The sequence below is a fragment of the Perca flavescens genome, chromosome 19 (genome assembly GCF_004354835.1).
Source record: "Perca flavescens isolate YP-PL-M2 chromosome 19, PFLA_1.0, whole genome shotgun sequence".
In the NCBI taxonomy this organism is placed as follows: domain Eukaryota; kingdom Metazoa; phylum Chordata; class Actinopteri; order Perciformes; family Percidae; genus Perca; species Perca flavescens.
In genome coordinates, this window is record NC_041349.1 from 15,580,366 (window position 1) to 15,702,261 (window position 121,896).

Here is a 121,896-nt window from a genome sequence, read left to right on the forward strand (position 1 = left end):
ACACTCAAAATTTAGAGTTTCAGAAATCTAATTTGATGTAGATTTTCTTTTTTTACAGTGCAATACCAAGTACAGTTGTTTGGCTAATGACTTCCTCAGTGTGCAGGCTCTAGTATGATAACTCTATGATGTATTATTTTAGTTTTACATATCCAAAGACAATTAAAATATCTTTAGTGGTGAGAAATAAAGGCATCTTTATTTGTCTTTTATCTTTACTAATCAGAACAACATTGGAGATACAGTGAGTTTCGACTAGTCATAATTTGAATGGAAAAATCTGGAATTAACATTAATCTTTTCATAAACGTCATCCAACCTAATGGCAAAAGTAACTTCAATCAGGTTAGGGTTAGTACAATCAGATATTTTAGATTATTGCATCGTCTTTCTCACTGATCTCATAATTGTAGAAAGTATCACTCTGACTGGTCACACTGTAATATGAGTCATCCAAATGCATTTGAGGATATCTTTAATATAATTACAGTTAGTTAAGTGAAACCATTTATATATCAAATATTGCCTTCCTTTGTGTGCTTCTTTTTCTTCTGCATCATCAGTTGTGATTCTCAAAAACATTATTGACCCACTAATAATCACTCCTCTGCACATACCTATTTCTGGTGCGTCAGACGTAATGTTTCTGCACATCTTTGTTTCGGTTGCCGACATCTTACTGACTTCATTGGAAATTGTGCAGGTGAATTTGGTGTCTTCGTCCTGAGGTTTGATGGTGTATTCCAGTCTGGGGCCTTCTATGGTTTGATTCCTCACGGCCCATGTGTAGGTCATGTTACTGTTACTGATGTCCGAGGTTGCCTGGCACTCCAGCAAAACTGTACAGGATCCGTTTAAGGTGTGCCACGTAGAATTTGAAACAATTCTGACAGTTATGGGCTCTAATGGAACAGTTTGGAGAGAGAGGGAGAGAGAGAGAGAGTGAGAGGGAGAGAGAGAGAGTGAGAGAGAGAGAGAGATTTCAGCTAATATCCATCAAAACACCAACAAATGCATCTTTAGCAAAACTCAGAACTAGACCCACAGTACAGACCATTCACATCAGAATATTTTCACTGAACAAACTCTTTTGTTAATTTCTATTTCAAAACTAAGATCCACAATCTAGTGAGTTGTCTGTGTTTGTTTCCAAAACAAAAATCTTTAGCCTAATAAGCAGATTATCATTTAAATATCAGGAAAGAAGCAAGGGAAGTCCCTGACTACGGAAGGACTCAATGACTACACACCATAAGTATAAAAGCATAACTAATATAGCCACAAAGAAACGATAGTGTGTGGACACAGTTTATAAGATTTTATATTTAAATAAATATGCCAATATATTATTATATTATATTTAACATTATTAAACTATGATGATCAATGGAGCACAGAAAACAAGCACATAAAGAAAACCTCTTCATGAGTTCTCTCTGCTACCATTATTATGGAATCTGTAATCAACAATTATTAGTTACTTGGTTATTTCTTACCATGAACTTTCAGAGTGAAAGGGACTGTTCTCCTTTGGCTGTCACCCACCTCTGAGAGAAAACTGAAATTACCAGAGTCTTTGAGTGTCAGTCTTCTCACTGTTAAACTAAAGTTTGTGGGGTTTAGGTCTAATCTGCCCTTGAACTGATGTTCTCCAGAGACATCATCTTTGTCTGCTATTATTATTGATTGATTATTATGTTGATATTTCCATCTTGCCGTTGTGACCCCTTCAGTTGGTAAGCATGATGAAAACTCTACGGTGTCTCCAACTTTTTTATGGATGACACGTTGACAACTGGAAGCCTCCACATCTGAAACACATGAGCAGACAACAGAGTGTGACTGTCAAATTGGTTTCATAACATTAGGGGAGATATTCATAGATATTAGATATTCATAGAACGAGAGCAAAAAAGGACAAAATGACCTACTGCAACCATAACATCTAGGCCTAGTATGCAAAGTGTAATAGTACATGCAAATCTACCTCACATAAAGTAGTATAGAAAAGCAGAGCATAAAATTACATAAAACATACTATGTTTAAGTCCAACATGCACGATAAAGACACAAAATGGCATAAAATATTGACATAGCATGAATGACATCATGACGTGGTATGCCACTAGCTAACAAAATGAAATGTCTTTCTTTGTTTGTGTTCTGTTTCCTGTCAACAGTCACCACTGGTCTTCTTTCATGACAATCACCTTCCCCTAACCTTAACAAATATTTTAGTTACCTGCCTTAACCGTTATATTAGGGAGGCAGGATTGAAAAACGCTCATATGAGTCATGTTTGAATAGTCATATGTATGGATTGTTGGACCTGCACTGACATTCAACCTATTTTGTCATTTAGAAAAAAGACTTACTAAGATTTTATTTTCAGATTGCCAACTGAAAATAAAAACGTGGCTCAGTGGTAGTTATGTTGTGTGTGGTAAGCCAATTGAACCTGCAGAATCAGAAAAGAATGTTTCCATTAGCAGCTAAAACTATTGCCAGTTTAATATTTTAGCCCTACAATAGTCTCTAAAGCTGGCCAGGTTACCATACGTTATTTTCAAGAAAGAAGCGGCACACCCACAGACTCTGACCTCAGTGACAAAGGCACCATGCTTTTATTCTGTGCTGCTCATCACTTTCGGTCAGTGCTGCTGCTAGAGGATACTCAGGAAATGGACAGGTCACATGTTTCTGCTGTCAAGTTTTGTGAGAAACAAGCTCACAAGCTTTTCCAATTCAACAAGAACTACTTGCTACCGCTTGCTAGTGGCTAAATATTAACACAATATTGAAACACATATGGCTTGTATCTGTGAGCACAGACAAGTTTTTAACACTTAACATAGACTCCCCTACTTCTGCAAATACTCTGAGAAAGTCCACATCTCCTTGTTCCTGTAAGCAATGTGTGTATGTAAAACCAGAATATATTAATTTATTAGGTGTAACAATATAACCAATCCTCTTTTCAAAAAACAAAGAGGAAGTGACAGGAACGGAAAAAATGACTCCTGAATTGCGTAACATTTTAAAGTTAGCCAAGGAGATGCAGCAGGAAATTTGCTGACACATAGTGTACCAAAAAATGCAAAGCATATCCGCAAATAACCTAAAACCACAAGATACAACATGTATTGTCTCTTATGATATTTTGCCCACTTATGAAATTCCAACAAAAAAACAAATAAAAAAATTCAAATTTCCAATAAATGTTGAGCAGCATGAGTATAATGACTTTTTTTGTTTGTTTTTTTTATCAGGAGAGAACAATTAATGCTTTTTAAGCATTAAAGAGTTGGTGCATTGAAATAATTTCTTCAATTTACGTAGATGTCCCAGTTCTCAGTATATTTCTGCTATAGCTTTGTAGCCACAGCTGCTTTCTCACTGGTGCTTTTAGACCTCTTGCATTTGCAAACAAACAAGACGCAAAGACTGCAGGCATCTTCCAAGGAATACATGTCATTTATTGATATGTCATATCCAGTAAATCCTGCATTCTTCACTTAAATGCTCTATTCAAAGCACATGACAGAGCGCATCCGGCAAACAAATAGTACTTTAAAATAAACTTTACTAGCAGAGGTGTACGTACCCTGGAGGCAGACCCCAAGAAGTAGCACAGAAATGTATGTAAAGAAGCAGCTCAGGCAACCACCAGCCATCTCTGTGGGGAGAGGAACAGCGTCTGTTTCCTCTTCTGGTCTATCAAACTGTGCCGTGACACAAGTCAGAATGGAGAAAAAAAAATAGACAGGGTGGATGATGGGGGAGGTCTCTGTCAACAATAAAGAAGCAAAAAAAGCAGTTTGGCATGATATACTGTGAGATTAACTTCAAATCACAAAGGACACAACTGCAAGGTGTTAAAAGATTCTTTGTTAAATCACAGCCAGCTATTACAATTACACTATTTGTTTCCTTTAGGTGACCAAACAGACAACAAAATGTTCAAGATTGGCTCAATTTGCTGTAAACTCTGGTATTCAGCATAGTCCTACCCTGAATTAACTCAAGCTAACAAATAATGTATCTACTGACTACCGCAAGCACCCATATCTGAACTAGATGTGTAAAAATTCAAGATACACATCTAATAAAACCTGAGCAGGAAGAACTTAGCCACATCCTTTCATCATGATAAGGAGATGCTAAAGAGATTACTGTTTCACACTAGCCAAGGGTAAATGTCACCAAAAACATCTTAGAGCATGTTCAGTGCTCCAGTAGAAATACTTAGAGGATTGTTGGGTGGTAGTTTAAAAATGTGGATTTTCAGCCTGCAGCAGAAGACAGGCAGTGACTTTTCTGACTTCAGTGGGGAGTTTATTCACCACTGAGGGGCCGGAACAGATAAAAACCACAGGGTCTACTGAGAGAAGGTGCGGCCATTATAATCCAAAGGCAGAAAAAGTGCAATGGGCACACTGGAGTGTAGAGAGGAAGGAGCAGTTCCCTTTATACTCCAGAGTCTTGAATTGAATTTAAGCTGCAACATGGAGCTACTGTGAAGAACAGAGAAGTGGAATAGCGTGCAAAAACGTGTGGAGGTTGAACTGTAGGATGCAGCATTCTTCTTCTGGCTTCAGAAGTCTGATGGAAGAGGCAGCGATTCCAGCAAGGAAAGGGGTTTCAGTAGTCGGGAGAAGTTTGAACATGATTAGTGTCAGGATAGATAATTGCACTGCTTCTCTCGTAGGGAAGGGGCCAATACGCCTTCTATTCTGTACAGGAGGAATCGTTAAGAGCAGGCTACTGCCGCCATTTTTGCTGAGAATATCAGTCGACAATGACAATGAGTACCTATGTATAGAGAAGCCAAAGTGACTGGCAAAGTGCTATTGGATAAGAAGAAAATAAAAAGAGATGAAATGGACAGGTCTGTGTGTGGGCACCACTTCCCTTGAAAGAACATAGGCTCAGCCTTGTCCTGGTTAAAGATTTTGTGCGTAAATTGATATTAAAGAATGTCCGTTACATTCAAGCCGTTGCCAAATGAGTTGCTACAAAGCTAGTTAAGACTATCAGCTCCACACAACTCTCTCTGTATCTCTCAGTATGGCTATGTCCAGAAGATTGTGTCGTCCGAAGACTTTCCCACACAGAAACTCAAGTAAAGAAAATGACCTTTTCTGAAGAGTCCATCATGTTCTTTTAATCCTGTGTCATCTTTGGCTACTAGCAACTGCTAGAGTGGAGGGGAGGGTAAAAGTGGGGGCACTTGCTCTATCACAGAGGGCTTGTTTCAAGTGGACGCGCCAACAGTTTTGTTGTCATTACTTAGAATTCCTCATGGGGAGCAAAAACTACGCACTATAGCTTAAAGCTTCAAATATCAGCCAGGCACATAGGCCTACCTACCTCTCTCTGAGTGTGAGTGGAGGATATGCCGTAAACTAAGCCAATAAGAAGAAAGAAGAAGAAAACCAATAGGGCTCAAAGTCCTGCAAGAAAGGCATTGTAATTCAAAGTACACTTTACAGTACCACTATAGGGAATCCAAACCCTGTTGGTGGAGGATGGGAGTTTTACCCCTCCACATTTAGCCTCCTGAGAAGCTGTATTTCAAAACACTGTCTGTGCATTTTTGTTTCACCTGCATTCTATTAAGGGCTATTTCCCTCCACACGATATGTGATTAAAAAACAGCATTTTTCTCTGCTGTTTTACTCTGCAGTCAGTCTGTCTGTGCTTGCATGATAAGGCCCACAATTGCAGAACTTAAGCTCTGTCTGCCACCTCAAGCCCTTATAACCAAAGAAGGAAATAAACTACCCAGTATCAAGATGAAGGCAATTTCTCTGGCCTTATCATCGACAAATGACGATTCTCCTGTAAAGAGGATGTATGTCCATGCCGCATATTATCTTATCATTCAAGAGGAGACATAGCAAAAATGAAAGATATATTAGTTCAAATGCTCAAATCTATGGATTTGTTGGGATCACGTGAGTGGGCAAGGGAAATTATGAGATCACGAGGGGAACTCTTCACCAACAAGCATGACCTCTGTCGCTACTGCAGTCTCAGCAGCCGGCTGTGAAAGGCTGTGGTTTTACTAGTTTAAAAAAAAAAAGGAGATTACTGGTAGCTACGGGCTAAACAACTACGCAATACACTTGCACTTTACTGCATGGGGTTTCTGCAGAGGTGGTCTGTGCACTGCCTGCAAGACAACATGTTTTCCTATGAACTTCAAGGGGATGGTTCACAGTTAAACCCTCATGTGAAACCCACAATATGAAACACAAGCTCTATGATTGCTGTCCACCTAAAAATCAGCAAGCTTTACTGTATAATTCTTCTCACGAACACAATATGTTGCAACCACACGCTGGTGTTGCTTCTCTAGAAATTCATACATTGTCATGACAGGTGAACAATGCTGAAATCTCACCTCACAGGAGCCAATTTACAAAGGGTTTGCAATCAGCTTACTCATGTCATGTCTGTCACTTTGTTTTAAGTAAACTCACAAAACTTAAAAACTAGCATAATTTCAATTTTTATAAAAAACACATTTGTCGGTCGGTCAGTTGGTCTGTCAGTTCCTCCCCACAAAGCCTCCCTACTAGCACCCTTTAAATAAAGGGCACCGCACTAATCCCTACTATGGCCATGCCAAGACCCGGGCTATTGAAGGGCGTGGCCATAGTAGGATTCGTATTATCGCGAGCAGGGGTGCCGGGAACACCGAGCAAGCAGGTACGGTAGTGATTTGTCGTCTATGGAAAGAGATGGATAAAGCAAAATAGAAAAAGAAATAGGGAAAAGGAGATAGCATGTCAATGGATGCAACAGCAGTTAAATAAGTGGATGGTGAAAGGCAACAGGTAGGATTTAAAGTGTGACGTCTGTGCTTGGAGGCTTGCAAATATTCATGTTAACAGACTAGCTAGCGTTTGCTAACACTGGGAATGTAGCAGCCAAATCTTCATGTTAACAGACTAGCTAGCGTTTGCTAACACTGGGAATGTAGCAGCCAAATATTCATGTTAACAGACTAGCTAGCGTTTGCTAACACTGGGAATGTAGCTGCCAAATGGGGGTTTACGGCTAGCTTAGAATATGCAAAACCGAGGTTGCTGAGCTGAAAACTGGTAAATATAAGGTAGCATGTATAATAAATGACAAGAGTCTGGAAAAAAATAACTAATGCAATAACTCTGGTTTACCATGGAATCATTAATACATTTTGTTTTACCATTAGCTGTCAGACATACAGGCTATAGTTACATCTGTTGGGTGACATGGAAGCTGTAATTACAGGGTCACATCTCTCTCTCTCTCTCTCTCTCTCTCTCTCTCTCTTTTTAGGTCTGTGCTATCCATATTTGTACTTTTTAACATCCAAAATGTGAATGTAATTTGAACAGCAGCACAACCTAACTACATAATAGTTGTCTTATCTGATGCCATCACTAGGCCGATTTAAGAATTGAATTGAGGCTGCAATATTTAACAGTGAGTTCATTTCATTCAGGTGTGAGGATGGTGGATCAGGAAAGACCGGAGAAGGCAATAGGTAGGCAGGGGCGGTTCTACATTGAATGACGCCCCGGGCAAGACCCCCTACGAGCGATTATGAAGGTCCTGCTACTGCCGAAAACATGTATTTTCACTTTTTTCTTTTAATTGAGCCGCTTGGGTAACTTTGTTTCATTTTGGCGTTTAGACCATTGACATAAAAGAAAGGTTTAGACTCGTCTTGCTCCGTCTCTGTGTAGCCTACTTCCCATTTCTCCTGTCACCGTGTGCACTGTTACGGACTAGTCCATTTCATTGTGAAAGTAGGGGGTGTTGACCTCTCTCAGCAAGCGGGACGCCTGCAGCTGCAAGGGGGGCGCTGATCTGCCAATTCCCCACACAGTGAAATGATAGAAAACAGAAATACTCTTTGCGGCGCAGAGGATTTTTTATTTTTTTTAAAGTTTTTGTGCCTCTCGTGCATGTGACATGAAAAAATGCCGCCCGGGCGGCTGCCCGGTTCACCCGTGCCAAAAACCGCCACTGCAGGTAGGTCTAACATTAGGTGTGTAGGCTAAGTGTAGGGGGAGCCACTTGATACCAACAGATTCATTTCTTAATTTTATTAATATGGAACAACTAATATGGAAAATCAATTACATAATTTTTGTTTGACAATATGTCTTAGTGGAGAAGAACACAGGCAAGGAGTGAATGAGACAGACATTAGGTGGGAGACGGCATCAAGTAGAGATGAGACCAGTGATGACATCAGGTAGGAGTTCTATTAGACCACACAAAACTAAATGTCCAGTTCTGTTGACCAACCTATTCACTGAGTTCTTTTTGGGGGGAAAAAAGTGCAGACAGAGATGGAAAATATAACAATTAGCCTATGTCTTTTTTTTTTTTTTAAACACTTTATTTGTACATTTCCAGTTATTACATTAAACAATCATATTCTCTATCTTACAAATAATCATAGAAAAACAATCCCAAGACAAAGACAGACTAAACCTAAAATCAATCGATGAAAAGAAAAAAAGAAAAATTGAGAAAAACAAAACAAAAAAAAGAAAAAGAAAAAGAAAAATAACAAGTGCACCTAACATTCGTTATGACAGGACAGGGCAGGTTTAAACATTCAGAGTTCCAGTTCCAGACCAGGTAAATTGTTCACATAAGTCATCAGAGGGTCCCAGGTTTTGTGGAATCTGTTGATGGAACCGTTGAGGGGACATCTGATTTTTTCCAGCTTAACATTCTGCATAATGTCCCTGATCCAGTGGTGGTGTGATGGAGGAGTAGCAGCCTTCCATTTAAATAAAATCAAGCGTCTAGCTAATAAGGAAGAAAAGGCAATGACCCTCTGTAGATGACCAGGGGGAGCAGATCCCATTGAATCAGAAAGCCAACCGAAAATAGCAACCAAGGGAGAGGGTGAGATGTTATAAGCATAAGCATTAGAGATTACTTCAAAAAAGGATGACCAGAAAGAAACAAGTTTCGGACAAGACCAGAACATATGATAGGAAGTAGCTGGCGTATGTTTACATCTATCGCATAATGGGTCTACGTTCGGAAATATTCTTGCTAATTTGGCTTTTGAGAAGTGCAACCTGTGTAACACTTTGAACTGTATTAAAGAATGTCTGGAGCATATGGAAGAAGAATGGACTCTAGTAAGAGCCATGTCCCATTCCCCATCAGACAGTTGCGCCCCCAAGTCATTTTCCCACTGTTCTCGAATATGTGAAATAGAGAGGTTGCAGCTATCCATGATATGGGAATAAATAAATGATATTCTTCTCTTAGTCAGCATATTGACCCGCAATAGGGAATCCAAACAAGAAGGAGAGGGGAGTGTAGGGAAGTTAGCAAACTTTTTATGAGTAAAATCCCTAATTTGCAAGTATCGGAAAAAATGATTATTTGTCAGACCGAATTTTCTGGATAGTTGTTCAAAGCTAGCAAAAGTATCATTAACATACAGGTTCTCAATACTATGAATGTCCTTGTGATACCAAATTTTGAAACCATTGTCCATTAGGGATGGTTGGAAAAGGTGATTGTGTATTATTGGTGAGTGAATAGAAATACTTTGAATACCCAGACACCTTTTGAACTGATTTACGATGCGTAGTGATTGAGTTACAATTATATTATCCTTAATATTATTAACTAGTTATGGTAGAGATGCGCAAAGTAAAGCAGGGAGGGAATGTGGGCTGCTTGTAACCCTTTCAATCTGGAGCCATGCAGGGATCCTATCATTCCAATCTTTTAACCACAGAGAGATGTCATTAAAATTCGCAGCCCAATAATACGTGCGCAAATTTGGAAGTGAAAGCCCACCTACATCTTTTGGTCTTTCCATGAATTCTTTTCTTATGCGAGCTGATTTATTGTTCCATATATAGGAGGAAATCATTTGATTAAATGCCTTGAAAAAAGACTCCATCCATCCATCCATCTTCGTCCGCTTATCCAGTGTCGGGTCGCGGGGGGAGCAGCTCCAGCAGGGGACCCCAAACTTCCCTTTCCCGAGCAACATTAACCAGCTCCGACTGGGGGATCCCGAGGCGTTCCCAGGCCAGGTTGGAGATATAATCCCTCCACCTAGTCCTGGGTCTTCCCCGAGGCCTCCTGCCAGCTGGACGTGCCTGGAACACCTCCCTAGGGAGGCGCCCAGGGGGCATCCTTACCAGATGCCCGAACCACCTCAACTGGCTCCTTTCGACGCAAAGGAGCAGCGGCTCTACTCCGAGCTCCTCACAGATGACTGAGCTTCTCACCCTATCTCTAAGGGAGACGCCAGCCACCCTCCTGAGGAAACCCATTTTGGCCGCTTGTACCCTGGATCTCGTTCTTTCGGTTATGACCCAGCCTTCATGACCATAGGTGAGGGTAGGAACGAAAACTGACCGGTAGATCGAGAGCTTTGCCTTCTGGCTCAGCTCTCTTTTCGTCACAACGGTGCGATAGATTGAATGCAATACCGCACCCGCTGCGCCGATTCTCCGACCAATCTCCCGCTCCATTGTCCCCTCACTCGCGAACAAAACCCCAAGGACTCATTCCCTACCTGGAGAAGGCATTCCATCGGTTTCCTGCTGAGAACCATGGCCTCAGATTTAGAGGTGCTGATCCTCATCCCAACCGCTTTACACGCGGTTGCGAACCGATCCAGTGAGTGCTGAAGGTCGCAGGCCGATGATGCCATCAGGACCACATCATCTGCAAAGAGCAGCGATGAGATCCCCAGCCCACCAAACTGCAACCCCTCCCCACCTCGACTACGCCTCGATATCCTGTCCATAAATATTACAAACAGGATTGGTGACAAAGCGCAGCCCTGGCGGAGGCCAACCCTCACCTGAAACGAGTCCGACTTACTACCAAGAACCCGGACACAGCTCTCGCTTTGGTTGTACAGAGATTGGATGGCCCTGAGTAGAGACCCCTCACCCCATACTCCCCGCAGCACCTCCCACAGTATCTCCCGGGGACCCGGTCATACGCCTTCTCCAAATCCACAAAACACATGTAGACCGGTTGGGCATACTCCCAGGCTCCCTCCAGGATCCTTGCGAGAGTGAAGAGCTGGTCCGTTGTTCCACGACCATGATTGTTCCTCCTCAACCCGAGGTTCGACTATCGGCCGAACCCTCCTTTCCAGCACCTTGGAGTAGACTTTACCAGGGAGGCTGAGAAGTGTTATACCCCTGTAATTGGCACACACCCTCTGGTCCCCCTTTTTAAAAAGGGGAACCACCACCCCAGTCTGCCACTCCTTTGGTACCGTCCCAGACTTCCACGCAATGTTGAAGAGGCGTGTCAACCAGGACAGCCCCTCCACACCCAGAGCCTTGAGCATTTCTGGACAGATCTCATCAATCCCCGGGGCTTTGCCACTGTGGAGTTGTTTGACTACATCAGTGACTTCCGCCCGGGAAATCGACGACAATCCCCCGTTATCCTCCAGCTCTGCCTCTAACATAGAGGGCGTATTAGTCGGATTCAGGAGTTCCTCAAAGTGCTCCTTCCACCGCCCTATTACCTCCTCAGTTGAGGTCAACAGTGTCCCATCCTTACTGTACACAGCTTGGATGGTTCCCCGCTTCCCCCTCCTGAGGTGGCGAACAGTTTTCCAGAAGCACTTTGGTGCCGACCGAAAGTCCTTCTCCATGTCTTCTCCAAACTTCTCCCACACCCGCTGCTTTGCCTCTTTCACGGCAGAGGCTGCAGCCCTTCGGGCCCTTTGGTGCCCTGCAACTGCCTCCGGAGACCTCCGGGATAACATATCCCGGAAAGACTCTTCTTCAGTCGGACGGCTTCCCTGACCACCGGTGTCCACCACGGTGTTCGTGGGTTACCGCCCCTTGAGGCACCTAAGACCCTAAGACCACAGCTCCGCGCCGCAGCTTCAGCAATGGAAACTTTGAACATTGTCCACTCGGATTCAATGCCCCCAGCCTCCACAGGGATGCACGAAAAGCTCCGCCGGAGGTGTGAGTTGAAAGTCTGTCGGACAGGGGCTGCCTCCAGACGTTCCCAATTTACCCGCACTACACGTTTGGGCTTACCAGGTCTGTCCAGAGTCTTCCCCCACCCCTGACCCAACTCACCACCAGATGGTGATCGGTTGACAGCTCTGCCCCTCTCTTCACCCGAGTGTCCAAAACATACGGCCTCAGATCAGATGAAACGATTATAAAATCAATCATTGACCTTCGGCCTAGGGTGCTCTGGTACCAGGTACACTTATGAGCATCCCTGTGTTCGAACATGGTGTTCGTTATAGACAATCCATGACTAGCACAGAAGTCCAACAACAAACAACCACTCTGGTTTAGATCAGGGAGGCCGTTCCTCCCAATCACGCCTCTCCAGGTGTCTCCATCATTGCGCACGTGTGCGTTGAAGTCCCTCAGCAGAACAATGGAGTCCCCACTGGAGCCCCATGCAGGACTCCAGTCAAGGTCTCCAAGAAGGCCGAATACTCCGAACTCCTGTTTGGTGCATATGCACAAACAACAGTCAGAGTTTTCCCCCACAACCCGCAGGCGTGGGGAGGCGACCTTCTCGTCCACCGGGTAAACTCCAACACAGCGGCGCCAGCCGGGGCTTGTGAGTATCCCCACACCCGCCCGGCGCCTCACACCCTGGGCAACTCCGGAGAAGAAAAGAGTCCAACCCCTATCCAGGAGTATGGTTCCAGAACCAAGACTGTGCGTAGAGGAAAGCCCCACCAGATCTAACCGGTAGCGCTCCACCTCCCGCACCAGTTCCGGCTCCTTCCCCCACACAGAGGTGACGTTCCACGTCCCCAGAGCCAGCGTCTGCTGCCCGGGTCTGGTCCGTTGAGGCCCCTGACCTTCACTGCCACCCATGTGGCATCGCACCCGACCCCAGCGGTTCCTCCCACAGGTGGTGGGCCCATGGGCTGGAGAGATGGGAGCCACGTAGCTTGTTCGGGCTGTGCCCGGCCGGGCTCCGTGGCAAACCCGGCCACCAGGCGCTCGCTGACGAGCCCGCCGTCTGGGCCTGGCTCCAGACGGGAGCCCCGGGCTTCCTCCGGGCAGGGTCACTCCATCTCTACCTGGTTTTTCCATAGGGTTTTTGAACCATTCTTTGTCTGGCCCCTCACCTGAGACCACTTTGCCTTGGGAGACCCTACCAGGAGCACAAAGCTCCAGACAACACAGCCCTCAGGTTCACAGAGACACACAAACCTCTCCACCACGATAAGGTGATGGTTCACGGAGAAGGCCTTGAAAAAAAGACTGTGGTATATAAACAGGCAGTGCCTGAAACAAATATAGAAACTTGGGTACAATATTCATCTTTACAGAGTTTGTTCTCCCAATAAGAGATAGTGGTAAAATAGACCACCTTTTAATATCTTGTTTGCACTGTTCCAGCAGAGGAGTGATGTTACTTTTAAATAGACTGTTATAGGATTTGGTGACTTTTACACCCAGATATGTAAAGGACTCGGCGGACAATTTAAACGGCAGATTGGGATATTCACTGGCATTACTACTAATGGGGAAGTATTCGCTCTTATTAAAATTTAGTTTATACCCAGATATGCTACCAAATTCCTGTAAGATTTTAAGGATTTCAGGGGTAGTTGTGATGGGGTTGGTGACATATAATAACAAGTCGTCTGCATAAAGCGAGACAGTGTGAGTTAGGCCACCACGTGAGATACCTTGTATACTATCATTGCATCTAAGAGCTATGGCAAGTGGCTCTATAGCTAAAACTCACTGGATCCCCTTGTTTTGTCCCTCTGTGAAGAGGAAAATACTCAGACGAGATACCGTTGGTATAAACTGAGGCAGTTGGATCAGTGTAAATGAGCTTGATAAGGTGAGTGAAGTTAGGGCCAAAACCAAACCTGCCAAGTGTATAAAAAAGATAACCCCACTCAACCCGATCAAACGCCTTTTCGGCATCAAGCGATATTACTGCTTCTGGGGATGGAGTGCTAGATTCAGTATAGATGATATTAAACAATCGTCTCAGATTAAAATAGGATTGTCTGCCCTGGACAAACCCAGTCTGATCCTCCGAAATGACATGAGGAAGAACTGTCTCAAGCCGGAGTGCAATGGCTTTTGAGAACACTTTGCCGTCACAGTTTGTCAAGCTGATTGGTCTATAAGATGAGCAATCACGAGGGTCCTTATTCTTCTTTAATAACAGTGTAATAGACGCCTGGTGAAGCGTAGGCGGAAAGATGTTATTCTCCAGTGCTTCTGCATAGACTGAGAGAAGAAGAGGGGCAAGTTTATCTTTACATTTTTTATAAAAATCAGTTGGAAACCCCTCCGGGCCAGGGGCTTTTCCACTCTGAAGGGACATTATTGCGTTGTTGATTTCTTCCAGTGTCAAATTTTGTTCCAATCGTTCTTTAGAGTCAGGGTCAATAGTAGGAATGTTCAGATTAGAAAAAAAAGCGTCAAATTGGTTGTGATCAGGATTTGAATCTGAAGAATATAATTTAGAATAGAACTCTTTAAAGCAGTTGTTAATAGCCTGATGGTCCTCCGTTGAGGAGCTGTCAGGTAGCACAATTTGCGAAATAATACGGGACGCCGCCTTTTGGCGGAGTTGACTAGCTAATAGTTTGGAAGGTTTATCCCCCTCTTCATAGAATCTACTACGGGACTTAAAGATGAGCCTCTCTGCTTGTGAGGTAGTTAAGAGATCAATTTCAGTTTGTAAGCCTACTCTCTTCCTAATCAAATCAGGGGTCGGAGAACCAGATATGAGCCCGTCCAGAGCCTTGATTTCGGAAGATAGCTCCTCAATATTCTTATACTTCATCTTCCTAATATAAGCAGAGCGAGAAATAATCTGTCCCCTGAGATACGCTTTAAGTGTCTCCCAGAGGGTTGAGGCTGAGACGCCATCAGTCCTATTTACCTGCAGAAAGAAATCTATTTGTTCTGTAATGAACTTCACAAAGTCTGAATCAGCCAGTAGGAGTGTGTCAAGCTGCCATGTCCGTTTTGTCCTCTGAGTCGGAAGAGTTATCTTAATACTAACTGGGGCGTGATCAGAAATAATGATTGGATCATATTTGCAATCTGTAATAGCATTAAGCAAATAGGGGTCAACCAAGAAAAAATCTATCCTGGAAAATGACTTGTGTACATTAGAGTAATATGAATACTCCCTCTTAGTGGGATGTTTAAATCTCCATGGGTCTATAAGTTTATGCATATCTATAAACGACTGGATTGTTTGCACAGATTTAGACAGTCTTGGTACAGACTGAGAAGAGCGATCCCAGACAGAGTCCATCACCAGGTTGTAATCCCCAGCCATAATCAAATGATAACTATCCAGATTAGGGATGGAGTTTAGCATCTTTTAAAAAAAACTATCATCATCAAAGTTTGGTCCAAAAATATTGACCAATACTAAGCAAAGTTGAAAAAGCTCTCCCACAACCATCACATATCTGCCATTTGGATCCAGTATAGTGTCTGATACAATGAAAGGAATCTTTTTATTAATAAGTATAGCTACTCCTCTACCTTTACAGTTAAATTGTGAATGAAACATTTGCCCCACCCATTCTTTGTGAATTTTAAGCTGGTCTCGATTTTGAAGGTGGGTTTCCTGTAGGAAAGCAATACCAACCCCAAGATATCGTAAGTGAGAGAGAACCCTTTTTCTCTTGATTGCCTGATTCAGACCCTTCACATTACAGTTTATAATTTTCATGTCATCTTTACCCTTCTCCGTGAACCATCACCTTATCGTGGTGGAGAGGTTTGTGTGTCTCTGTGAACCTGAGGGCTGTGTTGTCTGGAGCTTTGTGCTCCTGGTAGGGTCTCCCAAGGCAAAGTGGTCTCAGGTGAGGGGCCAGACAAAGAATGGTTCAAAAACCCCAATGAAGAAGCAAGGTAGAGATGGAGTGACCCTGCCCGTGGGAAGCCGGGGCCCCGCCTGGAGCCAGGCCCAGACGGCGGGCTCGTCGGGCGAGCGCCTGGTGGCGGGTTTGCCACGGAGCCCGGCGGGCACAGCCCGAACAAGCTACGTGGCTCCCATCTCTCCAGCCCATGGGCCCACCACCTGTGGGAGGAACCGTTGGGGTCGGGTGCGATGCCACATGGGTGGCAGTGAAGGTCAGGGGCCTCGACGGACCAGACCCGGGCGGCAGACGCTGGCTCTGGGGATGTGGAACGTCACCTCTCTGTGGGGGAAGGAGCCGGAACTGGTGCAGGAGGTGGAGCGCTACCGGTTAGATCTGGTGGGGCTTACCTCTACGCACAGTCTCGGTTCTGGAACCATACTCCTGGATAGGGGTTGGACTCTTTTCTTCTCCGGAGTTGCCCAGGGTGTGAGGCGCCGGGCGGGTGGGGATACTCACAAGCCCCGGCTGAGCTGTGTTGGAGTTTACCCGGTGGACGAGAGGGTCGCCTCCCTACGCCTGCGGGTTGTGGGGGGGAAAACTCTGACTGTTGTTTGTGCATATGCACCAAACAGGAGTTCGGAGTATTCGGCCTTCTTGGAGACCTTGACTGGAGTCCTGCATGGGGCTCCAGTGGGGGACTCCATTGTTCTGCTGGGGGACTTCAACGCACACGTGGGCAATGATGGAGACACCTGGAGGCGTGATTGGGAGGAACGGCCTCCCTGATCTAAACCAGAGTGGTTGTTTGTTGTTGGACTTCTGTGCTAGTCATGGATTGTCTATAACGAACACCATGTTCGAACATAGGGATGCTCATAAGTGTACCTGGTACCAGAGCACCCTAGGCCGAAGGTCAATGATCGATTTCTGAGGCATAATCGGGTTTCATCTGATCTGAGGCCGGGGTATGTTTTGGACAGACCTGGTAAGCCCAAACATGTAGTGCGGGTGAAGAGAGGGGCAGAGCTGTCCCTGTGGAACCCGATCACCATCTGGTGGTGACTGGGGTGCCTCAAGGTAACCCACGAACACCGTGGTGGACACCAGTGGTCAGGGAAGCCGTCCGACTGAAGAAGGAGTCCTTCCGGGATATGTTATCTCGGAGGACTCCGGAGGCAGTTGCAGGGTACCGGCGGCCCGAAGGGCTGCAGCCTCTGCCGTGAAAGAGGCAAAGCAGCGGGTGTGGGAGAAGTTTGGAGAAGACATGGAGAAGGACTTTCGGTCGGCACCAAAGTGCTTCTGGAAAACTGTTCGCCACCTCAGGAGGGGAAGGGGAACCATCCAAGCTGTGTACAGTAAGGATGGGACACTGTTGACCTCCACTGAGGAGGTAATAGGGGCGGTGGAAGGAGCACTTTGAGGAACTCCTGAATCCGACTAATACGCCCTCTATGTTAGAGGCAGAGCTGGAGGATAACGGGGATTGTCGCCGATTTCCCAGGCGGAAGTCACTGATGTAGTCAAACAACTACACAGTGGCAAAGCCCCAGGGATTGATGAGATCCGTCCAGAAATGCTCAAGGCTCTGGGTGTGGAGGGGCTGTCCTGGTTGACACGCCTCTTCAACATTGCGTGGAAGTCTGGGACGGTGCCAAAGGAGTGGCAGACTGGGGTGGTGGTTCCCCTTTTTTAAAGGGGGACCAGAGGGTGTGTGCCAATTATAGGGGTATCACACTTCTCAGCCTCCCTGGTAAAGTCTACTCCAAGGTGCTGGAAAGGAGGGTTTGGCCGATAGTCGAACCTCGGGTTGAGGAGGAACAATGCGGATTCCGTCCTGGTCGTGGAACAACGGACCAGCTCTTCACTCGCAAGGATCCTGGAGGGAGCCTGGGAGTATGCCCAACCGGTCTACATGTGTTTTGTGGATTTGGAGAAGGCGTATGACCGGGTCCCCCGGGAGATACTGTGGGAGGTGCTGCGGGAGTATGGGGTGAGGGGTCTCTACTCAGGGCCATCCAATCTCTGTATGACCAAAGTGAGAGCTGTGTCCGGGTTCTCGGTAGTAAGTCGGACTCATTTCAGGTGAGGGTTGGCCTCCGCCAGGGCTGCGCTTTGTCACCAATCCTGTTTGTAATATTTATGGACAGGATATCGAGGCGTAGTCGGGGTGGGGAGGGGTTGCAGTTTGGTGGGCTGGGGATCTCATCGCTGCTCTTTGCAGATGATGTGGTCCTGATGGCATCATCGGCCTGCGACCTTCAGCACTCACTGGATCGGTTTCGCAACCGAGTGTGAAGCGGTTGGGATGAGGATCAGCACCTCTAAATCGGAGGCCATGGTTCTCAGCAGGAAACTGATGGAATGCCTTCTCCAGGTAGGGAATGAGTCCTTACCCCAAGTGAAGGAGTTCAAGTACCTTGGGGTTTTGTTCGCGAGTGAGGGACAATGGAGCGGGAGATTGGTCGGAGAATCGGCGCAGCGGGTGCGGTATTGCATTCAATCTATCGCACCGTTGTGACGAAAAGAGAGCTGAGCCAGAAGGCAAAGCTCTCGATCTACCGGTCAGTTTTCGTTCCTACCCTCACCTATGGTCATGAAGGCTGGGTCATGACCGAAAGAACGAGATCCAGGGTACAAGCGGCCGAAATGGGTTTCCTCAGGAGGGTGGCTGGCGTCTCCCTTAGAGATAGGGTGAGAAGCTCAGTCATCCGTGAGGAGCTCGGAGAGAGCGCTGCTCCTTTGCGTCGAAAGGAGCCAGTTGAGGTGGTTCGGGCATCTGGTAAGGATGCCCCCTGGGCGCCTCCCTAGGGAGGTGTTCCAGGCACGTCCAGCTGGGAGGAGGCCTCGAGGAAGACCCAGGACTAGGTGGAGGGATTATATCTCCAACCTGGCCTGGGAACGCCTCGGGATCCCCCAGTCGGAGCTGGTTAATGTTGCTCGGGAAAGGGAAGTTTGGGTTCCCCTGCTGGAGCTGCTCCCCCCGCGACCCGACACCGGATAAGCGGACGAAGATGGATGGATGGATGGATGTCATCTTTACCTCGGACAAGATGTGAATTACTCTGTGTCATTAGAACCACTCAATTCAAAAATACCTGCGTCGACCCCATTTAGACGATAAAAAAGCTGGATAGGTGCACAAACTGTATATAGAACAAATGCCACATCAAAACTACTACATATAACACATAAACAAGCCTTAAGAAGGCTATCCCACCAGAAAACTCAAACTAATGCAAACCTGCATTTGCATGCTACTCGCAACGATGGATACTTTTTTAACCATTGATGAACCTCTCCAACAGTATATTAAGTGACCTGTGACATCCATAAGATATCCATAGATCGCAGAAGGTCACTGTAGTGAGACCGGTGGTGATCATAGAGAAACCCCAAAAAAAAAAAAAAATAATAATAATAAAAAAAAAAAAAAAAAAGCATTTAGGAGGGCGTACATATATAGTGTTACGTATGATGTATATACACACCTTCATACACAAAACGTCCACTGCCACTATGAACAATGCTAACAAAATAATACTATAAACATAGAGAATACTGTCAGAAAACATGACAGAATAGCCATATCAAATGAAACCACCGTCTCTTTTAAATGATTACTGAAGTCATTGGCCCGATCATCAACATTACCTCAATCACCATTCTCCGCAGCGTGTGAGGCGGGGCGTCCGTTATCATCGATTACATTGTTATTGATGTAGGCCAGCGCCCCCGCAGGGTCGGTGAACTTCATACGTTTCCCGTTGTGTGTGAACTGTAGAGCGGCTGGGTAGTAGAGGCCGAACTGGATCTTTGCGGCGTGGAGCTTCTTTTTGGACTCGGAGAAGGCTGTGCGTCGTTTGTTGACATCCGGGCTGTAGTCAGGGAAGATGTGAAATCTTGATCCGTTGAAGGAGAGCGGGCCCTTCTGTCTGGCGAGGCGTAGGATCAACTCTTTAGTTTGAAAGTGATGCCATCAGCTGGTTTTGGAGCCAAACTCCTGTGGGCTCTATCCACCGATTGCGGCTTCTCAAAACTGTCTTCCCCAAGCACATCGATGAGTAGTTTGGTGATAAATTCTGTTGGTCGTGGGCCCTCCGCATTTTCTGATATCCCCACAATGCGTATATTCTGCCATCTAGTGTAGTTTTCCAAGTACGCCACCTTCTCCCTCAAAGCATCGTTCTTTTTAGCCAGCAAAGTATGGGAAGCTTCTACGCAGCTCAGTCTCTTGTCGAACTCATTCAGCCCGTCCTCCACATCATTAATTCGTTGGCCATACACACTCAGGATCGAATGTAGAGAGCCAATAGACGCCCGGTTCTCCTCCCGAAACGAGTCGATAGAGGCTTGCACAGCAGTAACTGCATTTGCCAGCGCGTCCATGTTGTTAGCATTAGCACCTGTGTCTGCGCTAACGCTAGCCGATGAGTTCGAATCGCCTTGTGTTGTGGTCTTCCCACTTTGTTGTTTGGCCTGTTTGGGAGGCATTCATCCACTCATAAGGTAGTAAAGTCACTTAGAGTGTGTTTCCGACGGAGTTTGAATGGTTACGAGGTCCAAAATGTATAAATTTGATAGATTTCTGCGGGAGCTGTCGGAGACACGTCTACTCACTACTCATGCTCAAGCGTGCTCACCACAATTATCCTATGTCTGACGTAGTAAACAAATCAGAACGCAAATGTAAACATCTGCAACGAATATGCTCGAATGCCATCAATGATGATTTATTTATTGTAATGAAAATACAGTACAAGAAAAAAGTGGGCTACAATAATATGGTTGCCACGGGGGCAACCAGGGGTGATGATTAGGTTGCCACTTGTCACAATTTGGTGGCTAAGGACAACCGTTAATGTTGAGCCCATATTTATATATATGTATGTATATATATATATATATATATATATATATATACATGTATACCATATCATTATTTATAATTATGGTAGGCCTACAGTGCTGATATACTTTAAAATAAACATGTATTATTTAAAGCCCATACATGATGATGTCCGGCACACTTATTTATTTATTTGTTTTTTGTGGGGGAAGGGGGTGGGGGGGCAAAATTGTTGCTGCATACCCCTCTGACACTGGGTATTTGCGCCCCTGCGTAAGGTGAGTAAGAGTGCCAATACTCTGCAAAGAACATAACACAGGACTTTTATCCTGGAAACCAGAAGTTGTGACCAATTTGAAAAGTAAACAGCAAGTTTCACTTTACCGAACAAATGGAGCTACATCACATTCTGGTGAAACCCTGAAGTGTATTACCATCAGTTTCCTGCCATTTCTTTTGAATGGAGAAGTGATACTGGGACAGTTAAATGACACTGGCCAGAGAGTCATCAAAGAAAGAGAACCAAAATGTAACAGACATGTTAAATGACCCACCCTGTCCCTTCACATCCTTTACAATAGCTCTGAAACACAAACCAGACGAGTTCAAAAGTGTACATCCATATATTTTTATTTCACAATAATATTTGTACCAAGTTCAGAATGCTCATTCATTTTTGACATACAACTAATTTGCTGACATACATACATAATTAATCTAAATGTAATTACGATACAACAAATAAAATATAACGCACATAGGAACATAGAATACTTTGCATACAATGAGGATGTAGCCAGAATGGAGAAAAAATATTTTGAATTAAACATTTAAAGTAGTTGAAAGTAACACTCTTATCCAAGATTTCTGTTCTCATCCCACTTAAACATTTTAAACAATTACTTAAACAAACAAAATTTGAACAATGCACATGTTTTCAATAAGCCCTTTTATGTTATTTTAAATTGTTTTACATGTACTGTAAATGTTTTTTGTTTGCTGTGTCTGTTTTTGTGATTCTGTGTAACTTGTGTACTGTTGCTCCAGGGCTCCCTTGTAAAAGAGATTTGATTATCTCAATGGGACATCACCTGGTAAAATAAAGGATAAATAAAAAAAATAAAATAAAAAATGATATAAGACATTAAATGTGCTCATGCATTAAGTTATGCATCATGCATGTACATACTGATGCAGCTGAAATGACCTATGATCACTTGAACCACCAAGCGGCGATAAACTGGAAGGAAAACCACATTGCAACACCAAGTGGCTAAAATTGTAAACCAGCATGGGGAACATTTTATCAGTGTGAAAACAAATACTGACATCACTGACACTCTTTTGAAACACACTTACTGGTGCTTATAACACTTCTAAAGACCTTTAAAAGATAGAAAATAAAAAGTCCACTTTGAAATACACATGAAATACACCAAGCGATGTTGGTCAGCATGAGTGAGAAGTCTTTGCAGTTCCTCTTTCAGAGAATAATTGCAGTAATGGCCACATTTAGACAGCGCTAACACCACAGTGACACAGTACCGGTAATTCAAAATGTCACCAATCAGAGGAATGCAGTGCACTTGTATCTTTTAGGTGGCAAGAATCTGGATTCTAAATATTTTTAAATTTTTTAGAGTGTGTATGTAAATGTATTCTGATCTGGGAACATGATATTTCTATGCATATTTTGCATTCATTTGAATGTTTTTTTTATATATATTGTGCACTTACTCTGCTTCTCAAGATCTTTGTGAAAAACTGATTGCGATGTGATTACTGTATTGATTTGGTGGTCCACCTAAAATAAGAATATTTTTCATTACTTGAATTTAAATTGAACCACTGACCTATTAGAATGCTCCATGATAATCAAAGCTACTGTACCTGTTCCAGCATCTTCAGAGCCTCTCATTACTTCATAGACACAACCATCACCTACATGTCAGAGATAATCAAAGTAGGGTCAAAAAACATTGAATGTTTGTGAGTGTAAGAAAATAATTTCCAAATCATTTTTAACACAGATAATTAGTAATTACATACCAATTTCCACCTAATATTTAGTAAAATACTTTTGCCGAGATACTTACCAAATTCAACATCATTTAACTGTTGCTTTTATGATCATGTACAGATTTATTTTGTTTAAAATTTGATTAATATATTAAACCTATTTTTTATGAAAGTTGTGGTAGTTAAGGTCTATTCAATTACATTATGTCTGTTACCATACTTTTTTAAGTACCCATTGGTCACAATTTGTACAATGTATACTGTACCTGTTCCGGCATCTTTAGAGCCTCTCAATGCTTCATAGACACAACCATCACCTACATGTCAGAGATAAACAAGGTATGGTCAAAAATATTGAATGTTTTTAAGTGTATGAAAACACTTTCCAAATCATTTTTATCCAGATAATTAGTAATTACATATCAATTTCCACCTGTTATTTAGTAAAATATTTTTGCCAAGATACTTACCAAATTCAACATAATTTAACTGTTGCTTTTATGATCATGTACTGTTTTTGTTTTGTTTAAAGTTTAGTAGTAGTGTTAAATTGTTTTTAATCAAAGTTGTGGTAGTTAAAATCCATTCAATTACTATATGTCTGTTGCCATACTTTTTTAAGAAGCCATTGTTCACAATTTGTACAATCTATACTGTACCTGCATCTTCAGAATGTGGAATGTTTGTGAGTGTATAAAAACAGTTTTATTTGGCAATTTTCTTTTAAAATACCAGCTGAGTGGAATACCAAAGGTATAGGGGTTGTGCTCGATATTCAGAACATTAACATAGCAAGAAAAAAAAAAATTTGACATGAAATATAATACTCGCTCCGAAGATAATCACCGTCACTCTCTCACTCGCTCTACCACACACTCCCCCCCCCACACACACACACACACACACACATTGGCAGTGCTGAGATCAATGCACACACCAACGCACAAGTATATACTTCAGGCCAAAAGATTTGCGTGGAGCCTCCACAGGACCATAACTCAAGCTTTAGGCTGCACATGCATGTTAGTGGATTTAAGTTCCTTGTGTGTCTGTATTTGACGCTGAGGGCCAATCGGTATTTGACAAATTTGGGAATGGTCTGTGAGAGCTGTGTGGAGGCAATCCCACAGCACTTTTTTTCTGAATATCGAGTACAGCCCCTTTAAAATACTTATGAAAGCAAACAGAAGTGGATGGAAGACTGACCATGGAGAAGAGACGAGTACACGGGCTGTTGAGTTTCATCTTGGTTGACCGTTTGAGACTGGGTGGCCCTGAAACATAATTAGCAGTCCTTTTTAAAAATAAGTTACCATAAAGAGTAAATATACTGAACAGTATATTACTGCTGTTTAGTTGTATGAGAGAAGAAGAGAAAGAAGTCCCAACCTGTTACAACATGGATCTGTGAAAGAGAACATATTTTTTTGTTACTTACTAAATCATTGATTTCAAAGCATTCAGTGATTTTTGATAATCAGAATGTTAGCCATTTAATATTATCAGGAGGAGGTCTCACCCTTTGTATCAGACTTTGTATAGAAAAGCAGCGAGAGCAGCAGTAGAAAAATCAGTAAAATTACAATAACCAGCCCAACAATCAACGGTACAAGAGATGAGGAGTTGGACGCTGCAATTATAAATATATGAATACAATTAAATCACACTTTCCTTATGAAGAATGTTTAAAGTGTATTGTACAAAATTAAAGCAATTTATATTTTATTTTCTTCCTGCACCCAACCCATTCTCACTCCAAACTTGTAAAATGCGGACGCTTGGGCAGTGGCTGTTAGCGTCAGATAAGCACCATTCAGAAATTCCCGGGCAGAGAAACAGCTACACTGGTTGGTCGGGACAACAGTAGGTTGATAAATCAAACAACATCAAACAACACAAGACTTTCACCCCGGAGACCGGGGATCATGTCCCGTGTGTCACGTTTCAATTCAATTAAATTAAATTCAATCGAATTTTATTTATAGTATCAAATCATAACAAGAGTTATTTAGAGATACTTTACAGATAGAGTAGGTCTAGACTACACTCTATAATTTACAAAGCCCCAACAATTCCAGTAATTCCCTCAAGAGCAAGCATTAGCAGTGGCTGTTGCGACAGTGGCGAGGAGAAACTCCCTTTTAGGAAGAAACCTTGGCAGACCCAGACTCTTGGTAGGCGGTGTCTGACGGGGCCGGTTGGGGTTATGATGAACAGTGGCGTAATAGTCATAATAAAGATAATGGAACAGTGACTACAATGGTAGTCGTAGTAGTTCGTGTCATAGCCGGGCACAGCAGGGCGTTACAGGATGTAACGTGGGACAGCAGAGCATGGGGGACGCAGTGGACGCAGCAGGACACAGCAGGACATTGCAGGGAATCGCAGAGCGTAGTGTGTAGAACACGTTTTACATAAAACGTGTTTAGATATGATGCTATAGGAGACTTTCTGCGTCAATAACAACGCCAAAGACACCTTATAAAGCGTCCGAATTTTACGAGATGGGAGGGACAATGTGTTGCCCTGCCCCTACCTGATGCTTGTGGGCTACACTTCACTGTTTCGGTTGCCGACATCTTACTGACTTCATTGGAAATTGTGCAGGTGAATTTGGTGTCTTCGTCCTGAGGTTTGATGATGTATTCCAGTCTGGGGCCTAATATGGTTTGATTTCTCACGGCCCATTTGTAGGTCTTTCTCACTGATCTCATAATTGCAGAAAGTATCACTCTGACTGGTCACACTGTAATATGAGTCCTCCAAATGCATTTGAGGATATCTTTAATATAATTACAGTTAGTTAAGTGAAATCATTTATATATCAAATATTGCTATCCTTCCTGTGCTTCTTTTTCTTCTGCATCATCAGTTGTGATTCTCAAAAACCTTATTGACCCAATAATAAACTACAATCACTCCTCTGCACATACCTATTTCTGGTATGTCAGACGTAATGTTTCTGCACGTCTCTGTTTCAGTTGCCGTCATCTTGCTGACTTCATTGGAAATTGTGCAGGTGAATTTGGTGTCTTCGTCCTGAGGTTTGATGGTGTATTCCAGTCTGGGGCCTTCTATGGTTTGATTCCTCACGGCCCATTTGTAGGTGATGCCACTGTTACTGATGTCAGAGGTTGCCTGGCACTCCAGCAAAACTGTACAGGATTTGTTTAAGGTGTGCCACGTAGAATTTGAAACAATTCTGACAGTTATGGGTTCTAATGGAACAGTTTGGAGAGAGAGAGAGAGAGAGAGAGAGAGAGAGAGAGAGAGAGAGAGAGAGAGATCAGCTAATCTCCATCAAAACACCAACAAATGCATCTTTAGCAGAACTCAGAACTAGACCCACAGTACAGACCATTCACATCAGAATATTTTCACTGAACAAACTCTTTTGTTAACTTCAATTTCAAAACTAAGATCCACAATCTGGTGAGTTGTCTGTGTTTGTTTCCGAAACACAAATCTGTAGCCCAAAAAGCAGATTATCTTTTAAATATCAAGAAAGAAGCAAGGGAAGTCCCAGACTACGGACGGACTCAATGACTACACACCATAAGTATAAAAGCATAACTAATTTAGGCACAAAGAAACGATAGTGTGTGGACACAGTCTATAAGATTTGCTATTTAAATAAATATGCAAAATACATTATTATATTATATTTAACATTATAAAACTATGATGGTCAATGGAGAACAGAAAATAAGCAAATAAAGAAAACCTCTTCATGAGTTCTCTCTGCCACCATTATTATGACATCTGTTCTATAAGAACAAATAAATCAACAATTATTAGTTACTTGGTTATTTCTTACCATGAACTTTCAGAGTGAAAGGGACTGTTTCCCTTTGGCTGTCACCCACCTCTGAGAGAAAACTGAAATCACCAGAGTCTTTGAGTGTCAGTCTTCTCACTGTTAAACTAAAGTTTGTGGGGTTTAGGTCTAATCTGCCCTTGAACTGATGTTCTCCAGAGACAGGATCTTTGTCTGCTATTATTGACCCTTTATATTTCCATCTTGCCATTGTGACCCCTTCAGTTGGTAAGCATGATGAAAACTCTACGGTGTCTCCAACTTTTTTATGGATGACACGTTGACAACTGGAAGCCTCCACATCTAAAACACATGAGCAGACAACAGACTGAGTATCATCCTTTTGTCTTTGTCAAATTGATCTTGTTATTATGGCTGATGGTCACCACTGTTTACATATTGAGAGAAGAAAGAGAAACACAAAGAAAAACATTTGGTCATTAAGAAATGAGCATTTATTAGAACAAAAAAAGAACATCTGCCAACATCTTACACAGAGGTAGTCCTTTCTAATACAAAGAAATGCATTATAGTATTTGAAAATATAAAAATAACAAAAATGTAATTAAATTAGCATACGTGTAATTGAAAACATACAAGATACTGATGATATGCAGACATCCAGGAAATACTGTAAGGTCGTCAGTACATACAGTACAGCTCTGTAATTATAAGCTCATGCAAGAGTGCCACAGCCAAACAAATATTTCTAATAAAAAACTGCACAGCCTTACTGAGCAGAGTGGTACATACCATAGACCCCAATTAGCAGCAGAGCACTGTATGTTAAGAAACATGAGTATCGGATACCACCAGCCATCTTTGTAGGAAAGGGGAACAACTTCTGTTTCCTCTTCTGGTCTATCAAACTCTGCTGTGATGAATAAAACAATTGACAGCAGGCAGAACATGCAGTCTGGTCGGGCCTGATAAAAAGTTGAAGAAGAGTTCCTTGGTTAGATCTTTTGCAAATTCACAGCCAGCTGTTTTAGTGTACAATTTAACCATCACACTCTTTGACATTGGAAGGTGAATGTTAGATTTGCTGCATCCCTGACCGCATTATTAATTAGAAACTAAACTATACATTGTATTAATTTCCGCCTAAGAAACTGAATTTATAGACTTTTGTAAAGATACATATTTGATCTAGATGTGTAAAGCTTTGAGATTAGGGTCCACTTTTACCACATCCTGTCATCAGATATTCCTACAAGTCAACAAAGTAGTGCTGTTTCTGTTAAGCACATGCAGAAGTGGTATGTGCTCTGTCTTCATAATTTTCTGTTATAAACATTATTTTACGATTGTTTCATGTTGACTTTAATGTAGTTCCTTTGGACATTTACTGTAACTGAATATATTTGGGGAAGCCAAGAAAGTGTAACACTACCAAGTTTACTGAAATGTCTTTTGAAAGAAGAAGTGACCCAGTAAAAATAACATTGGCATATTAAATGACACCAGACTCTTCGTATTCTTTAGAAAAGCTCTGAAACACAAACCAGTTTAATTAAAAAGTACATCCGTTTATTTGACAATATTTCCATATGGTGAGAGCTACTTTAATGATTTCTTAACATCAAATTAATCTCAATTTACAGAGTACTTACTGTATAATATTATGTAAAACTATGTATGATCTCTTGTATTTATTGAGCATTTGCGCAATAAATAGAAGAGATCATACATAGTTACCTTATTTAAACAAAAAACAGGTAACATGGTATGCCAAAAGTTATGAAAACTAAAAAAACACATAATTACATTAATAATTACATTATTCATTCAATCGCTGGTGCATCTGCAAAGATATTTAAAGACCACATGAAATAAAAGCAAAAATGCAGGGCACCACCAAGTGGCTGATAATGTTAACCTGCAGACATGAGAAAGTGTAGAAACATACTCACAGCTTGGTTCTTTAAAAAAATGTACAGAAGATTTTCCCTTTATAATAAACAGTTAGAAAGTACAGTTATAAAAGTAAAGACACAATTACATATATGTATTATGTTTTTAAACTACAGTACTTTATATGTGAACGTATAATACTGCAAAAACTGGCCTAACATGAATGTAGTTGTTCATGTCATGTCATCTGTGCACTTTTCTTTATGGACCTGACACAAAATAACAGTCAAAAAGCTGGAAAACAGACATACTGTGGAATACTAAATTATTCCAAATTATTATATTACTAAATTAGCAAGTAAATTGAATTGCATACTCTTACCGTTTCCTCTAGTGCAGTTATCAAAGATGATTTCAGCTAAAAATTTTATTTTAGACCCAGCAGATGAACAGCTGATGCTAATGTACATGGGGTTTAACGTTGATTCACATTATAGTAGATTGAGTTCTCCACTGGATCTGCAGGATCAGTCCTCTTGTCAACTTTGAGCTCAATTGAATTAAATGTGGCATAATTGTATTCTTCTGCTTGTTCATCTAAAAATATGAATGTTTTCATTATCAATCAATCCGTTAGAAAAATGGCTCCATTATTCCCACATTAGAAAATGTTTGTACTGTACCATTTCCATTGTCTTTACAACCACTGATTGATTCGTAGATACAATCTTCACCTACAGGTCAGTGAAAATCAAGCCAAAGTCAAATTAGTCACTTCATCTCTGACATCTCCATGACTTTGGGTAACATTTTAACAACTGGTTTAGTAAAATTCAACAGTGTTAAAGGAACACGCCGACTTATTGGGAATTTAGCTTATTCACCGTAACCCCCAGAGTTAGACAAGTCGATACATATCCTTCTCATCTCTATGCATGCTGTAATGCTGTCTGACGGCTCCAGCGGCATACTGCTCCGAATAAGTGACAAAATAACGCCAACATGTTCGTATTTACATGTTGTGGCGGAGTGATATGCTCGCAGCAAGCCTGTCTGTGAATATAGTTCCCGGTTTGTTTACTGTTAGAAGATGGCTGTGTCTCATGTTACGTTGTTTTTTGTACACGCTGTGACTATACAAATCACAACATGTAAATAGGAACATGTTGGCGTTATTTTGTCACTTTTGTCACAATTGGGAGCAGTAGGCTAGTTGAAACCAGTTACCTGCAGGATCTGTGCTGGGCTAAGCTAATGCTGGAACCGTCAGACAGCGTTACAGCACGCACGGAGATGAGAAGGGTATGTATCGACTTGTCTTACTCTGGGGGTTACGGTGAATAAGCTAAATTCCCAATAAGTCGGCGTGTCCCTTTAAACCTGCAGCAGAGGTGTTTTTGGAGGAATATCCTTAAGAAACAAGGTCCAGTTGTATAAATTGTGGCATTTTTTAATTTAAAACCTAGCAGTGATATTAGAAAGAGTTGTAAAATCATTCAGAAAGGCTGACCTGGAAGAGGGGAGGCGTATACGTGCTCTTGAGTTTCCTCGTTTACCTGTGCATCCTGATTGGTGCTCTGAGATTGTGGGGTTCTAAAACATTGGGGAATTGCAGTACACTTAGCAGAAAAACATCAAAAGTATTGCTTCAAAGTGGGAGAAAAGACAGTTACACCAACCTGTCACCGCACGGACCTGCAAAAAAAAATAAAAATAAAACATTTTTTCATTTTTTTAATATTGCAAAATGTTCTTATCGTCAGTGCCATACAATGAGAACTCCTGAGAATGTTTTTTTCTCACCCTTGGACTTTTTAAAGTGATACACCAAGAGCAGGAGAATAATAAAAGCTCCAGTGGTGACAGCAGTGAACAGCGCCAATAGAGATGACTTGCTTTCAGGCCTGTACACTGCAGAAAGAAACTATTATTAAAATAGTATGCTACTGTAACATCAATTACTGATTTTATAGTTTCAGTTAAATATTAAATATGCATTTTATTGGCCGCAGAAGAAAGTGAATTTAACTCATCCAAATGTACACGTATTTAGTACTTTAAAAAGGCTGTACTAGGTTTGTACTAGGTTTTGGTCAGGAAGTTTTTGATTATTCTGAAAAGGGAATATTCCAAAACCCTTAATTTCCTCATATGAATATATGTTCGTAGTATGCCAAGAAATATGAAACCTGGCAGAACTATGTAACTGAACGTACAGTGTACAGAGATGTTGACAGCGTTGCTGAAATCTCCAGATCCAGACTCACACCAGTACACTGAATCACTGTATAGTAAGCGCTCAATGTTGCATGTGGATCCGTTCATTATTCCCCAGCCATAACAGCGTGAGAGTTGGTCTGTTGCAGTAAACATCATCACTCTCCACTGGGTGGATTTTCCCTCACACCTCAGTGACACAGACTCAAATAAGTGTTGCACTCTATCAGGAGTCACTGTGAGAGAAGCTGCCGAGTTGAAATCTGAAAAACAAAACCTCAAATTGGGTGAAACCACAGTGAAAATGTGCCTTTATCTTGTGTTGCATCCTTTCAATTGTTAAAATATTGTCCTACATATGAAGGCAAATTAACATTTACAGACATTTTTGTATGTTACATACTCAATGGTGTCTCAGTTTTCAGACCAAAGAATTTGAATTACTAAATTATGTGTTACAAAAATTGTGATGCCATTTACTTCAAAAGAGGTGAAACTTAGAGTGATGGAGTATTACAAAGGTTCTCCTCAGTTTTTGGTGAAAGTTGAACTGGAACTGGATTTTAAATTCTGCTTGGACCTTGAAACATTTAGTGCTGAGTTCTTCTTTGAAAACAGTTTTGCAAAATAGTCAGTTACCAGTATTCTGTCTTATGTGTGGGTTTAAAGAAGAAAAAACATCTTGCGTGATGCTGGCATTAGTAGAGAGGTCATGGGGTTACCAACATCAACACCTTACATGACTGGGCTCAGTACATTTTTATTCTGAATAAATATGTTTTGTGAGAGAAACAAAGCAAGAAACAAACATACTGACCTCTAGACCAGACAAACCTACGTTTACTTTTTTGACTGTTATAGGCCGGGCTTCCTCTTGTAGCTGTACAGTAATATGCTGCAGTGTGTGGCTGTCCACGAACAATGTAGGAATCATTTTCAGATCCACTGTCCAAACCAGGTAGTAGCTCACGGATGTAGGTTGTTTGTGATTTGAGTTTGGGAACATCCTTATACCAGTAGAACCTCCATCCTGCAGATGGATGTTCAACCTTACAGTTCAGAGTTACCGAGTCTTCAGGATTCAGCCATAGTGGAGACACAGTGAGGACAGGCTCTGGTGTAGCTGTTGGGAATGGATTTTTTTTTAGTGGTTTCTTTTCTATCATAAAAAAAAGCGCTATCATAAAATATATGAACTGTTTAAATATATATTTAAACACTGACATTTTTAGTGTAAATTAAATATAAAGAAACTTACATTGATATACGGTCAGTTGTAAGGCATCACTCCACTCTGTTGAAGACAGTTGGTCTTTGTTTTTGCCCTTACATCTATAGGATCCACTGTGGTGGATAAAAGCTTTAAATGTATATTCTTTTTTGTCTGGTTTTTTTGAGCTGGTTGTTGTCCATTCGTACTCCCACTTAGTGTCTCCTCCGTTCTGTATCTCACATATGAGGCTGATCGTCTCTCCCCTGTATATCTTCGGCCAGTTGGGTTGCAGGGTCACAACCGCCCTGTTTGTCTCTGTTCATATTGAATATTATTAACAATAAAATAGTAATACGTAAGTAGTAATAACAAACTTCATGTAGCACTTTTCTTTACAAGGTTCCAAAGTGGTTTACAAAAGAAAAAAACTGTGATCATAATACGAATATTAACTTCACAATTAAAATGAGCAAAAGGTATTTGCTGAAACAGAGAAGGTTCTATTGGATAGGTATGAATATTAAAATGAGACCTGCACAAGGGCTGTGTCTGTGCTGTGGCAAGCTCTATAACCTGACGGAAAACTATTAAAGGTTATGAATGTTCTTAAAAGAGATTCAGTAGACATGACTTTCTCCAGCACCTTAGATAAAAATCATTATTTTGAAAGTGTACTGAATTACTGAGTAATGGGGGATCCAGATTCCATTTCTCCTTTTTAGTATCAGTTGAATAACTGCATGTTTGAAATAATTTGGAAAATTGCCAGAAGTCAAAGAACTGTTTAAAATGAATAGAATAAAATGACCAAATCTTTTGAAAATGTGTCAGCTCTGTCAGTTTTTTGGTGCACTACTGTAAGATATCTTAGCCATAGGGCAGCAGAGTAGCAAATTTCATTGTAATGGGAATGTGCTGACAATGTGCCTATTTTGTCATATAAAAAGGAGAATTTATAGGATATTATTAAAAATAAATAAAGTGTGATTTAAAAAACTACAATTAGCTTTAAAACAGCTGCAAACACACAAAACACAAAGACAGGTCTTTCCCAGATGACATGCAAACATTTGAAATACTGCTACTTACTAACCTATACATCACTTCTGCTATTCAGAGGTAAACAAATATTGTACATCTCAAAGCATTGACCTGCATGAATTAACCAGAGGAGTACGTACCATGGAGGCAGAGCCCAATCCGGAGCAGAACACTGTATGCTAATAAGCAGCTCAAGCATCGGAGGAGACCACCAGCCATCTCTGTGGGGAGAGGAACAACATCTGTTTCCTTTTTCTGGTCTATCAGACTCTGTAGTGATGAATAAAGAAAAAAAAAAATGATGGCCGGAAAGTGGGACAGCAAGCCAAACATGCAGTCTGGCCGGGACTGATAAAAAAAGTGATCATTAGTTAGATCTTTGTGGCAAAATTACAGCGAGCTGTTTATTGAATTGCACCACTTTACCATCATGGTATTATATTGGTAGGTGATAAAAAGTAAACGTTAGATTTGCTGCATCACTATAAACTCTGGTAATTGCATCCCTGGCCACATTATTAGATATGCTAAATTCATTTTAGCTAAGAAACTGAATAGAGCAATTTTTTTAATTTGTTCATTAACCCTACAGTGTGCCTTGGATTGTTTTTGAAGGATACTTGTATTTGAGACCTGATTACATGCAATGAGCCTTTCACAAGTTGGAAATTTGCACAGTACACCTGAAGCATCCAAAGAGTATGTGTATGTGATCACCACAAAGACCCAGCAGCGCTTCTACAGCTATATGGAGATTATGTAATTGGAGAAATGTATGTAGATATGCATCTTCATAGTTTAGCAAACATTTATATTTTTAAATCTATAATAGCTCATATATTAAATTATAATCTAACAAATCTATAACTCAGAATCTGCAAATATGTTAATTAAATGTCTAATATCTTTCGAATACATTTCTCCTGTGTTGTTCTTTCACATACCTGTAACTAAGACTAGTGTATAAAATAGGCCAAAATATGTCAAATCATCCCAAGGGACATACATGACGGGGTCCCCGGTATATTCTCTCCCCTAGCGGTCCTTGGCTGGAAAAAGATTCAGAACCTCTGCATTAAGGAACTGAGGTTGTTGCTGTTGATTGCAACTAGACTGTATATATTGTGACACATGGTGGCAGTGCTGCCTAGAACCAAAGAACGGACATTTTAGTTCAGCCATCAAAGAACTCACTGTTGTAAGGGTGGACACCTTGATCAGGGTTGATAATTACCAGGAAACTATTGTTAGTTTGTTAGCAGGTATTATAACCTGCTCCATTAGTTTATAATTGCAAAAAAGCAATTGCCGATGTCCATCTCTGGCCTTTCTCACTGAAATTAAGAGGCTTACTAGAAAGGACGCATTAGTCTACTTTTTTTCCATCCATCGTTTATTTAGACTTTTACAGTTACAAAATCCATGCAATAAATTAATCTATAATTATAATACATATGTAATAGTATACATATATGCTATTTAGATTTACAATACAATCTAATAAAAAAAGAAATATCAATAAAAAAAGACAATTATAGACCACACCCACATCCTTCCCTCCCACTCACCCCACCCACCCATCCACCCACCCATGTTAGGCTGTGCTAATCAATAAAGGAAGTTAAGCTAAACTATAACAAAAACAAACAAAACAGATTAAAAGAAAACAGCAACAACAAGAACAACCAAAAATAAAATAGTTATGGTCTTAGGTCAAGAACAAGTGTGTAAAGGATAAGGTCAAGCATCAATATCACTAGGCTATAGGCTACATCATGGCAGTTACTGAATTATGAAGACTCTGGAGGCTGCAGGTCAAGGGAGTCAACATAAGAAAGACTGCCAGATCTGATCTAATTTTGACACAGCACTTCTCTTCAAGTGTCTAATATTTTCAAGTTTTAGGAACAATAGCACATCTCCTATCCATGAGGAATGTGCGGGAGGACACTTAGTTTTCCAGTGAATCAAGATTAACCTCCTAGCTATGAGAAAAAGAAATGCAACAAAGTCTGATTTAGATCTGGATAATTTGACAGTGTCAGGGAGGACTCCAAACAAGGCCAGAACAGGGCATGGCACGCCAGTATGTGTCAGTATTTGTAATACAATCTTACAGCTGAGCACGTGAAATTCAGAAGAAAAAAAAAAGTTACCTTTAATGGATATTGGCAATATAAATATCTCAGTCATTCAGTACATTATAACTCCAAACTCCATTACTGTCATTAAAGACTCATATATAGTTCTACACCATCTAATCTATTCAAATACTACGTTATTGTAACATAAATATTCAAACTAAGTACAAATACAAAAGCAAATCTCGCAGTAATCAACAGGAAATATAACAGAATTGTAATTCTTTCATATGATCTGCTATCAAACTGCGCAAAATACCATGTGTCTGATGTTTGGATTGCAGCAGTTGTTTAAATGCTCTCAACACTGTTTAAACATGAATCTTGTTTTGCATGTTGCTGATGATGCACTTCTCTTTATGGATCTGAAACAAAAATCATAATTAATACAACTGAAAAATGTTCTTGAAACATTGACCCTATAACATTATCAAGGTTTCCACTTTTACTGAATAATCAATAAAAAAAAATCTTCAGTTTTTAAAAAATATTTTTAAATGCATTTCAATTTGAGAATTGTAGACCTACAGTTATCTAGTGTCTTTAATAAAATGTGATTCGAATGCAAATTACCCAGTAGCTAAATAGCTAATGGTAATATGTGTACCTGCAGTTGAATCTGGATTCACATTGCTGTAGTCAGAGCCCGCCGCTGTATCATCACGCATCATTCCTGTAAAAACAATATGATTTAAAACTAAATGAAGCTGTCTTTTACACTACACAACAAAATGTGTATACCAATGTATACTATGGCAATTGTGTGGCTGTGATATCTGGCTTTCACATACTTTTGGCCATGTAATTTATGTACATTTGGGGATTGCTTGTTGAATTAACAACCAATGAATTTATTTTTGATGTTCCATTTTTCGTGTACTTACTCCTCTTTCCAAAATCTTTGAGCTGAATCTTAGATGTGCCATTTCCGTATTCATCTGCTTGTTCACCTGAAATTAGAATGTTTTTAATGGCTTGAATTTGAATCCTTCCATTAAAATCTCTGCTCTGCAGTTTAAACTGTACCACATCGAGTGTTCCCAGAGCTGACGATTGTTTCGTAGACACAAACATCACCTAAATAAAATCAAACATAAAATTTGTCACTTTAAGTCCATGATACCATATAACTTGTTTTAGTTTAAAAAGTGTCAAATCTGCAGCACAGGGAATACGGTTATTCAAAATATAATAGCTGAATAAACAAAGTGAAAGTGTGAGCTGACCATGGAGAAGAGAGGAATATAGTTGCTGTTGAGTTTCATCTTGGTTGACAGTTTGAACTGTAGTGGAGCTCTGATTTGTTCTCTGAGACTGGATGAGCCTGAAACATGAAGCAGTAATACGTAAAAAACAATAAAAGTTATAAATAAATAAATAAATAAAATTAATAAGTGGAGTTTCTAAAATGAGACGAGAGTTTTGTACCAACCTGTGACAACATGTATCTATGAAAAAAAGTCAGGAAGTCAAACCAGTAATTATTAAGTTACATTATACAACAGGTTTAAGTTTATTTTGCAAACTGAATCGCTGCTCCATGTGGTGCTATCAGAATTCCTCAATGATTTTTTCGCGATTTTTGAGTGTAATTTATCTAAAATAAACAGAAACAGGTCTTACCCTTTGCTTTTGTATACCAACACAGCAGCAGTAATGGCAGGAGAACTATCAATAAGATACCACTAACCAGCCCAGCAACCAACAGCACAGGAAATGGAGAGCTGGACGCTGCAATCACAAAGTATGAATTCACTATGTATGACCCAAGGGAGATCAGTGATGTCAGGGAAGTGGTAGTCTCAACAGCATCTTATTTGTTTTTTTTTCGTCCCATTTTTTCCTTCTATCACCAGTACCTTGGATTCTGTAGACTGTGGCAAACCATGTGTGCTTGAAGCAGGAATTCAACTTATAATTTACATTTCTTGGAGAGGACCATTTTTATTTCTTCTGCAAAGGAGGTTATGTTTTTCGGTTTGGTTTGGTTGTTGGTTTGTTTGTCATCCGGATTATGGAAACATTACTGGCCCGATTTTAACAAAACTTTAAGGAAGGGTGCATGAGCAAAGGAAGAACTTATTTCACGTTGGGGGGGATCTGAAACATGGAGCAGATACACTTATGTTACCATTACCAATAGGGCATGGCCTTGGTGGAGGTCTGTTCTCTCCGACTGTCCTAGTTTAAGAATGTTTGTAGAATGTAGCTAAATACAGTACCACATAACTGCACAGGTTTTCTTTTACACAAACCATGGGCCTTTTTCATGCAAGACATTTTGACACAGGTGTAGATAATGAAATGAATTGTGGCTCAAACCCATTTAGCTGCTTCAGTTTCAGGGTCCTGGTATTGGCTCACTGCCACACTGTCACGGCTTAGTGGGATCGTTGAATAGAACGGAGCCATTATTTATCAATTCATTTAACACCTGTGCTTTTCTTATTATGACAACTCAAAATGTCTGCTGTGAAAAGGGCCTACTGGATGAAATCTGGTAAGGCTAGGCTATTGAAGCACATGTAAACAATTGAAGACTGGCTGTATCAATCATACTCACATTTTACTGACATCCAACTCTGTGGTGACAAATTTCCTGAATATTCACACCTGTAGAAGCCTTCGTCCGACTTTGACACTGCAGAGAACTTCACGTCCACTCTGGTATCATATTGGATGAGTTTGTCATTTTTGTAGAAAGTCACATTGGAAAGTATATTTTCTGTCCAGCACTTGCAGCCAAGTGTAACCAACTCTCCCTCAGTGACAGGATGGACAGGGCTCACCAGGATAATATGATCTGTAAAATCGTTAAATATTATGAATATGACAGGCCCGACAAATTAACATTGTCACAGGTCAAAATGAGTTTGGTTTATTCTAGTCACCTACATTTTAATGTAGCTAATAGATGGATAAGTGCACTCCTCAGTATGACCAATGCATATGAATAGTACAATATAATTCTACAATATTAAATGTAAAATCACGTAACGAAATGTTCAAAAAATATACGAAGAAATGTAATGAAAACCTACAATCTGCAGTGATGTTGACTGCATTGCTGAACTCTCCTGATCCTGACTCACACCAGTACACTGTGTTCCTGAGCCAGGAATAGAGACCGTCTAGGTAGCAAGTGGATCCAGCCATTGTCGCCCAGTGAGAGCATTGTGACAAATATGACGCGTAGCCATTCACAGAAAACCTTTTCACTCTCCACTTAGTAGAGTTTCCCTCACAGTTCAGTGACACAGAGTCAGAGGTGAAGTGTTGCCCTCTGTCAGGACTCACTGTAAGAGACGCTAATGAATGATCATCATCAAAACAACATTAATGTGGAGTAAAACAAATAAAAAAGAATATAATATAATTATAAGATTGTAAACACAGCAACGCAACTAATACTTTGGTTTAAAACATGTTTGAGCATTAAAACAGTCACAAGGGTTACTTTCTGTTGCCAGATTTTTCCCGTTTTGCAACTGTCTCCTGTGTGGTTTGTTTTATATTATAACTTTAATTAATGACTTTTTAACTTTGATTCATATATTTAAGTATGTACAAAATTATTTTGATAATTCAAATAGTAAATAAACCCTTCTGATGGGATCAGGATAATCCTGTTTTTTTGGATCAAATAGATTCCAAACCGAGTTGAAAGTTTAAAAAAACCCAAAGGGCAGGTTTGATCCAGATCAAATGTAAAATTGGATTACATGGTCTGATCTTAGTTCAGAATCCCTCTTTTGCTTTTGAAAAACCCATTACCAAGATTTGGTCCAATCCGTGATCCAAAATCCCACTGGATTACTTTTGTAAAACTGGGCCTAGTGTTCAGGCACCAGCTGCAAATATTTTGTGTCTAGCCCAAAACAATATTTTCCCAATCAATACATTTTTTCATGAGAGAGAAAAAAGGAAGCAAGAAAGAAATAATCTAACTGACCTCCAGACCAGACAAACTTTGGTTCACTGTAATAAGTGTAAAACACTGGATCTCCTCTTGCAGCTCTGCACCCATATCCTGCTGTGTGTGTCTGTCCATCAACGATGTAGGAATCCTGTTCAGTCCCGTTGGTGCTGCCAGGTAGCAGATCATAGCTGTAGGAGATGTCTGACAGTCTGGGAACAGCCTTATACCAGTAGAACCTCCATCCTGCAGATGGATCTTTAACACTGCAGCTCAGAGTTACTGAGGCTCCAGGACTCAGCCATGATGGAGACACAGTGAGGACAGGCTGAGGGTGATCTGTTGAAAAGAGATTTTACAGAATGAAAACATGTTACAATATATAGTGTTGATTTGTTTGTGGATTACATGCAATGCTCAGATACTACACATTTAACAAATGAAAACGCATTGCGAAAAAATCCATAATATTTAGCCCAAATTTAAAGTTTTTATGATTTTTTCATGTGAATGAAATATAATCAGACTTACTGTATGATGCTGTCAATGTGAAGGAAATACTCCACCCCATTGAATTCTGTTGTGCTCTTTTCAGTCTGCCCTTACACCAGTAGTCTCCACTGTGTGATGGAGAAACAGATCTAATCCTGTATTCATTGAGGTTTGGAGGTTTATATGAGCTGGTTGTCATCCACTCATACTCCCATTCAGTGAATCCTCCCTGGATCTCACATCGAAGAATGATCGTCTCTCCAGAGTATAGCTCAGGCCAGTTGGGTTGCAGAGTCACAACAGCCCTGTTTGTGACTGTTCATGATCACAAATCATCAATAAAGGCACAAAAATGACAAATGAAAAAGGTATATCTAAATCAACCAGATCTCAATCACCAATCATGGATTTAGAATGAATAGTTAAATGCCACACTCACCAATTTTGTGAATAATGATTGAATCACTGTACTCTGTGTAGTAGACAGGGTTTCCTCTTCCTCTTCTGCACCAATAGACTCCTTCCTTTGAGACACAGATCTGTCCAGTTGAGAGGAAGACACCATCTTGTGAGGTCAGGGGTTCAGGGGTTTTATCTCCTCTGTACCAGAAGTATTTCCAACCAGATGAAGATGATGATGATAATGAGGATGGGTTCACAGAGCAGGTCAGGGTCACACTGCTCCCTGCTGGAAGGGGTCCGTTGTCAGCACTCAGGTTAGCCTTTGGTCTGTTTGCTTTTAAATTCAGAATAAAGACATTAAAAAAAAGTAATTAATAATAATAATAATAATACATTTAATTTGTAAGTGCTACATGATAGTGCTAAAAAATAAAAACACATGGAGAGCATGAAAATAAAAGTAAATAAATAGAATTACATAATTACTGTCCTTGTGAATTACTCCAGTTAAACAATTTTAAGAAAATGGGCAAATACTGAATCTAGCTCAACCTTCTGCAGCACTAAAAAACTGAATTCAAACACAAATAAAAAATGCATGAGAATTTACAGTAAATGTAGCCTTCAACGTAGCCTTCTCTTTTTCTTTCGGTAAGTGTCCATGGTATTGGTGTGATAATGCAGAAGAAACACTTTGCACAGTTTCACTTACGTAAAACTGTCAATGTGATGACATTGCTCCACGCTGTTGAGGAATACAAGTCCCTTTTTGGTTTACCCATACACCTGTGGCTTCCACTGTTGGACACAGTAGCACTGCTAATATTGTATCCATTGTGTGTTGGAACTGTGTTTTAGTTGGGTTTGCTCCATTCATACTCCCACTCTGTGTACTCATGCCACTCAGTGTATCCAACTCTAGAAATATCACATCCAACAGTGATCGCTTCACCACTGAATATCAGAGGCCAGTTGGGTTGCAGGGACACAACAGCCTTGCTGGAAACTGTTCACAAACAGAAACACAAAATAAACAAAGACAACTAGTTTTAAGCACTAATTCAGCATGCTGTATTGCTCCAAACTAAAGCATAAACATTCACCTCTTTTCTCAATGGTGACTGGATCGCTGTATTCTGTAAAGAAAACTGGGTTTCCTCTCCCTCCTCTGCAGTGGTAGATGCCTCCTTGTGAAATACTGATAACTCTATCTGGGTCACCATCTCTAATGTTTTGACTTTCAGAAAACACAGAGGTACGTCTCAACCAGTAGTATTTCCACTAAGCGGAGTCCTCCACAGAGCAGATCAGTGTTTCGTTGCCCCCAACTGGTATGGTTTTCCTATCTGCCATAACTGTGGGCCTGCGTGTATATGCTGTTGATTTTTGTGAGAAAAAAAGTAATGTTTTTTTTTTTTTATAGATGGACAGATGAAAACACAGTACGAATGAAAGACTTACATGATACTCTCAGTGGGAAGGGATTACTCCACTCTGTTGAGGAATACGAGTCCTGTCTACCCTTACACCAGTAGATTCCACTGTGGGAAACTGAAGCACTGCTAATTCTGTATTCACTGTGTGTTGGAGGTGTGTTTGAGCTGGTTGTTCTCCATTCATCCACTCAGTGTCTCCTACTCCTTTAATCTCACATCTGACAGTGATCGTCTCGCCGCTGAATATCTGAGTCCGGTTGTGTTGCACGGTCACAAAGACCCTGTTGGACACTGTTCGCACCACAAACAAACAATTAACATTCAAACAGAAATGTAAAATCAACATAAAAAAACAATATAGTGCTCAGTACTATTCTAGGTAATCATAAATTAATGCTGCTGTTTTAAAAAAAAGTAACATAACTCATAAGTTATCTCAACACGATACACATCACTGTACTCAGTGAGGAAAACTGGCTTTCCTCTTATTCCCCTGTACCGGTAGATTCCTTCTTGTGAGATTCTGATGAAGTTTTGTACACTATCCGTTACGATCATAGCTTCATGGGAATCGGAGGTACGTCTGAACTATTCATATTTCCAGCCAGCAGAGCCTTCCACAGAACAGGTCAGTGTCAAAGTGCCCCCTACAGGTATAGTTGTCCTGCCTGCTCTCAGAGAGGCCTTGGGTCTGTGAGCTGTTGGGTTTAGAATATATACGTAAGTTATTATTAATTAATTTTAATTATCTAATATTTTTCTGATAAGTACATTTTTTAAGGTAATTAAAGGGGACCTATAATGCTTTTCCTTATGTTCTGTCTTATATATAACGTTACAATGTCGGGTGTTCAAATTTAAATTAAACGTTGCCAAAGTTTCAAATAGTGAGGTAAAGGTTATGTAAAAGTAGCAAAAAAACTCAGGCTTCATACCGTCTTGTATACTTTGTTTCCAACTATTCTTTCTATTTTGGCTAGAGGCTGACATCAACTCGTGACAGATTTCTTTATTGTATTTTATTTTTTCATCTTTATTTTTATTTTTTTATATATTTGGTCATCTGTTCCATGCACATTACTGCAGGTGTTTACATTGTGGACCCCAGGAAGAGTAGCTAATGTTCTGCATCAGCTAATGGGGATCCTAATAAAATCAAATCAAAAACATTACATACACTGCTACATGCAGCTACGTGCTAATGTCAGAAAAAAACAGTAATCTTGGTTGCAGGTGTTGTTCATTTCTCTCCAATTTCAGATCAGATTTCTGCTAGAACATATCTGTCTGTGAAGATTTATGCTTTTATTGATGATTTTTCACAGTAGGAATTGCCGCTACAGTGCCGTTATTCCCCTATCTCCAACTCAATGAGAGTAAAGGGTAAAGGGTAAAGGATAAAGGGGAAACATTTGGGGACTTTAGCCTCAAGTGTGCGCCCTTTTGCCAAAAATCTAGGTTTCAACTTTGACCCAGCATTAAAATTTGACAAATTAGTTCTGTTGTCAAATGTAGCTTTTTTCATCTCAGGACTATTGCTAAACTAAAATCCTTCCTCTGTCGTAAGGACTTGGAGACTGTTGTTCATGCTCTTATTTCGTCTCGTATTGACTACTGCAATTCCTTGTATTCTGGGATTTGCCAATCATCTTTATCACGCCTGCAGCTTGTCCAGAATGCAGTTGCTAGATTGTTGACTGGTACCAGAAGGAGGGATCATATCTCCCCAATATTTGCTTCTCTTCACTGGTTACCGGTCAAATATAGAATCGATTTTAAGGTGAAGTTACTTTTTAAGGCATTACATGGATTGACCCCTTTATATATTGGAACCTAAGATCCTCTAATCAGTTCCTTATATTCCACAGTCTCGGATGAAAACAAAGGGTGATCGTGCCTTCTCTGTTGTGGCCCCGAGACTATGGAACAAACTTCCCATTCATATTATTATGAATTATATTCATATTAGGTCCTTCTCTACTGCTGAGATCTTTAAATCCCATATTAAAACATATTTTTATTCTTTCGCGTATGATTTAGTTTAGGAACATTTGTATAGAAGTGTGTTGTTTGTATGATGTTCATTGTGTCTATATTTTTATTGTCTTCCTTTGTTTTTATAACATAATATATTTTACAGCACTTTGTTCAGCCTAGGTTGGTTTTAAATGTGCTCTATTAATAAATTGACTTGATTTGCAATAATGGTGCAGGGAAACTGAGTTTGCAGATGCAGAAGACCAGATAATGCTGACCAATCAGAGAGCAGACTGGGCTTTTTCAGGAGGGGGGCTTAAAGAGACAGGCTCTAAAATGTAGCATTTTAGACAGAGGGTTAATACAGGTATATTCAGACAGACAGTATGAGAAAGAAATAAAGTGTTTTTTGAACAATAAAGCATGTAAACCTGTTCTAGATATCTAGTAGAAACCACAAATACAAGTATGAACCTGAAAATGGGCATAGCATGTCCCCTGTAATAGTTAGCTACATTAGTGTAATGAATTGAAATGTTGCTGTTGGACACATATCCTAAAAGATTAAAAACATGTGAGCTATTTCAGGACAGGCAGACAATTTAAGTTCACCATGCATAAAAAAGTGACTTTTAATCCAAATGTAATGTAGATGATGGCTGGCTACATTAACCTTCAATCATGACCTAAACTGTGATGTAAATAGTTACACTATTCGCACACTAAAGTTTACAAGACTTTCATGACTTCAATTAGCTATTATAAGAAACAGAGAAGTGCAGACGTTTTGGCTGTGCTACAGGTGACGCTAAACTTGGTGGCAGTAACAATTAATGTGATATCTTACCTGATACAGATAGAGTAACATTATTACTCTGTTTGGTCAAATTTGTTGAGCCCTTGTGACGACCAATGCACTGATAATCACTACTCAAGTCGGCCGTTAGGTTAAGTGAGTACGAGTTGTTTGTATTGAAGGAAACCATTTGTTGAAAGAAATCACCTGTGTACCAAATACTACTTTTTGACACAAGTGCATATGAATGACATCAACTGACAGGAAGTTAACGAATGGCCAGGCTGTTGCCTAGCAATGAAATTGAAAAGATCCATGTAACCCTTGCTCCGTCATTACTGTGCTTTTGTATGTATCTCTGGTGGTGCCACTTAGAAAAAATGAGGAAGAGGATGGCCAAAATCTCACAGAAAACTTGTATGCAAGATTGTACAGCAATATAGCAGGGCTTGAATGAGCTTGATAACTACAATTTCACTCATACACATGTCAAAAGAAAAATATGTGTAAAACCTCAGCTGAAAATTAAAGGTCAAACATGTTTTGTAGTAAGCAGTAACTGCTGGTGACTGGTTACTACTACTACTACTATATACATCTCAGCTTTATGTACACAGTTACAGAATTCAGCTTTAAGCTATATTAATGTGACATGATATTTTAAATCATATACCTGAAACAAAATCACAACAAATATCAAAAAGTAAAACCAGGGATATGAAGATTTAAGTGCTCTGTTGTACATTATTTCATATAATGTACTTGATGAAGGCATGATCATTAATTATCATCAACGCTGTTCCGAGTTAGACCTCAAAATAAACAGTTATATTTAGTTTTACTCAAATAGTTTTTAAATGTGTTTGCAATTTGAGATGCCCATGTTTTAAAGCATCAATTCAATTCAATTCAATTCAGTTTTATTTATAGTATCACATCATAACAAGAGTTATATCGAGACACTTTACAGATAGACCACACTCTATAATTTACAAAGCCCCAACAATTCCAACAATTACAGTAATTCCCTCAAGAGCAAGCAGTGCGACAGTGGTGAGGAAAAACTCCCTCTTGGGAAGAAACCTCGGACAGACCCAGGCTCTTGGTAGGCGGTGTCTGACGGGCCGGTTGGGGATATGATGAACAGCGGCGATAATAGTCAAATTAATAATGGAACAGTGACTTCAAATATCAGGGCGCTGCAGGGGCGTTAACAGGATGTAGCGTGGCCCAGCAGAGCATGGATGGACGTAGCAGGAAGCAGCAGGATTCAGCAGGAAGCAGCATGACATTGCAGGGCACCGCTGAGCTCAGCAGGGAGTGCAGCAGGACCACGGCGACAGCTGCAACCAGGATCTTGGTGCCAACGTTCTCCAAGGAAATACGCTGGGTCAGAAGCTGATCATTAAACAATACAGAAACAAACTATAATGTGAGTTTGCTCTGTTGTGTAACTGATTCCATTTAGTGTAAGAAAAGCAACAAGCCAATACACTGCTGGTAACCGTGAGTGGGCAAAAATTAAACTTCCTCAGTTCTGAGTTCTGAGCCTGTTTTGAGAAGTGTGTGAAGAGTTGTGTTGCCAGGAATGAGTTCTGCAGGTGATGTGAACTGTTTAGCTCAGGTGACTGTTGTTAATGCAGACTGTAGTTAGAGTTTTGCACATGTGGCTTCAGTTGTGACCACTGTCATTTAGCAATAAAAAAAAACTGTACTCCTCTTCATCTGTGGTTCTCTCCTGCTACTAAGTTTAGGCTACACACTACCGTCTGAAAGAATGCTGTTTAATCTAAAGATTTTGAGGTGGCAAATACAAGTTACAACACACTGCTCTCTATTTTTCTCTCTCTATTTCACAATCTGATTAATCTAATATAAATGTGAAGAGCATGCTTTATTTTTACATTTAAATGAATGGTATGAAAATACTTGAATCAGCATGACACTCAGGGCCAAACATACATGGGGAGAGAAATATTACGATAGGCCTATGAACAAGGGTTTTATATATGTAATTTTGGCCTTTATTGCAATATGATACATTTTTAACCTCTGACTTCGTTACAAAAGTCTTACAGTTAGTCGTATTGTTGAATTTTCTGTTAGATATAAGCTGTGGTGAAAAAGTCCTGAAAACATTCAGTATTGTATGGGAGGTTGACTGTGGATAAGAAAATAGAATGCATGCTGTTGATTTTTAATCCTGGTTGACTGTAGCAGAGCCCTGATTGGTGCTCAGAGAAAGGATCAGTCTTAAATTTGCACTAAAATATAATAAATGTAACAAGAAACATACATTGTACTGTTTTTACATTCAAGATAAGAGAGTTGTATCAACTCAGTGAGTACAGTATCAGTGACTTTCTCTCTTTAAATCATAGTTACCATTGATAACACTTTTTAAATGTCTGTAGTTATTATGTATTTGATAGTTTCTGTCATTTTTCTGTCTGTCTGATAAGATTTCAAACTTTATTTTAGTGCTCCTCTACTGTGGACCTGCTCAAGGTAATTGTATAATTATAGTTATATATATATATATATATATATATATATATATATATATATATATATATACTCAAAAACGAATCTCCCCCAGCTGTATTACTTTTTAACACATCCCTTTTCTGTGTTCTGTTTTGTCAGTGTATGATAAATACATTGACAAAACAGAAGACACTTTTTACTCTGTATCTTGTGTTGGTTTCTAGATGCTGTGTTGACCATTGAACCAAACTGGTCCACATTTTACTGGAGAGTCTGTTACCTTCATATGTGACATGAGGTAAGGAAAAGATACCGACTGGTATTACTCATTCTGGAAGGATGGTGGAGAATTTCTCCCCTTCAACTTAAATAAGAGATATACTTTACAACCAGTTACAGGTGACAGTGGTGAATACCAGTGCATTGGTAGTCACATCTTCTCACCACCTTTTAGAAAAGAAAGTAAAAATGTTTCTCTAACTGTATCAGGTAAATTTTACCACCATGACCAAGTTTACGACTTATTTATTAAGAGCCTTGTTGATATGATCACCCTGTTTGGCAAAGTGCTAATATATAATGCATAAATGTTGTTAATCTAGTGTAAAAACTAGTTTAAGATTAACAGACCTTAAAGTTTGACCACTGATGCTGTATATGAAGCTGTGTAACTGTGTAATCATGTACTTTGTGTAAATGACCAATGATCACGTAATCATGAGAACTAAAATAAGAAAAAAGATAGGCAGGGGTCAGCTGTTCACATCCCATAATGATAATGATGATATTAATTCAAAATATATTGAAAACATTAATCGCTGATACTTTTTAAACATCTGTTCATACTACATGTTCATTTAATTGAGCTCATTTAGTAAAACAAGGTATGACCTTTGTTACAGACAAAGATGTTGTAATGTTTATGATATATACATGGGACGTTATGATGTTATTCCCATAAGTGATGTGTCTCAGGTTGTAGGCAGACATTTGTTTGTTGATTCCACAAGGGGGCGCTTTAGTTTCATTTTGTTGTGTTGAGACTGCAGAGGCGAAGAAGGGGTCAGAAAAGAAAAGATGGCGGAACGGAAAATGTAAATGATTGCAACGTAGATTTAGAAGTTCACTAAAAAGAGTCTAAAAGCCACTTTGCTGTGTTGGAGTTTTATTTAAGAACATTACAGATGTGATCCTGGAAACTCCTGCATCCAAATTGTTTAAAGTGCTCATATTATGCTTTTTGGCTTTTTCCCATTCTTTTATTGAGTTACATATCTTTTTGTGCACGTTATAGGTTTACAAAGTGAAAAAGCCCAAAGTCCACCCCGAATTGACTTACCATCTCCAACAGAAAACACTGTTCACAAACTGCTCCAAACAGCTCTATTGTAGTCCAGCCTTTACTTCCGTGACGAAGGTACTTCGCATGTGCGACTCCCAACAAAGAAGGAACAGAAGTGAGATGTCTCACTCTGTAGCTAAAACAGAGAACTCTACAAACAGGGTGAAAAGAGGAGCTGCAGCAATGTGTAGTACAACAAAAATATGGTGTTTTTTGAAAATGAAACCTATTCTGGTATAACCTCTAAATACAATTATGAACCTGCAAATGAGCATAATTTGAGCACTTTAAAGGAGAATCAGTGACTCTGCGCTGTAGACATCGTAGTCAGACAGAGGAGAAGAATGCTCTCTTCTACAAAGACGGATCACCTATTCAAATAGACACAAACCATCAGTCACTGATAATATCAAAAAACACAGCTCAAGTTAAATCAGATGGGAGCTCTTACATGTGACTGTGGCTCTTACATTTGAGGACAAAGAATCCAAACCAATAAAACTGAAAATGGAACGTAAGTAGTTTTTATACTAAGGCAGGCATTCCAAGAGTGAAGCAAAGTGATGACTTCTCTGCATTATCGTAGAGACACTGAAAACTTAACAAAGGGAAAAAGAGAAGGCTGAGTTTAAACTATCATTTAAAGGGAAACTATGCAGGTTTTTTAGCTTAATTTACCTTAACTGAACAGCTTCAGAGTCATTGTAATGGTTATATGACTTTTTTCGGGTTGAATGGTGGTCGTTTCGCTCCACTCTAGCGCCTGTGAGCGGATAAACCACCCTGGCAAGTCGCCGGCCACAGCGTCAGGAAGGATGGTGTGATGTCAGGTCTTGCGATGTAACAAATTGCTTCATGGCACTACACACATACGCCCATTCAGGAACCGGCTAACAAGGTAGCGATGGAGTTTTACACACTATTGTCATGGCTGAGCCAGCAAAAAGAAGCAGAAAGCTAGGAAAGCATCGTCAGAGGAACAGAGAAAGAGGAAACGGCAGACTGACCGAGTGAGGAGTCAGACACAAGTAAACATAGGAGCTGCCAAATATCTATTCCAAATGGCCAAAATTGCATTGCGCCTTTTTAAAGTGTCTTGATTCTCACTTGTTTCCATGTTAGTTTAATTTTACCAACAACTTCAGTGGTTAATAAGTATGATTACCTAGTTGTTATTGATTTCCATCAGTTTACTAAACCACATAAGTGATTCAATATTTTCTGTATTATTTCCTACAATTAGTTGTAACACCACCAAGAATGCTGGATAAAAATGTATTATTAATTTGAATTATCTTTCAAGTTACAGGGACAATACTGTTTAAAAGCAATTACTTTTTATGTCTTTGTTGTAAATGAAACAGCCCAACCAAAGGCCCAACTGAGCAAAGACGTTTCAGCAGAGGGCAGTGTGACCCTGACCTGCTCTGTGAACCCATCATCATCATCATCATCATCTTCATCATCATCATCATCATCATCTGGTTGGAAATACTTCTGGTACAGAGGAGAGAAAACCTCTGAACCCCTGACCACACAAGATGTTCTCCTCTCAACTGAAACAATCAGTGTCTCAGAAGGAGGAGTCTACTGGTGCAGAGGAGGAAGAGGAGAGCCTGTTTACTACACAGAGTACAGTGATTCAATTATCATCAACAAAAGGAGTGAGTTTTGAATTTGTCTTCAGAATTAAAAAAATATTTTGTATTCGTAATTATTGATTAAAGGTATTGTGGAGGATTTTCCCGAATTTTAGAAAAGAACCGCCCTCTGTACTTTTTGAAAAAATGCACATGCGCAACACTCTGCCTGCTCCCGAGAGGATACGCCTATTAAACGTGTGCACAAGAGTGCACTGTTTACAAGTTGCTGTCGGCATGGCTCATACAAGCCTACTTTCCAATAGAAGATTTGCACTTTTTCACAAATTGAGATGTTTACCGTGTGTGCGCGGTGCGTGACTTGTGCCAGGGCTAGCATCGCTAATCATAGCTTACATCAACTTTTACTAGCAGTGATTTTAAATGGATTTCTCCAAATAGCATGCCAAACTTTACCTGTGGAGTAGAAACTTCACGACTGAGGCATCAGTGGGAAGCCCAACCTGTGCTTTTAGCGCAGGCCACCGTGTGAAATATTCTCCCAAAAGCTTCAATGCTTCAATGAATGGCTGAAACCGTAGCTCAAGCTCACCACACATATACACCTGAAAGCTAGGGACGTGCACGTACGACGGCCTTACGTAAACATATCACCAGAATGATTGACAACTAGGAGGACCAATAGTCTTGATGATCCACCCGGAAAAAGAAAATCCTCCACTATACCTTTAAATGAATAAACACGCAAAAAAAGAGAAAGACAATTGTTCACCTTGAGCGTGTCCACAGTAGAGCAGTGTATTCAGCACTAGAATCAAGACATTACAATAGGATTGCAATAAGTAGTTAATAATTATTGTAATAAATAATTGTTGGACTTTTTGCCTTATATAATATCTATTATAGTGGTGTTTGTTCACAGATCACTAAGAGCAATAATGAGACATGAGAAGACACCAAACCTGGAACTTTTAAAAACAATCAAACAAAAGACAGAGTACAATATCGCTTTATGTTAGACTAGCCCCAAAAATGACCAATTCCTGGTTTTAAAATGTGTCCATAAACCGTCTATCTTGTGAATCCAGTGTTTAATATTTCTCCAGCAAATAAAAACACTCTGTCCAGACAACATTAGATCTTTTTTCTCTCATTAGATCAACATTAGATCTTTTTTTTCACTTTTAACTTTGTCATAAACATATTAAACCATAAAGAAATCACCTGTGTACCAAATACTACTTTTTAAATGCTATGTTTTGCTCCAACTAGAACCAGGGAGAAAAAAACAAAATGGGTTGCTGGATATATGTTTAGACAGTGTTTTAGACCATTTGACAGTTGTAAACATCCTAATGGCCCCAAGTTGATTTCTTGTTACAGTGTATATGAATGACATCAACTGACAGGAAGTTAACAAATGGTTAGGCTGTTGCCTAGAAATGAAATCCCATTGAAAAGGTCCATGTAAACTTGCTCCGTCATCACTGTGGTTTTGTATGTAATGTATGTAATGTATCTCTGGTGGTGCCGCTTAAAAAAAAATGATGAAGAGGATGGCCAAAATCTCACACAAAACTTGGGGCTTGAATGAGCTTGATAGACTACAACTTCACTCATACACCAAAACATGTCAAAAGAAAAATATGTGTAAAACCTCAGCTGAAAATTAAAGGTCCAATATGTAAAAATTATACTGTAATAAATCCAAAAATGACACAAATGCCTCATCAGATATTAAGGAAACATGTTAAACTGAAATACTATCTTTTCTGACAACAATGCTAATGTCAGTATTTTTTCTTTTTGAAATTTACATTCCGTGACGGAATTTATGTGTATGTTTTGATCTGTGTGTTGTTATCAACGGCCCAGTTTGACAGGCAGGCCGGGTTGCCAGATATACATGTAATAACATAAACCCAGCACGCTACAGCTGTAACGGTAGTACAGCCATGAAAGCAGCACACAAACGAACAGGATCAACGGAGATAGATTCTACATGACATTAAAAAAAGAAAACAGCATGTTTCTAACAGTTGCGTGACCAGAGACGTAACAACCCCCTGGTAAATATTGGAGATGTATTTGAAAGATGGAGACAGCTTTGATTCCAAAAGGACGCAGAGTTGGCTTATTTTCTCCTGAACAGGTAAGCATTAGCTTCAGGCTAATTTATCACAGCTACTAGTGATGGGCATTTTTTTGTCATTTCAACATTTGTGTACCCACATTGAATTATATAGCTAGAGTACCCGAGTTGGTTACTCGCAAAAACAATTGAGACATAGCCAGTAAAGTGATCCCGACTGGTCCTGGCTAACGCCGCCATGCTAACCCTGCTAACTGTTAACGTTACCGGGAGGACCAGGCAAGCAGCCCATGGCTGTTTACAGCGTGTAGCCTCTTCAGCGGCTGGACAACGGTGAGTTATTTTAAACCACGAGAGGGGGGCTGTAAATCGGAAAGAGAGGACTGTGAGTTTGCAGTGTGTTTAGGTATTGTGTCGTAATTCTAAGCCAATGAAGTGTGTTCCGTCGGCAAGGTAGTGGTATTTTTAGCGTTTCGTATTGTAATTCTAAGCCGAGGAAGTGTGCCTGACTGGCGTGTGGAGAGGACAGTGAGGTTGTTGTGTTTTTAGTGGTTCATACTGTAATTTTAAGCCGAAAAAGTGTGTCTGTCAGTTGGTTACAGAGCTCCGCGTGAGCACGGGCTTTTATGACTGTCAATATAGCCAGCATCTAACGTTAGCTACTCCGCTGTGCTGTGGAGTAATGTCTGGCTATGTGAGACTAGCATCTACCGTTAGCTACTCCGCTGTGCTGTGGAGTAATGTCTGGCTATGTGAGACTAGCATCTACCGTTAGCTACTCCGCTGTGCTGTGGAGTAATGTCTGGCTATGTGAGACTAGCATCTAACGTTAGCTACTCCGCTGTGCTGTGGAGTAATGTCTGGCTATGTGAGAAAAGCGTCTAGCAACATTGTTGTGAATGCTGCGGTCTCAGCCTGGCAACCCCCGTGAACTGCGAGTCTGGGCAGGAGGGGGCGGGGGAAACGACTCTCCAGTATTTTGAATTGGTAGTGCAGTAACTATTTTAACCGCTAGCTGCCAGTATTACATACAATATTACATATTGCACCTTTAAAGGTCAAACATGTTTTTTAAATTCAATTTAATTCAAGATAAATAAATAGTAGCAGCAGTAATTGCTGGTGACTAACACTAGTTACTAATACTATACTATCTATACTATATAGAGTATCTCAGCTTTATATTCAAAGTTACAGAATTCAGCTTTAAGCTATATGAATGTGACATGAGGATTGATATTTAAATACTCTACTGACTGCAATTTGTGCACGTCTAATTACTGTATAATAAAATATACATATATACAAAAGCAAAACACCCTTTTGTGCTGAGATTCAGAAAGAATTACATCCACATTTGTTATGATCAGCTTTGATTTACAGTATGATAGAAGTGTAGGTCGCATATTTGAATATTTGTCTTGTTGCTGCCAAGACTGCTTAAACATGAATATAGTTTTTTAATGTTGTCATCTTTGCCTCTGTTGATGATGCACTTCTATTCATATACCTGAAACAAACCAATATTTAAAAAAAGTAAAACCAGGGATATGAAGATTTAAGTGCTCTGTTGTACATTATTTCATAAAATTTACTTGATGAAGCGGCATTGATCATTAATTATGATCACCGCTGTTCCCAGTTAGACCTCAAAATAAGCAGTTATCTTTACTTAATTTTGTTTTTTAAATACATTCGAAATTTGAGATGCCCATGTTTTAAAGCAACAGAATGCAAGTAGGGAAAATCAGAAGCTGATCATTAAAAATACAGAAACAAACTATAGCGTGAGTTTGCTCTGTTGTGTAACTGATTCCATTTAGAGTAAGAAAAGCAACAAGCCAATACACTGCTGGTAACCGTGAGTGTGCAAGAATTAAACTTCCTCAGTTCCTCTTCACACATACAGAGAGGTGTTGCTGTGAAAGCCATATTACACAACTGTGGGCACAACTCTAACCACAGTCTGCACAGCAGCAGTTCATGTGGACCAAACTCTAGTTTGTTTTTCATTGCTTGAACACAGTTTTCAAAACTCTACAGACTTATCCCATGGCTTCAACCACAACGTGCACAACACTGTAGATTTACAGCACTTTGTTCTAATGCTAACACACTGCTGTCACAACTGTTAACCACGCATTCAAAACAGTACGGATTTACGCCTGGTGCATTTCAAACACTAATGATTGGAATGGTGTCTTGTTTTAGACTTGTTAGTGAACACATACTGTATATACAGTATATAGGGAGAGCTCTTTTGGGAAATAAAGAACCACCAAATAAGAATGAAACAGTTATACATTGTACCATTTGAGAGAAACAGTGAACATGTAAAAGAGCAAAGATACCAATATGTCCAGGTAAGATATCTGAGGTTACATACACAGTTGTGAAAACGTGAAAAACACTACCTTTACTATAGTAAGACTGCGCACTTATTGTTTTTTTTTTAGAAAGTAATGGAGGTGGAAGCAATGGAAACACCACACTCATTTGTATTTAGAGATGATGCAGATGCATGACGAGAGGACATCCAATTTTCATTGTTATTACGTATCTTTAGTTTTTAACCTTTTTTCCAGTCATTACATAAACTACTACAGGCAAAATAAAATGATATATCTATTGAAGCAAACTGCTGATATTCATTCCTTTTTGTTTCCTAAAAAAACTGGTATGTTATAAAATAAAAATGTTCACGTGAAAGAATTTCACTCTTAAAAGAAACTATTGAGTAGTGTGAAGTCACTAAAATTATTCAAACTGTAAAGAAGAAAATGAGTTGTAATTTCTGTAGTGGTGTTTGATGCTAGTGTTTTCACTCTCATTGTGTTTTGAGTGACAGTGTGTGTTATCTTGATGATGATGGTTCATAGTGTTTGGCTGCACTGAGCCTGTTTTGAGAAGTGTGTGAAGAGTTGTGTTGCCAGGAATGAGTTCTGCAGGTGATGTGAACTGTTTAGCTCAGGTGACTGTTGTTAATGCAGACTGTAGTTAGAGTTTTGCACATGTGGCTTCAGTTGTGACCACTGTCATTTAGCAATAAAAAAAACTGTACTCCTCTTCATCTGTGGTTCTCTCCTGCTACTAAGTTTAGGCTACACACTACCGTCTGAAAGAATGCTGTTTAATCTAAAGATTTTGAGGTGGCAAAAACAAGTTACAACACACTGCTCTCTATTTCTCTCTCTCTATTTCACAATCTGCTTAATCTAATATAAATGTGAAGAACATGCTTTATTTTTACATTTAAATGAATAGTATGAAAATACTTGAATCAGCATGACACTCAGGGCCAAACATACATGGGGAGAGAAATATTAAGATAGGCCTATGAACCCGGGTTTTACATATGTCGTTTTGGCCTTTATTGAAATATGATACATTTTTACCCTCTGACTTCATTGCAAAAATCTTACAGTTAGTGGTATTGTTGAATTTTCAGTTAAATATGCACTAAAATATAATAAATGTAAAAACAAACATGCATTGTACTGTTTTTACATTCAAGATGAGAGAGTTGTACCAATTCAGTGATCTAAGACAACAAAGTTCTAAACATCACACATTATTCTGGAGTGTTAGAAGAACAAACAGCATGTTCTGTACATGCATACAAAGATATGTTTACAACCCACATCACAATACAGGCAATATGGTTGCAAGAGTAGTGGGCTTTATATGCCTTTTTATATACTTTATTATTTTTTTACATACACATATTAATGCAACATTAAGGGTTACAGGTATGTAGGTTAATGAGATTATATTATTCAATTCAATGGTCTTATTTCTTAGATATGTGCAAAACAAATCCTGTGGTCAAATCCAAGGGGGAAGGAAGGGAAAGCAGAAGTTGAACAAAACTTCCGATCCAATGCTGCAGTTGTTACACAAAATCAACGCATTTCCCAGAAGCAGAGTAACAGAATGTCGGTGCTGGATGTGAATATGAGACACTGTGCTCTGTGTGCTGGGGTTATTCTGTGAGTACATCAGTGACTTTCTCTGTTTAAATCATAGTTACTTTTGATAACACTTTTTAAATGTCTGAGGTTATTATGTATTTGATAGTTTCTGTCAGTTTGATGTCTGATGAGATTTCAAACTTTATTTTAGCACTCCTCTACCATGGACATGCTCAAGGTAATGATTTTATTTCTTTTTATATATTCACTCATGACAAATCACCAACTGCCTCACTTTTCACCACATCCTCTTTCTGTGTTCTGTTTTGTCAGTGTATGATAAATACACTGAAAAAAAGAAAACAATTTTTACTCTGTATCTTGTGTTGGTTTCTAGATGCTGTGTTGACCATTGAACCAAACTTGTCCACTTTATTTACCGGAGAGTCTGTTACCTTCATATGTGACATGAGGGAAGGAGAAGACACCGACTGGCAATACTCATTCTTGATGGATGGTCGAGTATTTGTCTCCGACTCAAATAAGAGATATACTTTACAACAACTAGCTACAGGTCACAGTGGTGTATACCAGTGCTTTGGTGAGCACAAAATCTTGCCACCTTTTAGAAAAGAAAGTAATAAATTCTCTCTAACTGTATCAGGTAAGTTTTACCACCATGACCAACTTTACGACTTATTTATTAAGAGCCTTGTTGAAATGATTACCCTGTTTGGCAAAGTGCTAATATATAATGTATAAATGTTGTTAATCTAGTGTTAAAACTAGTTTAAGATTCTTAAAATTTGACCACTGATGCTGTATATGAAGCTGTGTAACTGTGTTATCATGTACTTTGTGTAAATGACCAATGATCACATAATCATGAGAACTAAAATAAGAAGAAAGATGGACAGGGGTCAGCTGTTCACATCATGTAATGATAATGATGATATAAATTCAAAATATATTGAAAATATTAATCGCTGATACTTTTTAAACATTTGTTCATATTATATGTAGTAGTTAAGTAAAACAAGGTATGACCTTTGTTACAGACAGAGATGTGATCCTGGAAACTCCTGCATCCACTTTGTTTGAAGGAGAATCAGTGACTCTGCGCTGTAGACATCGTACTCCGACAGAGGAGAAGAATGCTGTCTTCTACAAAGACGGATCAACTATTCAAATAGACACAAACCATCAGTCACTGATAATATCAAAAAACACAGTTCAAGTAAAATCAGATTGGAGCTCTTACATGTGTAAATTTGAGGATGAAGAATCCGAACCAATAAAACTGAAACTGGAACGTAAGTAGTTTTTATACTAAGGCAGGCATTCCAAGAGTGAAGCAAAGTGATGATTTCTCTGCATTATCGTAGAGGCACTGAAAACTTAACAAAGGGGAAAAAGAGAATGATTAAATAAGTTATGTATTATTTCCTACAATTAGTTGTGGCACCACCAAGGATGCTGGATGAAAATGTATTATTCATTTGAATTATCTTTCAAACTGGACTAGGTCACATGGACAATAATTACTACTTTTTATGTCTTTATTCTAAATGAAACAGCCCAACCAAAGGCCCAACTGAGCAAAGATGTTTCAGCAGAGGGCAGTGTGACCCTGACCTGCTCTGTGAACCCATCATCATCATCATCATCATCTGGTTGGAAATACTTCTGGTACAGAGAAGAGAAAACCTCTGAACCCCTGACCTCACAAGATGTTCTTCTCTCAAATTAAACAATCAGTGTCTCAGTAGGAGGAGTCTAATGGTGCAGAGGAGGAAGAGGAGAGCCTGTTTACTACACAGAGTACAGCGACCCAGTCGGTAAAGCAAATAGTTGATATTTATTGAAAGATTTCTGTTACAGGATATACAATCCGCTATTCCAGACTCTAAAAACACAGAACAAATATATAATATAATATTCACATTTTAACATCTTATTTTCATAAAACACATTAATTTCATAATTGAAGTTTTCTAACAATTCATAAATAAATTACATAAATTACTGACAAGTTTTATAATTATACATTACACCTTTTGGCAGGCAAAATGCCTCCAACCTATTCTTAAAGGAATTAATAGAAGTGGACCGCACCACTTCTTCTGGAAGCTCATTCCATGATTTTAAAAAATGTGAAAAAGTTCTTTCTCTTTTCAGTGAGGCATGTTCTAGGGTAAAGTTTTAAAAAATTCCCTTTTGTCTCATACCTATTGTTCCAAAACTGAAAGATAGGCTCAACTGTTACATCATATATTCCCTGTACAAGCTTATATACTTGAATCATATCACCTCTGTATCTCCTAAATATGAGAGTCGGTAAACTTAATTTCCTCAATCTATCTTCATAAGACATATTTTTTATTCCTGGAATTAATTTAGTAGATCTTCTCTGGACCCTGTCAATTTTTTCTACATATTTTATTTTATATGGACACCAGACTGAGCTTGTAACGTGTCACTTGTTAGTATTCTGAAAATTTTAGTATCACCCGCAAAAAGGTAAACATCAGACTGTATCATATCTGGCAGATCATTTATATATACAGTATGTTACGCCCCAGTCTAGGGGTGCCTAGGACACAACATGAAAAGGCCCCATCTTCCCCGTCTCCCAAGTAGCCATAAACAAATTTGTTTGAATATCAGAAAAACTTTTATTTTACAAAAAAAAGAAAATATATAGATAAACATATAGATATAGGTAAATTATACAAGGCTTCAGGGTGGCCTACCACCAAAATAACAATTGATCCTGTCTAGGAGATAAGAAATTGACCTAACAAACAAAATGGCAAAAAGAATGACAAAAGACTTACCTTCCTTACTAATTAAACAGGAGAAAACAAGATTAACACACCAGGCAGTCCACCCTTACTATTCAAAAGAAACGGTACCTAATCTAAAACAAGCTTGAACAAAAGCAGAAGTGTTATATAAGTGATATATAAGTGTCCTTATATATCAGGTGGTTTCCCCAGCTGCAGCCAATCACAGGTTCGGGCATGAAAGCTTTCCACCAATTATCTCCCGGCTATGACACACACTTATTTGCATGTGAAATTAAAAACGAGAAAAAACACAGGGCACACACAGCAGGCTAAAGAAAAAATATAACCACAGTCATAACAATATATTACAAAGAGAACAAGGCCCAAGACGGATCCCTGTGGGACTCCAGATCCTGTATCCAATAAATAACTCTGTTGTCTAAACAATAGGATTTTAACTTTAATAACAGTCTTTTATGAGGAACAGTATCAAAGGCTTTTTGAAAGTCCATATATACACAATCAACTGTCTGTCCTCTATCCAAAGCTTGTGACCATTTGTCAAGAACTGTGAGTAACTGAAGAGAGGTTGACCGCCCGGGTATGAAGCCATATTGTTTACTACTAAATAGTGTATTACTTTTCATATGGTTGACTATATATGTCCTTATCAAATTTCCCATTGTCACAACTGACGTCAAACTAACTGGTCGATAATTTCCCGCTAGAGATTTATTTCCTTTTTTTTTAAATTGCACTAATTTGAGCCTCTTTCCAGTCATTTGGTAAAACTGAATCCTCTAATGATTTGTTAAATAGTCCGGTTAACGGTTCAGCAATCTCAATCACCAGTTCCTTCAAAATCCTAGAGTGTATCAAATCCGGTCCCAGGGATTTATATACTTACATTTTCTGTAAAAGCTGTTTTGTGCCTTCAGTTGTTATTTTTAGATTTTCTGTTTGCTGTACTTCCAACCTTGGTACGTCAGGTATCTGCCCGTCAGGCTCTTCAACAAATACTCTGCAGTATTCTGACAATATATTTGCCTTTTCTATATCTTTATCTGTTTTTATAGAGTTAGTATTATTCTGATTGCAATATAGATCACCCACTGCTGTTTTTATTTCTGTCCTTTTATTTATGTAGTTCCATATAACATTTGGTTTATATTTAGATTGCTTGGCTAATTCTTCATATCTTTGTTTTAAATTTTGCGTTGGCATCCTCACAATGTTTCGAACTTTCCGGTAAGCCTGCTGTATTTCTGGTCTTCTACTTTGTAATGCTTTCCTTCCAAGATTATTTTTTTCTTTGATTTTTGTTTTTGTAATGTCGTCTAATGGAAAGGAATATTTTTTATTATTATGAGACCTCATTTTACCAAAAGGTACAAACTCTATTTCCTTCAACTTAGACTTTATTAATACCCATTTTCTGTATTCTATTTTCTTATTATATTCTATATTACTGAATGTTTTGCTTGATGTTTAACCTTTTCTATTTTTTTCAGAAATCTCTCCATTTCCTGTGCTGTTGATTGTTGGTCTGGTTGGTAGAGTTTTACTGATTCTTCTCCTGCTGCTGTTTCTGTATCGCTACAGAAAGTCAAACGGTGAGATGGTTTCCTTCTGACGTTAGATTGATTCTGATCTAATTACCTGTAGTAACAATACAACATTATGCAATAAAAAACAATGTAACAGAAATTGTCTTTTTGTGTTTTTTTTTTACAGATTTATGCTTCAGCAGGTTGGTACAACACTCTCTTCTCTCATTCTGAACATAACAGCAGCACATCACATGTTCCTTATTAAATCCAAAGGATTGACTTCCAGTGGTGGAATGTAACTAAGTACATTAACTCAAGTACTGTACCCAGGTACAAATGTTGAGGTACTTGTACTTTACTTGAGTCTTTTCTTTTGATGCCACTTTTACTTCTACTCCACTACATTGCAGATAGAAATGTTGTACTTTTTATTCCACTGCATTCATCTGACAGATTTAGTTACTAGTTACTTTCCATATTAAGATTTTTGCACACAAAACACATATAGTTTATAAAATCTGATGTTTTATTATAAATCAAACTACCAAACAATATAACGGCCTACAAGTCCAGCTGAAATGATTAGACCATTAAACACACAACTGTTTGGATCGTTTCCATTTTCTAAAATGGGAGGATTTTTCCTCATTGAGTACTTACTTTTAATACTTGAAGTAAATTTTTCTGATGATACTTAAAAAAATTTACCTAAGTAATATTTTCAACGCAGGACTTTTACTTGTAACAGAATATTTTTACAGTGTGATATTAGTAGTTTTACTTAAGTAAAGGATCTGAATACTTCTTCCACCACTGTTGACTTCATGTTTCTGGCCCACCAGGTCTCAGAGCACCAATCAGAGCCATGCTACTGACCACATGACCAACGAGGTGGAAGCTTCTCTTCTCCATGGTCAGCCTCAATCCTGAATTACTTCACGATTTATCATTAGTTCTAAGCCTAACATTTACATTTCTGGTGATCTCTTTTAGAAAAGTATATAATTTACATAATGGGATTAAAATTATTAATATGACCGTAGTTTGATTTTCACTGCTCTGTAGGTGATGCTTGTCTCTATGAAACAATCAAAGGCCCTGAAGAACCTGAACATGGTACAGTAAATACTTTGTTTGTTTGTTTTTTTTAAATTTTCCAAGACCAAAAAGACAATGACAAATATATAATTCACAAGATACATTAAAGCCATGCATATAACATTCACATTGAATACTCATATTCATGTAACACAAACACTACACAGTCAAGTTATTGCTCTATTGTATTGTTCATATATTCTCCTATAAATACTATGTGTTTTACACAGAGGAGTTACAAGTACTAGAACAAGATGATTAATGATTGATTGACGATCCCTTACGTTTAAAAAATATCTATTTCAAATGAATCTAGGGATGTCTCATATTCTTTGATTGAGCTTAAAACACTCACTTGCTAAGACGGCTGAGTACTTTGTTTGATTTAGTGAGAACTACATGCAATAGTTGGGACAATTTTGTAGGCCAGCAGTGCTTAAAAAAAGTTCAGGAAGTTGTCTTTTCATGCATCCATCTGATCCTTCTAACAGGGAGGAATAAAGAACCAGAGGACAGCCTTTACTCCAATGTGACGATAGGATCAGCTGCAGGTACAGTCTAGTACAACAAACTGTACTTCGTATAAATATTCTATATAATGAGTTTGTATTGGCTGCTGTGCTGCCTGACACAGTGTAGTTCTTTAACACTGGCATTGAGAGTGCACTGCAACACATACAGTAAATAGAGGCTTTTAGACTTTTGGGGATTTTCATGTTTGTCTGTTTCTTATAGCCTACTGTACAGCATGTTGCTTTCCAGACATGATTGATTTAATAAATATGACACAAATCTGATTATTAAATCTGACATTTCCATCTCCTCTCACACAGATTGGGTGGCACCACAATAGAGATGTATTCAATAGAATTCTGTAGCATGAGTAAAATGTCATAAAGCACCCTTTTTCTCAAATAACCTTAAATCTCTTTTTCCTTTGGTTTTCTTCTAGCTCAATAAAGACATCTGAGGACAAAACCAATGGAATGGGTGACAACTTATATGACCACATTGTTGTTTAAGCAGTATTTGCAACTTAAATAAAAAGTGTGATTATTGTGTGCACTTCTGCTATTAGACAGTATTTTGTACAGTTGACCTTATAGCAGATCACTGAAAGGAAATACATCATATGGCTTTAATCTTTTGTTGTAATTGGTGAAAAGCCTATGGAGTTTTACATAAAATAATTAAATATTTATAGTGAGTTTTTATGTCCTGTATTTCTTCTTTGGTAAACTGTCCCTCTGTTTTTTAAAGCTCCTATACTTCGAATGGATGGTGTCTCCAAAAGCAGCAAAAATAATCGGTTTTAAATATTTGGGCTTCATGTGATAGTTCAGTTACAAAGTCAGCATCTCTTTCATTGATGATGAAAAAGCTTTACACATTTATAATATTGGATTTCAAAAGAAATAAATCCTTTTGCACACAGTTTCCCTCTGTCTTTCTTTGTAGAAATAGTTTGATAGGTACTGTATGTATTTTAGTTTTACCTGGATGGCTTTAGTATGTGTTATGTTTGACCATTTTATGCTTCAATAAACTTCCAGCACTAAGCTGTCAGCAGTGTTTCTATTTGTCATTACCTTCCCAAAAAAAAGATTTGAGATCAAGTCTAAAAATCTACATAATCATAAACAAAGTCAGAGTTGCTGGACTACAGCTGCCTCAATCCATTAGTTTGTTTGTAGTGTGTCTGTATTTTTCTTAGCTGAAGTTCAAAGGAGACATGTGGTAGATTACATAATTCAGTTTTAAGACACTGTACTGCAGTTAGTATTTTAAAGGGCCATTTACTCATTTTCAACCTGAATCTTGAATGAAAATTGAATGTGGTTATGAAATAACAATGTGTTACTACTGTGTCCTATTTCTGCTGTCAATCCCATGATGTGAAACATTGCTTATCATATATATACATACATATATATTCATGTATACACACACACACACACATATATATATATATATATATATATATATATATATATATATATATATATATATATATATATATATATATGTTGTCCTCGCTCTTTCACTAAGAGCAATTTAAAACACCGGAGTCAAATTTCTTTTACACATACAAGGCCTATAGGTGGTTCTGATTCTGAGGATGGCTTTGTTTACAATTTTAAAATTCATGTTTTTAGGTTTTATTAGATTAATTGAAAAAAAGATTATAAAACATATTAAACTGGTTGTTTAAAGAAAATCATGTAAGATCAATTAAAAACACTGCTGACAGCGTACTGTTGAAGCAAAAGTTTATTTAAGCATACAGCAATCAACCAAACATTTAAAAGAAGATTAAAGACATATGATGTATTTACTGTAAATAAACTGCTATTAGATTGACCGTACAAAATAAACAAAGGTGCACACAATGATTACATACAGCTGTAAATATTATTAAAATAATGATGTGGGTTTTCAAGTTGTTATCCATTCTGTTGATTTTGTCAAGACGGATGTATTTATTGACCTGGAAGAAAACCAAAGGAAATAGAGATTTAGGGTTATTTAAGAATGAAGGGTGCTTTATGACATTTTATTCCAATGTATAACACATTTCAATGCAAAATAAATCCTTAGTGTGAATAATAATCCCAATATGCACATAGGCGGCATTATTACCAAGAGCTGTTCCTGGTTTGACTTCAGAATAAACAGTTTCATCTGCTGCTTTAGGACCTGAGAAATGGAGAGATGTTTGTTTCTTATGTTTGCCAGTAATGCTCCAGTTTATAATGATAATGTACTGATATATACTGTTTTCTTCAGAAATGCAGAAAGTAAACGTGGTGTAGATAAGAAAAGCACATTAGACAATATGGTACAGGCTACAACAGGTTGCAATAATAGAGCACAATAGCTTATAATACTGGTTTTTGCAGGTAACGATTTAGGAATAGATAAAAAAATAAAAATACAAATTAAAGGAAATTACAGACAGATATCGTTTCACAGATATAACACCTTGTCTTGGATGGACACAGAACTCACATTACACTGTGTCCAAGACAAACCTGCTGGACAATAACAGATGCCGGTGAATTTAGGCTTTACTTACCTGTATCTTTCTTGGTTTGAGTGTGGGAGTGTACCTGGGCATATAACAGGTTGTAGTCTAAAACAGAAGCCACATTTTGGGTTTTATTTGTACAACAGTTTTACAGTATATGAATGGATAGACCGATAGGCAGAATAAAGCTAAGTTAAATGCGTCATCCCCTCATGTTTATTTCAGGACTGCCTGCAGTAGTTTCAGACATTAAAATGCATAAATGGAAAATACAATTTACAAAAGTCTCAAAGCTTTAATGTACTGTATGTGTAGGATTTGCTAATTGCTGACTAGTGGTTGTATGAAAAGATTACACTGTGGCAGGCAGCACCCAATAAAAACTTCAGGTGAATCTGTTGTACTTGACTGTACCTGCAGCTGATGCCATCTTCACAGTCGAGTAAACAGCGCTCTCTTTTGGCTCGTTATTCCTCCCTGTTAGAAGATCACATGAATGTATTAAAAGACAATCAGCACAGCTGGCTTACAAAAGCATCTTAAAGTGCTCATATTATGCTCATTTTCAGGCTCATAATTGTGTTTATAGGTTGTACCAGAATAGGTTTACATGGTTTAATTTTCAAAAAACACCATATTTTTGTTGTACTACACATTGCTGCAGCTCCTCATTTCACCCTGTGTGTTGCGCTCTCTGTTTTAGCTACAGAGTGAGGCATCTCACTTCTATTCCATCTTTGTTGCGAGTCCAACTTGTGCAGTAGCTAGGTAAGGACTACTACCCAGCAGACATGGGGGACTGGAGTCACATGACTTGACTCGAGTTAGACTCGAGTCGCAAATTTTAGGACTTGAGACTTGCTTGATAAACATTCATAAAAGACTTGACTTGACTTTGACTTGATATTCATGACTTGAGACTTGACTTAGACTTGAGTCAAATGACTTGAAATGACTTGACTTTCTATTTAATAAATATATATTATTTTCCCTCTGATAATGAGGAGGAGTTAACTTTATGAGAGACCTGGCTATGGCTAGTAACTTAACATCATGGATCCCTCTGCACCGAAAATAATAAAGTTTGGCTATAAAGATTACACATCTGACCAGGCAAAGAAGAAACGAACGGCAGTTTGCAAGGTCTGCAGTACAAAAATTTCCGACGTCAACCACCACCACGTCGAATTTCATCAGACACTTCAAATCGGGAGAGATTCGGGATCCAGTCCCCATATTCAGCCGAACCACTATTTGGACGTTTGTGATGGATAGAACTCCCTTCAGTTTTGGGCCATGAATAAGCACACACTCCCCTCTTTGTTCAAGGTGGGGGTTAGAGTGAATACAACTAGACACACACACATACACAGACAACACAAACTGCACTCTCTTTCTCTTTCTCTCTCTCTCTCTCTCTCTCTCTCTCTCACACACACACACACACAAGTATGTGAACAAAGCTAGGCACACATACAGTACACACACAACACACTCTGCACTCACACACATGCACATACACACATTCACTCACCAATATTAATAACTTTTCACTCACTCTCTCAAACACGCACACATTCACTCACAAATACACTGACAAATATTAACATATACTATTCATTCCATGTGATAAATACACTCTGTCAATCTCTCCAAATTACACAAAGATGGCGGGATTCAGCTACTCTTAAAGAATATGTTTTTTTTCTTTAAGAGAAGGAAAAGTTAAAGGATGTGTTTCTGTCCCATAAAAGTGAGGTTTGTTTGAAGAATATTATTTGACTTAGAAACCATTATACTTGAATTGTTTGAATTAATTTCATGATTTGATGTCATGTCTGAGGCATACTGAACAAATATGCATGTTGATTTATTGTTGGCCTAATATCAGTTTTAGGCTGTGCGTGTATCTGTATCTGTAAATTTAAACTGTTGAGATGTGGCTTGGACACAATGTGTTTTGAATATTGAGAAAAATGCAAATAAAACTCAAGCAGTTCATAACCACTGTCTTTAGCTTGTTTAAAAATGTATGACTTGACTTGTGACTTGCTTGATTGTCACAAAAAATGACTTGAGACCTGAAGGTTAAGACTTGAGACTTACTTGTGACTTGCCCATGTGTGACTTACTCCCATCTCTGCTACCCAGTCAGAAGGAGAGCATGAGGGAGTGCCATGCTAGCAGCTAGGCGAGCATTATAACATGTGTTACGCACGTTTATCACGGAAGTAAAGGCTGGACTACAATAGAGCAGTTTGTGCACAGTGTTTTCTGTTGGAGATGGTAAGTCCCTTTGGGGTGGCTTTTTCACTTTGTAAACCCATTATGTGCACAAAAAATATATATAACACAATAAAGGAAAGGGGAAAAGCCAAAAAGCATAATACAAGCACTTTAACTCTTGCATGTAATTCTTAATACATAAAATAGAGCACTCACCCTTTTTAGCAATGTTTTTAAGCTCGACCACAGAATATGTGACATCCTTGGATTCATCTGAAATGTAGATGTTTTTTTATGTAAGGGATTGTCAATCAACCATGCAATCATCCTATTCTACAGTTGAATTTGTAACTCCTCCAAATTAAACAAAGTATTTACTGTACCATGTTCAGGTTCTTCAGGGCCTTTGATTGTTTCGTAGAGATAAGCATCACCTACAGAGCCGTGAAAATCAAGCTACGGTCATATTAATAACTTTAATCCCATTACATGAATTCCATAAACTAAACAACAGATCATCAGAAATGTAAATGATTGGCTTTGAGTAAATGATATATCATAAAATTAGGATGAGGATTAAGGCTGACCATGGAGAACAGAAGCATATTCCTTGTGTTGAGTTTCTTCCTGGTTTATCATGTGGTCTGTTGCAGGGCTCTGATTGGTGCTCTGAGACCTGGTGGGCCAGAAACATGGAAGTCAATCCAGTGGATTTAATAAGGAACATCTGATGTGCTGCTGATATGTTCAGAATGAGAGAAGAGAATGTTGTACCAACCTGCTGAAGCATGAATCTGTAAAAAAGATTTGCTGTTACATTGTTTTGTATTACATAATGTTGTATTGTTACTACAGGACAGGTAATTAGATCAGAATCAATCTAACGTCAGAAGGAAACCATCTCACCGTTTGACTTTCTGTAGCGATACAGAAACAGCAGCAGGAGAAGAATCAGTAAAACTCCACCAACCAGCCCAACAATCAACAGCACAAGAAATGGAGAGATTTCTTCAGGCCTGGACGCTGCTAAGATGAATATTGTATTAATAATTAATACTATATCATTTTAAAATATTTCTCAAATAGATTTCTCAAACAGAGGCAAGTTCACATCAAACATTAGAATAATAAATGATGACTTTCACAAATATAAACATACTTACACATAATAAATGCACAAATAAAAGATAACGTACACTCAAATACACTTGCATGAACCCCTGATCACATAGGCAAGGCAAGGCAGCTTTATTTATATAGCACATTTCAGCAACAGGGCAATTCAAAGTGCATTCAAAATAATAAACAAATTAAAAACATTAAAAGACAAGAATAAAATTGATAGTGCAGTATAAGAATAAAAGTTACAGTGCAGTATAAGAAATTAAAGTTAATAAAATAGATTATTTAAAGAAAAGCAACATCAAAAAGATAGGTCTTTAGCTTAGATTTAAAAGAACTGAGAGTTGCAGCGGACCTACAGGTTTCTGGGAGTTTGTTCCAGATATGTGGAGCATAAAAACTGAACGCTGCTTCCCCCTGTTTAGTTCTGACTCTGGGGACAACAAGTAGACCTGTCCCAGACGACCTGAGAGGTCTGGGTGGGTCATAGTGTAGTAGCAGATCAGAAATGTATTTTGGCCCTAAACCGTTAAGTGATTTATAAACCAGTAAAAGTATTTTGAAATCAATTCTTTGAGGCACTGGAAGCCAGTGTAGAGACTTCAGTACTGGAGTGATGTGATCCACTTTCTTGGTTTTAGTGAGGACTCGAGCAGCAGCGTTCTGAATCAGCTGCAGCTGTCTGATTGATTTTTTAGGGAGACCTGTAAAGACACCGTTACAGTAGTCAAGTCTACTGAAGATAAAAGCATGTACAAGTTTTTCCAGATCATGCTGAGACATAAGGCCTTTAACCCTTGATATATTTTTAAGGTGATAATAGGCTGATTTTTTAATTATGTTAATGTGGCTTTTAAAATTTAGGTCTGAGTCCATGACTACACCAAGATTTCTTGCTTTGTCTGTTGTTTTTAACATTGTCGTTTGAAGCTGAGCGCTGACTTTCAATCGTTCCTCTTTTGCTCCAAAAACAACCACCTCCGTTTTTTCTTCATTTAATTTAAGAAAGTTCTGGCACATCCAATCATTAATCTGTTCAATACACATATTTAATTGTTGTATTGGGCTATAGTTCCCTGGCGATAAGGTTATGTAAATTTGTGTGTCATCCGCATTACTATGGTAACTTATTTTGTTGTTTTCCATAATCTGAGCCAGTGGAAGCATGTAGATGTTGAACAGAAGAGGCCCCAGAACTGAGCCTTGGGGAACTCCGCACGTCATAATATACATACCATACCTTTCACTTCTAATCACGTTTGTATATTTGTGTTTCATTACTGAATATCCAAAAGTATAAAACAATTTCTCAAACTAATAGTTTTAATCAGTTGAAACTAAGCCGACTTCTTATTCAGTTATAACTTGTCTATCTCAGACTGTAACACAACTTACAAAAAAGAAACTTTAATCAAACTCACGTTTTACTGACATCCAACTCTCTTTTGACGTCTGACTCCACCGACCTGGTGACTTGTTTCCTTCACATTTATAAAAGCCTTCATCTGACTTTGACATTGCAGAGATAGTCAGCTCTCCTCTTGTATTATTCTGTATGAGTTTGTCATTTTTATAGAAATCCACATTATGAAGAACATTTTCTGTCTTCAACTTGCAGCTAAGAGTGACAGAATGTCCCTCAGCCACAGGAAGGACAGGGCTCACCAGGATAATATCACCAACTGTAAGAAGATCAAGGAGTAAGAGGTTTAGGTCAGAGAGATCAGCTGGTGCAGGGTGAACAAGCTGACATGCATGATGAGGATAAATAAAAAATTCTACAGTTGCATACAGATACTGAGCAAATTTCACGATATTTGAATGATGGAGAAGGTGACACTCTTTTACATAGTTAAAAATTACAGCTATATTGAATGTTGAATGTGTTCACACATGAACAAATGTTTTTGTTGGCAGCCAACGTGAATTTCGTGTCAGTGTACTACAGAATGGTCTACTGAAGAAACAAACGTGTTTATTCTGACTGCAGGTGTAGCGTAGGAGCCGAGCTAGAGCCAGATCGCTATTGTCATAAAGATGTTAGCGAGATATACAATCCAAATGATATTTTCTTGGATAATATTAAGAAATGACACTTGAAAGAACTAAAGCTGTTGAGCTTGTTTAATGGTTTGTTAAAAGAGAATAGTTAAGTTTAACTTATTTTGAAAATAAGTTTGATTGTTAATCACCTACACATTTCAAAACTATATTATTAAATACTTCCGAAACAAGAATCTTTTAAGTTAATTCAAACTCACACTGTATAGTGATGTTGACTGCATTGCTGATCTGTCCTGTTTCAGACTCACACCAGTACACTCCACTAATCCAGTAACGGTCTATGTTGCATGTGAATCCATTCATTGTCCCAAAGGAAGAACAAGGAGACACAGTGCTAGGTTCAGAAAACCTCTTCACTCTCCACTCAGTGGAGTTTCCCTCACAGCTCAGTGACAGAGACTCTTGGTAAAAGTGCTGTGATCTGTCAGGACTCACTGTGAGAGACGCTGCTGGATGAACATCTGAAAAACAGGAACGTATAAAAGTAAGATTAAGAAGACCATAATGAAGTCATTTGGTTTTATTGTGTATAATCATTTAAGTTGTTGGTGAATAATATCGAAGGATCAACACAGGTATATTTTCAGTTAAAAAGACCACTATGAAAACCTTTAGGTTTACTGTGGATTTAATCTTTTTCACTGTTTTTTCAAGTTTTTTCAAGTTTCTTTTCACAGCTGATGCTCCATAGGGTACCTTTATGTAAAGTAGTAATACCAAAATAGACAAATGCCCCATTACAACTAAATGCCCTCTATTTAAGGGTTTGGGGAAAAGAGAGAAGGAAACAAGCAAATGTGAAAAGAAGGAATTAAGAAAAGACAAATTAGGAAAGGAAAAATGAAGGAAGGAAGGGATGGATGGAAGGAAATAAGGAAAAAAACAGAAAGTATCTCAACCTTACACTACAGCGCATATTTAGGTAAAAGTTTATTTTCCAGATCTGGGCATTGTTGGCACATCATTAAATTAAACATGACATAAAAATATAAACTATCATAATGAACACTTGTGGTATCTAATACAAATATAATGTATTAGCCTTACAAGATGAGGTCATGGATTTCCAAAGTCAGAGGATTTTAACGAATGTCAGTATGAAAAGGGGGGTCAGGAGATTCACTCGTTAAAATTCAGTTCAGCAGAAGAATCAGCAACAACAACATTCTGTTTTAGAGACCTTTGACCTGATGCTGGAGTGAAGGAAAAAATCACCACAATAAGTACATTACTTTAATTATGCAAGAATGGAAAAGGTCAACCTAACCTACCTCCAGACCAGACAAACTTTGATTCACTGTAATAAGTGTAAAACACTGGATCTCCTCTTGCAGCTCTGCACACATATCCTGCTGTGTGTGTCTGTCCATCAACGATGTAGGAATCCTGTTCAGTCCCGTTGGTGCTGCCAGGTAGCAGATCATAGCTGTAGGAGATGTCTGACAGTCTGGGAACAGCCTTATACCAGTAGAACCTCCATCCTGCAGATGGATCTTTAACACTGCAGCTCAGAGTTACTGAGGCTCCAGGACTCAGCCATGATGGAGACACAGTGAGGACAGGCTGAGGTTTATCTGTTGGAAAGAGATTTCACAGAATGAAAACATGTTATGATAGTGGATCAAAAGCATCCGGTAAATACAAACTTGAATATTTACTAAAAACATGTGAACCAAAACAACCTGAACATGAATTATTTAATATTCACTTTTGAATAAATGTGATGTCACTTACTGTTTGATACTGTCAATGTAATGGGATCACTCCACTCTGTTGAAGACTGCTGTGCACTTTTCATTCTGCCCTTACAGCTGTAGTTCCCACTGTGGGATGCATCAACAGGTCTAATATGGTGTTTATTTTGATTTGAAAGTTTTATTGAGCTGGTTGTTGTCCATTCATACTCCCACTCAGAGTCTCCTTCATCTGTGATCTCACATCTGAGAGTGATCTTCTCTCCTCTGTATATTTCAGACCAGTTTGGTTTCAGAGTCACAAAAGCCTTGTTTGCAACTGTTTGTTGTCAAGAAATTCCAGTAAGGATAACAAAAAGACAAAACATATAATCTACATCAAAACATAATTTATTATAATCAATCAATCATTTTGAATAAAAATAGTTTTTTAATTCAGTTGAAAAAAGACTGACACCACACTCACGTTTTTTGTTGACAGTGATTGAATAACTGTACTCTGTGTAGTAAACAGGCTCTCCTCTTCCTCCTCTGCACCAGTAGACTCCTCCTACTGAGACACTGATTTGTCTATTTGAGAGGAAGACAACATCTAGTGTGGTCAGGGGTTCAGAGGTTTTCTCTTCTCTGTACCAGATGTATTTCCAACCAGACGATGATGATGATGATGATGATGATGATGATGATGATGATGATGATGATGTGTTCACAGAGCAGGTCAGGATCACACTGCCCCCTACTGGAATGTCTCTGTTAACAGCAGTCAGTTCGGCCCGGGGTTTGTATGCTGTTTGAAGTTAGAACAAAGAAATAAAAATAGTTATTATTGTCTCTTTTTAGCCCTTGGATTATGTGCCGTTCAGTTTAGAACAAAGACAAAACAAGTTCTTTACTTTTCCTTTGAATAAACTCAATCAAAATACCTTGATGAAATTAATTAATTATCAAGAATAAATAGTTAATTTCACCCATTCTTGGAGATGAAATGGCAAGGCCAAAACAAATATTAATTAACTCCTTAATTTTTTTTCATTTTAATCAGTAAAGAAGTACATTTCAATGCTAATGTGCACTTATCGGTTGCTCCTCTTGAGCTGTTTTTGCACACACAAAAAGTTGTGATGAGGAGCCAGTTGAACAATTGAACAATTGTATTTTTCATTTTTTGGAAGACAACTGTAAAACTAATACCGTAGTATCTATGTATCTATCATCTGTACCCACTTATCCTTTGCAGGGTCACGGGGAGCTGAAGCTGATCCTAGCTCATATTGGGGGAGAGGAAGGGTAGACCCTGGACAGGGAGCCAGTCTATCACAGGGTTAACACATAACATAGACTACTATTCACACCAACAGGCAATGTAGACCAGCCAATTAGGTGACTAATCATAATTAACCTAACTACCAATTAACCTAACCTGCAAGTTAACTAGGTTCACACCCAGAACTTTCTTCCTGTGCTGGAGCAGTGTTAAACTGCACCATCATCACACCACGTTAGTTACTTGATTTTCTTTCTTCATTCCTCTACATTTCTCTGTTAATAAAAAAAAACTATTAGAATGTCTTACTGCGTGGCCTGAAGAGAGATACATAACTGTTGAAGACAAAGGTGTTGGAAAACATGTTTAACATGTATGAAAGATGATCCAACTTACACAAGACTTCCAATGTGATGGCTTCACTCCACTCTGTTGAGGTATAGGTGTCTCTTCTACCAATACAACAGTATTGTCCACTGTGGGACAATACTGTTGCACTGATTATAATGTATGCATTGTCTGTTGGACGTGTTTTTGAGCTGGGTCTTGTCCATTCATATGTCCACTCAGTGTGTCCACCTCCCTGGATCTCACATCTGAGAGTGATCTTCTCTCCACTGTATATTTCAGACCAGTTTGGTTGCAGAGACACAACAGCCCTGCCTGCAACTGTTGATGTTCAAAAATTTTCAGTAAGGATAAAATACTGACACAACATAAAATCTACATCAAAACATAATGTCTTTAGCCTTTTCATCAATCAATAATTATGAATACAAAATTATTTTTTAATTCTGTAGACAGATTCCAAACTCACTCCTTTTGTTAACATTAATTGGATCACTGTAGTGTGTGTAGTAAACAGGCTTTCCTCTTCCTCCTATGCACCTGTAGACTCCTCCTACTGAGACACGGATTGTTTCATTTGAGAGAAGAACATCTTGTGAGGTCAGAGGTTCAGAGTTTTTCTCTCCTCTGTACCAGAAGTATTTCCAACCAGATGATGATGATGATGATGAAGATGATGTTGATGATGCTGTGATCACAGAGCAGGTCAGGATCATACTGCCCCCTAATGGAATGTCTCTGTTGTCAGCACTCAGTTCAGCCCGGGGTTTGTTTGCTGTTTCAAGTTAGAACAAAGAAATAAAAATGATTATGATGATGATGAAGATGATGATGATGATGATGATGATGATGATGATGATGATGATGATGATGATGATGGGTTCACAGAGTAGGTCAGGGTCACACTGCCCCCTACTGAAACGTCTTTGCTCAGTTGGGCCTTTGGTTAGGTTTCATTTAGAATAAAGACATAAAGTAGTAATTATTGTCCCTGTGACTTAGTCCAGTTTGAAAGATAATTCAAAACTCAAATTCCTTGGTGGTGCTACAACTAATTGTAGGAAATAATACAGAAAATATTTAATCTTTTTTTTTTCCCTTTGTTAAGTTTTCAGTGTCTCTACGATAATGCAGAGAAATCATCACTTTGCTTCACTCTTGGAATGCCTGCCTTAGTATAAAAACTACTTACGTTCCAGTTTCAGTTTTATTGGTTCGGATTCTTCGTCCTCAAATTTACACATGTAAGAGCTCCCATCTGATTTTACTTGAACTGTGTTTTTTGATATTATCAGTGACTGATGGTTCGTGTCTATTTGAATAGGTGATCCGTCTTTGTAGAAGACAGCATTCTTCTCCTCTGTCTGAGTACGATGTCTACAGTGCAGAGTCACTGATTCTCCTTCAAACAAAGTGAATGCAGGAGTTTCCAGGATCACATCTTTGTCTTTAACAAAGGTCATACCTTGTTTTACTAAATGAGCTCAATTAAATTAACATATAGTATTATCATTACATGATGTGAACAGCTGACCCCTGTCCATCTTTCTTCTTATTTTAGTTCTCATGATTATGTGATCATTGGTCATTTACACAAAGTACATGATTACACAGTTACACAGCTTCATATACAGCATCAGTGGTCAAACTTTTAAGGTCTCTTAATCTTAAACTAGTTTTTACACTAGATTAACAACATTTATACATTATATATTAGCACTTTGCCAAACAGGGTAATTATATCAACAAGGCTCTTAATAAATAAGTCATAAAGTTGGTCATGGTGGTAAAACTTACCTGATACAGTTAGAGAGACTTTATTACTTTCTTTTCTAAAAGGTGACGAGATTTTGTGATCACCAAAGCACTGGTATACACCACTGTCACTTGTAACTAGTTGTTGTAATATATAGTTCTTGGAGCGGATAAATTCTTGACCATCCTTCCAGATTAAGTAATACCAGTCGGTGTCTTCTCCTTCTCTCATGTCACATATGAAGGTAACAGACTCTCCGGTAAATAAAGTGGACCAGTTTGGTTCAATGGTCAACACAGCATCTAGAAACCAACACAAGATACAGAGTAAAACACGTTTTCTTTGTATTCAATGTATTTATCATACACTGACAAAACAGAACACAGAAAGAGGATGTGGTGAAAAGTGATGCAGTTGGTGATTTGTCATGAGTGAATATATCAAAATAAATCAAATTATACAATTACCTTGAGCATGTCCACAGTAGAGGAGCGCTAAAATAAAGTTTGAAATCTCATCAGACATCAAACTGACAGAAACTATCAAATACATAATAACCTCAGGCATTTAAAAAGTGTTATCAATGGTAACTATGATTTAAACAGAGAAAGTCACTGATGTACTCACAGAAAACCCCCAGCACACAGAGCACAGTGTGTCTCATGTTCACATCCAGCACCGAGATTCTGTTACTCTGCTTCTGCTTGGTGTAAAGAGAAAGCTGTCAACTGTAGCTTATGAAGAAAAATCAGGAACTATGGAGAAACAGAATATGCATTACATTTGAATCTTTGATCGGAATGTTCTCTAACTTCTTCTTCTGAGTTCACGGTCTGTACTTCCTTCCCTTTCAAACGAAGATTGCACAGCTAGTCTGATTTGATATTTTTTGTGCATATATAAGACATAAGACTATTGAATTGATTTCATCTCATAACGGAGAGATAGACGTTTCAATTTCCTTCCTGATATAGCTATTATCAACCTGTAGGCAACTACTGCTGCATAAAATGTTAAAGTCAAGAGTTTTCTTCTAGAATAAACGGCACACCAGCATGCAGTTTTAAAGGAAGAGAAAAAAAGGCAGATGTCATACTCATTTAGTAATTCATAGGCTTTCTCACTCAGTTGGGGGATATGTTGAAATGCAGTTCCACTGTAGAAAGAGAAGTACCACTCCAACACAGAAGTTTAACATGTCCTCACTTTATGATGAAATTTAAGTTCCAAATATCGTTATAACCACAGGAAGCGACTTGGCTTGAGCAAAACAGAACTAGTCTAGACTAGAAATATTTTCTGAAAATCAACACCAAGTCCACTTCAGGGCTTCTGCCAAGCTTGGTAGTGTCAGAAGAATACTGTTGGATTTGCTTCACCAGTTTGGCTGTCCACTCAAATAAGCAATTAAAAACACAACTGACACATTACTGCATAACTAATTTTATTGATGCATACAAATGCTAAAAAAGGACTTTAAAGCCAATCTGTTTGGGTAAAGTAAAATACATAGAGTAACTATCAATACATTATTTAGACAGAGGAAACATATACAAGTAACAGCAGGTTATTGCATCTAAAGTAATGATTGATGACCATCCTGGATCTTTCTTAACACTGAAAAGATGCAAATTTTAAAGCAGCTAGTTACTAAAGCTAAAATATACTGAATCACTCTATTCTATTGGAGCTGTTTTTTGGAATAGCTTTCCTACAGAAACCTTAAAAAACTAATTACAAAATGACTGTAAAAATGAAAGATATTAATGCAGTGCATTCAAATTAATTGAAAACATGTCTCAGTAGTCATGTGTTGAGAGATATTAAATGCACATTATGGAATTCTTTCATACCATCAAGTTAACTATACATGAGCATATCTGATATTTTGGATAGCAGGGCTGCCCACAATAATTTTTATAAAAGAAGCTGTTAACTGTTAACTGTCGATACACCTCTCCTTACAGACCTGGAAGCAAACAAAAACACAAACAACGACATATTGTTATTCAAGTTCATGTAAGGATGCTAATAAATAATCCTTAAAGTATGCACATCATATGGCCGCATTATTACCAAGAGCTGTTGGTGGTTTATGTAACTTCAGAATAAACTGTTTCATCAGTTGCTGAAGGAGTTGATTTCCCTACAAATGGAGAGGTGTTCAGTTTAAAACAATTGCCAAAAAAGTGTAATAATAAATAATGATAATATACTGAACTGTCAGGTACAACGTCTCCACTAATACCAAGAATGAATGTAATGCAGTACTCAAACTGGCCACATAGATAATTATAGAGCTTTTACACAATTTAATAATGTATGCAAACTGTTCGTGAGAAATACATACCAAAAGTAAAATAAACATCCATTACTAAAACAGACACTTAAGCAAAGAATAAAAACAAAAAATTACAAACAACTATTATTTTAGAAATATTGAACACATTACATACTGTACATTGCAAGACCAACATGTTGGACAATAACAACTGAAGGTGAATGCAGACTCTTCCTACCTTTCTTCTTCTTGACTTTAGCTTTATTGCGGTAGTTGACTTGGGCGTACATGAGATTGTCCTCTAAAACAGAAACCAGATCTCAGGATTTATTGCTCAGCAGAAATATACTGTACAGCTGGATGTCATCCATCCATGAACGGAGTGACAGGTAGAATGAAAATAAAAGAAATGTGGGATGCCTGTGTTAACCCTAACTGTACAGTAGCATCAGATATAAGAATTTAAATCCTAATACACACAAATGTGTTGTTGTCACCACACTAACATCTCAACTAATGCCTCTTTTGTTTGTTCTTTAAGAGTTCGGTTTGGGTCAGAATCCTTTGATGCTGTTATTCAGTAAAGCCAAATGAAACAATGTAATATTGTGCGATACCAATAAACTAAATATGCAACCGTAATTTTAGAGAAGGGACACATTGGCAGCAAACATTTTACAGCACATATTCGAAGACGAAATAATCATGTCAGTGATGAGACTGTTTTTGAATATAACGAACTATAATGGTGCCATTTCATTTGTGTAAGACAAAATGGAGAGGGTGGAGGGATATTTCCACATACAATCTATTTAATATGCATCAGAATGTTTAGAGAGTAAAACAATAAAAAAAGAACAATTCAGTTCATACCATGTCTGTGGGATAGAAACATATTATGAAGAAATGACACAACAGATATAACATCCCATACTGTATATGAAAAACACAAACTAAGAAATACCAAAAGTCTAAAAAGGCCCTAGATGATGTATTTGACCATTTAAAACTCTGGTGACGCCTAGTGGTAGTATGTAACTGCTGACTCATCATTACCTACAGCATGGTGTAATGATACGACACTTTTCAATACAAACTTTGAGCATGACTGTACCTGCTGTTCCTATATTCACATCAGAGTACACACAGCTCTCCTCTGGGTTATGTTGCTTCCCTGTTAAGAAGATCAGATGAATCCATAAAATTATTTAAAAACACTTCAGGCCTAAACATTGCTTAACTGTTTTGTATCCATTGTATGAATTTGAAGTACTCACCCTTTCCAATGTTTTTTAATTCAAGCAAAGAATACATGACATCCTGGGATTCAGCTGCAACTGAAATATACATATTCTTTAGTTACAGGATTTTATATAAATCACTCTTAATCAGTCCCCTTAAATCATGCAGTTGTTGCATGTTTGTCAAGGAAAACAAGAATAGAACAATATGAAGTTTGAAGACTTGTGATAGCTGGACATCCTGACTTATTTTAAAGAAATGTTTGAAGTGGATATCAATTGCTGCACTGGCAGCCAAATCTGCCACTGTTTTAAGCTAAAGAAAATGTATATTTAAAATGTTTGTTTTTTTGATAGGGCATTTTTGCATAGTAAATTGCATATACTGTACCATTTGTATTGTCTTCAGAGCATTTGATAGTTTCATAGAGACAAGCATCACCTACAGAGCCGTGGAAATCAAGTCAAGGTCAAGTTAACCATTTGAATCACATGGTACTCATTAAAAGTCCTTTGATTATTTAATTGTATATTTAAAAGGTGTCAAAATGTGTGCTTACCATGGAGATGAGTGGAATATTCATTACGTTGATCCTCATTCTGGTTGACCGTGTCACTAGTGGCGGAGCCCCGATTGGTGCTCTCGGTCTGGATCGGCCTACAACATGTAGCAAATACATTTAAAAAAGGAACATGGAATGTATTTGCTGCCGTGTTTAAAATAAGAGGGTGTTGTACCAACCTGTTAAAGCATGAATCTGTGAAAAAGACATTTGTCAATATGTGGTTTACATGGTAAGTTGTTATACAGCCATTATATGTCATGAGATCAGAATACATCTGTGTATTTGAATAATTAAAGCTTAAAACATCTAATAGAAGAAAAAGGTCTCACCTTTGGACAGTCTGAAGCGACACAATAGAAGCAGAAGAATAACAAGTATGATTCCACAAACCAGCCCAATAATCAACAGCACAGGAAATGAAGAGCTTTCAGGCCTGGACACTGCTATAAAAAAGAATAACTGTTAATATACTTTTAAACAAACATGACATACACTTACAAATGCAGAGGTATAAACATGAACGTACACACACAAAAAATTCTTTCTTAGACAGAAACATGGTTTGCATAAAAGAAAAGCAGCATTTGTTTTCTTCCTCACCTTTAACTGACATCCAGCTCTGTGTGGACACTGTTCCTGAGTGTCGACACTTGTAGAGGCCTTCATCTGACTTCGACACTGCAGAGATATTTAGCTCCCTTCTGGTGTCATTTTGAATGACTTCACCATTTCGATAGAAAAAAACTTTCGAGGAACTAATTTGTCCTCTCGATTTGCAGCTAAGAGTAACAAAATCTCCCTCAGTCACAGGACGGACAGGGCTCACCAGGATAATATCTTCATCTGTAAAACAGTCACAAAGAATATGAGTTTTCAGTCAGAGATCAGCTGCTGCACAACTTCAGGATGAGTGGATGTAGAATGATGAGAATGGATAACACATTGTTTTTATTTTTCTAACACTTATATATATTGTATATTTTACAGAGTGATTATAAAATGTGATGTTTTATCTCGTGTACATACAAGTTATGTGTCTAATAGTAGCACAACTAGGAGCACAACATCTATTGCTTTTAAACTGCAGCCGGGATATATACAACTGTGTGGCATCTTGTCCTATCGCCTCACGCTGCAGTAGCTGCTTCTGCTGTTCACTCGCTTCTTGATTCTTCTTCACCAGTAGTCTCTTCCGGCAATAGATGTTGTGCTCTGTGCGTGATCTTGCGGGATCTTGCGTGATAGCGCAGTAGCAACCAAGAGGAGTATCCATCAGGCAAGTGTTATTTAAATATACTTCTGGTGTAGTTACAAACTTTCTAATCCCTTCTTTTATAAGTACAAAAACTATTTGTCCTACTATAGAAGTTTGGTATCATTCCGGGCATTATTAGTGGGGTAATTTACGAGATACAAACGTGGCTCCATTAGCGCCTGCACTAAGCTAACCAGATGACAACGCTAACTTGACCAACATTATAACAAGGGGATAAAAGCTTATGGGGGGTTGTTTGGCTCGAGGTCAAGGTGCAAAGCAGCCTAGGGTGAAATTACTCCAAACCATCACTTTAACCTTTTACCAAATTAACAACAGGTGTCTAAAGGTACTATCAACTACACAGTACTTTTATGGGGATCCTTGGCATAAAAACTAAGTAAAGTACAGATCACCAATAAACCTACACAAATGTACTGTATAGCCTACTACATTCAGTCGTCATCATCATCATCATCATCATCATAAGATGATGGAATGTTGTTCAGGCTAAACAAAGGAGATATATGACTGTGCTTTATTTGGAATGAGTTTCATACTAAACTGTTCATTTTGAAAATAATTATATTTGGTGGATGGAATTTTACTGTTGTGCAGAGCATCTGATTCCCTAAATGGCTGCATAATATTTTATTACTGTGTAACGACAATATAATGACATTAATATTGAGCTTTTTGAGTGGATGGTTAAAGAAAACATAACATAACAAAATACTTCTTATTTATGATCTTTTCTTTCTGTCAAATGTGTTGGTGTAACTTGTTTTGTTTACAAAGGTGCTGCTAAATGTTGATGGTACTTCCTAATGGTCGAGACTAACACTGAATTATATTAAAACAGGCTAAACCATACATACTTAGTTAAATCTACAAACCATAGAAACAAATATTCTGGTTAATGTTAGTCAGCTACAGTTACTTTAGATACCATGTAGCAGAGTAATGGGCCACACTAAATGTCAGTGTACCGTACTTTTCTATGTTGAATACAACCTAATTGTAAAATTATACTGTATGTTGAAACACATAATGGCAATTTTATTATATATGGAATTTTCTTTTATATTATTTATAAAAGAACAAAGAACATGTAATAAACCCATACTCTGTATAGTGATGTTGACTGCGTTGCTGAACTCTCCTGATCCAGACTCACACCAGAACACTGCAGCACTGGGTCTGGTATGTTTTATGTTACATGTAGATCTGGTCATTGTCCCCCAGCTGGAGCAGTATGACCCGTAGCTGTTCTCAGGAAGACTCTTCACTCTCCACTCAGTAGAGTTTCCCTCACAGCTCAGTGACACAGACTCAGAGGTGAAGTGTTGCACTCTGTCAGGACTCACTGTGAGAGATGCTGACAAATCAAACTCTGAAAAACAAAACCGGCAAAGTGATTTTAAGATTAAAAATGCCACAATGCAAATATTAATTTGCTTAATTGTTTTGCAGAGGATTAATGCTAACATTGCAACAAGGTACAATGTTTTAGCAAAACCATGATATCTCTCTTGAAAACGTTTTACCATTTAAGTGAATGATACTGTAGATAACCAAGTGAATACAGGAGCTGTTGGCTCAAAGATGGAGGTAAAGGTAGGTCGTTTTTTACTCTACAAAGATACAGGGAGTGAGTATTTCATATTCATATGTGCTGCATTGTCTCTCTCAGTGGTTTCCTTTGCCTGAATTTGTTTTTTTTTTAGAAAAGTTGTGTCTGTCTGTACACCTACCTGACCACTGACCAGGGGTCTTCTAATTATTGATGTCCTGACTGTTGTAGGAGGTAAACACTATACGTATCACCAGTAAAATGAGTTAAACTAGCTGAAGTAAATGTACTCATTGCAAAGAGAAAAGTTTCAGCAAACATCTAATCACTCTCTGGTGACTTATAACTGTCTGACTGATGTTTTAATGCTATCAGGTGAATTGAAAAAGGAAAAAGGTTAAAGACAGAAGACGTTTTCCAGTCCTGTATATAAATCACCTATTAAGGTGGAAAGCAGAAAGTTTGGCTCATAAGGTCACCGCAGTTAATTAAGGTCTTCAATTGGGAGAGCATGGATAAGATAACTAATTATTTTATAACATAGGCATCATTTTTCAAGATACTGTAGAAACATTTATGACCCAAGGTGAGAAGAACAGACAGAAACTAACCTACCTCCAGACCAGACAAACTTCAGTCCACTGTAATAAGTGTAAAACACTGGATCTCCTCTTGCAGCTCTGCACACATATCCTGCTGTGTGTGTCTGTCCATCAACGATGTAGGAATCCTGTTCAGTCCCGTTGGTGCTGCCAGGTAGCAGATCATAGCTGTAGGAGATGTCTGACAGTCTGGGAACAGCCTTATACCAGTAGAACCTCCATCCTGCAGATGGATCTTTAACACTGCAGCTCAGAGTTACTGAGGCTCCAGGACTCAGCCATGATGGAGACACAGTGAGGACAGGCTCTGTTGGAAAGAGATTTCACAGAATGAAAACATGTTATGATAGTGGATCAAAAGCATCCTTTGAAATCTGTAAATACAAACTTGAATATTTACTAAAAACATGAACCAAAACAACCTGAACATGAATAATTTAATATTCACTTTTAAATATATGTGATGTCACTTACCGTTTGATACTGTCAATGTAATGGGATCACTCCACTCTGTTGAAGACTGCTGTGCACTTTTCATTCTGCCCTTACAGCTGTAGGTCCCACTGTGGGATGCATCAACAGGTCTAATATGGTGTTCATTTTGATTTGAAGGTTTTTTTGAGCTGGTTGTTCTCCATTCATACTGCCACTCAGAGTCTCCTTCATCTGTGATCTCACATCTGAGAGTGATCTTCTCTCCTCTGTATATTTCAGACCAGTTTGGTTTCAGAGACACAACAGCCTTGTTTGCAACTGTTCATGGTCATGAAATTCCAGTAAGGATTAAAAAAAATCATTAAATCTACACCAAAACATAATTTACTTTAATCAATCAATTATTAATTCAAAATAGCTTTTTACTTCAGTTGAAAAAAGACTGATGCCAAACTCACGTTTTTTGTTGACAGTGATTGAATAACTGTACTCTGTGTAGTAAACAGGCTCTCCTCTTCCTCCTCTGCACCAGTAGACTCCTCCTACTGAGACACTGATTCGTCTATTTGAGAGGAAGACAACATCTTGTGAGGTCAGGGGTTGAGAGGTTTTCTCGTCTCTGTACCAGAAGTATCTCCAACCAGATGATGAAGATGAAGATGATGATGATGATGATGATGATGATGATGATGATGCTGCTGTGATCACAGAGCAGGTCAGGGTCACGCTGCCCCCTACTGGAATGTCTCTGTTAACAGCAGTTAGTTTGGCCCGGGGTTTGTATGCTGTTTGAAGTTAGAACAAAGAAATAAAAATAGTTATTATTGTCTCTTTTTAGCCCTTGGATTATGTGCCGTTCAGTTTAGAACAAAGACAAAACAAGTTCTTTACTTTTCCTGTGAATAAACTCAATCAAAATAACTTGATGAAAATGAATAAATTATTAAGAATAAATAATGAATTTCACCCATTCTTGGAGGTGAAATACAAACTATAGCAAGGCCAAAGAAAATATTAATTAACTCAATATTTTTTTCATTTTAATTAGTAAAGAAGTACATTTTGAATGCTATTGTGCATTTATTGGTCGCTCCTCTTGAGCTGTTTTTGCACACATAAAAAGTTGAACAGTTTCACTGTGGATTTTCATTTTTTGGAAGAAACTGTAAAAACTAATACCGTAGTATCTATGTATCTATCATCTGTACCCACTTATCCTTTGCAGGGTCACAGGGAGCTGAAGCTGATCCTAGCTCATATTGGGGGAGAGGAAGGGTAGACCCTGGACAGGGAGCCAGTCTATCACAGGGTTAACACATAACACAGACTACTATTCACACCAACAGGCAATGTAGACCAGCCAATCAGGTGATCTTAATTAACCTAACTAACAATTAACCTAACCTGCAAGTTAACTAGGTTCACACCCAGAACTTTCTTCCTGTGCTGGAGCAGTGTTAAACTGCACCATCATCACACCCTGTTAGTTACTTGATTTTCTTTCTTCATTCCTCTACATTTCTGTTAATTACTATTTCAACAGCTGTAATACTCTACCAAAGAGAGATACATAAATGTTGAAGCAATAGGTGTTGGAAAACATTGTTAACATGTATGAAAGATGGTCCAACTTACACAAGACTTTCAATGTGATGGCTTCACTCCACTCTGTTGAGGTATAGGTGTCTCTTCTACCCAGACAATGGTATTGTCCACTGTGGGACTCAGTAGCACTGATAATAATGTATCTATTGTCTGTTGGAAATGTGTTTGAGCTGGGTGTTGTCCATCCATATGTCCACTTAGTGTGTCCACCTCCCTGGATCTCACATCTGAGAGTGATCTTCTCTCCTCTGTATAATTCAGACCAGTTTGGTTGCAGAGTCACAACAGCCCTGTCTGCAACTGTTCATGTTCAAGAATTTTCAGTAAGGATAAAATACTGACAAGACATTGAAACTACATCAAAACATAATGTATTTAGCCTTTTCATCAATCAATAATTATGAATACAAAATCATTTTTTAATTCTGAAGACAAATTCCAAACTCACTCCTTTTGTTGACAGTGATTGAATGACTGTATTCTGTGTAGTAAACAGGCTCTCCTCTTCCTCCTCTGCACCAGTAGACTCCTCCTACTGAGACACTGATTTGTCCAGTTGAGGGAAAGACAGCATCTTTTGTGGTCAGGGGTTCAGAGGTTTTCTCTCCTCTGTACCAGAAGTATTTCCAACCAGATGATGATGATGATGATGATGATGAAGATGATGATGATGATGATGATGGGTTCACAGAGCAGGTCAGGGTCACACTGCCCCCTACTGGAATGTCTCTGTTAACAGCAGTCAGTTTGGCCCGGGGTTTGTATGCTGTTTGAAGTTAGAACAAAGAAATAAAAATAGTTATTATTGTCTCTTTTTAGCCCTTGGATTATGTGCCGTTCAGTTTAGAACAAAGACAAAACAAGTTCTTTACTTTTCCTGTGAATAAACCCAATCAAAATAACTTGATGAAAATAAATACATTATTAAGAAAAATTAATGAATTCCACTCATTCTTGGAAGTGAAATACTAACTACAGAAAGGCCAAAGAAAATATTAATTAACTCCTTAATTTTTTATTTTAATTAGTAAATAAGTACATTTCGAGTGCTACTGTGCATTTATTGGTCGCTCCTCTTGAGCTGTTTTTGCACACACAAAGTTGAACAGTTTCACTGTGGATTTTCATTTTTTGGAAGACAACTGTAAAAACTAATACCGTAGTATCTATGTATCTATCATCTGTACCCACTTATCCTTTGCAGGGTCACAGGGAGCTGAAGCTGATCCTAGCTCATATTGGGGGAGAGCAAGGGTAGACCCTGGACAGGGAGCCAGTCTATCACAGGGTTAACACATAACACAGACTACTATTCACACCAACAGGCAATGTAGACCAGCCAATTAGGTGACTAATCATAATTAACCTAACTACCAATTAACCTAACCTGCAAGTTAACTAGGTTCACACCCAGAACTTTCTTCCTGTGCTGGAGCAGTGTTAAACTGCACCATCATTACACCCTGTTCGTTATTTGATTTTCTTTCTTCATTCCTCTACATTTCTCTGTTAATAAAAAAAAACTATTAGAATTCCTTACTGCGTGGCCTGAAGAGAGATACATAACTGTTGAAGAAAAAGGTGTTGGAAAACATTTTTAACAACTTACACAAGACTTTCAATGTGATGGCTTCACTCCACTCTGTTGAGGTATAGGTGTCTCTTCTACCCAGACAACGGTATTGTCCACTGTGGGACTCAGTAGCACTGATAATAGTGTACGTCTTGTCTGTTGGAAATGTGTTTGAGCTGGTTGTTGTCCATCCATATGTCCACTTAGTGTCTCCACCTCCCTGGATCTCACATCTGAGAGTGATCTTCTCACCGCTGAATATCTGAGGCCAGTATGGTTGAACGGTCACAACAGCTTTGTTGGGAACTGTTCACATTAAAATAAAGTTAGGATACAACAGGATTAACAACTAAACAGATTTTTTTTTTTACTCCACTACAATCTTCATGATACTTATGTGAATGCATGTTGTTCTATTCTGCAGCAAAACAATTATACAGTAATCCTACAAATTGTTTAAAATAAACTACTCAAAGCCCACTAAAGTGCCAAGCAGTGTTAATACTAGCAGCTACTCAGGGCATTAAAGAGCTTACAGAGACTCACAACAGTCTCCTAAAGTACTGCAATACTAGTAACCTTCTACAAGATACATGTAGTACAGGGACTAGACAGTTTGGCTGCAGCAATTTTGATAATCCCCTGTAGTAAGTCTTGTGTCTAGTTTATGTACGATGTAAGGTGGTTACTGTAAGTTAAAAAAAAAATGGTTTCACTAAAAGGTTTATGAACAATGGTTTATTTAATGTTTGTTTTTTTTAAATTCAACGATTTAAAGTTCATTCAATTTGAAATCTCAAAACAGGATGCATTTTGGCATAAATAACATTTATGTTTGCCTTCCAGAACAATTTGTCATCAATAACCCTGTAAGTCTAGAGACGTTTCAACAATCTTTCCACTGATTGTGCATTAACAGCTAACTTAACTATATGTTCATAACTATGATCTTATGGACGCCTTAAAAAAGTGAATTGTTACCAGATAAAAAATGAACTGGTAGAGGAAAGATGTTGTTTTGGCATCATTGACTAACTTTTAACTACTGTAAAACATTTAGCAGAATAATGTTTAATGTCAAGGGGAAAATTGCACAAATACTGTGTTCAGCTGTCATGTGTTTTACCTGATTCCAGATATTTATAAATAAAACTCAACAGACTAAAGGCAGCATCCTAAACTCCTTTACTGTGTCTGTACACAAACTAAAGATCAAACAAATAGTTAATTGTTGCCATGACAACGGATATAATACCTTCTTTAAACTTTTTGTTAGAGAAGTAAGGCAGTGGGCCCAGATCATTTATTCATTAGGGTTCTTCTTTTTCTCATAGCAGTTGCTTTCCTCCTGATCTATTGCACTGTTTAAGAACATAAAGAATGTATGAATGGTTTTATTTAGGAGCAGATCACTAAACTCACCAGTTTCCTTAATGGTGACTTCATCACTTATAGGTGTGAAGACATCTCCTTCCCTGCTCCACCCTCTGCAGGTGTATTTGCCTCCATGTGATATGTCTACTTCATTTTTATCCTTTTCAGGCCACGCAGAAGGTTTTTCAGGAGTGTCTGAAGTACGTCTGAATTCATATTCCATGCCAGCAGGATCCTCCACAGAGCAGGTCAGGGTCACACGGCCTCCCACTGGGATGATTGTCTCTTCTGCTCTCAGGTTGACATTACGTCTACGTTCTGTTTAGTTTAGAAAAACAGTAAAACAAGAAAATTACTACAATGGACATGCCAACAAAAATGTATTTACATTTTAACATAACCCTGTGGACACTTCTGTTTCACATGGTGTGTTACTTCTTTTGTTTGCACTTTTATACACATAACCAAACCCCAGACACTTTCTACATGTCTGCAGCCTCCCAACCCCCTCGAGAGTGGTCCCAGAGAGAGCTTAACTCACTGCAGCTTAAGGAAACACATTAACATAGACAGGACATCAGCAAGTTAAGAAACATTTTCAACAGTTTGACAACACGTTCATGGCTGCAAGTTCAGAAATCACAAGAAAATTGAGAAAAGTCGCACACAACAAAATTAGGTCCAAAAACTATTTTCTAGGAGACACACAAGTAGTCAGTAAATGGGAAAGGCTGATGCTAGGTGTAGCCAATATCTCCAGTAATGAACTCATGCAATCACAATGTGAAATCTGAAATTAGCTTGATTTCCAGTTAAATTACAAGTAGTCAAGTCATTCATTAGCGTTCCATCTCTCCCTGCAGACCTCCATAGTGTTGTGTACAACTTGCAGCCTTTCTCTGTTTGCTTGTGTTTTCTTTATTTACAATCAGTGGTGTTTCTAAATTTGCTTGAGTTTCATGTATTTGCAGCATTTTCAGTAGTGTCAGTATTTCTCTCGGCCACCGGTTAGGTGAAGGCAGAGAAAAGATTAAATTGATGTTCAGTACTTGCTCAGTATTTCTTTTTTAGAAGTATGAATACTTCATGTAGCATTTACTGTGACACAAAAAAAAAAAAATTCTGAATGAAGACAGTAAAATGCATTTAAAAGCTCAGAAACAAAGTACTGTAAGTGGACATTTGAGTTTAGATTAAGTTATGACTTATTTTTTTATATTCTTGATGTAGAATTTTAAACAATAGTATATATTTTTTTTCATGCCAGTGTGACAGATACTTACCTTCCACTCTCAGTTCTCTTGCTTCAGATTCTGCCCCCTCTTCAAAGCTACACATGTAATAACCCCTATCTGACACAGACACTGAATTAAAGATCAGTTCTGCTCCTGGGAGTGAATGACGGTTTGTGTCCATTTTAACAGGTGATCCGTCTTTGAAAAAGGTAGCTTTCTTCTCATTACTTGAAGCATGATTCCTACAGCGCAGAGTCACAGAGTCTCCTTCAAACAAAGTGAATGCAGGACTTTCCAGGATTGGACCAGTAGCTATGTAACAGAGGTAGAGCATTGGTTTAGTGATAAGCTAAATTAAATAAACATATACTTCATCTGACAACATACAAGTGATTTAGTAGTGATGATATCACGGGTACATAATAATATCTTTAAACAGAGGCAGGCACCCAGGTGTCCGTAACCAAAACAATGCTATTTAAACCCAGACTGACATAGCCAATGTGACTAATGTATTTACACCCCGGTGTATAGCATGGCAGAGACAAGCACCCAGGTGTCCGTAGACATGTTTTTGCACCTGGGCACACATTAGATACAGTATGTGTATATGTTCCATTTATATTTTAGAGCTTTAGAGTCCTGATCTGCTGCACCCCGTTTTTTAGTTTAGTTTTAATTTGTACATAGAGTAAAATGATACAGACATGGCAAAACACAAAAGAGGATGTGACAAAGAGTGATACACTGTGTGATAATTAGGAGATAAATATTGAGTCAGTCATTTTTTTTTTTAAACATACAATAGTCACCATCATCCAGTCCTGAGAGGAGTGTATTCAGCACTAAAAATAAAGAATACAACTTCATTAGACAATAAACAAAAGCATTTACAATCTTGCTTTCAACAGTTTAAAGGCAACTATTACTTCATCAATCAACAGTATCAGGCATTGATCATATTCTGTAAATTGATAAAGAGGTGGGAAACAAATACTGTACTCGCATTGTGCAAATGTGTGTGAAAGTAACTAGTTCAGTAATGTATTCAACAGTCCTCCAGTCTGAACCAAGTCACATCAGCAACAGGATCATGTCTACAAAACTAACATACTGATTAAGTCTGCCTCTGAAAGTCACCAAACAGTGAAGTCACTGATGTACTCACAGAATAACCCCAGCACACAGAGCACAGTGTGCCCCATCCTCACATCCAGCACCAACACCGTCACTCTGCTGCTCTGCTGCTCTGCTACCTTGTATAGTAATGCAACAGAAAGAGAGAAGTTACATTTCATATTCAGTAAAGCCTGTCTAATCATACTTCCCTATTACACAAAGCTCAGGCAGCTACAGCGGTTTTGACCGCAGCATACTTTGACAAAGTTATACTTCCTGTCCACTGCAACAACATATTAGCCTAGTCCCTTGTGCAAAAGTTTGTGCCTGGTACCTACAAAATGTTCGATAGAAATTGGTATAAATAAGTAATTATTGCACATCCATTAAATATGAGACCATTTAATTTAATCATATCACCATATACATAGCTAACATTTTATTGTGTTTATTTAGTGTATCTTGTGCATATACTGCCTGTATTGTGATGAGGTTGTGTTGGTGTGTATATATATTTACACATGTATGATTATATTGTGTAAGTTTGTACAGTACATCCTGTATGTGTGTGCTTAATACTCTCTCCATATTAAATTTAATATCAAATTTCGTCAGCATTTTTTTATTATATTATTATTTTTTATTTTAGAATTGGAGTCTATGTGAGCCCTGAATTACAAATGCGTTGCCTTCTGGGCGGCTGTGTCTCAGGTGGCAGAGTGATCTTCTACCAAATCAGAAGGTCGATGGTTCGGAGTATCCTCGGGGCAGGACACTGAACCCCAAATTTCTACTGATGCTGCGCCATCGGTGTGTGAATATGGATGAATGTTTATTATCTGATGTGCAGGTGGCACCTTGTATGGCAGCCTCAGCTACTAGTGTATAAATGTGTGACTGGTGAATGGTACCTGTACTATGTAAAAGTGCTTTGAGTAGTCGTAGAGACCAGAAAAGCGCTATAAAAATACAGTCCATTTACATTCTTATTACTTAATAGAGAAATAACAATTGTGGTGATGTTATAGTAGCTTAGAATACAAGAGAGCACTCGTGGAAATGAAAGTATATATAGTAGATATACTAGATCCAGTGTAATATAAGCCCTTTTCACACTGTACTTAGCCCCAGGCTAAGGGAGCATCTTCTGTTTTGTCTGAAAATATCCCCCATGTTCCCAATTCACATTACAAAATTAAGCTGCAGTACCAGTGAAATGCATCCCATAACTTCAGTATAGAATATGTAGATGTTCTCACCTTCTTTCAAGTTTGGTTGAAACCCCAGACACAAGAAATGACAAACTGCCTGCATGATTGAACTCACAAAAGCAAGCGAGAAGTAAGCATTATATTTTTTCTTTGCCTTAATTGATTTTTTTTATATTGGCTTCAATTAAATCAGTACAGTTATTGCAACATTGAAAATTAGGTGATTAAATGTGATAAAAATACCAATGTGAGTAAAAATATCTGAACACAATAGTAGTTTAGGGGATTAGATCAGAATACAGCATGGAAAATCTGCTTAGAAATATAAGAAATATTGGCTAGGATAGAACAACACAATGCTAAATAAAACACATCACATTCATTATCAATTTAAAAACATTTTTCAACAAATTGTATATCCAAATACAATACACATTTTCTTTTGGCTCTTAAGGCAAAATATGGGATACGTGGAAATATTAATTGGTCATGTGACAAAGGCTAGGAAGGTTTTTGTCACAAAAACGTTTAAAAATAATGTGCAATACACTTACAATAAACTTGCCTCAAACTTCAACAAAGAAAACCATGCTGTACACAGTTTTCACATAATAGGAAACAAAACCGAAATAAAGTGCAACACACAATTTATTTCTTACAGCAGCAAGTGATTTCAATATGTGATTTCAATATGTTTCTACTTTTAAACTGGCCTCAGAAACAAATTACACAGTTTCCACGGACCAAGCTATTGGCCTGTTCCAAACAGGAACAATTTGAACGAGCACTGTTTGTTTGTTTGTTTGTTGCTACAAAAACTTCAGATATAAAGTGCATAAAGGGGAAATCAAATCAAAAAAACAAAACACTGAAATATAACGCTGCATGTTCAATTGTGCTATAAAGATGACTTTGAAACTAGAGGCTGAGAAGAAACAAGCAATGCCAATGCTTCTCAGCATGAGTGAGAAAAAACTTAGTTCCTCTTAACACATAAACCATGTGTTGCTGTGATAACAAGAAAAAGAAAATGTCATCATCACCACATTTACACCAGAGCTCATGTGTTCATACACAGAAAAGAGAGGTAATTTACTGCATACAGGATATATACATTAATATTAATAAGTGGTAGAAATGTAGTCAAGTGTAAAGGATCCATAATTGATTAGAGCAAAAGCACAATTTCTATAACAGAATGTTTTGAAAACGAAAGATGGTGACATAAGGAAATGGGTCCATATAGTCTTTATTAGACATTTAAAAGATAATCCACAAAACCCTCAAAACTGAGATCTGAGGAAACTATAAGAGCTTTAATAACAACTTTTCACATATTGTATGAAATACTAATACGACAATTAACAGGGATGTACAAAGGCTACAAGAGGCCAACTATGTTAAATCCCTACAGTGTATTTTACTTGGATCTTCATGTGATTTTTATTTGTAGACTAGACAGGAGACTTCTTTGGAAAGAGATTTCACAGAATGAAAACGATAGTGATAGTGGATCAAATGCATCCTGTGAAATTGGTGCATAAAAACTTGAATATTTACTAACATATGAACTAAAACAAACTTTTTAATATTCACTTTTAAATAAATGTGATGCCACTCACTGTTCGTTACTGTCAATCCAATGGGATCGCTCCAGTCTGTTGAAACACATATCATTAAAGAAATCATCTTCAAATACATTACAGCATATTATACCTTAAAACAGTTAAATTCATCATGCATGACGTTAGGTCAGTTTGGTCTTCTTCCAACTAATGGCAAATGCTAACTGACCTGAAAAAGCAGTAGTAAAGATGCTGCTGACTTTTATCAACTTTACTAAAAAGTTCCTAAATTATCAACATTATAATCTACCAATTGTAATGTATGTCATGTAGCTAAAGGTTATGTTTTAGGGCACACTGTAAGGCTCCTACAGTATTCTTGTGAGCACTTTTAGAAGTAAAATGTCAGTAGAAGAAATTAAATGATCTTAGATAATAGTTCATGAGAAGGAGCACAAATGCTGAATTAATACATTTAATCACCTAAAATCAGCTTCATAACTTCATAACAACTCAAAAACCTATACATTTCCTAACTTAAAAACATCTACTTCTTATGGAAGATGACATGATTACAGCCTGTTTTTATGAAACCTTCTGTAAATGGTTACATTTGTAACATGCAAATGCTAATACAATTTGTATTAATCAAATCTGCAATATTGCAACAAGAAGAAGAAGCATTTTTAATCTACCTTCAAATTGTGTTTTAATCATTTAATGTCAACGATAATGAAACTATCACACCTCCTCAGATGTTGTTTGTGCTTGTTCTGTTTCTGACATCTGCCTTTCCTACCAATACAATAGCCATAAATGAAGTTTGAATGAATGGAATCCAACAGCAACATGTCTTTCCAGAGCAAAGGTCTCAGTTACTCTGGATAATCCAGACCAGTGAGCAGTTTTGATTGGAACTCATTTTTACCAAAGAGATAGTCCCTGAAAATCAATACCAAGTCCTTGGTCGTATCAGAAGAATAGTGTGGGATGTGTTTATCCAGTTTGGCTGTCCAGTCAAGAAAGTAAAAACACAGCTGACGTCTTACTGCTGAAAAAAAGTTTATTGATGCAAAAATGCTAAAAATAAAGATTTTAAAAACACAAAACATATAAATCCTTTTAGGTGGAAATAAAATACAGTAGCTATCAATAAAAAAAATTTAGACAGAGGAAAACATGAACATGCCATTGGATATGTTGTTTGACAGCAGATCATTACATATATTAAGTTAATTGTTGATCATCCTGGATCTTTCTCAACATTGAAAAAAGATGCCGACTCTGGTTTCTAAAGCTTAAATGTACTGTATCAAACTGTTGCCTGGTGCTGGTTTCTACAAATTACTACAAATACAAATGACAAACTGACTGAATTTAAAATAATTGAAATAATAATGCAGTGCATGAAAACTAAGTAGGAATACACCTCAATAGTCTTGTATATCGCAGTGTTTCCCACACGTAGACTATTGTGTGGCGGTGCGCCTCACTATCAACACCGGCTACCGCACATTGCGTCATTTCTTTTTTTTAAACGCTATTTCAAACACGTTCTTCTGCATTTCCTTTCCCTACTCTCCTCCGTCTCTCTGTCACTTGTGTCTCGCTCACATACAAACACATGTTTTTAAATGCGCTATATAAATAAAACTGAACTGAACTGAATATAAATTTAAATCTATATAAACAAGGCACAACATACAATAACAATATAACAATCACATACTATATATGAAAAACACAAATATAGGCCCTACACACAAACAGAATAAATCCCCAAAAGTCTGAAAGGCCCTAGATTGGTGAGGGATTTGACAATTTCCAACTCTGGTGATGCTCAGTAGTAAATAATATGTAGTAGCTACCCAAGGTGACTAATTGAGATTAATTGAAGTGCTGACTCATAATTACTTATGGTGTAATGATATGACACATTTGCATACAAACTTTAAGCTTGACTGTTGTTAATGTTAACTCTACTTGCAGTTTATAACTTCACATCAGAGTAAACAGAGCTCTCCTCTGGTTCATGTTGCTTCCCTGTTAAGATGATCAGATAAAGAGGACATACATAAATCAATACTTTCAAAAAAACATGTGACATCCTGGGATTCAGCTGCACCTGAAATATTCATATTCTTTGGTTACAGGATTTTATATAAATCACTCTTAATCAGTCCCCTTAAATCATGCAGTTGTTGCATGTTTGTCAAGGAAAACAAGAATAGAACAATATGAAGTTTGAAGACTGGTGGTAGCTGGACATGCTGACTTATTTTAAAGAAATGTTTGAAGTGAAAATCAGTTGCTGCACTTGCAGCCAACTCTGCCACTGTTTTAAGCTAAAGAAAATTATATTTAAAATGTTTGTTTTTTTGATAGGGCATTTTTGCATAGTAGAATTGCATATACTGTACCATTTTTATTGTCTTCAGAGCATTTGATAGTTTCATAGAGACAAGCATCACCTACAGAGCCGTGGAAATCAAGTCAAGGTCAAGTTAACCATTTGAATCACATGGTACTCATTAAACATCCTTTGATTATTTAAATGTATCATTAAAGGTCCCATAGCATGAAAATTTCACTTTATGAGGTTTTTTAACATTAATATGAGTTCCCCCAGCCTGCTTATGGTCCCAGTGGCTAGAAATGGTGATAGGTGTAAACCGAGCCCTGGGTATCCTGCTCTGCCTTTGAGAAAATGAAAGCTCAGATGGGCCGATCTGGAATCTTGCTCCTTATGAGGTCATAAGGAGCAAGGTTGCCTCCCCTTTCTCTGCTTTGCCCGCCCAGAGAATTTGGCCCACCCATGAGAGAGAGAGAGACATCATGGCTTTCAAACGACCAAAGTGGCAGTTGGTCAAGGCCACTCCTCCCCCTCCCCCCCTCCTCAATAGCTACAGATACAGAAATGGCACATACTAAGGAAAACTCATTGTGGGACTGGCTCTGGTGGCTGTAATTCTGCACCAAGGCTGAATTTCGGGAAAGAGACTTCAGATACAGTATTAGGGGACCACTAAGGTCTATATAAAAGAGACTTCAGATACAGTATTAGGGGACCACTAAGGTCTATATAAAAGAGACTTCAGATACAGTATTAGGGGACCACTAAGGCCTATATAAAAGAGACTTCAGATACAGTATTAGGGGACCACTAAGGCCTATATAAAAGAGACTTCAGATACAGTATTAGGGGACCACTGACTAAGGTCTATATGAAAGCATCCAAAGAGCACCATGTCATGGAACCTTTAAAAGGTGTCAGAAACGTGTGCTTACCATGGAGAAGAGTGGAATATTCATTATGCTGATCCTCATTCTGGTTGACCATGTCACTAGTGGCGGAGCCCCGATTGGTGCTCTCGGTCTGGATCGGCCTACAACATGTAGCAAACACATTTAAAAAAGGAACATGGGTGACCAGCCTTAATTCCCTCAGAGACCAGTGGGAACTGGATCTGGGTATTGGGATCTCAGACTCCCTTTGGTCAAAGATGATAGGGGGAATACACTCATCTTCAATATGTATGAAACATACTATTATACAGTTTAAAATGACCCACCGCTTGCACTGGACCAAGGTTAAGCTATCACAGTTTTCGCCCAATATAGACCCTATTTGTGATTGCTGCAAGCTGCACCAAGCTAAGTAATTCACATGTTTTGGGATTATCCTCAATTGTTTTATTATTGGAAACTAATATTTGATATGCTTTCCTGAAGCACTGATGAGCACTTAGAACCATCGGCTTTTCTTGCTTTGTTTGGAGTGGTGACACAAAATCTTGTTTTAAATAACAATAAAAATAAAACTTCTGTCGTTTGCCACACTGATAGCCCGACGACAAATCTTAATCAGGTGGAAAGATTGTAATCCCGCAACGTTTGTGAAATGGGTAAGGGACATGTTTTATTTTATTAAATTAGAGAAAATAAAGTATTCTGTCAAGGGGTCAACTGACTAATTTATGTTGATATGGCAGCCTTTCCTTAATCGTCTTGATGCTTTAACCCCTGATGACTTTATGGCTGAGTGAAGATTATGGTACATGCAGCTAGCAGTGTTGGACGTGTAGTACTGGACTGTCTGTTGATTAGATCATGGCTTTGGTACCCCAGACACCAAAGTAGAAAACTTGAGTTCATGTTTTGTAGATCTTGGTTTGTTTATTTACTTTTGTTTTGTTGTTTTATTTATTTATTTCTTTACGGTTGTTATTATTTTCAACATTGCTTAAGTTGATTACCCTCTGAGGTTTCCACGGGTGGGGGGGAGGGGGGTGGGTATATACAAGCCCACTGTGTCCTCATGGTGAACTGTTAATTTGCTGTAACAAAACGTATTTAAACTTTGTTAAAAAAAAAAAGGAACATGGAATGTATTTGCTGCCATGTTCAAAAGAAGAGGGTGTTGTACCAACCTGTTAAAGCATGAATCTGTGAAAAAGACATTTGTCGTTATCATCAGATAAAAAGGACATGAATAAATCAATACTTTATCTTAAGCTTTTTCAGGCCAAAACATCTCTGGACTGTTAATATATATTTGTTGCATGTATTTGAAGTACTCACCATTCATTCCAATGCTTTTAAGTTCAATCAAAGAACATGTGACATCCTCGTATTCAGCTGCACCTGAAATACCGGTATACATATTCTTTAGTTACAGGATTTTATATAAATCACTCTTAATCAGTCCCCTTAAATCATGCAGTTGTTGCATGTTTGTCACGGAAAACAGAAATAGAACAATATGAAGTTTGAAGACTGGTGGTAGCTGGACATGCTAACTTATTTTAAAGAAATGTTTGAAGTGAAAATCAGTTGCTGCACTGGCAGCCAACTGCCACTGTTTTAAGCTAAAGAAAATTATATTTAAAATGTTTGTTTTTTTCATAGGGCATTTTTGCATGGTAAAATTGCATATACTGTACCATTTGAATTGTCTTCAGAGCATTTGATAGTTTCATAGAGACAAGCATCACCTACAGAGCCGTGGAAATCAAGTCAAGGTCAAGTTAACCATTTGAATCACATGGTACTCATTAAACATCCTTTTATTATTTAAATGTATCTTTAAAAGGTGTCAAACTGTGTGCTTACCATGGAGAAGAGTGGAATATTCATCACGCTGAGCCTCATTCTGGTTGACCATGTCACTAGTGGCGGAGCCCCGATTGGTGCTCTCGGTCTGGATCGGCCTACAACATGTAGCAAATACATTTAAAAAAGGAACATGGAACGTATTTGCTGCCATGTTTAAAATAAGAGGGTGTTGTACCAACCTGTTAAAGCATGAATCTGTGAAAAAGACATTTGTCAATATGTGGTTTACATGGTAAGTTGTTATACAGCCATTATATGTCATGAGATCAGAATACATCTGTGTATTTGAATAATTAAAGCTTAAAACATCTAATAGAAGAAAAAGGTCTCACCTTTGGACAGTCTGAAGCGACACAATAGAAGCAGAAGAATAACAAGTATGATTCCACAAACCAGCCCAATAATCAACAGCACAGGAAATGAAGAGCTTTCAGGCCTGGACACTGCTATAAAAAAGAATAACTGTTAATATACTTTTAAACAAACATGACATACACTTACAAATGCAGAGGTATAAACATGAACGTACATACACGAAAAATTCTTTCTTAGACATAAACATGGTTTACATGAAAGAAAAGCAGCATTTGTTTTGATGCTGAGTGTTGACACTTGTAGAGGCCTTCATCTGACTTCGACACTGCAGAGATATTTAGCTCCCTTCTGGTGTCATTTTGAAGGACTTCACCATTTCGATAGAAAAAAACTTTCGAGGAACTAATTTGTCCTCTCGAATTGCAGCTAAGAGTAACAAAATCTCCCTCAGTCACAGGACGGACAGGGCTCACCAGGATAATATCTTTATCTGTAAAACAGTCACAAAGAATATGAGTTTTCAGTCAGAGATCAGCTGCTGCACAACTTCAGGATGAGTGGATGTAGAATGATGAGAATGGATCACACATTGTTTTTATTTTTCTAACACTTGTATATTTTACAGAGTGATTATAAAATGTGATGTTTTATCTCGTGTACATACAAGTTATGTGTCTAATAGTAGCACAACTAGGAGCACAACATCTATTGCTTTTAAACTGCAGCCGGGATATATACAACTGTGTGGCATCTTGTCCTATCGCCTCACGCTGCAGTAGCTGCTTCTGCTGTTCACTCGCTTCTTGATTCTTCTTCACCAGTAGTCTCTTCCGGCAATAGATGTTGTGCTCTGTGCGTGATCTTGCGGGATCTCGCGTGATAGCGCAGTAGCAACCAAGAGGAGTATCCATCAGGCAAGTGTTATTTAAATATACTTCTGGTGTAGTTACAAACTTTCTAATCCCTTCTTTTATAAGTACAAAAACTATTTGTCCTACTATAGAAGTTTGGTATCATTCCGGGCATTATTAGTGGGGTAATTTACGAGATACAAACGTGGCTCCATTAGCGCCTGCACTAAGCTAACCAGATGACAACGCTAACTTGACCAACATTATAACAAGGGGATAAAAGCTTATGGGGGGTTGTTTGGCTCGAGGTCAAGGTGCAAAGCAGCCTAGGGTGAAATTACTCCAAACCATCACTTTAACCTTTTACCAAATTAACAACAGGTGTCTAAAGGTACTATCAACTACACAGTACTTTTATGGGGATCCTTGGCATAAAAACTAAGTAAAGTACAGATCACCAATAAACCTACACAAATATACTGTATAGCCTACTACATTCAGTCGTCATCATCATCATCATCATCATCATAAGATGATGGAATGTTGTTCAGGCTAAACAAAGGAGATATATGACTGTGCTTTATTTGGAATGAGTTTCATACTAAACTGTTCATTTTGAAAATAATTATATTTGGTGGATGGAATTTTACTGTTGTGCAGAGCATCTGATTCCCTAACTGGCTGCATAATATTTTATTACTGTGTAACGACAATATAATGACATTAATATTGAGCTTTTTGAGTGGATGGTTAAAGAAAACATAACATAACAAAATACTTCTTATTTATGATCTTTTCTTTCTGTCAAATGTGTTGGTGTAACTTGTTTTGTTTACAAAGGTGCTGCTAAATGTTGATGGTACTTCCTAATGGTCGAGACTAACACTGAATTATATTAAAACAGGCTAAACCATACATACTTAGTTAAATCTACAAACCATAGAAACAAATATTCTGGTTAATGTTAGTCAGCTACAGTTACTTTAGATACCATGTAGCAGAGTAATGGGCCACACTAAATGTCAGTGTACCGTTCTCTTCTATGTTGAATACAACCTAATTGTAAAATTATACTGTATGTTGAAACACATAATGGCAATTTTATTATATATGGAATTTTCTTTTATATTATTTATAAAAGAACAAAGAACATGTAATAAACCCATACTCTGTATAGTGATGTTGACTGCGTTGCTGAACTCTCCTGATCCAGACTCACACCAGAACACTGCAGCACTGGGTCTGGTATGTTTTATGTTACATGTAGATCTGGTCACTGTCCCCCAGCTAGAGCAGTATGACCCGTAGCTGTTCTCAGGAAGACTCTTCACTCTCCACTCAGTAGAGTTTCCCTCACAGCTCAGTGACACAGAGTCAGAGGTGAAGTGTTGCACTCTGTCAGGACTCACTGTGAGAGATGCTGACAAATCAAACTCTGAAAAACAAAACCGGCAAAGTGATTTTAAGATTAAAAATGCCACAATGCAAATATTAATTTGCTTAATTGTTTTGCAGATGATTAATGCTAACAACAGCAACAAGGTGCAGTGTTTTAGCAAAACCATGATATCTCTCTTGAAAACGTTTTACCATTTGAGTGAATGATACTGTAGATAACCAAGTGAATACAGGAGCTGTTGGCTCAAAGATGGAGGTAAAGGTAGGTCGTTTTTTACTCTACAAAGATACAGGGAGTGAGTATTTCATATTCATATGTGCTGCATTGTCTCTCTCAGTGGTTTCCTTTGCCTGAATTTGTTTTTTTGTTGTGTCTGTACACCTGCCTGACCATTGACCAGGGGTCTTCTAATTATTGATGTCCTGACTGTTGTAGGAGGTAAACACTATACGTATCACCAGTAAAATGAGTTAAACTAGCTGAAGTACACTACCGGTCAAAAGTTTGGGGTCACTTAGAAATTTACATTCCACTCCATTTCAGACACAATACCTGCTGAGATCAGTTGTATTGTTTTTTTTAACCAGGGCAGCAGTTTTCAGATTACATTATTTGCTTACATAATTGCAAAAGGGTTCTCGACTGTTGTAGAAAGAAGTGGCTGAAGAAACACTTGAAATTCATGCTTTTTGGTCTAAACGTCATACCCAAATTAAAAGTGGTACAGCTCCCATATACTTTGACACTCAGGGGTGGGCCTGATATCATTGGAAAGGTGATTGATGTGGGTTTGTTTGTGTATTTGAGAAGTGTTGTATTTTGTAGTTTTTTGGCTTTTTATTTGCACTTTTCAAATAGAAATAAAAACATGACAGAAATATTTGTAGAAAAGAATTCATATAAAATCCATTTTTGAGTCTTTTAGCTTCTGAATTTTTCTGTAGTAAGCTGAGACGTGGCTAATGCTGTGTTGTCTGTCACCTGTCAGATGTGTTTACAGCAGTGTATTTTAATAATTTTACAGATTTATAACTTGGACAGAAATAAAAATTCTCCATTCTAGCCTCTGTAACTCTGTGTCAGTAATCCTGAGAATCACCCTGACACAACTTGAGACCAGTTTCCTTTCAATGATATCAGGCACACCCCTAAGTGTCAAAGTATATGGGAGCTGTACCACTTTTAAAAAAAGGTATGAATCTTACACCAAAAAGCATGGAATTTCAAGCATTTCTTCAATTATTCTGTCTACAACAGTCGAGAACCATTTTGAAATTATGTAAACTCATAATTTTTAATGACAGTGATTGAAACTGTGCCCTGTGTAAAAAAAAAACAATGCAACTGATCTCTGCACCAGTATTCTGTCTGGAATGGAAATTTCTTTGAGAGGAAAACCCAAACTTTTTGACCGGGGTGTAAATGTACTCATTATCTCCAAGAGATGAAAAAGTTTCAATGATGAAATGATGATGATGATGGGTTCTGGTGACTTAAAACTCTCTACTGATGTTTTAATTAACAGCATCAGTTTGTGAATTTGTAAAGGAAAAAGAACAAAAGAAAGAAAAATAGTTTTATTGTCCTTTATATAAATTACCCAGTAAGGTTTAGAAAAAGACAAAAAAGTTTTTACTTTTAATGTCAATAAACTTAATTCAAATATTCAATTGAAAATAAATGGATATAAGAAAAATAATTAATTTTATAATTCTTGGCATAAAATTTCAAACTACTGTAGAAACATTTAATTAACCCAAGGTTTTATTTTAATCAGAAAGAAATTTTGAACCTACCTCCATTTACCAGACAAACCTCTTGAGCTCCACTGCAATAAAAAATCTGAACAGTTTCACTGGGATTTTCATTTTTGGAAGAAACTGTGCAAACTAATCCTGTAGTATCTATGTATCCATCATCATCTGTTCCTGTTTATCCTTTGCAGGGTCACAGGAGGTAGCAGATCCTAGCTCATATTGGGGATGTCTGACAGTCTGGGAACAGCCTTATACAGGGAACCAGTCATCCTGCAGATGGATCTTTAACACAGACTCACTATTCACACCAACAGGCAATGTAGACCAGCCAATGATGGAGACATCTTAGGACAACCTAACTGGAACAATTAACCAAACCTGAAAGTTAAAACATGTTATGATAGTGGAACTTTCTTCCTTTGTTAAATCTGTAAATACAAACTTGAATATTTACTAAAAACATTCTTCACCAAAACAACCTGAACATGAATTATTTACTATTCCTGAAGAGAGATAAATAAATGTTGATGTCAAAAACATACTGTTTGATACTGTCAAAGACTAATGGGATGGCACACTCCACTCTGTTGAAGACTGCTGTGGTGTTTTCATTCTGCCCAGACAATGGTATTGTCCCACTGTGGGATGCATCAGCAAATCTAATATGGTGTATCTATTTCTGTTGGAAATTTTATTGAGCTGGGTGTTGTCCATCCATATGTCCACTCAGTGTGTCCTTCATCTGTGATCTCACATCTGAGAGTGATCTTCTCTCCACTGTATATTTCAGACCAGTTTGGTTGCAGAGACACAACAGCCCTTGTTTGCAACTGTTCATGTTCAAGAATTTTCAGTAAGGATAAAAAAACAAAGACATTGAAACTACATCAAAACATAATTTTTAGCCTTTTCATCAATCAATAATTATGAATACAAAATCATTTTTTTAATCTGGTTGAAAAAGACATATTCCAAACTCACGTTTTTTGTTGACAGTGATTGAATAACTGTACTCTGTGTAGTAAACAGGTTCTCCTCTTCCTCCTCTGCACCAGTAGACTCCTCCTACTGAGACACGGATTCGTCTATTTGAGAGGAAGACAACATCTTGTGAGGTCAGGGGTTGAGAGGTTTTCTCATCTCTGTACCAGAAGTATCTCCAACCAGATGATGAAGATGAAGATGATGATGATGATGATGATGATGATGATGATGATGATGATGATGATGATGATGATGATGATGATCACAGAGCAGGTCAGGATCACACTGCCCCCTACTGGAATGTCTCTGTTAACAGCAGTCAGTTCGGCCCAGGGTTTGTATGCTGTTTGAAGTTAGAACAAAGAAATAAAAATAGTTATTATTGTCTCTTTTTAGCCCTTGGATTATGTGCCGTTCAGTTTAGAACAAAGACAAAACAAGTTCTTTACTTTTCCTGTGAATAAACTCAATCAAAATACCTTGATGAAAATGAATAAATTATTAAGAATAAATAATGAATTTCACCCATTCTTGGAGGTGAAATACAAACTATAGCAAGGCCAAAGAAAATATTAATTAACTCAATATTTTTTTTTATTTTAATCAGTAAAGGACATTTTGAATGCTACTGTGCATTTATTGGTCTTACCTCTTGAGCTGTTTTTGCACACACAAAAAGTTGAACAGTTTCACTGTGGATTTTCATTTTTGGAAGAAACTGTAAAAACTAACTAGTATCTATGTATCTATCATCTGTACCCAATCCTTTGCAGGGTCACAGGGAGCTGAAGCTGATCCTTTCATTTGGGGAGAGCAAAACAAGACCCTGGACAGGGAGCCAGTCTATCACAGGGTTAACACATAACACAGACTACTATTCAACCAACAGGCAATGTAGACCAGCCAATCAGGTGATCTTAATTAACCTAACTAACAATTAACCTAACCTGAAAGTTAACTAGGTTCACACCCAGAACTTTCTTCCTGTGCTGGAGCAGTGTTAAACTGCACCATCATTACACCCTGTTAGTCACTTGATTTTCTTTCTTCATTCCTCTACATTTCTCTGTTAATAAAAAAAACCTTCCTTCCTTACTGCGTGGCCTGAAGAGAGATACATAACTGTTGAAGAAAAAGGTGTTGGAAAACATTTTTAACAACTTACACAAGACTTTCAATGTGATGGCTTCACTCCACTCTGTTGAGGTATAGGTGTCTCTTCTACCCAGACAACGGTATTGTCCACTGTGGGACTCAGTAGCACGGATAATAATGTATCTATTGTCTGTTGGAAATGTGTTTGAGCTGGTTGTTGTCCATTCATAAGTCCACTCAGTGTGTCCACCTCCCTGGATCTCACATCTGAGAGTGATCTTCTCACCGCTGAATATCTGAGGCCAGTTGGGTTGAACGGTCACAACAGTTTTGTTGGGAACTGTTCCCATTAAAATAAAGTTAGGATACAACAGGATTAACAACTAAACAGATTTTTTTTTTTTACTCCACTACAATCTTCATGATACTTATGTGAATGCATGTTGTTCTATTCTGCAGCAAAACAATTATACAGTAATCCTACAAATTGTTTAAAATAAACTACTCAAAGCCCACTAAAGTGCCAAGCAGTGTTAATACTAGCAGCTACTCAGGGCATTAAAGAGCTTACAGAGACTCACAACAGTCTCCTAAAGTACTGCAATACTAGGAACCTTCTACAAGATACATGTAGTATACGGACTAACAGTTTGGCTGCAGCAATTTTGATAATCCCCTGTAGTAAGTCTTGTGTCTAGTTTATGTACGATGTAAGGTGGTTACTGTAAGTTAAAAAAAAAAATGGTTTCACTAAAAGGTTTATGAACAATGGTTTATTTAATGTTTTTTTTTTTAAATTCAACGATTTAAAGTTTATTCAATTTGAAATCTCAAAACAGGATGCATTTTGGCATAAATAACATTTATGTTTGCCTTCCAGAACAATTTGTCATCAATAACCCTGTAAGTCTAGAGACGTTTCAACAATCTTTCCACTGATTGTGCATTAACAGCTAACTTAACTATATGTTCATAACTATGATCTTATGGATGCCTTAAAAAAGTGAATTTGTACCAGATAAAAAATGAACTGATAGAGGAAAGCTGTTGTTTTGGCATCATTGACTAACTTTTAACTACTGTAAAACATTTAGCAGAATAATGTTTAATGTCAAGGGGAAAATTGCACAAATACTGTGTTCAGCTGTCATGTGTTTTACCTGATTCCAGATATTTATAAATAAAACTCAACAGACTAAAGGAGGCATCCTAAACTCCTCTACTGTGTCTGTACACAAACTAAAGATCAAACAAATAGTTAATTGTTGCCATGACAATGGATATAATACCTTCTTTAAACTTTTTGTTAGAGAAGTAAGGCAGTGGGCCCACATCATTTATTCATTAGGGTTCTTCTTTTTCTCATAGCAGTTGCTTTCCTCCTGATCTATTGCACTGTTTAAGAACATAAAGAATGTATGAATGGTTTTATTTAGGAGCAGATCACTAAACTCACCAGTTTCCTGAATGGTGACTTCATCACTTATAGGTGTGAAGAAATCTCCTTCCCTGCTCCACCCTCTGCAGGTGTATTTGCCTCCATGTGATATGTCTACTTCATTTTTATCCTTTTCAGGCCACGCAGAAGGTTTTTCAGGAGTGTCTGAAGTACGTCTGAATTCATATTCCATGCCAGCAGGATCCTCCACAGAGCAGGTCAGGGTCACACGGCCTCCCACTGGAATGATTGTCTCTTCTGCTCTCAGGTTGACTTTACGTCTACGTTCTGTTTAGTTTAGAAAAACAGTAAAACAAGAAAATTACTACAATGGACATGCCAACAAAAATGTATTTACATTTTAACATAACCCTGTGGACACTTCTGTTTCACATGGTGTGTTACTTCTTTTGTTTGCACTTTTATACACATAACCAAACCCCAGACACTTTCTACATGTCTGCAGCCCCCAACCCCCCCCCCTCGAGAGTGGTCCCAGAGAGAGCTTAACTCACTGCAGCTTAAGAAAACACATTAACATAGACAGGACATCAGCAAGTTAAGAAACATTTTCAACAGTTTGACAACACGTTCATGGCTGCAAGTTCAGAAATCCCAAGAAAATTGAGAAAAGTCGCACACAACAAAATTAGGTCCAAAAACTATTTTCTAGGAGACACACAAGTAGTCAGTAAATGGGAAAGGCTGATGCTAGGTGTTCCCAATATCTCCAGTAATGAACTCATGCAATCACAATGTGAAATCTGAAATTAGCTTGATTTCCAGTTAACATACAAGTAGTCAAGTCTTTCATCAGCCTTCCATCTCTCCCTGCAGACCTCCATAGTGTTGTCTACAACTTGCAGCCTTTCTCTGTTTGCTTGTGTTTTCTGTATTTACAAATCAGTGAATGTGTTTCATGTATTTGCAGCATTTTCAGTAGTGTCAGTATTTCTCTCGGCCACCTGAACTCTTGTTACTAAATCTGTGGTGATTGGTTAGGTGAAGGCAGAGAAAGGATTCACTTGTTGTTCAGTACTTGCTCAGTATTTCTTTTTTAGAAGTATGAATACAAATGTAGCATTTACCGTGACACACAAAAAAACAATTCTGAATGAAGACAGTAAAATGCATTTAAAAGCTCAGAAACAAAGTACTGTAAGTGGACATTTGAGTTTAGATTAAGTTATGACTTATTTTTTTATATTCTTGATGTAGAATTTTAAACAATAGTATATATTTTTTTCATGCCAGCGTGACAGATACTTACCTTCCACTCTCAGTTCTCTTGCTTCAGATTCTGCCCCCTCTTCAAAGCTACACATGTAATTACCCCTATCTGACACAGACACTGAATTAAAGATCAGTTCTGCTCCTTGGAGTGAATGACGGTTTGTGTCCATTTTAACAGGTGATCCGTCTTTGAAAAAGGTAGCTTTCTTCTCATTACTTGAAGCATGATTCCTACAGCGCAGAGTCACAGAGTCTCCTTCAAACAAAGTGAATGCAGGACTTTCCAGGATTGGACCAGTAGCTATGTAACAGAGGTAGAGCATTGGTTTAGTGATAAGCTAAATTAAATAAACATATACTTCATCTGACAACATACAAGTGATTTAGTAGTGATGATATCACGGGTACATAATAATATCTTTAAACAAGCCAGGCACCCAGGTGTCCGTAACCAAAACAATGCTATTTAAACCCAGACTGACATAGCCAATGTGACTAATGTATTTACACCCCGGTGTATAGCATGGCAGAGACAAGCACCCAGGTGTCCGTAGACATGTTTTTGCACCTGGGCACACATTAGATACAGTATGTGTATATGTTCCATTTATATTTTAGAGCTTTAGAGTCCTGATCTGCTGCACCCCGTTTTTTAGTTTAGTTTTAATTTGTACATAGAGTAAAATGATACAGACATGGCAAAACACAAAAGAGGATGTGACAAAGAGTGATACACTGTGTGATAATTAGGAGATAAATATTGAGTCAGTCATTTTTTTTTTTTAAACATACAATAGTCACCATCATCCAGTCCTGAGAGGAGTGTATTCAGCACTAAAAATAAAGAATACAACTTCATTAGACAATAAACAAAAGCATTTACAATCTTGCTTTCAACAGTTTAAAGGCAACTATTACTTCATCAATCAACAGTATCAGGCATTGATTATATTCTGTAAATTGATAAAGAGGTGGGAAACAAATACTGTACTCGCATTGTGCAAATGTGTGTGAAAGTAACTAGTTCAGTAATGTATTCAATAGTCCTCCAGTCTGAACCAAGTCACAGCAGCAACAGGATCATGTCTACAAAACTAACATACTGATTAAGTCTGCCTCTGAAAGTCACCAAACAATGAAGTCCCCGATGTACTCACAGAATAACCCCAGCACACAGAGCACAGTGTGCCCCATCCTCACATCCAGCACCAACACCGTCACTCTGCTGCTCTGCTGCTCTGCTACCTTGTATAGTAATGCAACAGAAAGAGAGAAGTTACATTTCATATTCAGTAAAGCCTGTCTAATCATACTTCCCTATTACACAAAGCTCAGGCAGCTACAGCGGTTTTGACCGCAGCATACTTTGACAAAGTTATACTTCCTGTCCACTGCAACAACATATTAGCCTAGTCCCTTGTGCAAAAGTTTGTGCCTGGTACCTACAAAATGCTCGATAGAAATTGGTATAAATAAGTAATTATTGCACATCCATTAAATATGAGACCATTTAATTTAATCATATCACCATATACATAGCTAACATTTTATTGTGTTTATTTAGTGTATCTTGTGCATATACTGCCTGTATTGTGATGAGGTTGTGTTGGTGTGTATATATATTTACACATGTATGATTATATTGTGTAAGTTTGTACAGTACATCCTGTATGTGTGTGCTTAATACTCTCTCCATATTAAATTTAATATCAAATTTCGTCAGCATTTTTTTATTATATTATTATTTTTTATTTTAGAATGCATAAAAACTTTAATATTTACTAACATATGAACTAAAACAAACTTTTTAATATTCACTTTTAAATAAATGTGATGCCACTCACTGTTCGTTACTGTCAATCCAATGGGATCGCTCCAGTCTGTTGAAACACATATCATTAAAGAAATCATCTTCAAATACATTACAGCTGTAAGGTATAATAATACCTTAAACAGTTAAATGCATCAAGCATGATGTTAGGTCAGTTTGGTCTTCTTCCAACTAATGGCAAATGCTAACTGACCTGAAAAAGCAGTAGTAAAGATGCTGCTGACTTTTATCAACTTTACTTAAAAGTTCCTAAATTATCAACATTATAATCTACCAATTGTAATGTATGTCATGTAGCTAAAGGTTATGTTGTAGGGCACACTGTAAGGCTCCTACAGTATTCTTGTGAGCACTTTTAGAAGTAAAATGTCAGTAGAAGAAATGAAATGATCTTAGATATTAGTTCATGAGAACCAGGAGAACAAATGCTGAATTAATACATCTAATAGAATCTAATAGCAAAGCTGATTGGCATGGCCAATAGCTTTAGCTGATGGTTTCCATCATTTTATGAATGTTGATTTTCGGGACTTTATTTGGCCTGTGGGGTGCAAACTTCTGTTTCTGACATCTGCCTTTACTACCAATACAATAGCGATCAATGACGTTTGAATGAATGGAATCCAACAGCAACATGTCTTTCCAGAGCAAAGTTCTCAGTTACTCTGGATAATCCAGAGCAGTTTGATTGGAACTAATTTTTACCAAAGAGATAATCAATAAATATTGAAAATCAATACCAAGTCAACTTCTTCGCTTCTGCCAAACTTGGTCAGAAGAATAGTGTGGGATGTGTTTATCCAGTTTGGCTGTCCAGTCAAGAAAGTAAAAACACAGCTGACGTCTTACTGCTAAAAAAAAGTTTATTGATGCAAAAATGCTAAAAATAAAGATTTTAAAAACACAAAACATATAAATCCTTTTAGGTGGAAATAAAATACAGAAGCTATCAATACATTTTTTAGACAGAGGAAAACATGTACATGCCATAGGATATGTTGTTTGACAGCACATCATTACATATATTAAGTTAATTGTTGATCATCCTTGATCTTTCTCAACATTGAAAAAAGATGCCGACTCTGGTTGCTAAAGCTTAAATGTACTGTATCAAACTGTTGCCTGGTGCTGGTTTCTACAAATTACTACAAATACAAATGACAAACTGACTGAATTTAAAATAACTGAAATAATAATGCAGTGTATGACAACTAAGTAGGAATACGCCTCAATATTCTTGTATATCGTATGTAATTCCTTTATGTCATAAATTAATTGTACAAAATTCCAAGCATGTTTAATATTAGGATAGCAGTGGAGCACACAATAACATAATAACAATAACTTAATAAAATGCTGTTAACCACTTTTCTTTTTCGATAAAGTTCTCTTGATAGACCTGAAAGAAACCTTTTGTCTCGTCTTTTTTGAGAGTTTGGTCTGGGCCAGAATCTGTGGATTCTGTGATTCAGTTACAGTTAATTGTTAATGAAACATTGTATATCATATTGTGTAATATAAACAAACACGTCTTTATATGGAACTATACTTTCAGATAAGGGACAAATTGGCAGAAAAAAAATTCGTATTATATACTGTATATACGTACAATATATACAGTATATACACAGTATATATAATACAAAACAACGATTTTTGAATACAACTATTTATAATGGTGCCACTTTTGTGTTATACAAAATGGAGAAAATGGACGGGGGGATTTCTATGTACAGTACAATCTATTTCATAATGCAACAGCATGAAGAAAAAGAGTATATATACATATATACATTTAAATCTAACTCTGTGAGATTTAAATATATATAAACAAAGCCCTAGATTGGTGAGGGATTTGACAATTTCCAACTCTGGTGATGCTCAGTAGTAAATAATATGTAGTCGCTACCCAAGGTTACTAATTGAGATTAATTGAAGTGCTGACTCATAATTACGTATGATGTAATGATATGACACATTTGAATACAAACTTTAAGCTTGACTGTTGTTAATGTTAACTCTACTTGCAGTTTATAACTTCACATCAGAGTAAACAGAGCTCTCCTCTGGTTCATGTTGCTTCCCTGTTAAGATGATCAGATAAAAAGGACATGAATAAATCAATACTTTTTTAAAAACTTTTTCAGGCCACAACTTCTCTGAACTGTAGAAGAGTGGAATATTCATTATGCTGAGCCTCATTCTGGTTGACCATGTCACTAGTGGCGGAGCCCCAATTGGTGCTCTCGGTCTGGATCGGCCTACAACATGTAGCAAATTCATTTAAAAAAGGAACATGGAATGTATTTGCTGCCATGCTCAAAAGAAGAGGGTGTTGTACCAACCTGTTAAAGCATGAATTTGTGAAAAAGACATTTGTTGTTATAATCAGATAAAGAGGACATGAATAAATCAATACCTTTTTAAAGCTTTTTCAGGCCAAAACATCTCTGAACTGTTAATATGTATTTGTTGCATGTATTTGAAGTACTCACCATTCATTCTAAAGCTTTTTAGTTCACTCAAAGAATACGTGACATCCTGGGATTCAGCTGCACCTGAAATATACATATTCTTTAGTTACAGGATTTTATACTCTTAATCAGTTCCCTTAAACCATGCAGTTGTTGCATGTTTGTCAAGGAAAACAAGACTTTGTTTTGATAGGGCATTTTTGCATAGGAAAATTGCATATACTGTACCAGTTGTATTGTCTTCAGAGCAATTGATAGTTTCATAGAGACAAGCATCACCTACAGAGCCGTGGAAATCAAGTCAAGGTCAAGTTCACATGGTACTCATTAAACATCCTTTGATTATTTAAATGTATATTTAAAAGGTGTCAAAATATGTGCTTACCATGGAGAAGAGTGGAATATTCATTATGCTGATCCTCATTCTGGTTGACCATGTCACTAGTGGCGGAGCCCCGATTGGTGCTCTCGGTCTGGATCGGCCTACAACATGTAGCAAATACATTTAAAAAAGGAACATGGAATGTATTTGCTGCCGTGCTCAAAAGAAGAGGGTGTTGTAGCCACCCTTTGCTTTTTTTGATAACTCTGCAAACCCTTGGTGTTCTCTCAATGAGCTTCGTGAGGTAGTCACCTGAAATGGTTTTCACTTCACAGGTGCCTTGTCAGGGTTAATTAGTGGAATTTATTCCCTTATTAATAAAAAAGCAAAGGGTGGCTACTTTGAAGAATCTAAAATATAAGACATGTTTTCAGTTATTTCACACTTTTTTGTTAAGTACATAATTCCATATGTGAATTCCAATGTAAATAGTCATGAAAATAAAAAGTAAACGCATTGAATGAGAAGGTGTGTCCAAACTTTTGGCCTGTACTGTAGGTGAAAGTATGCAGAAGTTACGGAGAGCCAAAAAACGTACGGAAGAGGAAATAAGCAGAAAAATAAAGAACCGAATAACCCAATAATAATATTCCATGGAATTTTAAAATTGCCCGCGTTTATATTGTGTTAGAAGACAAATGAATGAAGCTAGGAAGATTGTTTTAAGTGTAGTGTAGTTGGAGAATCACCACATTGTGCAAATGTGTGTGAAATTAACTAGTCCAGGAATGTGTTCAACAGTCCTCCAGTCTGAACCAAGTCACATCAGCAACAGGATCATGTCTACAAAACTAACATACTGATTAAGTCTGCCTCTGAAAGTCACCAAACAGTGAAGTCACTGATGTACTCACAGAATAACCCCTCTTCTCTAAAAAATGTTTGATAGAAATTGGTATAAATAAATAATTATTGCACGTCCATTAAATATGAGACCATTTAATTTAATCTTATCACCATATACATAGTTAACATTTTATTGTGTGTTAATTTAGTGTATGTTGTGCATATACTGCCTGTATTGTGATGAGGTTTGTGTTGTGTGTGTGTGTGTGTGTGTGTGTGTGTGTGTGTGTGTGTGTGTGTGTGTGTGTGTGTGTGTGTGTGTGTGTGTGTGTGTGTGTGTGTGTGTGTGTGTGTGTGTGTGTGTGTATACATTTATTTACACATGTATGATTATATTGTGTAAGTTTGTACAGTACATACTGTTTGTGTGTGCTTAATACTCTCTCCATATTACATTTAATTTAAAATTTGGTCAGCATTTTTTTATTATAATTTTTTATTTTAGAATTGTAGTCTATATAGATTGCCTTCTGGGCGGCTGTGTCTCAGGTGGCAGAGTGATCTTCTACCAAATCAGAAGGTCCATGGTTCGATCCCTGGACCCGGAGTGTCCTCGGGGCAGAAGACTGAACCCCAAATTTCTACTGATGCTGCGCCATCGGTGTGTGAATATGAGAATGTTTATTATCTGATGAGCAGGTGGTCCCTTGTATGGCAGCCTCAGCCACTAGTGTATAAATGTGTGTGAATGGTGAAAGGTACCTGTAAAAGTGCTTTGAGTAGTCGTAAAGACTAGAAAAGCGCTATAAAAATACAGTCCATTTACATTCTGATTACTTAATAGAGAAATAACAATTGTGGTGATGTTATAGTAGCTTAGAATACAAAAGACGACTCGTGGAAATGAAAGAAGGAAATACAGTAGATATAGTAGATCCAGTGTAATATAAGCCCTTTTCATACTGTACTTAGCCCCAGGCTAAGGGAGCATTTTCTTTTTTGTATGAAAATATGCCCCATGTTCCCAATTCACATTACAAAATAAAGCTGCAGTACCAGTGAAATGTATCCCATAACCTCAGTATAGAATATGTAGATGTTCTCACCTTGTTTCAAGTTTGGGTGCAACCCCAGACACAGGAAATGACAAACTGCCTGCATGATTAAACTCACAAAAGCAAGCGAGAAGTAAGAATTATATTTTTTCTTTCCCTCACTTATTTTATCTTGGCGCAAATTAAATCAGCATAGTAATTATAACATTGAAAATTAGGTGATTAAATGTGATAAAAATACCAATATAAATAAAAATATCTGAACACAATAGTTGTATAGTTTTAAATGTTGTCATCTACCACTCGTTATCGATCTAAAACAAAATCACAACAAACAACTTCAATTTAAATTAGTTTAACAACTTCTCAGTTTTCATTTTTTAAGACTGTATGTTGCCTGTGGGCTGCAAAACTGTAAGATGGCGTTAACGTCTCTCTAATAAATTGGGATATCTGTATGTATGTGTGTGTGTGTGTGTGTGTGTGTTTGAACAGAATACAACAGCATACTTTTTTTTTAACAAATTGTATATCTAAACACAATACACATTTTCTATAGGCTCTTAAGGCAAAATATTGGGTATGTGGAAATATTAATTGGTCATGTGACACATTGACCAATAAAAAAAAATAAAATAATGTGCAATACACATACAATAAACTTGCCTCAAACTTCAAGAAAGAAAACCTTGCTGTACCCAGTTTTCAGATAATAGGAAACAAAACAGAATGACAGAAGAAAATGTATTTCTTACAGCAGCAAGTGCTCTACAGTGATTTCAATATGTTTCTACTTTTAAACTGGCCTCAAAAACAAAGTACACAGTTGCCATACAATGTGTGTTTAAAGTATATATCCATTTACCAAATGGAAATTGGCAGAACAGGCAGCAAAGTGACAGTAGTCTGATCCAATGGAAATCAAATTTGTCAGATTGACAGCACTCTAGGGGGTGGAACCAAGGGGGGCAATGATATTTCAGGGGGGAAAGGTCCAATGAACAAAACACTGAAATATATAAAGCTGCATGTTTTAGACATGTGTCTATTACAAGCAAAACGTCTTATTGCTTTACACTGGAAGAACATAAAGGCGCCAAGTATAGGTAACTGGCTGCAAGAAATGGCAATAAGTATGTCTATTGAAAAGGTATCTTATATTGTGAAAGGTAAATATGGGAGGTTTGAGGAGGTCTGGAACCCTTTTTTTTCTTTCTTGAACGTGGGGGAAATGACGTACCAATGGCTGATTAAGAAGTTGTGTCAAACATAAGATGTGATGAGAAGCTTTTACTTATTTTTTTATTTTATGTATTTACTTTTTTTATTTTAATTTTTAAATGTATTTATTTATTTTTTCTTCTTGGTGTCTGTCATTTGCATCTGTTTTTCTTAGATGCTGAACGTGCTTTGTATGTGTGTGTAAAAAAGTTTTTTTGAAAAAAAAAGCTGCATGTTTTGTTCAATTGTGCTATAAAGATGACTTTGCAACTAGAGCCTGAGAAGAAACAAGCGATGCCAATGCTTTCACTTTCCAGTTCCTCTTAACACATGAACGATGTGTCGTTGTGATGACAAGAAAAAGAAAATGTCATCACCACATTCACACCAGAGTTCATGTGTTCATACACAAAAAGGAGAGATCATTTACTGCGTACAGGATATAAACATTAATATTATTAAGTGGTAGAAATGTAGTCAAGTGCAAAGGATCCACAATAGATTAGCAATAAAAGCACAATTTATATAACAGAATGTTATGAAAACAACAATGACAGATGGTGACATAAGGAAATGGGTGGTAAATATTTCTCAATCTGAAACATCATAAGGAAATGATGAGGTGATTTGTTTTTATTAAAGAGGTGGTACAGAGATGCCTGTAGCTCATTGGACAGTTATTTACATATATATATATATATATATATATATATATATATATATATATATATATATATTATTATTATTAATATATATATATATATATATATATATATATATATATATATATATATATATATATATATTGCTAATAATATAATGGCTAATATTTTTATCTGTCAAAAAAGCCTATGAATGTGAGGAATTTAAAAAGTTATTAGACATGAAGAACTAAAGCTTTTAGAGAATGTGGCTCATGAGTCACCTTTTTATGGCACTCTGGGACACAACTACAGTAGCCGTAGAGTACTTGTGTTGTATAGGTATCAATTAGGGTAGTTTGACACCACCTTCAGGTCATTTATGGACATTTCTATTTTTTCTGCACAGTGACTGGGGTCTAACAAGTCAAACACTAAAACATTCTCAATTAAACATCCTCATCTACAAATCAAACAAACTTAAGATCTCTGTAGTGAGTGCAATTCTTGTCTCCTCACCCACCTTTATTGTTCTGTATGTGTTGACCCATGAACAATTTAGAACTTCTGTACTGTACATTCAACTTAAGTCCTTTAGAGATCCACCATTCAAATAAGCATATTACACTGATCACTAGTCTCTACAGACACTTCACCAAGTTCAAATGAGGTTTTAAGGAAACAGTGACCAATTTTAGATTTTAATGACCCATTAAGCTCTGGTTCACTGCTTTGTATGAATGCCATATTGGAATATATATTTGAAATACAAGGACATGTTCTGCTTGCATAGCCAGACTGTAATGCTTGGTTTGCAGTGCGAGCAGCTAGTAATGATACTACTAATGTGAAACATTTTCATTAAATCCTGTTTGAGTTTGAAATATTTGTGACAAACTTTTCATTGTTCATCTGACAGTCTGCAGCTTACTGCTGCTGCAATTGACAACAGTGGATAATACAGCACTGTACATGTTGTTATAGTGGTGGATGGACAAGTTCAAATTAGTTCAGTTGCTAACTGCAAGCATGATAGAAATCCCATTCTTTTTCAAGTTGATTTGGTTAATCTGCCTGCGAAGAAACACAGGACATAAATAGCAGAAAGTGAATAAATTGTATTATTTAAGAAAATACAGATAATTGCCACGTTTTTTAAAATACAAATATAAAATAAGCTCCTGTATCTCTTATGAAAGAAAACTAATACCACAATACAAAAACACTGTAAAAAATAATTAAATGCATAATCCATAAAGATGTGTCCTCCAGTTTCAAGTTAATACTGCATGAATGTCCATATGATCATCCTGGCTTTTACAGAGTCTAACAGGCTTCTTTCTCATTATGTCATCTCTTTGGCTTCTGAAAATCTTGTTTGACCTATTGGTGGTGCTGTGACTTTAGATTTTTTGGCTTTTGCAACACACTGTACACTGTGTCAATTTTTGCAGATTGCTGAGCCTCATCCTGGGGGAAATACTGTGAAGTTAATGCCTCTTGTACCTCCATGTGACCTTTACTACCGTCAATCTTGCCTAGAGAGGAAGTCACGTTTGGTACCTGTAAAAAGCTATAGACGGTATCTACTTTCTGACTTTGCTCATCTCTTGGGCTGATGGTTGGGCTGCTGGTCTGGCAGGGCTGTGTGGCATCCACGTTTTCATAACAGGCCTCAGCTTGACTGGAAGAAGAGGTAGAGACTCTAGGCTCAGATTGTGCCTCCACCGGCTGGCTTGGTATTATCGGAGCAGTAGATGTGTCCGTCTAGAAATAATGCAGTAAAATATGTTTTCAGTCCTTTTTTAAAAAGAAGTCACAGTCTATGACAAGACACCTAGCATTAAAGTAGAATTCAATTTCACATGTTGTAGACTTGTTATAGTTGTAATCACCTGAACATTTTATTAAATAAGGAATACATCATCTTGTCAAATTTTGAATCCTCAAAGTGGTATCACAAAGATCAATTTAAAATATTACTTTGAAAATCCAGCTTACCTGATGACTATATTCTTTTGAAAAAATCCCCCAAAAACACAAGGCAAATGCACAGAGGGATAGACACACAATAACTACTATTACAATCACAATGGGCTGTTCTGATGCCTCTTCATGCTCAGGGTTAGATTCTCTAAAGCCTGGAAAGACATTTAAACACATTTTAGCAGATAGAACCCGGAACAACTTAATTATTAAAATGATGAGGTGGTGGCCCACAAATGACCAAGAAAGAAAAAAATGAATATTACTGGATTTAAAGTTCAACTGTAAATGAGTGAGCAATACATAAATCACATAACACTTACACATTGTCTCTATGCTTTTAGAAACATTGCTTGTGCTGACGTGGTTGTTGCCACTGCAGATAATAGATGAGTTGTCAGTGAAGATGGTGATGTTGACCTTCCTGAATAATGATCTCTGAGATGTTTCGCAACTGTCTTCATTACAGACAGAAGATGCCCAGTCATCCTGGATGGAGCAGTTGACTGTGATGTTGCAGAATCCAACAGACAGGTTGGAGTGCAGTCCTGACATCCTCATGACAGGTCTGGTAACAGTATCTGCAAAACCCGCCACAAGCAGATTAATTAGAGGTCCCATAGCATGACAATTTCCCTTTATGAGGTTTTTTAACACTAATATGCGTTCCTCCAGCCTGCCTATGGTCCCCCAGTGGCTAGAAATGGTGATAGGTGTAAACCGAGCCCTGGGTATCCTGCTCTGTCTTTAAGAAAATGGAAGCTCAGATGGGCTGATCTGGAATCTTCTCCTTATGAGGTCATAAGGAGCAAGGTTATCTCCCCTTTCTCTGCTTTGCCCGCCCAGAGAATTTGGCCCACCCATGAGAGAGAGACATCATGGCTTTCAAACAAGCAAAGTGGTCAAGGCCACACACCCTCTCTCCTCCTCAATAGCTTCAGACACAGAAATGGCACATACTAAGGAATGCTCATTGTGGGACTGGCTCTAGTGGCTGTAATTCTGCACCAAGGCTGAATTTCGGGAAAGAGACTTCAGATACAGTAACGTACGATAATGCGTAACGGCTGCGGATCCACTCCGAAACGGAGTCATTAGGTTTCAATTAAAGTCGATGTGTGTATTTCCACTGACTGCAGAACGGCTGCGTTCCGACTGCGTCCCAGCTCCAGCGATCCGCAGCCCTCCGGAGCAGATACTGTACACAGAGCTTCTGTTTTTGCCCGACGCCGGAGAGCTCTGCAGCAAATCAGCACACGGTAGATAGTGCAGGACAGGAAGTCGAGCACAGAAACAAAATAAACATCCGATTAATTTTCAAAATAAAATACACCGTGCTGACAGCGGATCATATTTGCCTGCACTACACCTTGAAAACACAGCACAGAGTTGTTTCCCCTCTACTCCTCTGGATGGAAACTAACTGTTGTTGGTTTTGTGGTTCTATTCTACGTGAATTCGTGAGATCTTGTGGGTCCTCGTGATTTCAGCTGTCAGTCATGGCCGCAGCCGTGCCGCAACAAATCCGGACCTGGTGGGTATTGACAGACGGCGGAGCACGGTCCGCAGACGTTCTGCATTTGTTGGAAATCCCCAAGTACCTCAGTATTTGCCTATACTACATCAGCTCTGATGACCAAATTTATTGTTGGGGTCACATGCTCTTTATCAGACATTTAAAAAATAAGCCACAAAACCCTCAAAACTGAGATCAGAGGAAACAAAATAACGACTTTTTACTTATTTATATCACAATATGACAATAAACAGGGATGTACAAAGGCTACAGAAGGCCAACCATGTTCCCTACATTGTATTTTACTTGGATCTTTATGTGATTTTAATTGGTAAACTAGACTGTAGACAAACTGTAGAAAAGTATATGCATTTAAAGGTGTGGTTGATACATATATCATGTTCATTTCATGAAAGGATTGAAGAAATCTCAGAGCCGGTCTTAAGATAAATACTGCAAGATAAAGAACCATATGCATCTTTAGGACTCCCATACTAATCTTGGATAAAGAAATCTGCAGACAAAATATATGAAAAAAACAAAAAACAAATCTTCAGACCAAGAATACAAAGTAGTATTTAGAACTTACCTTCAACAATTAGTCTGTGGATTTCATCTGATTCTTCAACATCAGAATCAGTGCTTGAAATGATATATGAAATTTTATAGTCGCCACTGTCTGTCTCAGTGAGTTTCTTGATACACAAGGAGTGGTCACTTGAATTATAATCCACTTTGCCTTTGTAATTGGGAGTGATGTTTTTTGTCATAACAATAATTTTTTTATTAAAATGCCACTTGACGTCTTGAAATGGTGGCGATCCTCCAACTTTTAAACACAAGGAGCCATTTTTCACCCTGTAGTGCCTCATTGGTGGGTCTTCTGCTGTAATCCCTGACAGGAAATAAAGAAATTGTCTTAAAATACATTAGAGATTATACAGATTATATAAAACAACAAAATAAATTACGATAGTTATGCTGACAACACACACATTTACATGAACATATCACCAGGGGACTATGATTTAATAGAAACACTGCATTGAACGAATCAACAATTGGATGTGTCAGAACTTTCTTAAATTAAATGAAGACAAAACCGAGGTGGTTGTTTTGGGAGCCAAAGAAAAACGATTAAAAGTCAGTGCTCAGCTTCAATCGGCAATGTTAAAAACAACAGACAAAGCCAGAAATCTTGTGGTAGTCATGAACTCAGACCTGAATTTCAACAGCCACATTAAGACAAATACAACGTCAGCATACTATCACCTTAAAAATATATCAAGGGTTAAAGGACTTATGTCTCAGCAGGATTTGGAAAAACTTGCCCATGCCTTTATCTCCAGCAGACTAGACTACTGTAATGGTGTCTTTACAGGTCTCCCTAAAATCAATCAGACAGTTGCAGCTGATTCAGAACGCTGCTGCTCGAGTCCTCACTAAGATCAAATAAGTGGATCACATCACTGCACTTCTGAGGTCTTTACTCTGACTTCCTGTCCCTCCAAAGAATGGATTTCAAAATACTTCTGTTGGTTTATAAAGCGCTGAATGGTTTAGGGTCAAAATACATTTCTGATCCGCTGCTACATTATGGACCATCCAGACCTCTCAGGTCATCTGGGACACGTCTGCTTTCTGTCCCCAAAGTCAGAACTAAACAGGCAGAAACAGTATTTAGTTTTTTATGTTCCACATATCTAGAACAAACTCCCTGAAAACTGCAGGTCCACTGCAACTCTCTGTTCTTTTTCAATCAAGGCTGAAGACTTTTCTCTTTGATGCAGCCTTTGTTTATGTTTTATGTATATATATATTATAAAAGTTAAATGCATCATGCATGATGTTAGGTCAGTTTTGCCTTCTTCCAACTATTGGCAAATGCTAACTGAACTGTAATAAAGCAGTAGTAAAGATTTTCCAATTTTTTCAACTTTACTATGAAGTTCCTAAATTATTAACAATCAACAACAATTATAATCAAAGGAAAGGGAAAGTTTGGGGTCCCCTGCTGGAGCTGCTCCCCCCAACCCTGACACCGGATAAGCGGACGAAGATGGATGGAACAATTATAATCAACCAACTGTAATGTATGTCATGCAGCTAAAGGTTATGTTGTAGGGCACACTGTAAGGCTCCTACAGTATTCTTGTGAGTACTTTTAGGAGTAAAATGTCAGTAAAAGAAAATACAATTATCTTAGAAAGCAAACAAAATCTTTTTGTAATACTGTAAGAGAACCAGGAGCACAAAGGCTGAATTAATACATTTAAACACCAAAAAGCTGCTTTGTAACTTTTCTGCCGTAAATTAAAAACACCTACTGCATTAAGAAATTAAGGACTTCACTGCATTAAATATAGTGTTACAGCCTGTTTCTTAATGAAACCTTATAAAATAGTAAAAAAAAAAAACTGTTTTGGACGTATACATGAAAACGGCAATACAATTTGTATTTGTCTTACCTGCAATAATCCAACAAATCAGAAGAAGAAGCATTTTCAAACTGCTCAAAATACTTTGCAATGTATGGTTAGCCCGTGTAAAGTTGTAAACAGGAAAGATAGTTTTGGTGGCAGATGTAAGATATTCTTCAAAGGGCAGGAAGCGGAACACAGTGCAGCTGTCACTTTAAAAAAAAATATTCCAATGAAAGAAAACTAAAACATAATTTGTTGAATTTAATTTGAATGCAACCCACATTACATGGCCTAATCCTAAACTACATTGTAAAATTAATGTTGCTGTTTATCCACCGTCCCTCATTTGAGATACAAGATATCAGGTAAAAAAAGATTTTTTTTATCTTATTTTACAAACTCAGCATACAGATGTTGAAACCAAAACTCTTCCATGCATCACTTCTTGGATGTCTGGTGTCATGGTTTAATGATCAGCACAGCTGGATTTGAACATTACAGATTGAAGACTTTTCTTCAGTCTTTCTCCTGCTATTTCACCATCACTCTCTTATACCAGACTGATCTCAAAAGTGGCGTGTGTATGACACGCCAATTCGTATGCCGTTTTTGCGTGTTATCTGTACGCATAATCGCTTTTTAGCGTGTTTATCAACACCGTTTGGCCGCCGTTGACCTACATTACGTATGAATTTTCACCGTAGCAAGTAGTACAAAAGGATGTAAATCTGCGGAAGGGGGGTGGATGGGTGAAACACAGGACTTTCACCAGGAGAGTCGGGATCGCGTCCGTTTGTCAACGTGCCGTTTGTTTTTTTTGTTTTTTGTTTTTTTTAAGCCTTCCCCAATGTTTCTTTCCTAAACCCAACCGTTGTTTTCCTGAGTGTGTGACGTTGGTCAACGTCGTGTTTTTGTGTTACTAAAGCCTTTCCCAATGTTGTTGCGATAGTACTGCACGTTCTCGCGATAAGACGCCACGTGGCGACGCATGTTTACATCCATCAGCGTAGACATACATGTGGAAAGCTCAAAATGCGTACAGATAACACGCCATTTGGCTTTAGGAAAGTGGCGTGTATGTTTACGCAAAGTCATGATGCCATGTTGCTTATACTGTGACTATTCGTCCTAACAATTTTATTAATTCTGTGTGTGTGTGTGTGTGTGTGTGTGTGTGTGTGTGTGTGTGTGTGTGTGTGTGTGTGTGTGTGTGTGTGTGTGTGTGCGTTGATGTGCGCATATTACCTGTAGGTTTGGTTGGGTTTTAAAAGCATTTTAACATGTTTTGGACCTTTTGTCTTTGATAATGTATATTCGCCTATGGAGGCAATTCAAACAGGAATCATTTTGTTTTCATGCACACACAT

General features: G+C 38.0%; 7 protein-coding genes and 3 long non-coding RNA genes across 15 annotated transcripts in view; 1 reads left to right on the top strand and 9 right to left on the bottom strand.

Moving 5' to 3' along the window:
• The window catches only part of LOC114545859 (SLAM family member 5), a 5,413-nt gene extending 1,659 nt beyond the window's left edge, over positions 1–3,754 (bottom strand). The window contains exons 1-3 of the mRNA XM_028564416.1: positions 3,605–3,754; positions 1,497–1,811; positions 618–902 (exon numbers count right to left, since the gene is read on the bottom strand). Of these exons, the coding sequence (XP_028420217.1) occupies positions 618–902; positions 1,497–1,811; positions 3,605–3,674 (670 nt within the window). The 5' untranslated portion in view covers positions 3,675–3,754. The remainder of the gene's footprint in view (positions 1–617; positions 903–1,496; positions 1,812–3,604) is intronic.
• An 18,022-nt stretch (positions 3,755–21,776) lies between these two features.
• On the bottom strand, positions 21,777–27,357 carry LOC114545890 (SLAM family member 5). 3 transcript variants are annotated; one of them, XM_028564460.1, is made up of 9 exons: positions 27,289–27,357; positions 26,536–26,838; positions 25,652–25,936; positions 24,238–24,348; positions 24,108–24,123; positions 23,925–23,992; positions 22,985–23,035; positions 22,590–22,640; positions 21,777–22,503 (listed from the first exon to the last, which is right to left on the bottom strand). In XM_028564460.1, exons 1-9 carry the CDS (start codon positions 27,353–27,355, stop codon positions 22,445–22,447), a joined length of 1,011 nt encoding a protein of 336 aa, XP_028420261.1. In that variant the 5' UTR covers positions 27,356–27,357; the 3' UTR covers positions 21,777–22,444. The 3 variants fall into 3 exon arrangements, with proteins under 3 accessions (XP_028420261.1, XP_028420260.1, XP_028420262.1); XM_028564459.1 differs by having other exon boundaries at positions 21,777–22,640; XM_028564461.1 differs by lacking the exon at positions 24,238–24,348 and having other exon boundaries at positions 21,777–22,640.
• A 27,996-nt stretch (positions 27,358–55,353) lies between these two features.
• LOC114545317 (Fc receptor-like A) lies at positions 55,354–62,324 on the top strand. Of its 2 annotated transcripts, XR_003690881.1 has the most exons (10): positions 55,354–55,531; positions 55,665–55,691; positions 55,851–56,117; positions 56,512–57,291; positions 59,754–59,855; positions 59,977–59,992; positions 60,635–60,705; positions 60,858–60,908; positions 61,382–61,441; positions 61,843–62,324. XR_003690881.1 is itself a non-coding variant. In XM_028563592.1 (5 exons), the coding sequence occupies exons 3-5, from the start codon at positions 55,922–55,924 to the stop codon at positions 57,201–57,203; spliced, it is 624 nt and encodes a 207-aa protein (XP_028419393.1). In that variant the 5' UTR covers positions 55,354–55,531; positions 55,665–55,691; positions 55,851–55,921; the 3' UTR covers positions 57,204–57,439. The 2 variants fall into 2 exon arrangements, 1 of the variants encoding a protein (XP_028419393.1); XM_028563592.1 differs by lacking the exons at positions 59,754–59,855; positions 59,977–59,992; positions 60,635–60,705; ... (1 more) ...; positions 61,382–61,441; positions 61,843–62,324 and having other exon boundaries at positions 56,512–56,766; positions 57,031–57,439.
• Positions 62,325–63,143: 819 nt separating this feature from the next.
• LOC114545386 (uncharacterized) lies at positions 63,144–88,313 on the bottom strand. The gene is made up of 34 exons (XM_028563658.1): positions 88,181–88,313; positions 86,946–87,215; positions 85,560–85,829; positions 84,399–84,596; positions 83,981–84,250; positions 82,804–83,130; positions 82,385–82,663; positions 81,924–82,217; positions 80,862–81,128; positions 79,081–79,323; positions 78,810–78,923; positions 78,657–78,672; positions 78,475–78,572; positions 78,306–78,356; positions 77,951–78,010; positions 77,788–77,847; positions 76,912–76,974; positions 74,434–74,694; positions 73,106–73,411; positions 72,685–72,957; positions 71,491–71,811; positions 71,065–71,343; positions 70,602–70,904; positions 69,528–69,791; positions 68,688–68,948; positions 67,051–67,170; positions 66,923–66,938; positions 66,732–66,820; positions 66,528–66,578; positions 66,361–66,417; positions 64,333–64,395; positions 63,967–64,023; positions 63,531–63,587; positions 63,144–63,378 (listed from the first exon to the last, which is right to left on the bottom strand). The coding sequence occupies exons 1-34, from the start codon at positions 88,311–88,313 to the stop codon at positions 63,371–63,373; spliced, it is 5,799 nt and encodes a 1,932-aa protein (XP_028419459.1). The 3' UTR covers positions 63,144–63,370.
• Positions 76,270–76,976, bottom strand: LOC114545321 (uncharacterized). The gene is made up of 3 exons (XR_003690884.1): positions 76,912–76,976; positions 76,469–76,538; positions 76,270–76,361 (listed from the first exon to the last, which is right to left on the bottom strand). It is a non-coding gene; the product is annotated as an uncharacterized LOC114545321 (long non-coding RNA).
• A 14-nt stretch (positions 88,314–88,327) lies between the features above and the next one.
• Positions 88,328–89,392, bottom strand: LOC114545320 (uncharacterized). The gene is made up of 3 exons (XR_003690883.1): positions 89,301–89,392; positions 88,936–88,977; positions 88,328–88,444 (listed from the first exon to the last, which is right to left on the bottom strand). It is a non-coding gene; the product is annotated as an uncharacterized LOC114545320 (long non-coding RNA).
• Positions 89,393–93,627: 4,235 nt separating this feature from the next.
• On the bottom strand, positions 93,628–101,139 carry LOC114545387 (uncharacterized). The gene is made up of 10 exons (XM_028563659.1): positions 101,136–101,139; positions 99,477–99,743; positions 97,475–97,588; positions 97,322–97,337; positions 97,140–97,237; positions 96,971–97,021; positions 96,284–96,671; positions 95,316–95,413; positions 94,448–94,498; positions 93,628–94,070 (listed from the first exon to the last, which is right to left on the bottom strand). Exons 1-7 carry the CDS (start codon positions 101,137–101,139, stop codon positions 96,538–96,540), a joined length of 684 nt encoding a protein of 227 aa, XP_028419460.1. The 3' UTR covers positions 93,628–94,070; positions 94,448–94,498; positions 95,316–95,413; positions 96,284–96,537.
• A 984-nt stretch (positions 101,140–102,123) lies between these two features.
• Positions 102,124–112,273, bottom strand: LOC114545388 (high affinity immunoglobulin gamma Fc receptor I-like). The gene is made up of 7 exons (XM_028563660.1): positions 112,257–112,273; positions 110,905–111,002; positions 109,874–109,950; positions 103,614–103,875; positions 102,715–102,791; positions 102,442–102,623; positions 102,124–102,283 (listed from the first exon to the last, which is right to left on the bottom strand). The coding sequence occupies exons 1-7, from the start codon at positions 112,271–112,273 to the stop codon at positions 102,124–102,126; spliced, it is 873 nt and encodes a 290-aa protein (XP_028419461.1).
• Positions 106,385–107,463, bottom strand: LOC114545319 (uncharacterized). Its single transcript, XR_003690882.1, has 3 exons — positions 107,372–107,463; positions 107,007–107,048; positions 106,385–106,515 (listed from the first exon to the last, which is right to left on the bottom strand). It is a non-coding gene; the product is annotated as an uncharacterized LOC114545319 (long non-coding RNA).
• Positions 112,274–115,108: 2,835 nt separating the features above from the next.
• On the bottom strand, positions 115,109–120,685 carry si:ch1073-220m6.1 (T-lymphocyte surface antigen Ly-9). Of its 3 annotated transcripts, XM_028564355.1 has the most exons (5): positions 120,575–120,681; positions 118,696–119,001; positions 116,914–117,171; positions 116,606–116,745; positions 115,109–116,371 (listed from the first exon to the last, which is right to left on the bottom strand). In XM_028564355.1, exons 1-5 carry the CDS (start codon positions 120,606–120,608, stop codon positions 115,988–115,990), a joined length of 1,122 nt encoding a protein of 373 aa, XP_028420156.1. In that variant the 5' UTR covers positions 120,609–120,681; the 3' UTR covers positions 115,109–115,987. The 3 variants fall into 3 exon arrangements, with proteins under 3 accessions (XP_028420156.1, XP_028420154.1, XP_028420157.1); XM_028564353.1 differs by lacking the exon at positions 120,575–120,681 and adding an exon at positions 119,444–119,539 and having other exon boundaries at positions 116,606–117,171; XM_028564356.1 differs by lacking the exon at positions 116,606–116,745 and having other exon boundaries at positions 116,297–116,371; positions 120,575–120,685.
• Between the last annotated feature and the right edge of the window lie 1,211 nt (positions 120,686–121,896).

What these genes read in the sequence shown, in the direction of transcription:
- LOC114545890 (XM_028564459.1), bottom strand. Translation starts at nt 27,355, where the DNA reads ATGGCTGGTGGTATCCGATACTCATGTTTCTTAACATACAGTGCTCTG. An exon ending in GCTGCTAATTGGGGTCTATG is followed by an intron (nt 26,839 to 27,288) that starts GTATGTACCACT and finishes CATGTGTTTTAG; the next exon opens with ATGTGGAGGCTTCCAGTTGT. An exon ending in CTCTAAAGATGCCGGAACAG is followed by an intron (nt 22,641 to 22,984) that starts GTACAGTATACA and finishes TCTGACATGTAG; the next exon opens with GTGATGGTTGTGTCTATGAA.
- LOC114545317 (XM_028563592.1), top strand. Translation starts at nt 55,922, where the DNA reads ATGAGGGAAGGAGAAGACACCGACTGGCAATACTCATTCTTGATGGAT. An exon ending in ATTCTCTCTAACTGTATCAG is followed by an intron (nt 56,118 to 56,511) that starts GTAAGTTTTACC and finishes CCTTTGTTACAG; the next exon opens with ACAGAGATGTGATCCTGGAA. An exon ending in AATAAAACTGAAACTGGAAC is followed by an intron (nt 56,767 to 57,030) that starts GTAAGTAGTTTT and finishes TAAATGAAACAG; the next exon opens with CCCAACCAAAGGCCCAACTG.
- LOC114545386 (XM_028563658.1), bottom strand. Translation starts at nt 88,313, where the DNA reads ATGGACACAAACCGTCATTCACTCCCAGGAGCAGAACTGATCTTTAAT. An exon ending in TACATTGACAGTATCAAACG is followed by an intron (nt 82,218 to 82,384) that starts GTAAGTGACATC and finishes TCTTTCCAACAG; the next exon opens with AGCCTGTCCTCACTGTGTCT. An exon ending in TAAAAACATTGCTAAAAAGG is followed by an intron (nt 64,396 to 66,360) that starts GTGAGTGCTCTA and finishes ATCTTCTAACAG; the next exon opens with GGAGGAATAACGAGCCAAAA.
- LOC114545387 (XM_028563659.1), bottom strand. An exon ending in AGTCAACATCACTATACAGA is followed by an intron (nt 97,589 to 99,476) that starts GTATGGGTTTAT and finishes TCTTTTTTATAG; the next exon opens with CAGTGTCCAGGCCTGAAAGC. An exon ending in CTCTGAAGACAATTCAAATG is followed by an intron (nt 96,672 to 96,970) that starts GTACAGTATATG and finishes CCGGTATTTCAG; the next exon opens with GTGCAGCTGAATACGAGGAT.
- LOC114545388 (XM_028563660.1), bottom strand. An exon ending in ATATTCCACTCTTCTCCATG is followed by an intron (nt 109,951 to 110,904) that starts GTAAGCACATAT and finishes AACCTTGGGTAG; the next exon opens with CGACTACATATTATTTACTA. An exon ending in ACCAATCTAGGGCTTTGTTT is followed by an intron (nt 103,876 to 109,873) that starts ATATATATTTAA and finishes ACAGTTCCCAAC; the next exon opens with AAAACTGTTGTGACCGTTCA.
- si:ch1073-220m6.1 (XM_028564353.1), bottom strand. Translation starts at nt 118,978, where the DNA reads ATGAGGCACTACAGGGTGAAAAATGGCTCCTTGTGTTTAAAAGTTGGA. An exon ending in CCACAGACTAATTGTTGAAG is followed by an intron (nt 117,172 to 118,695) that starts GTAAGTTCTAAA and finishes CGGGTTTTGCAG; the next exon opens with ATACTGTTACCAGACCTGTC. An exon ending in CAAAAGAATATAGTCATCAG is followed by an intron (nt 116,372 to 116,605) that starts GTAAGCTGGATT and finishes CATTATTTCTAG; the next exon opens with ACGGACACATCTACTGCTCC.